This window comes from Pelecanus crispus, chromosome 4 (genome assembly GCF_030463565.1).
Source record: "Pelecanus crispus isolate bPelCri1 chromosome 4, bPelCri1.pri, whole genome shotgun sequence".
In the NCBI taxonomy this organism is placed as follows: Eukaryota; Metazoa; Chordata; class Aves; order Pelecaniformes; family Pelecanidae; genus Pelecanus; species Pelecanus crispus.
In genome coordinates this window covers 80,976,958-81,119,771 of record NC_134646.1, presented here as the reverse complement: position 1 = coordinate 81,119,771, position 142,814 = coordinate 80,976,958, and the positions used below count along the sequence as shown (strand labels likewise).

At 48.6% G+C, this 142,814-nt stretch overlaps 3 protein-coding genes across 4 annotated transcripts; 1 reads left to right on the top strand and 2 right to left on the bottom strand.

Annotated features, from left to right (window-relative positions):
- Nucleotides 1-78,624: 78,624 nt before the first annotated feature.
- On the bottom strand, nucleotides 78,625-86,547 carry THNSL2 (threonine synthase like 2). Its single transcript, XM_075709570.1, has 8 exons — nucleotides 86,280-86,547; nucleotides 85,383-85,577; nucleotides 84,963-85,115; nucleotides 84,036-84,266; nucleotides 83,008-83,156; nucleotides 80,126-80,251; nucleotides 79,016-79,155; nucleotides 78,625-78,892 (listed from the first exon to the last, which is right to left on the bottom strand). The coding sequence occupies exons 1-8, from the start codon at nucleotides 86,500-86,502 to the stop codon at nucleotides 78,625-78,627; spliced, it is 1,485 nt and encodes a 494-aa protein (XP_075565685.1). The 5' UTR covers nucleotides 86,503-86,547.
- Nucleotides 86,548-102,719: 16,172 nt separating this feature from the next.
- Nucleotides 102,720-106,546, top strand: FABP1 (fatty acid binding protein 1). The gene is made up of 4 exons (XM_009486250.2): nucleotides 102,720-102,786; nucleotides 103,841-104,013; nucleotides 105,874-105,966; nucleotides 106,496-106,546. Exons 1-4 carry the CDS (start codon nucleotides 102,720-102,722, stop codon nucleotides 106,544-106,546), a joined length of 384 nt encoding a protein of 127 aa, XP_009484525.1.
- Nucleotides 106,547-108,997: 2,451 nt separating this feature from the next.
- On the bottom strand, nucleotides 108,998-136,042 carry SMYD1 (SET and MYND domain containing 1). 2 transcript variants are annotated; one of them, XM_075709602.1, is made up of 10 exons: nucleotides 135,906-136,042; nucleotides 124,976-125,152; nucleotides 124,074-124,287; nucleotides 122,223-122,353; nucleotides 120,230-120,268; nucleotides 117,192-117,384; nucleotides 113,719-113,811; nucleotides 112,371-112,534; nucleotides 110,645-110,813; nucleotides 108,998-109,156 (listed from the first exon to the last, which is right to left on the bottom strand). In XM_075709602.1, the coding sequence occupies exons 1-10, from the start codon at nucleotides 136,040-136,042 to the stop codon at nucleotides 108,998-109,000; spliced, it is 1,476 nt and encodes a 491-aa protein (XP_075565717.1). The 2 variants fall into 2 exon arrangements, with proteins under 2 accessions (XP_075565717.1, XP_075565718.1); XM_075709603.1 differs by lacking the exon at nucleotides 120,230-120,268.
- Nucleotides 136,043-142,814: the final 6,772 nt, after the last annotated feature.

Below are 142,814 nucleotides of genomic sequence, written 5' to 3'. Positions count from 1 at the left end.
CTGCTGCAATGCACTGAGAGCATCTGCTCTCCCTGTTCCCGGGGGTGGGGGGAGCTTTTTCCCCAGTTTTTGGTGGGCAGATGAGCTCCTGAGCTCTGGTTTGATGAAATGCTTTGGATGCAGGAATGCTGCTTTCCCCTTGCCACTGGCGATCTGTTTCCACTAGGAGAAAGTGATTCTCAGTGCCCCTACAGGCAGGGTGCTGGGAGCAGGAGGAGGGATGACTTCTGAACTGACCTCGGAAGTGGCCTTTGCCTGGCCAAGCCACCACAACTAGATCCTCAGTTATTAGGAGGTGTTGGTTCAATACGTCTAGGAAAACATGTCAATTTGCAGCAGAGGAATCGCCCCAGCTCACTTCACGTCAGACATTTCGCAGCGTGACTCACTCCCTAGGCTCCTCTGACTGTACAGAGCATATTTCTCCTGCTTCTTACAGGACTTGGACACCTCGCTCACTTAGACGCCCACCTGCAGACACGTACGATTCAGTGTCTTACCTGCAAGCTGCATCCTGCCCTCCCTGCCCACCTACATGTCTGGCTCTCAGATCCTCACCAAGACTCCTCAAGTCTTTCTAAGAGTGGGGTTAGTTTCACCAACTTCAGGTGTTTCCAGCACAGATGTCTGCATCTGAGCTACTCACCCTTGTCTCCCTTGTGAGCCGAAGTAGAGAAATTGGTGCGATGCACCTGCTTTGGTTTTTTGAGGTCTCCTTCAGGAATGGATGAATCCGTCCCTAGATCTCTACTGCAAATGGAATTGGGCAGATCTGCTTTACTCAGATCAATTCCCTCTGCGGAGTACTGCTAATTTCATGAAAACCATCAAGGGCATAGAGGGCAGAGACCCAAATTAGTGCCTCCCCCAGGGAAACAGTTCTAATTCTGCAGCCCTGGCCTTCAGACCATGCTGCTGTGTGCCCAGAGAGCGAGGTGGGAGATATGGAGGGAGAGAGGGGTTAAGTGAGATAAGACAAATCCATCAGGAACCATTCACTCATTTCACTGCCCGTGGAAGAGGTCTTTTTTCTTTTGCTCTCACACCTAGAGAAACCACTGTGTTTCTCTAATTGTTGAAGGAATGAGGCCAAGTCCCTCTTCTGATGTAAATCCCCCTGGATGCATCCCGCTATTCACAGTACGGACAACTTCATTTGCCCTGAAAGCGGCACGGGGAGCCACGCTGGGCCCAGGCTGACTGACACTGAGAAATAGAATTCAATAGCTCTGATTGTTAAATGCCGCTCAGGCAGTGAAGGGAAACAGCCTGCATGGGCTCTCCTAACCAGTGAGTTGCTCTGGTTGTGTTTCCCTGGAAGGACACAGGCGGGTTTATCTTCTGACCGATGCAGGCTTTCCACCAGCATTGCTGCTTGGAGGCCACCACCACCAGCCCTAGGAGGTAAAGGGAAGATCTGCCTGTGTCCTTTCCAGGGGCCAGTGGGGGCAGAAGGTCTTCTGTGTTTTCCTCCCCTCTCCTCAAGGTTTCCAACTGAAGGGAGGAAGAGCCCCCAAACCATCCTTTCACACAGTGTTTCCAACACCTGGCTGGTCTAGAAAAATCAGGGCTGGGGACACCAAATTGCATTCAGACTTAAATCCCTTCCAGGTTTATAAAGATTTTCCAAAGCTTAACTACATTTCTAATTGTCCCACCACCTGTACTGAAATGTACTGTATGTGTTAATCTCAAATTCTTTTCTCTTTCCATAATCTTTTCAAGTTTTCCTGCACTCAGGCAGTAAATCCAATTAGGTCCATGGGCGTTAGTAAAGAGCCAAATTTACTTTTCCGCTCCAGACATTCTTTCTCTTCTTTTTCTCTTTTTCTTTTTCTTTTTCTTTTTCTTTTTCTTTTTCTTTTTCTTTTTCTTTTTCTTTTTCTTTTTCTTTTTCTTTTTCTGTTTCTTTTTCTTTTTCTTTTTCTTTTTCTTTTTCTTTTTTTTTCTTTTTCTTTTTCTTTTTCTTTTTCTTTTTCTTTTTCTTTTTTTTTCTTTTTCTTTTTCTTTTTCTTTTTCTTTTTTCTTCTTTTTCTTCTTCTTTTTCTTCTTTTTCTTTCCTGTTCTTCTTTTTCTTTTTCTTTTTCTTCTTTTTCTTCTTTTTCTCCTTATCTTTATTCTTATTCTTTTTATTTTTATTATTCTTCTTATTTTTATTTTGATTCTTCTTTTTCTTCTTCTTTCACCTTTTCTTTCCTTTCCAATGCCATTCCCTCTCTTTCTTTCCTCTCTAAACCCTTCCAGAAGTCACATGAGTATTAGCACTCTGCTCCTCTGCACGTTCCCCTTTCTTGTGTAGGCTGAAAATGCTGGAGGTAGAGGTGTGGCAGTGATGTTTGATCTTATTTCACATTAAAACTCTTCTACTAAGGGCTGATCCCCCCACGCACACCTTCATCTTGAAGAGCATCCTACTCTATCAGTGCTCTGCGGGAATGAACAGGCAGAGTAAGGTGATACCTGTTGTAAGTAGGGCTGGCAGGATCGGTCCTTGAGCAAGCTGCCATCCCTGCAGGCTGTAAAATCTGTAGCCTCCTCCAAAGTAAAGGTGAGCATGATGGCACTGCTTTTAGACAGTTCATGCAGTTCTTGCCTCAAAGCATATTCTGGTTCCAGCTGAGGATAAAACCTCACCAGGGCCAGGATTTTGCCTGTGTCTCCCTCTTAGGAATATCTCAGAACTGCCTGCGTTGTCCCTACTTTACTCCTATGAGGGCAGAACTAGGCATTTAAGAACATCCTAGTCTGCAGCCTTTTGACTTCCCAAATACAAATGAATGGGAATTATGCAGTGATTGATTATATAAAATAGAGGGGTACTTGGAGAAGATGTGTGCATGAGGGCCTGACAAAGACAAATCAGGTGTGAGGAGCACGCACTCCCCAAGCTGGCAGGGAAGCTGCAGAATTCTATCTGATGCACCTACTGGGATTTAAACAGGCCCTTACTTTTTTGTTACAAACACTGAATAGTTTCGTCCCAAAATGTTTTGAATGTCACTATATGGAAGCAACACTTCAGACCTGTTTTCTGCTGCTGACCTTGGTGCCCTAGGAAACACCCCATCATTTTAATGCCCTTATCTCTCAGCTCTGGGAGCTCTCAGGGGCACCCCAGCCCACCCAGGCAAGCTGCCCCATTGCAGGCAACTCCAGGGAAAGCACGACTCTCTTGCAGTCGGGTCACCCACAGGACTTCTGGGCAACAGCCCTGTGACGAGGGAAGAGAGCAGCTCAGAGGAGGACAGACTGGGAGCATTACGGAGGAAAGCTTGGGATATTCTCTACGTGGCATGACCGTGCTGGGACAGATTTTAAATTGAAAAGCAGAAAAGTAAAAGCCCCTGCCTGAGCAGGGTCACTTTAGAGGTAGTATGCATAGTAGGGAAGGCAGGAAAGGTCATGTCTGTCCCCAAGGCATGGAGATGTCACCCAGCTCCAGCTGAGCATGGATGTAGGAGCTGGAGCAGGCAGTCCTAGGTCTTGTTCCTGTAGTGCCATCAAGCTTTTCCTTGAGAAGATGTACGGTGGAGGCCTCCTCTATGGCGGTTCATGGGTTGCACCGTGGCCAGCAGAGAGCCATATATTGGCTCCTGTGGCCACAGGTACCATCACCACCATTAGTGAACACACAGAGATCAGTGGTGCTTCTTCAGGCCCTCCTTCCCCAACAGGTAGGACTGGGATACTTAGACATGGAAAAGACATGGACAGCTGTGAAAAATTCAAAGGCGGCCAACAAAAAAGCTAAGAGAGTGAGTGAGAAACAGAAAGAGCAATTGAGTGTAAATAACATAGCAGACAAGCCAGAAACATGACAAATACCTAGAGGTGTAAGAGTCAAAGGACAGGGAGGAAAATCAAAGGATTGTATTAGTGGGTATGAAACAAAATGCAATCCATTGAAATACATTGGTTGCTCCCCAGCTCCTCCATCTCCAGTATTTATAATTTTAAAGACAATATTTACTAGAGACACAAAAAGCCCCACTGGGAGAACACTGAAGAATTCTGAGGAAGTGTGGTTTCTGTACCTGCTCCCAGCTGACCTAATCATGAAGGCACTTGACATCACCTCAATGACAAACAGCCTGCAATGTCTCTCCAGCGGCTTTCTGAGGGTCTGTAGCTGTGAAGACACACTGTCTTCATTTCACCCACCTCTGCTGCACCCGCACAGAGCACAGGAGTCCTTACACCAGCAAATCAGTATGTCTTTTAAAGCCCCAGTTATGTGCTCCACAAGGATCGATCTATTTGTTTCGCTAAGTGCTTTTCTGGCCTGCTGTATCAGGGCTTTTCAGACTATGGGAAAGGACAATCTTTTCCCCTCCTACATTACAGGGGGAAATTCTTGTGTAAGCAAGAAAGGCTTGCATCAAAATTACTGGTGGGGGGTCACGTAAGGTGGTGCATTCAACAGTTAGTTGTGAAGGTGGCATTATTCAGAAACTTTTTTCCTCTTGCTGGCCCAAATGGGATGACATTCCCTCTGCCTGCCCAATGCTGGACATCAAAGGGGAAGGCACTTACCTTCTGAAATGCAGTATGGAGCCTGGATGTCAACCCACCTGAAGGCACACAGCCTGATCTTTGGCCAGCTGCCGCAAGAGGTGGGTGCCTTGCCTCTCACCTGGACCTTTCCTGGAGGTGCTCCAGACAACCCCAAGGCTTCACACTGACTACATGCTGCCAGGTGAATACCCTCCTTGAAGTGGATCTAGGAAAGGCAAATTTCTTAGCGTACCTTCAAAGCACTGGTGGTGCCAGGAGGAGCTCACTCCAGCTTGGGCAATGATGTTGTGCTTGCAAGTCCCAGAAATTTGGACCTGGGCCGGGTGTAGGTGGCTGCCAACCCATCAAGGTTGTACAGATGCAAAATAGCCAGAGGAAGGACTCTGAGCACCCTGAGATTCCCTCGGGTAGGATGGGTTAGGAACATACTCATTGGTTTGCTGGGATCAGACCAAGGTCCAGCTCCTGTTTATTATCTGCTCCTTTATAAGGATTCCAGTCCTTTTCCCTGTCCCCAAGCTATTTTAATTTGGGATATTCTTGTGAGCATAGAAATGGCCAATACACTTTTTAAAACCCCTAAGCCCTAAGCTGTGGGCAAGAGTGACGTCTAATAGAGCCAGGACTGACAGCCCAGCTGCACCTGTATGGAAAGACTTTTCCTTTCCTTGGGTTCAAATGTCTTCCCTTTGAATTTGTGGTAACACTGCTCTGCCCCTGCATTATAAGAGTTAGTGAGATACCAGCCTACCCAGTTTTACCCACTTGCACAGCTGCTTTTATGAAAGACCCCCCCATTTAACAGCACAAGAACATACGCACTATGCCTATGGTTGGCCTGAGGAACCAGATCTATTTCAAGATGTTTTGTTTTCTCCTATAGCGTGATGCAGTGAGTAAGTGATGCCTGGTGGTCTCCACAGCCTCCGTGCTTATGAGAATATGAGTGGCTCCACTAGCACTGTCTTTGAGTGAGCCAGTGATGAGCTTGTGTTGAGCCGTTCCTGGGGCACTGGGCTACACAAGTGCATGACACCTCCAAACTGTACTCACGGTGGTTAGTAGGAGAGGGGCTCCTGATTTGGTTCACTTTCTACTAAAATGGCTGGCTTTCTGCAACCACAAGAGGAGTTGGTTCATTAAAGGAACCATTGCTTCCTCAAGGCCCTATCTGAATTTAACTGAGATTCATCTTGGACATTTCTTTTTGGTGTGTTACCTCAAGGGTGACTCTGTCCTATTCATATTAGGTGTAGTCCTAACTGTGGTATATACTGGTTAGCTTTGGCCCCAAGGTCATGGCAAGATGGCAGTGTAGTACCATCAGCATCCAAAATGTCCTGTGGTTTGACAATGTCTGGCCACTGTCAATTCATACAAAGACATGTGACATAACCTGGACATAACCTGAACATGCTCCATGATGGCTGGGTACCCACATATTCCCCTGCTTCCATGTCCTGCCACTGTAAACACGGATAATCCCCAGTTCATGCTCACTTGGTCCTTCTGAAAGCATCTCATGGGCTTGAATTTAAGCTCTGCTTTATGACCAAGGGAGCAGAATCCTTGCAAAGCCCCAGTAATCATAATACGCGGGGGCAGAATTGATACATGTGGGCTTTTTCTATCACTCAATTAAATGGTTAGTTTATGCAACATGCCGTCTTTTTGAATCAAAGCTGGGTCACTGTTAGGCTGAGGTAACATTAATTATTTTTCCGCTTGTCGGATCCCATGAAAAGGATGTGAAAATGGCCTGTTTATGAAAGAGTGCGGGCAAAGGCTGTGAGCTGATTATGTCAAACATATTCAAAGCTTCCTCTGCAAAAGGGATTGTGATCAACAAAGCATAGCCCACACCTGCACCCATTTCACAATGAAAGCTGTTAGAGCCATGAAGCTACTGGGGGAAAAGAGAGGTTGCATTAACCCTTTTGGGGAAGGGGGTCCTCCACTGTAAGATTTACACACACACACACACACAAAGTTGCTTTTCTCATTCCCTCAAGTGGATCCCAAGAACATTAAACCAGTCTTTTCCATCTAACTTTTTCCCATGCACGGGCTTTTCTAAGCTGGATGAAAACATCAGACTGCCACATTTTCTCCTGCTCTTTGTTGATTTCCAAGGGAATTTGCAGAGAGGAGCTATCTGTGCTGGAAAAGCAGGAAAGCAGTGCAAGCTCAGATCCCAGTCCCAAAAGTTCTGTTCAGGGTGATCCCGGCATCCTCAGGGTAAATGGCTATCACACAGAGCACGCTGCTGGAGCCAGGCCACCCCCTTAATAAAAAAATGTAGCTGCTTGGAAGGCAGTAAGAAAAAGAGATGTGCTCTCAGAGAAAGTTGAACAGGATCCTAACTGCAGGGTACCTATCCCATTTTTTTGCAGCCTGGTTGGTTATACAGAAACTGCATAAGATGGTCTGAATTCAGTATGGAGCCTGGTTTGAGCAATAAGTTGGACTAGAGATACCCTGTGGTCCCTTCCAACCCAGGTGATGCTGTGATATGCAGTTGTGTCCTCATGAATCCTCATTGCTGAGGGCAATCTTGCATCTGCTCCTCTATGAGAAAATACAGGACAGAGCAATGTGCCGTCATACCTCTCTACAGCCCTAGTATCTCTTCTTCCTTCTCTGATTTGGGTGGCAATGCTAAGGGAAATGGAGTTACAGCAAGTGTGACCTCCTTTGCCAGTCTGTGGTGAACCCCGCCAGGTCACAGTGCAAGCTCAAAAGGCAAAGCAGGAGCATTCATCCAGCATTTTCCTGCAGCACCCCAGGAACTGTGCCACGGGAGAGCTGAATGCTCAACTTCTGCACACAGAACCCCAATATCTGCCCAGAAGTACATCTCTTTGGAGACAATGTCACAGTCCCACCTGTGTGGGAATGTTCAGTTCACGCTGTTAGCTAATATGGATGAGCTCTCCATGAGCAGACAAGCCCTATGACAAACTTCCTTGAAGTCAGCTGAGGTCAACCATTGCATGAGGGCGGTAAGATCCATCACAGGATAAAGATGATGCTAAAACTTCAAATTTCTGTTCATGGTTCCTGTGGTTCAATAGATTTCACTGGCTCTATCCTTTCTGGCTCTGGTGCCAAATCAGTACTGTTTTATGGTGTGCTGGTTTTGGCTGGGACAGAGTTAATTTTCTTTATAGTAACTAGCATGGGGCTATATTTTGGATTTGTGCTGGAAATGGTGTTGGTAATACAGGGATGTTTTAGTTCCTGCTGAGCAGTGCTGACACAGAGTCAAGACCTTTTCTGCCTCTCACCCACCCCAGCAGCGAGCAGACTGGCGGGGCACAAGAAGCTGGGAGGGGACACGGCTGGGACAGCTGACCCCAGCTGAGCCAAGGGATATTCCACACTGTATGATGTCATGCTCAGCATAGAAAGCTGGGGGAACAAGAAGGAAGGAGGGGACGTTCGGAGTGATGGCGTTTGTCTTCCCAAGTAACCGTTACATGTGATGGAGCCCTGCTTCCCTGGAGATGGCTGAACACCTGCCTGCCCATGGGAAGTAGTGAGTGAATTCCTTGTTTTGCTTTGCTTGCGTGCACGGCTTTTGCTTTGCCTGCTAAACTGTCTTTATCTCAACCCAGGAGTTTTCTCACTTTTACCCTTCCGATTCTCTCCCCCATCCCACCAGGGGAGGAGTGAGTGAGCGGCTGGGTGGTGCTTCGTTGCCGGCTGGGGTTAAACCATGACATATGGGAAGACCTGGGACAATCCTTTAATTCAGCAAAACTTCTACTGATTAATGTAAGAATTCTGCCTTAATAAGGATGCTATAGACTAATTGCATTTGTTCTAATTAACACTCCTGAGGGGAGATCTAGAAATGCCCTGCTAAGCATCACATATTATAAAACCAGATTAAGGAAAATCTCCTCCTGACTCTTTTCAAGGTTGAAGTTTTCCCTGATTCATTGCATATCGTGATGGCAAAAAACTGCTCCTCTTGTAAGTATTAAGACCCTTCCAGAATTATTTTCCCGCATGTGCTCGTTTAAAATAATGTTGGCATCGTTCTACCCTGACTATGGAGCAAAAGTAATTACACATCAAAATAAACCTTTAAAACTCTGATATTTTAATATTTTCAGGTCTGGCTTTAGAGTCTTTAAAGATAAAAATGCTATAAAAAGCACGGGCTAAATGCTTTGACTGGGTTGTAGTCTTTGGTTGGGTCGTAATCTAATCTCTGGGCCAAGTTAATTGGAAATGAGTAAGAAAGTAGGGCACGTTACAAAGAGGTGTCAGAGACTCCAGGTAAGGCAGCAAGTAGGTAATTTTCCATTATCAAATGTTCTAAAAGATACTTTAATATTGTTTGGAAACAAACAATCAAACAAAACCTCCAAATGCCTAATCTAGCAAGCCTCATAATTAGCATGGAGTAAGGAAAAGTGAGTTTGGTAAACATAAACTCAACTAAGAAACTATTCTTGATTAATATGACCAGCAGTTGTCAGAATAATTGCTTTCTTTCAAAAATCATTCTTTTTTCTGCTGATAATTTAAATCCCTTCCCTCAGGAATTTAAAATAGCTTCAAACACCTTAGTTTAACAAATGCTATGAGATGTTTTGATGGCATAATGAAAGCCATGTTATAAATGATGGAGGAAAGTCAGTATTTGATTATAATTATGTATAAATACACTAGATCTCTCAATAGTATTTGTGAGGGTCATTACACAAATCAGTCTATGGCTTTCTGCACAATAATTGATTCAGTCATGAATACACCTCTTCAGAAAATCAGAATTTCTCACTTGCAGGGAAGTCTCTTATTTCAATTATTTATTCCTCAAACTGGAATTAAAAACCAAAATACTATCATTTTCCTGGAAATAACACCCTGCAAAATGTTCGTAAACTGAAACTGTCAACACGCGGGCATATTTTCAATACATTTTTCTAAAATCTCAGTGGTTTAGTGTTCTAAATAGTAATTCAAGCCAAAATATTTTATTTTGACTTTTTTCCCCTTAGGAAAAAAATAAAAAATGCTTTTTAAACTGATCATTACTCATGAAAATTTTGAGGGGAGAAAACAATGAGATAGGACCAAACCAGCTTCAAAGGGACTTAGAAATGACTGTGGAAAAATATAAAAATTAACCCCGTCTGAAGAAAAGTTTCTGTTTTCAGGATCTGTCATTTAAAAGCAAACCCCTGTTCTGCCTGACAGCAGATGCTAGTGCCAGTGGCCCTGTTGGTCCCTAGCAGCCGCTGCAGCTTCTTTCCCTCCAGTCTCTCCTGCAGGTTGGACTTCGCCAGCTCCAGGCACTGTGAGATTGTGCTGGTGCCGCATAGGCTGGTTTGGAGACTATTGCAACACTGCTAGCAAGACTTCTTGAGCAGTCCTCTGCTACACCTGGAGACTCATTTTTTTCTGAAGAATATTTCTGCTGCTGGAGTACCTACTGAGGTGCAGCATGCTTAGGGGCCAAAGAGGTGAGGCTCATCTGATCAGAGGCAGGTGTCTGCCCAGCCCGTTCCTCCATCTGAGCCAGCCCCCGGGCTTCTTTTCTCATCAGGGGAGAGAAACTGGATTTCTCAGAGCCTGACTCCATCGCTCTTTAATTCAACATCTGCATCTGACTGATGAAACATGCCCTACTTTGCTTTGTTGACTATGGAGGTACAAAGGTGGGATGGACAGCTCAGAACTAGACATCTACAGTACAGTAGACATCTGCGATTAGGTAAGATGAGTCCTGACGATCTAGCCACAACTGATTTGGCTACTCCTCTTCCTTTTTCTTGGAAAACCACTGAAACGCCAGCCAACCAGGCCAGTAGCAGGAAAGCTCCTGAGGCACTGCCCATCACATTTACCCACTTCGACACCTGGGACATCAGCACTGTGAGCTGCCTTTCCTCAAGCTTTTTCTCTTTCAACATGGAACTGAAGTGAGGACTCAAACCCTGTAATAGCAAAGATATAAGAACTCTGGTGTGTATACAACTCCAGCTCAATTCTATAGGGACCACTAACAGCATATCTTTTACCCTGCATTGTTCATCCCCAAGTGCATACCACACCCTTGAGGAGCACCAAGGGCCCTTCACAGCCTGGCCCAGAAAGCCCAGTGACCCTACACAGGTCGCGCCCAGAAACCCTGTCCTGAGTCTGGGGGTGGACAACTCTGATGTCCTGGCACAACTGCAAAGCAGGAGTGGACTCCCATGGTCATCTGCAGATTGTTTGGCAGCCAAGATAGCACCAATATCTCAGAGGGAAGGAGAGGATGGATAATTGTCTGTAACCTTTTTCTCCTGGGCATCCCCCCGTCTTCCTCACTGATGGTGGTTTTTCATGCCATGTTGTGTTTTTTGGGTTTTTTTTTTGTTGTTGTTGTTGGACTTGAGTCCCAAACAGGTAGGGAATAGAGTCAAAAGGTAACTGCTTGCTTATCTTTGGATTTTAACCTGGAGGTGTATCTTCTCCACCTTATTTGTATTTCTCCTTTCTCCACAGCTTTCTCCAACAACTCAAGTGGCAGATGTAGTTACTGTTCAAAGGAAATGACTGCAGGTCATTTAATGACTTTCCCTCTCCTCCAAGGGGTTGACTCTTAATTATACATAGAAAGATACACAAGAGATTATAACAAGAGGAATAGCAAGCAGCCAAAACCAAACTGATTTATGTATAGTGTGTGACATATGGCAACATAAGACAAGATCTCTGGCTTATGGGCATTTTGGCAAGATACGAGGTGGATCTGATGGCAACACCTTGTGTTTGCACAGCTCCCATTTCTGCTGCTTTGTCCTGTTTTTTCTTTCATCTCTCTTCTGTAGGCCTTCAATGAGAGGCCCCCAATCTTCCTTGGCTAGTTGTGACCTAGACATTGCCCACAGCTGAGAGCCACACTGCTCCAAGCTGTCCAAAGCATCTCAGAGAACATTTTTGCCCCATTTTTCCCAGACTGTAAATGGAGATAGTGATACTTACTTCTTTTATCCACCTCAAAGTGTAATGTGAGGTCCAGATACTGTTTTAAAACACCATCTAGTTGTTGGTTATTTTTCTTATCATCAGGAAAAGGAAGAACATCAAAGCAGCCAGTCTGGCTCATATCTCCCCTCTGACCAGACCAGTCATCTGTCCCCAACAGGGCCAAGAGCAAGAGCCTGGGGAGCAGAATCATAGAATCATAGAATGGTTTGGGTTGGAAGGGATGTTTAAAGGTCATCTAGTCCAATTCCCCCTGCAATGAACAGGGACATCTTCAGCTAGGTCAGGTTGCTCAGAGCCCTGTCCAACCTGACCTTGAAGGTTTCCAGGGTTGGGGCACCTACCACCTCTCTGGGCAACCTGTGCCAGTGTTTCACCATCCTCATTGTGAAAAAATACTTCCTTATATCTAGTCTAAATCTATCCTCTTTTAGTTTAAAACCATTACCCCTTGTCCTATCACAACAGGCCCTGCTAAAAAGTTTGTCCCCATCTTTCTTACAAGTCCCCTTTAAGTACTGAAAGGCCACAATAAGGTCTCCCTGCAGCCTTCTCTTCTCCAGGCTGAACAACCCCAACTCTCTCAGCCTGTCTTCATAGGAGAGGTGTTCCATCCCTCTAATCATTTTTGTGGCCCTCCTCCAGATCTGCTCCAACAGGTCCATGTCTTTCTTACACTGAGGGCCCCAAAGCTAAACACAGTACTGCAGGTGGGGTCTCACCAGAGACCTCCCTTGACCTGCTGGCCACACTTCTTTTGATGCAGCCCAGGATACAGTTGACCTTCTGGGCTGTGAGTGCACATTGCCGGCTCATGTCCAGCTTTTCATCCACCAGTACCCCCAAGTCTTTCTCCGCAGGGCTGCTCTCAATCCCTTCATCCCCCAGCCTGTGTTGATACCGGGAGTTGCCCCAATGCAGGTGCAGGACCTTGCACTTGGCATTGTTGAATTTCATGAGGTTCACACGGGCCCACTTCTCAAGCTTGTCCAGAGGGACCTGCTCCAGAGGGAAGGGGTACTAGGATAAGACAAGACCCTTGTCTTTACGTTTATGCAGCTTTCACTTGTTTCCCACTAAACTGAAATAATAATAAAGGATTAATTATTCCTTTAACTGCCATTCTTTTAATTTCTTCATCTTGAGCTCCCTGGAAATGAGTCACCATGTGCGATGGGAAAGGCAGGAGGCGTTTGCTATCAATGGGAAGAGCAGCTGTCAGTCAAAGGCAATGGGGCAAACCTGCTTCCTACAATCAGGAAGGGAGTGGAAATTTCCATGGGGCTGGTGCTCATGAGTCCCACCAATCTTGTCTGCAAACCCTCTACCTTTGATTCCAGGGTCTCCACACAATGCTCTTTTTATGCATCATTCTGCCTTTGATAACTACTGCCAGGTTATTTTTCTTATCTGACTTAGGAAAGATCTAACAGGATCAGTTAGCTAGCTCCAGGGTAGGTTCTTTGAAAAGCAATGATTTAACAGGGCTTTCTTTTACCTGCTCTTGGGGTTCTCCAAACTTTCTGGTTTATCCAGCTCTCTGAGACACAGCGCCACCCTCAGCGATGCCTGGATGGGCTTGGTTGAGGTGCTGGCACAGCCTGAGCCATGGCTGTAATTCCTCCCTCAGCGGAGCCACGCGGTTGCTGATCCTTGCTGAAGAGAGCATCTCCAAACACAGCTCAAAGACAAGGGGAAGCCTCTCTGGGGAGCATGGAGGTCCAAGGTTCTTGGAGTTAGCAAGGGGGTAAGCACTGAGTTAATTTGTACTAAAAGTGGCTGCCAGAAAGCTCTGGCTGTGCATGCATCTCTCCTTTTGGCCTCCTCACAGCACTCTGTGATGGTGGAGGGAGAAACGATCTCAACTCAGCCGGAGCTGAATGCCAGTAAACACTCAAATGCTCAGCTGGCTTAAGCTAGACCTGAAGTTGCACAGTTTACTGGGATGGAGAGGAGATCAGCAGCCATCTAAGGGTGATTACAAGCCAAACCCCCACACTGAGAAGGATGGCTAGGACCGTCCTAGGAGAATCAGGGACACAAGCCTGCAAGTTCTCAGCAAACGTCAGGCACCTGGGTCTCCTCCATGGGAAACACAGCCACATGGGGCACACCGGCTGGCAAGAGGTCTAGCTGGAGAAGCTGTGATGTGAAACCGGTGGTTTGTGGCACTGTCAAAAACAGAGTGGCTCACGAAGGGGTTGCATGCTTGAGCAGACCCGAGCAATTCACAGTCAGAGCTATCAAAGCAATGACCCAGCTCTTTTAACATGCTGTCTAAAATAATGTTCAGAAAGTTTAACACAAAATTTTAATGCTCCTTTCTATCATTACACACAAGGCAACAATGATGTTTTACGTTTACACATCACCTTCCACACCAGAGACTCCCATTGGGAAGATCTGGAGTGAGCTCAGGCGACTTTGGGGACTAAAGACATTATGTAAAATGTACATACAGGCACACAGAAGCTCCATGATGAAGAAAAATCCTGGTCCCCTTCCAAAGCTGGAAAGTTTTAATGGGGGAGGATATGATTTCAGCCACCATGGACACACAGAGGGGTTTGCATTCACCAAATTTATTGTCTGTGCCTAAGCTAGTGCTCTCCCTGTAGTCCCATTGAGTAAGGGGGAGGCAGAGGCATCTGGCCCACCCCAGCAAGACCTCACACCTTCCCATTCTTCTCTTTCACCCTCAGAGGAGACCAAAGAAACTAGTCCACAGCACAGTCTCGACCTTCAGATGGCTGAAGGTAGGGAAGGTAAATCCTGCTCATGTGCGCCCATATGCAGGCAGCACCACTGAAATGCACCTTCACATGTTCATAGTGACTTCTAGCCAGGGTATTCAAGATCTTCACAGGCTTTTTTTTCCTTGCTATCCATTGAGACATGGAGAGTCAGATATCATAGAATTATAGAATCATAGAATCATAGAATTGTTTAGGTTGGAAAAGACCTTTAAGATCATCCAGTCCAACCATTAACCTACACTACCAAGTCCACACTAAACCAATCAAGGGTAGACTAGACTAAACCATGTCCCAAAGTGCCACACCTACCCGTTTTTTGAACACTTCCAGGGATGGTGACTCCACCACCTCTCTGGGCAGCCTCTTCCAATTCTTGACTACCTTTTCCATAAAGAAATTTTTCCTAATTTCCAACCTAAACCTCCCCTGGCACAGCTTGAGCCCATTTCCTCTTGTCCTATCGCTAGCTACATGGGAGAAGAGACCAACACCCACCTCACTACAACCTCCTTTCAGGGAGTTGTAGAGAGCCATAAGGTCTCCCCTCAGCCTCCTCTTCTCCAGGCTAAACAATCCCAGTTCCCTCAGCCGCTCCTCATAAGGCCTGTGCTCCAGACCCTTCACCAGCCTTGTTGCCCTTCTCTGGACACGATCCAGCGCCTCAATGTCCTTCTTGTATTGAGGGGCCCAAAACTGGACACAGTATTCCAGGTGTGGCCTCACCAGCGCCGAGTACAGGGGGACAATCACCTCCCTGCTCCTGCTGGCCACACTATTCCTGATACAAGCCAGGATGCTGTTGGCCTTCTTGGCCACCTGGGCACACTGCTGGCTCATGTTCAGCCAGCTGTCTGCCAACACCCCCAGGTCCTTTTCGGCCAGGCAGCTTTCCAGCCACTCTTCCCCAAGCCTGGAGCGTTGCATGGGGTTGTTGTGCCCGAAGTGCAGGACCTGGCACATGGCCTTGTTAAGCATCATACAGTTGGCCTCGGCCCATTGATCCAGTCTGTCCAGATCCCTCTGCAGGGCCATCCTACCCTCCAGCAGATCGACACTCCCACCCAGTTTGGTGTTGTCTGCAAATTTACTGAGGGTGCACTCAATCCCCTCATCCAGATCATCGATAAAGATATTAAACAAGGCTGGCCCCAAAACTGAGCCCTTGGGAACACTGCTCATGACCGGCCGCCAACTGGACTTAACTCCATTTACCGCTACTCTCTGGGCTCGGCCACACAACTAGTTTTTTACCCAGCAAAGACTACGCCTGTCCAAGCCATGAGCTGCCAGCTTCCCAAGGAGAATATTGTGGGAGACGGTGTCAAAAGCTTTGCTAAAGTCCAGGTAAATGACATCCCAAAGGCTGTGGCCTTTCCATCATCTACCAGGTGGGTCACCAGGTCATGAAGGAGATCAGGTTGGTCAAGCAGGACCTGCCTTTCATGAACCCATGCTGGCTGGGCCTGATCCCCTGGTTGACCTGCACTTGCCTGTTGAGTTCACTCAATATGAACCTCTCCATAATCTTTCCCAGCACTGAGGTCAGACTGACAGGCCTGTAGTTTCCTGGGTCCTCCTTCCGGCCCTTCTTGTAGATGGGCGTCACATTGGCAAGCCTCCAGTCATCAGGGACCTCCCCTGTTAACCAGGACTGCTGAGAGATGATGGAAAGTGGCTTGGCGAGCTCCTCTGCCAGCTCCCTCAGTACTCTTGGGTGGATCCCATCTGGCCCCATAGACTTGTGAGCATCCAGGTGGCGTAGCAGGTCATTAACTACTTCCTCCTGGATCATGGGGGCTTCATTCTGCTCCCCATCCCTGTCTTCCAGCTCAGGGGGCTGAATGCCCTGGAGATAACTGGTCTGGCTATTAAAGACTGAGGCAAGGAAGGCATTAAGTACCTCAGCCTTTTCCTCATCCTTGGTGGCAATGTTCCCCCCAGAGTCCAGCAAAGGATGGAGATTCTCCTTGGCTCTCCTTTTATTGCTGATAACATCTTTGAAAATATGACAGTGCCTCGATTCTATTCAAGCACCTAATTCCCCTTAATATTAATTTCTATTGGGATTTAAGTGCCCAAATGCCTATTCCTGACATGCTCAAGGTGATGTAAGAGGCCCATAACAGAGCAGAAGAAAGGTTCACAAGGATATCCTTCCCCTCAGCTCTGACTGATCTGGTGTGGGGTTGGACAAGATGAGAAAAGAGGTGGAAGAGCTGTGAAGTTCAACACAAGTCCAGTCCCTCATGACCCAGGTCCTGTTTTCATTGCTGTGAGGAGGCAGGACGAGGGTTTTTAAAGTTTTCCAGTGTTAGCTGGTGTGGCAGAGCTGTCCAGCTCCAGGTACCATGGCATAGAGGTCCTTATAGAAAGCACTGGTAGGTGGAAAACGGAAATTCAGTGAAAGAAGTGGATTTTAGGGCATGGACTAGGAAACAAATAGGGAGTCAGTTGTGTAAGCAGAACTGCTCACTGGAAAACTCCACTTACCCTGAGAACAGCAGATGTAAGTCTCAAGACAGACCCATAGCTGGTGTAAGTTATTATAACCACCCGGGGCCGTGGAGAGTAGCTGAGGATCCCTGTGGTGCTGGGGGTAAGGGAGCAACCTCTCCTACTCAAGAAGATACTGCGGTGGTAGGTCTTTGTGAAAGGGGCAAGTGGCTTTTTGTGTCCTCAGGCTGTTTCCAGACCTCAACCCAATCTGGCCTATCTGTCTTCCCAGAGGACTCCTGCTTAGTGATTACTTCTTGCTCTCGCAATGCCCTGCATTGCTCATAGCTCCAAAGGGCTGGAAACCCATTGCCTGCAGTGCCTCTAAGCCTCTGCTCAGCAAATCTGATGGTGGCTTAACTTAACATCAGAGACCTGCCTACAGTCTTGCTGAATGACAGCCAGGGAGCTTTGAACATGCCCAGAGAGGTCACCGTCCAAACCAGGGGAAGGTGATGGACAAGACCATTGTTCACCTGCAAGAGGGTGGAGAGGAGCTCCAGTGCCAGGAAAGCCCTTCATGGCAAAAAAAGGGGTCCAGACAGGAGAGAGGAAAGGCAGGTGTGGAGGGAGAGAGGGGGCTGTGGGAACAGCACAGGGCAAGGCTTGCAGCGCTGGGGCTGCCTGTCTGCTGCTCACTGGGATGCCTGCCACTTGTCCAGATTAGAGCTGGTGATACAGCAAAGCTCTTTCTCTCTTGATTTTTTGTTATTCAGACAGATAGGGTGTTTCTTTGGTTGCCATATACAACTCATTTCAGATCTGATGCCAGAGGATATTCGATACGAGATCTAAACAATGCTATGTGTAAATTCCTAATGCTGTCTGTGCTGGAACATGTTGCATGACTTCGAATCTTACTGTATGTTAGTGCCATCAGATATACCTTAATACAATCAAATGCAACACACCTAGCTAAAGAAAAGATGTGACACCTTTGCTGTAAAGCTAACAGAGTACTAGCCAAAAGGGAACAAAACCCAGTTTGGCAACGCCTCAATCAGCTCAGAGGAAACTCAGTGTTTGTAGCATGTAAGTACTGACACTACCCAATACAGAGGGTAAGGAGAGACTTCTCTGAGCAGAAAGGGAAAGGAGGCTTTGGCAGCAAGGTACGTTAGATAACGTTGCTCCTGATCTTGCCTGGGATTCACATTCTGCTCCGAGGCTGGGAACATCTCTCCTGGATTCACCTGTCTGGATAGAGTCCAGCCTCTAGCTCTGCATTGCCTCCCTTCCTGCCCAGGGAGTTGCATTGTAATTCCTACTCATTAAGACTTTTCCTTAATAGGATATATATGGGAAAGCTTGCAGATAATGTTAGGGAGGACTACTCACTGTCAGATAGGAGAGTCAGTGTCCCTCCGGTGCACACATACCTCCAATATGGCTTATGTGCAGTCATGACAGCTGGTGCACACATAGCTGAGCTGGATTCCACGTCTATGGCGATGAGTAAATTCTCTGCCATTGCTGACATTGGAACCCTAAGGTGTTTCAAAATACATGTAGTCACCTGAGTTTCTTTTCACAGAGATTTCTGCCTTCCCCATGTGTGTGTTTGGCTGTTGGTGGAAGGGAAAACTTCTGTAGATTAAATTTGAAAATCTACTCATGCAGAAATTCGGGTATTCAAAATTCCCTACAGTTTCCAGATCACTTCAGTTTCCTTCCCCTCCTTTTCCAAGCATACTTTCATTTGGCTGTCCATCCCAGAATGGGATATAGCATATGCCCTGCAAAAGCCTTGTGGTGTGTTGATGGATCAGGGTGCCTTCAAGCAGGTTGCTGATTAGGCAGCAAGATGGGCATCGTGTATTAAAAGGTAATTGCTTTTGTATGGTTTCCTGTACTTTTTAAGTATGTACAAAATAGACTAGATGCCCTTAGTATATTTTCCTGTTCACATTCAGCAGCTTCCAAATGATCATCTAGTGCACAGAACATGAAAATATAGAGGAAGGACTCTGAAACATGCCCAGTGAATGTGAGCACACAGCCAATGTTCTGCAGTAGTTCAGTGATCTTCATACAGATCCAGCACTCTCTGTCATTCACTTATGTAGGGAAGCCCATGGTCATTTTTCATACCTGGCCCTACAAAATTAATTCAGTTTGTTGTGATCATGTCACACCTCAATAGCCTGCAACATGCAACATTTTTTTTGAGATGAACTACAGAATCATCTCATCCATCATGGTGGAGAATGGGATTTCTGGCACCTGGTTTCACATTTAGATCTTCAAGAGGTTTGTCTTGCCATCAGTATGGATTTTTGCATTATGACTGAGCATCAGCCTTGTCACTATATCCCTTAGCCTTTGTATGGGAGTTATCTTGCAAAATGACAGCTGTCACTGAAGCTGGTGTAGAAAGGGATGGGTATAGGAAGAAAGGGAGGCATATGATGAAAAATGTATGTGTTGCTATAAGTGATCAGATGGTTTGACATCTTTTCCTACAAAAATAGCTTTCCAAGTCCCATCAGCTACCTTCCCAACTTGCAGCCATTTCTTTTGATCAAGCAACTGAGAGTTGACTCTGTTTCTCTGCTGCTTCACTGATATGGGAACTTTCACACTCAGAGCAATTTTGTGGTCAGAGAACTGGGCTAGTAAGCAGAAAATTAAGTTAAGTTGTGGCTTTGGAATAGACACCTGCATGCCTGTGAGTCAGGTCTTCATCTAGAAAATGAAGATATTGATACTTTATTGTTCTGGTTGATCGTCTTCTGTGCTGATCCCTGAAGATCTCTTTGGTTGCAGTCATTGCAGGGAGGACTCTGACTTTGGTCAGCCTCATGGCCACTGCTGTATCCTTTCCCTCCCTCCGTACCAGCCCTCAGAACTCAGCAGGTAAGTTCCTCTGCAATGTGATGATAATAATTCCTTGTTCCCTAAGACATAGTCCAAAGACCCTCAGCAAGCATTTTTTTATTGGGAGGTGACTGCCTACAACAGATGCTTCTGCTGTGAGACAGAGCTTCTGACCAGCCCAGAAATACACTTTTGTTTCCTTTGTCAATTGTTAAAATACATTGAATTGCTAAAAATGGAAAGATTTGTTCAGTGCTGGGCACCAGGCAGGGACAAGGGGCCAACCATGGTGATGACCAGGTGTTTAGAGTGTGAAATCCCTTACATATAGAAGAGGAGGGTTTTTTTCTGTACAAGACGGGTTCTCGTGTATATTCAATACACACAAGAGACAGCCATAGAATCATAGAATCATTTAGGTTGGAAAAACCTTTAAGATCTTCAAGTCCAACCGTTAACCTAACACTGCCAAGTCCACCACTAAACCATGGCCCTAAGCACCACATCTACACGTCATTTAAATACCTCCAGGGATGGGGTCTCAACCACCTCCCTGGGCAGCCTCTTCCAATGCTTGACTACACTTTCAGGGAAGAAACTTTTCCTAACATCCAATTTAAACCTCCCCTGGTGTAACTTGAGGCCATTTCCTCTTGTCCTATCACTTGTTACTTGGGAGAAGAGACCAACACCCACCCCAATACACCCTCCTTTCAGGTCTCCAGGCTAAACAGCCCCAGTTCCCTCAGCTGCTCCTCATAAGGCTTGTGCTCCAGACCCTTCACCAGCTTCATTGCCCTTCTCTGGACACGATCCAGCACCTCAATGTCTTTCTTGTACTGAGGGGCCCAAAACTGAACACAGTGTTTGAGGTGCGGCCTCGCCAGTGCCGAGTACAGGGGGACAATCATTTCCCTAGTCCTGCTGGCCACACTGCTTCTGATAAAAGCCAGGATGCTGCTGGTCTTCTTGGCCACCTGGGCACACTGCTGGCTCATATTCAGTTGGCTGTCAATCAGTACCCCCAATAGTCAATAGCTCACCTTGAGAAACAAATAGCTTCCCTTCCCAAAAACTTCTCTGACACAGTAAGATGACTCTGCCTATAATTTTAGTAAACCCTATAGATGTTATTTAACATGCAACTTGACATATGTTGAAAGAGTTACTCTGCCCATCCGGTTCCTCACAATTTTGTTAATGATTCCATACAAAATGTACATGCAGGGTACAATGAAAATCAACAGGGAGAGCAAAGTAAAATCCAAATGCAGGTAACAATTAGCTGTGGATAAAGAGCCATTATGGTCACCGTCTAATGACTTGCAGAGACCACACTTTGTTAAATAACTGCTTATTTCCCTCTTAAATTAGTCCCACCTCAGGTGCCTTGCTGCTTTTTGTAGCTTTTACAAATAACAGAGTAGTAAATCTCAACTCTAAGAGATGGAATTTGAAGAGACTCACCACTGCGTCTTTCTTGTCTTTTTCATCTGCTGGAGGAAACTCTAACTACAAATTTGAGTTTAGGCACAGAGGAATGAGTGGACGCATTTCAGAACTCAGCCATGGATTTTGGAGGTTGGAAGATGTTTGGGCAAAATCATCACTTTGTTCAAAAATAAGTAGGCTTGGATACTCTTGGGGGTGATGTTAGATGGCTCATATCAAGCAGCAAAGACACGCTAGGAAGGATTCAGTACTGCAGACCATTCTGAAAGAAAAGCAGTTGGCTTTAGGGGGACCTGCCTGGATCATAAGAACAACAGGTTGCAGAAACGACTGAGTCTGTGCCTGGAGCAGAAGACCGGTGTTACCTCACCAAAAGAGTGACTTTTAGTTCACACCCAGGTTCTCAGAAGCATCTGCTCTCCCTTCAAGACAGGGGATGATGTGTCAAGCAATAGTCATGGAGACCCACCACTGAGGATCAAGTGTGAGAGACCACCAGCACGTTGGAGGAAAGGGACTGAGAATGAACTTGTCAAGTCAAAGATTCAGGCTGGAGAAAATACAATGTTGTTACTTCAGTTGCACAGATATACCATGCCCGGTTGTGCAGTAGTCTTCATGACAGGACCTGGGGATTAGGGTGGTTGAAGAGCTGAATGGAAGTCAGCACATTGTGAAAGCAGCAAACACCATCCCGGGATGCATAAACACCAGCCCCTTGAAGCAATCCTTCAGTCCCTTCAACACCAGTGGGGGTTTGCTGGAATAGGATTTCAGTTTCTCAGCATACCTATCTGAAGAAGATGTGGGCCACTGGAGAGAGGCTAGCAGTTGTTAACACAAAAATGTCTATATCAGTCATAACCTACATGGAAAGATTGGACAGACTGGGATTGCTTAGCCTAAGGAGGAGAAGACAGAGTGGGAATAGGCTGATGGCCTTCAAATTTGTAAAAGGTTGGTGTGGAGAAGAAGGGAGCCATCTGTTCTCCATGTCCATAGAGCAGTAGAAGCAGTAATGGTCTCCGAATTAATTTTAGCCATCAGGAAACCTTTCCAGCAGTAAGATCAGGAAGCAGCGGGGTAGTTTTGCTGAGCAGGATAGGATACCTGTATCGCTGGACACCTTCAGAAAGTGTACGCAACCTGTGGAACAACCCTGAGGTGTGCAGATAGACTTTTTGAGGTCCCTTCCAGTCCAATGATAATGCCCAAAATTGGTTAGAGAATTGGATTTCTAATATTTCTAAAATTTCTGCACTTTCTTTCATATAATTTCTAAATGGGAAATGGTAGAAATCATGCCCCTGGGTTGATAATTTTAATCAGAGGAGAAGCAAAATAACAGCATTAGGATTATCTGTGCAGCACAGTTTGCCAGATCAGAATATAAAAACCATAATTTATAAAATCATAGTATAAACCCAAACATTCCTGTATCTGAAGAGGAGCTGAAGCCCTCCGTTAAGGCCTTGTCTTATCAAAATGGTGAACAAGAACATAATCCTGCAGTTCAGTAAGCCTTCAGCATGTGTGTGTACTTAGTCTCTACTATGTATGTATGTGTGTTTGTATACGATCTCATTTTCAGACTTTTTTTTACTAATGGTAATTGTGTAGTACTGAGTGTAGAGTGGAATCTCTGTTTTCCAACAAATATTTGTTCTTCACAAGTGAATGTTTATTTAACCATCCTCAGGATGATGCAGGCTCCATTCAGAATAGATATGTAAACATGTTTTAGTAGCGTGACTCATCACTGAACTTTTAACTGTATACATTTTTAATTGCGACTGTGTTAAGATTAGAGACAAATTATATGCTATTTCTTCTGGGTTTTGAGACACTGGCAAATTTAAAAAATCATTTACATATCTACATTCACATCATTTCTTCTTATACAAAGTTAAAACTGCATGACCTAGACATGTATGAGGTAGCAGATACGGTGAACTACATATTTTTAAAACCTTCCGTAAACAGGGAGAGTGGAGATCAATGATTACTAGCTACAGAAATTTGCAGGTCTTTTGAAGTTGTAAACATTAAAATTTCACAGGCTGTTGAGTGACATTGTATGAACACCAAAACCACAACAAGAACAGCTTGATGACAAATAACCATTCTTATTAAAATATCATAGCTTGGTATTGCTGTCTGCAAATTACTTATTTTTCATCTGCTCAGGTGGATTTTACAAGTCCAAATATTATTATGCCATTAGGAAGATGACATTACTGTACTGCTACTACTTATGTTACCACTAATGCTACTCAGGGACAGGTGGACCAATCAAGAATGGGCCTCTGTGGTCCTTAACGAAGGACATTTACTGAGCGATAGGCAGATTCTGCTCCATGTCAAAAATTGTTATATATTAGAAGACAGTGGTGGCAATAACCACTTGTGATCACATCCACTGAGTAGGTAGCACTACGCCGTGTTTTGTGAAGTTGACTTCTAAACATCCCCGGTGAGGGGGACTCCTCTTGGGAGTTGATTTTGTAATGGAGAAGATTGCTAACCTTCTCTCCACTGGGAGTTTACACTATTTCCATTTTGTTCTTTCTGCAGTTCCCATGGCAAAGCACAAGTGTTTGCTGCCGAAATAATTCAATCCATGAATTATATTCACTTGTGCCTATACAAGAAATTCCTCAGCGTCCTTCAGATATCAGCTGACAGCGTTCCTGCCTTCCACTCAGACTTCATCAGCACCTGGCAAGCTGGACACATTCACCTCTTTCCATCTTTCCCCCTAACACAGTCTTTGCAAGGACTTGACACACACAAATTGTCCTCAGCGCTGGGTGTTTGATGTCCCAAATCCACTGAAGTTTCCCGGTCCCAGGAAGCTGCTCCCTGCAAGTTAAATTGATTTCAGCATGCCTAAAAATTAGCTTTGTGATTTAAGAGCTTAAACACCATTTCTAGACTTCTAAGCTTGAAAATTGTGCCTTGAATAGTCCTCTCTTCTTTTTTACAAGGTGTCAGCTAGATGTAACTCTGCCAACACAGCTGAGTTACACCAGTGCTTATCTGCAGAGCAAGGAGGAAGCACCACGATACATTAATGCACTGGGATGTGACTTTTGCATGACGATGACGTACCGCGTGCCCGGGCTGTTTAGTTATCCTGAGAAGCAGAGCCTGGATCCTAGTTGTTGGTCCCAGTTCAGGTGCACACAGGCCCACAAAGCCCTGGTCACTACCAGCACTGCAGCCACAACCCTGGGAGCTGCAGAGGTGGCTATCGGAGGTCTGTACTATGTGGGGAAACATAGAGCTCAAAGGGAACAGAGCTCACCAGAAACCTGAAAGGAAGGACAAGTGTAAGGACTGTCTGAATCCTGAGATTACTATTCTTTTGCTAATGTGCTCTGCACTGTTCTCTTTATAAATTACTGAATTATCCTTAGGAACAAAAGGTATTAGGGTCCTGCAAGCTTCTCTCAGTTTGTGGTAGGACTAATTCATTAATGTGGCTCCAACAGGAATGTGTGCAATGTTCTTTCTAATTGGACATGACTGGTCAAGAATGACTCGGCCTCCATCCAGATCACACTGTCACTTATGCTGTATAATAAGCTACTACTACTGGCCCATGAATCAATTTTTAAACAATCTCCAGTAATGAACTTGGACGGCCCATTGTTGTTGACAAAGAAATGCACAGTCCTGCTATTGTCAAGGGGCTCAATTATGGGCTCTTGCTGATAAAATAGAGGAGGGGGATAAAGAGGGGGGGGGGGCGGTCTACGGACAGTAGTGACAGACTGAAAGAAGCGTTTCATCTCTGGGGTCCTTACAGAGACTGACAAGCCAAAAGGTCAGTTTCATAGAGGTTTAACTTGAAATGTCTGAGGACAAAAAAGGCATCTGGAATCATTAGGAAATGTGAAGTTTGACTTGCACCATTGGAAATCCTTAATATATTATTTTAACTGTAGATCTGACAAACTCTGCCCACTGGGTGGGAAAGAGAGGTTAAGGGAAGTAAAAGCTTTATATTTCTCCAGTGGGGGGGAATAAAAAGGTTAATTTTAGTAACTCTGGGAAGAGTCTGTGGGGAAACTGTCTATGTTTCAGCCCATTTGCCATTGTCCTGAGCCAGCAGAGTCAACACGGGTAGCAGGAGAGGCTGCTGCCGGCACTGGCTGCCAGACGCCGGGCTCCCAACGCTTTCCCCTCAAATAACCTTGCCAGTCACCAAAATGTCAGGGCTCTGCCTAGTTCCTCCTGCCTGAACCAGCCTCATCAGCACGGCGATGTTGCCTCTGTGCGTCACAGTTTGTTCAGGATTACTCGCACGTTACCAGGATTCCCTGAGTCCACCGGCATAAAGAAAATAAATATATCTGAAGTGGTTCTAGCAAGCCGGGTCTGGCATGGAAGAGCATGTGTTTGCACACATCCCAGCTGACCAACAAAGTGAGCTCTTTGTCATGCCCATGTGGGGCCACCGTTGCCAACTCTTATGTTAAAACTTTCAAAATACCATGCAAAGTCAGGGAATTGGTTCCAGGTTTCTTCCAGCAGTAGAGTACACTGCTGTGAACCCATGGGAGAATGCACACCCAAATTAAAACAAACAGGCAGGGTGTAAATTTGCAAATTAAAGTGTCCACCAGGCCCATGGGCAAAAACCTTCTTCCTTTTCTGTCGATTTCACCACAGAGCCAGAGGAGAAGGGCAGAGGGCAGCCTGCACCGGGCAACTCCACTGCATGTTTCCCAGGAGGATGAATCACTTCTCCATCTGGATAAGACACCTTGTCTCCATTCCCCAGCTGCAAAGCAGGACAACCTTGGTGCATTTGGAAGGCCAGCCTTGAGCAAGAACCGTGGGTGGGATGTAATAAGGAGCGGTCCAGCAGGGAAGTGGGCAATCAAGCACACACCGAGACTTTCCCGGAGCAGGAGTGAATCTGGACGTGCACAGCTAAAGCCTGATGGGAGGTGGAGTCTGAGCCACATCTGCCGCTGCGAAGGCTGCTGGGGCTTGTCTAGCAGATCAGCTCATCTCACAGGACAGTCCTTCCAAATGCCCTTTGGAAGAAAGGGGAGGGAAGGTACTGAGGACACCATGCTCAGCACACCGCAATGCCAGCTCAAGTCAGCGGTAGATACTCCAGGACCACACGTGGCAGCACACAGAGACCTGTTAGAGCACATTGTGCAGGTGCTTCATCAGGCAGTGGAGAAAAAGACCACATGGAAGCATGTAGCTTGGCATCGCTGGCTTTCTGCTATTGCCCAGACCCACTGCACGTGGGGGAAAAACCCTCCTGGGGAATTAGGAGCACCGGCACAGCCTGGGGAGACCCTCAGCAGAGGAGGGTGCTGGGTGGCAGACGGTAAGGTCTTTGCAAGCACAAGCTGTCCTTGTTGGGATGTGTCCTAAGGACAAGGTCCAGTCTCTCCCTCGCTGAACTCCCAAAATAGCCAGCTTGCAGGTGGCTCCAAAGTTTCTCAAGGAAAGAAATGAAAGCCTCCCCTCCCTATTCTCCCAACTGGCAAGAAATCTTTTTTTTTTTTTTTCCTTCCTAGCAATGTGCCCTTCTGTGAATATACCTGGACCTGTGGTGCTAATGGTTTGTGATTCACTGGGCAGGAATGCATCTCTATGTCCAAGCACTGTACTCTGGTTTTTCCATTGTTCCCTGGGATGGAGAAACAAGCAAATGGAAGGGACTTGAGCCCAACCAGAAAGAGAGGGGCTATGGGATGAAGAGCAGCAGGCTCAGTGAGTGAGGGCTGGCTTTCCACCCAGCACATCGACCCACTGCTCATTTCAGCCATCAGAGAGCTGAAGACAGCCCTTGCACCTAGCAGCAGCATTCTGAGATCCCTCATGTCCTGGGCAAGTTGTACTGCAGCAACCCTGGACCATGGGACAGAGCCAGATGTCCTGATGGAGGTGATTCCCATATCAGCCAAGGTCTCCGTAGGCGCTCAGTGGAGAAGGGTCTTGGGAGCTGGAGCTATTCGGACACAGGCTGAAAACCCTCTACTTACACAGCCAGAGACTGCAGGAGCCGTACTCGGTGCCTGCCTAAAGTCTGGGCGACCTCGTCTGTTCCCATTAGGAGGCCCAGGCAGTAAATTGGGCCCTGAATATATAATTAAGCAAAGGGCACCATCCTGAAGCCAAGGTTCACACTGATTTGTTGTGGCTGGGGTGGGAACAGCCCTTTGCAAATCAGTCGCAGGATGTTGCTCCTAGTCAGCTGGAAACTTGGTAGCTCAATTCCATAAAAGCTGGATCTAACGCTTCAGCTACCCAGCTGGTTTCGGCATCCTGACCAGCACGCAATCCTGTGGCTTGCTTTTCTGCACGACAGTCTGGAAACCTTCCTTGAGAGCCTCTTGTTTGCTGGCTGCCAGGATTTGCCATGCAGATTCTTGCCAAAGGGATAATATAAACAAAGCATAATGTCAAGTTTCCCACACAAGTAAGATGATCTATTAGCACTGCACTTTGTACTAATTATTGCACAGTGGGTGGGGGCTTGTGAAAGGAGATTTATGCATTCAGCTAGCCTCACTTTTATTATTTGTAAGTACTTTTTGGCAAGGAATGAGCGAGATATGTATTTTATTGTTACGCTGTTGCAAACATCCTAATCTTCCGCACTCATTAAAACCTCATAACAAATAGTAAGAATGATATATTGCAGCCACAGTGAGTGTCTCATTCATCCCCAGGTGGGGGAGGGGGCCCAGACACAGGGGAGAGGGAGGACAGGGGAAATGGGAATGTGGGTTTTTTGGGCCATGGTCACATTTGCAGCACAGTGAGGGCCTGGGTGCCCAAAGGGTGGAAATAAGGTGGTAGATGGGGAAAGGCTACTGGGATGCCAGGGTGGATGGGGAGCTCTGTGGCAAGGTCTCAGCACAGAAGGAGGGGGATGCTGCCCCAGAGCGCAAGTCAACGCTCCCAGAAAGGGAGAGCCCATCTATGCCTTTCCCAGCATGAAGCAGTCAAACTGTGCATCTGCTTTGAGGGGGGCACATTCACATCGCTACCTGAGGAGCAGCCAGGCTTGCAAGGCTTGTGCCTGTGTGTCAAGACCTGGCGTGAGGAAGAGCCGAGGGCACACTAGGAAAGAGCCTCAGAGTATTTCTGCACTGCCTGGACGAGCAGAAAAGACCCCAGAAGTTACCCAACAGGTCAGTTTTTCTTTGGGTACTACATTGCTGGGTGACAAAGGCTGAATGTCTCACTGATGCAGCTAGGTCAGAGTGGACTGATTGTCGTGATCATCACTTTGATAATCCCTGGTCGTGACAACTTCCCCAGTGCATTGCTTGGTTGGTGACCCAGAAAGGAACTGAGTGAGCCCAGAACCTGGTCCAGGAGAGATGTAGGTGACCACAAAAGTGGGGACGGTTCTGCTGTGACAGCTCCCTTTGCAATGCTCTGCCTTCACTGCCCATGCCAACAGCCTCCAAACTGCCTTAGTAATGCACAGGGCTGAGGTGGACAGGCCCCAAAAATCTGCCTTGCGTGAGCAGCTCAGGACAAGGGCAGGAGCGGGCGCCACCAGCCTCACCAGGATGATATTCATACAAAGCTTTGTTTTCCAAACCAAAGTTCAGGACACCCTGCTCCCCGCTTTCCTCCTGATGACAGCAAGGCAAGTTCAAAGTGCAGCCTTTGGGTGTTGTACCCATTGGGTGGATGCTAGGTAAAAGCCAAAACATGCCAGCTTTGGCTGTCTGTTGTTTTGGGGGAACAAAGTTCAGTGGAAAACCATATCACAGGCTGAAGGGCTCTGATGGTACTTCCAGGGCATCACAACAGTTTTTTACTGTCAATTCCCAGGGAAAGTTCAGAAAAGACAACCTGGACTTGTGTATACACTCTTGAGACATTGGAAAAGACTGCAGGAGGAGTTGGATGGAGAGGTGGCAGTAACTCTAATGAGACACAGTCCCACATGCTCACACCTTGGTCTGCACACCACAGCTCTTGGAGCTGTCCCCATCCCTGGTTCATACTTACCTAAGATGGCACGAGAACTGGGGTGCTGTTCTTCATAGCTGGTGGGGTGTCTCAGTATTTTTCACCTAATCAGAGCCCTTCTTGCTCCACCATGGAGTCATCTGGAGGGGTTGGGGTAAGAGAAGGACTTTCATCATCTTCATCCATCATTCCTCCTACCCTGAACATAGTATTTCAAATATTATAGGCAGGGCTTGCCCTGAGCCCCAGGTTGCTGCCAGCCCAGGACCTTTCCCCTGGTCAGACCCTGTTCGGGTGTCCTTTTCTCTCTTCACCTGTTTCTTCCAAAATATCACTTTTGTTCTTTCTCTTTCTAGCCTCCAATAAGTTACATCGCTGAACTGACCTCTGGACGCAAAGGAGGAGAGTGTGATCCAGAGGATCTCAGCACTAGCCTGGGGCAGGGTCAGCATGGAGCAGAGCTGGGCAGAAAGTCTCAGACACCCTGTTTCCAGCACAGCTTTGGAGTGGCCACATGTGTCAGGCAGCCAACTCGACCCTTCACTAGATACCTCTGGGAGGGGACTGAAAAATGGTATTGATGTTTCATCCCTCCAAGCTCAAAAGTCTTGGCATCATCTTTCTTCAGTTTCAGGCAAATAACATTTTGGGATTGGTTAAAACCTGCAACCCAAAAGTTTTGAAATATTTGAGGAATACCTTCTGCATTGTCTTCTTCCCCAAGTCTTTATGAGTTTTCCAGCTGGTGTTGGGTTAGCCCTGGGATGTTGCTAGGAAAAAAAAAAAAAAAGACAGGTAAGATGGAAAGGGAGAGAAAGGGTTGAATTTAGGAAATGATAGCTATTGGCTGGACCTGCAGCCCATGGCAAATGTAGAAGGAAAGAGATCCTTTTTGGGTTTTTTTTCTGAGATCCCACTTCTAATTCTAAATGCTTCATCCCTGCTTCCTCTGGCTGAGGCCTGTTACTGCAATGGCACTATGCTCCCAGGGGACCAAGGAGGACATGTCCCCATGTGGGAACAGAATGATCACACACCCGTGGTCTGTGCCCTCACCCAGATATAGGAGGTGGAAGGGTGTCCTACTCTACATCATCTGAGAGCATGGGCCCACCATTCATTACCCTGAAGTCACGGTATGGCTAATATAAATGCTAGTTTAGGTCAGGTCCTCCACCTGTGTTGGATGCTCAGCTGGAAAAGCAGCACCAGGTGGAGAGGTTGGTTCCCCATCCTGCTATTGGCATGTCCAGCATGGGACATTGAGGAGATGGTTTTTGTAGAAAGCCTGGCTCCTCTTTGGGGGAGGAAGCAGAGGTGTAAGGGGGAGAAATCTGACTTCTGAGATGGGAAAAATGAGGATTAGGAAGGTTGCCGGCATGAGGTAACTCATCTCTCAGGCTTAAGAAAGTGTCAAGTTGCCAAAACAGACATCACAGAAATACAGCCAGCAAGGAAGGGTTTGATACTGTCTTGGGAACCACAGGTGTGAACTCAGAATTGCTTCATTAAGGTCACAAATTGCAGGCCCACACTCGTGAAGGAGGGGTTGTCGAGGCTGCTACTGCTGTCGGTGGCAGTGGACCATCAGCGAGTCTGCTTCACCACCCCACCACAGTGTGAAACCCCAGCTGAACAACGTCACTTTACTCCTTCCCATCACCAACAGCCACTCCTGCAACTAAACCCTGGCCCATGCCTGTCCAGCTATCTGCTCATCCTCATTGGATTTTTCAGACCTTACTCTGGTCATAAAATTGAGCCAGAACTGAGAAACTCACTCCTTCAGCCAGTGTCTGTCATAGTCTGGTATTATTTTTATTCCCACCTTCCTCCCCAGTCATCTCCATCTCAATGCAGACTGCCGTCTCATCCCTTCTCCCATCTCCCCCCATGCTCTCTCTCTTCTCCCATTTCCCCCCATGCTCCCTCTGCACAGGCTCACCCTGAACAAACCTCTTTTGTCGGGCCACCCCACACAACAAGAAAATTAGCATCATTCGGGCATGTTGAGGCCACCACAGCAGCTACAAGCCATGATTATGGTGCATGTGGTTAGCACAGCCTGCAACATCAAACAGCGTGTTTACAACAGATGTAATCCGTAATGATATAACAGGTGTATAACAGTCAATACCAGCATTGTAGCGATCAAATAACTCTGTGGCACGTTCACATTGATCCGGTATTAATCCAGCTCCCTCGGGGTTTTGGTCTATGATTTATATGACTCACTGGGAGGTTTCGGCACCTATTTGGCACAGCACCAAACTCCAGGCAGGGATCAGTATATAATTTACCTTTGCAGCGAGAGCTTTTTAAATCCACGCTCTTAGCAAGCCAGGTTTGTCAATGGCACTTTGAAAAGACAGGCTTGTCGGAGCACGCAGAGACACGTTTCTTTCAAAGGGTGATTCATGCACTGCAGCTTCGGCGACTGCCCTGGTTTTACATGCTCGAATGCTGATGAATTAAAGCAGCAACAGGAGCATAGCCCGTGTCAGCTCTCGCAGGCTCCTGCCCACACTACGAATTTCCTCTGCATCCCTTTATACGTTAGCCTGAATCATTTACCTTAGCGAGGAGGCATACAGGAGAGGATGGGATAAAAGCATACCGAGGGAAGGAGGATGGGGAGCTTCTGAATGGGAATCAAAGCAAAATCCCAAGGTGCCACATCCAAAACCAATGGGGGAAATACTTTTCCACCCAGGCCCTGGTTAAATTGTTAAATTGTTTAACTGTCAAATTTGAGACCAAAAAATGGATGACATTCAAGAAGATGATGACTGCTCAGAAGGATAATGAGAATGTCTGCAGCCATCTAAGACACGGGATGCTCACCTGGGGCAGGTGTCGGAGCCTGGCTCATGGCTCTGCTCCCGCCTAACAGGAGTCAGCCTGCCTTTGACTAGTCAAGGGTCTTCATTTAGAAACTCATCACACACCTAATTTTAGTTTGCACCTCTACAGGCAATTTGCAGGCAAAACACCGGCAATCAAACATACCAGCAAATTAGAAGCTGCCTTCTAATAACGAGCGCGAAATACATTGCTGAAGGAACATGGAAAGGAAGCTGGTGTTGTGCATGCTGCAATCCAACAAACGAGCTTCACTTGCAGTGGTGGCAAGCTGGTAACTTTCATGAGTATTAAACGCAATTAAAGAAACAAACACTCTCCATCATTCCCCAGAGTGAGAGATATTATCAGTTGTGGCTTTGTATTTTTACATAATCACAGTTTAAAGGAACATTTTTCCATATGTGGAAATTCCCTGTTTTCTCCTCCAAATGCTAACAAAATCCTTGCCGCTGGCTGGCTCTGGTCTCTTCACGGCTCCCTGTTATGGCACTCCTGCTTGCCCCAAGGCCCCGGGGAGAAGAGATGGGCCCAAAACAAACGCCAGAGGTGAACGTGCTGGAGATCCAGTCCTACACCCAAACAGCACACGTTCCCTCCGCTCGGGGTGTTTTTTGAAAATTCCCCTCTCCTAGTGTTGAAAAGGCCTTTGTGATCTCAGAGCCCTCCTCTTTCGGGCTTCCCGCCCTTGCGACGTGATCAAGAGGCACGTCCCACCCATCGCTGCATGCCCCTCACCCCGAAACTGGGCTTCCTCTAGTGTTAAGTAGTACGAAGGGCACAGCAACCCCGGGGACCTCCACGGGGTTTAGCCCAGCTGAGTCAAACCTGCCGTGTACCACTGGGTGGACACCTTGGGATCTGGCTAACGATAACGGCTTCCTTCTCTGATGCAATTAAAGCCGTTGAGCACAGCCTTGCTCCAAGATGAAACGGGTTGAACGTGGCACTTTGACTTGGAGCATAGCTGCTCTGCAGTAGCTTCATACTCTTCACTCTTCAACCCAATGGCCCAATTATTTACCCCCTTGATGGGGAGTGGGGCCAGATGCAGCAGGCTTGGAGGGAGGCTTGTGCCAAGGACGCACTGCTCGGGACGCCCGTAGCTTGCACAAACATGTTTGCACGCCCAAGCTGTCTCGTACGCCCATCTAGAAGTGTCCATGTGCCCATCTAGAAGTGTCCACATGTGGTTGTCCATGCATCCGTCTACACCTCGTTTCAGTCCAGCCACAATCGCAGAACGCAGATGTGCTTCTCCCATGTCTTCAAACCATTGGTCCAAGCACCAAGCGGTGATTTCTGGCTTGCTCGCACGGCCTTTGCTCGACTTGTTTGTTTGTTTGCTGTGCACGTTGTTTGTGTGCAGCTTGCCTGCTGAGCTTTTCTCTGCCTGCATTCAGTATGTGGGCTGGCCTGCTCCACTCTTGGATATCAACTCACTTGGTTGCAAGCCTGCAGAAGCTGCCCAACTCTCCTGGCCTCCACCACTCAGCCATGAGCAAGCCCCCAGCATGACCAGGACTACTGTGGGGGGCTAAGGTGAGGGTCCTGGAGCATCCTGAGCTCTCCCACCACCTCAACACAGTTTCCAGAGAGCTTCTCTATGAACTGTAAACCTGATCACCAAACCTTGAAATAATAAAGGCCTGTTTTTCTGGTAGGAGCAGGAGAAGGTCGAATGGCATCAGTACACAGTGAGTAGAGCACTTCATTATGCTGACCTACTTATGGAAGTTGCCTAAGGAGACCTAAATCCATGTGGAAATCATCCAGGAAGGTCTATTGATACTGAGTCAATCACAGGAGACACTTAACTCAGGACTGGACTTTGAAACCTGTATCCATTGTGTGATCCAGACAGATCATCTCAGGACATGGGACACCAACCATGTGTCCAGGATTACTTAATAAAACAGGGAAAGAGTGAGGAACAGTCCCACCTCTCTGCCAAGCTCCACTGTGCTATACATGAAGTTCCTCAGGAAGGGACTAAGCTCTGTGGTATACTGACCCATACTGTCTTTTCACACTCTCCTGCATGCACATTCCCAATTTGGCATGAGACAGAAAAGAAGACACCAAAGCTTTGAAGTTTTTCTTAGATCAAGGCAGTTATTGCTGTTATTTTCCATCTGGCAAGACTTTGAGGACCTATGGCTGTTTCTAAATATGTTTTCTGGGAATGTTACCACATTAGAAAACATTTAGATATAAAATGTCACTGCTTATGGGAAAATCTTGTTAATGTGGAGTCACCGGCGGGAGCTCTTGTTAAAAATTCCTTTCTGCTTGATAAGGGCTTTCCTTATCTAAACAGTGGTTTGGTGTCCTCCCTCCGGTAGGCTGGTGTTGTGTCATGGAGTCTGGGAAGGCTCTTCCTCACAGGCAGAAGAGGAAAGTCTAGATGAGCCGCCTTTTGTGCCGTTGTTTAGTTGGCTGGAGCCCGTAGCATTCTTGTTTGTTATCGCTGCCAGGGGAAGGCCTGGACCTCACCACTCAGTATGGTGCTGCAGGCGGTGAGAACCTGTCACCTTCACAAAAATGAGGACAGACACACATCACAGGCAGATCGCAGGTTCAATTCACAGTTGGTCTTGTCTATCACGTTGCAGAGTCAAGGAAGGACAGGTCTACTGGGGAGACCAGCCCTTGGGACAGCCTGAATCCCTCTAGGGACATATGCAGACAGAAGCTCTGCCTAACCCAAGACTCTGCTCTGGTCCTGGACCTGCTGGTCATGCAGCTACCCATGTCCTGGAAGCAGAATCAACCCCTCTAAGGGCAACTTGATAACCAAACTCAGGAACACCTCTTCCTCTGTCTCCTTGCAGTTTCCCTCCTCTTCTTCCTCTGCCAAAATCAAACCATGCTGGACAATGATAATCTCTGATGCTCATGCTCTTTCAGCCACACAGGGCTACACATAGCTGCCGTTATTTGATTTGATTTCTAATCTGTCATTTTGTCATTGTCTAATTTGTCATTTTTTTAAACCAGATCCCTTTAAGCCCCTTTTAAATAGCTCAGGGACCATCAAGGGCTATTTCCCAGCTTTGTGCTCAGTCTCTTTCAAGCACCTTTAAATCCTTGCCCATTTTTACCCTTTCTGTTCCTGTCAAGTAACCAGCATATTGCCGACAGTGAAAGCTCAGCTCCTCTCAACTCTGATGGGCACCTCTGTGGCCCAAGGACCTCCCTGGTGGCTACTACATGAACTTGATGCTCCACCACCTTTAGCTGCAGGAGCTCTAGCAAGGATGACCATTTTCTCGAGCAGCTCCCAGCTTTCCACGTGGACTGGAGATTTCAGGGCTTGCAGACTGTGAGGTGAACTGGTTCCCTCCTAGGGACCCCAGGAGATGCTGCAGCCCTGGGGACAGCTGCCAGACCCAGGTGTCCAAGGTTCCCCAAACCCACATCAGGTCATGCAGGATCCTAAGAGCCCATCCTGGTATGTCTGGCTCATCAGCTTAAGCCTAGAGCTGGTGGCCTGGTAGCTTCCCAGGGAAGTAATTTCGTGGGGTGGAAGAGGGGGGTCCCAGGTCTTTTTGGCTCTTGGCTTGCAACAGGGAGGCTGAAAGCCTAGAAGTAGGTTTACCTCTCCACCCTCAACCTACATGCCTAGGCCTCTGCTTCTGGTCCATGAAAGCTTGCTGAAGCCCAGATCTTCCTCGCAGAGGGAATACCTGAGGATGAGCAATTTGGCATGTTTCTACAGTGCTCCACTTGCAGTGCCCTGTGGCTATGGCCGTTGTGATCCTGAGCTGGAGGCTGGAGGAACCAAATTAACCTGGATCCTCTACGTGCACCTATATAGTGTCCACCCTGGCACAGACCTCCAGGAGCTGAGTCCGAGACCCTCACCCAACCCATATGAACCATTGCTGTTTGGGAACATCAGTGCACGGGCACAGCAGCTGCCACTGAATCCAGCTTGCCCGTGGCTTGGGAATATCTGCAACCCACGCCCCAGTCTTGATCGCTGCTGTATTTTCTAAGCCTTTCTCACTCCTCTTTCTCCTCTTCATCAGTCTCGCTGAGCTGCAGGGTGAGTCCCCAGCAATAGCTGAAGGATTCACTGCAGATCACTGCTTGCATTTTTGATTATGCAGTTCAGAGCCCTCGAAAGAGCCCCGCAGCCACTTAGCTCATGTTGACGACTGATACCAAACACCGTTTCCTCTTATTGCAAGCAAGTAAAAATAAACAACATCCTACTGTACCTGCCTCTATCCAGGAAAGCACAGTAACCAGTATTTATAGATAAACAGAGATACATTGCCTGCTGGGGTCTGCTGCAATGAATTTAGACCTGAAGATTGAAAATCCAATTGTGTTTATAAATCAGCTGTGACATGCCAGTGTCATGTCATCAGCAGAAGGCAAAGGGCATGTTTACTACAAGCAAAGGCACACGTTACAGTCGTATGCATAAGCAAGTCTCTGTGCAGACAGGTTATTTTTTTGCATAGTGGTTTTTTGATTTTTACATGACTTAAGGATAACGCTGTAGGAGCCTTCTTTTCTTCTTTGTGCGATTTTTTTTAGAGTAACATTGTTTTTTCCCCTTTTGTGATTGACTGGAGGTTTTGGTTTTTTTAATGTTCTAAAGAATGTTTGTGCTTTTTTGGCATCTTATTACATACCTTAAAAAACCTGACTAAAGCTCTGGCTGCTTCTAAAGCTCCTGCCAAAAGGAATTCATGCTCTTCTAAATTTGCTGTTCGCATTTCTCGTTCCAACTGATATTTTTAATAATAAATACAGTTACTAAGAATAGCTCTTTACCACCTCTGTCAGCTCCGGTCTTTTATTTGGACTCAGATCTCATCCTTAGGTTAACTGTCTTGAACAAAAATCAGCACTGTATAAAGACTTTGTGGGGACTGTTCTAGCAAGCTGTCTGGTGTCCTTAGGATGTGCAGCAAGGGGCCAGCCTTGCTGCTTCACATGGCTAAGCCCAGGTTTTCCCAATCCCCAGTGCCTCTCTGTGATTCACTTTGTTTTCCCTGCCGCCGCCTGTCGCCGGCTCCACAGCCAGGTTTCCATATCCGTCTCCTTCCATCACACTAGCCAGATTTTTTTAGCTGCTTTTTTTTCTTGCTTTTTTTTTTATCCTCTAGACCAGGCCCTCTTATTAGATATGCCCTTTTCACTGACCCTGAATTATTGCTACCCATGGTCTTAGAAGAACAGTGTTGTTTGTTAGTCTAAGAGCACATGTGACAGCCCTCTTCCTGGCCAACACCAGAGGTTGCACCAGAGATTTCCAGGCCAAAACCCAGGCATTTTAGCAAAAGCTACAGGCTCTGAATGTGATCTGTGGGGTCAGAGGAGGACAAGAGAATCATCGTCTATTTGGGGACCTGCCGGAAGACACTAATCAGAAAGACGTGCACAAATTTAGTCCAGAGCACGCAAGCGTTTCCCTGGGCTGAATCTAACCTCCATCGGTGGCAAACATCCCATTCCCACTGCAACGGGGCTGCCGGCAGGAGCCGGTATTTTAATGCCCGGGAATTTTACTACGTCCCGTCTGGAGCGAGCAGTGCCTGACCGAGCCTGCCCGGTGGCGGCTGGGAGCAGATATTAATGGGGAAGGGCATCCCAGTCCATAGGGGTCTGGACTGGAGGAAAGTTCCCAGCTCTGCAGCTCTTTAGGGTGTGCAACAATTTGCAGATTAGTGTTGGCACTTCCAAGGCTGGGCTGGCAGCAAGACCTTTAACCAAGACAGACAGATTCCCTGCTGCGGCACTGTTCAGCGGGTTTAAATGGAATAACGACGTCTCTCCAGCTTGAGTGATATTGGGTCAATCTTTTTCTGTTTCACTGTGTTTCCCCCCGCCGTCCCCATCCTCCCCCCACTGCAGGTCACTGCCGCAGCCCGGGCCATCGGGAGGGCTGCGTGCTGCCGCTCTTCTGCCTTTGTGCTTTGGGAAGTGTGGGGCAGTCATTTTTATAACTCTTTGTACCAACACAAGCAGAGCTAATGGTAAAAGGCAATCAAATCTTCTGCTCCAAGGCGTAAGCTGGTTGCCTGCAGGGTCAGGGAGGAATTTTGCCCTCCTTCCTCTCCTGGGCTCAGAGGCTGCTCAGCATTAGCACAGTTTGAGCCTCACCCCAAAAAACTCTCTGGTTCTTGCGACTCTTCCTTTTTTTTGCTGTGTTGCATAGCTGTGAAAAATTACAGAGGGAATGACTGGTGCTTACGGGGTCCCTGAGGAATGTCCCCGTCAGCACCCGCAGCGAGCAGGGCTGGGGGAGCTGCTTATGGCTCTGCTGGACCTCAGGGCAAAGCCCTGTGCCAGCATCGGACTGCCTTTTCTCTTGGTGTTTTTGATTACTTCTCTCTGATCTCCTGCTCTCTCTCTGTGGCATGGTGGGAGTTTTCTGCCTTTAGGTCCTTCCTTTTCAACTCCGAACGCCTTTGGGTGCTGAATTCACCCGGAATTATGTGTGCCTGAAGGGTGGAAGCCCTGGGGCAGGAGACATTCCCACCACCTCCCTGGCACCCCAACCCGAGTCCCTTCCCCAGGGAGAAGCTCACCTTAGCTTGGTCAAGGCGTACCAGCAAGACACATGGCAAATATACAAGCAGGCACAAGCAGAGAAACAACCCTTGGGAAGGCAGGAGTTCAGAGGTAAGCCAGCTGTCCTCGGGTAACAAACTCCAGGCCACCCACATCAGAGCACCAACCTCAGCTCCCTCCCAGCAGAAATGACCAGGGGCAAATCTCAAAGGCAGAGCCAACGTGCGAGACGCACACACCTATCGACACGGTCTCGTGGGGGAAGAGCAGGCATCAAAGGCATCGCAACCTCTTCTCCCGAATCTGGCTGTGCCACAGCCCTGGGACACTGTACCGGGGAGGGCAGAGGTGCAGGGTGGCTTCGCCCAGGCTCCTTCCCAGCTCTCAGCACCCCTTTTCTCCAGCTGGACCCACAGAGGGGTCAACCCACTGCGGCTGCCTCCCACAAGAAAGAAAACACGCACACGCGAAAAAAAGGGCTGGAATCTTTTTTTTTTTTTCCTGTTGCTTTCTGAAACCAATAATTAAATTTAAAAAATAACCCAACAGCAATTAAAGCAAATTAAGTATGAGGTCTAAGCTACCGGCAGAAGTTTGATTCGAAAACAGCAAAGCAAGCACTTCTGGTTGGGAGTCCTGATGGTTTGTCTCGTACAGATGGCCAGAGAGTCAGCAAGAGCAAGGGAGGGAGGGAAAGCAGGTGAAAAACCATGGCTAACATGGGTTATGACCCGCAGATGGCATGGGACCCTCTGGAGCTGGCATGCGAGTTACGGCTGCACGTTCCCCCTCTCGGTTTGCACCAAAGGAGCATTCAGGTGGCGGTGGCTGAGCGGTGTTTGCTCCATTCCACCATCTCCAGCATGCATGGGCTGCTCAAAATCTTGCCTGAAATAAGGCAACCTTGCCCCAAAATCATAGAGCTCTCAGACTTAGATGGGCAGGGAGAAAAACATGGGAGATGCTGTATTTATGGCTGCAATTGCACTACCCGGCCCTGCTAAGCATCTTTTTGGGACATCCTCTTCTCTGGGGAGAAAATCCCACTGTCCCTTCCCATTCCTGCCCATCTCCCCTCCTTACCTCTTGGGGAAAGTTTGGTGTCTTTTTGGTCCCTGCCACTAACTCAGCCCAAACCAAGGGTCCCACCGACATACAGCTGTGTCTTTCTGCGCTATAGCCACCAGCTCATCCCTTTGGCACGGGTGAACACCCATGTCACACAAGGCACATCTATGTCCCCCTGAAGGGGTAGGCAGAGGGGCTTGCTGTGCCAGCCTCCAAAATGCATCACTGGGCTCCAGACCTTCTCCCAGGGGATAAAAACCCACAGCCTGTCCCTGAGGCCAGCCTTGCTCGCCCACCACGACTATCACCTGATGGCATGCAAGCTGTACTGCTCAACCTTTTAAAAAAAAATCCCTAAATTATTCTTTTTCTTTTTTTTAACTGGGTTTCTCTGTCCCTCCCAAATCCTGTCTCTCTGGGGAGATGGAGGAGTGGTAAGTGCCCTTTTCCCTCCTGGCTGACCCCCTTGGGCATTTCTCACCAGACACTCATAGGACCATGGTGTCCAGCAACCCAGTCCCTTGGGGTTTCAGCTCTTGGGGGTGACCCTAAAGAGGGGACTGGGTATTTCAGGCCCACACTGAGGTATGGGGCTGGCAAACCCATGGGCTCAGGAGAACCGCCACTGGCTGCTTCCCCCCACGGCCCCCTGCCCTCTGCAGCCCCCTCCCCACGTCCCCCACCCATGGGCCCTTCGCCGGGGGAGCCGCGGCGCGGCGCAGCCTGCCCAGGGCTGGCAGGTCTGCTCCTTGCGAGAGACATCAAAGTCTTGCCTGGAATGTGTGTGGCTCTGCAGGGCTGTGAGAGATACGGAGCCAGGGATCATGAAAGAGATACTGCGATGGTTATCGCCCCATCAAATCAAGGGGAAGCTGAGCGTCAGGCTTGCCAACAATACCTGTTATTGTTCCTCCCCTGCGCGGCGCTTTATTAAGCACTATAATCATTTTAATATTCATGCATCTCCGCAGCCATTCCACCGCCCTCCCCTTCTCCTCTTTGCTTTTCAACATATTCCACGTTGGAAAGTGCCTTTCTTGCATTTCCTGGGAACTCGCTTTCCCTCCGGGCAGCAGGTGTTTCGGTCCACAGCACGCCGGCAACATCCCTCTCCTCACCCAGAGAAGGGGATTTTCTCTTGGTATTTTGCTTCACTCCCCCACCACCTCCTTCCATCTGCCACTGCCCCCTTTCCCTTCAAGTAAAAGCTAATTAACCACCACCCTGCTCAAATGATGGCATTGTTTCATTATCAATGCAAGGGGGAAGCTGGAAGCTCTTGGCCACACAGTGCTCCAGCTCCGGTGGGGTATGTGTTCCTGGGACATCCCTTCCACCCCTGGATGGCTCAAGAGTGGTTCAAGGATGTCCCCGCACTGATGCTGTAAGGCAGATGCTTTCCAGCGGCTGTGTGTGGGGTTGAGGTTTGCACCAGCCAGCCTTGGGACGAGCAATTGAGGCACAACAGCTTGCACCACCTCAGTGGTACAAGGATGGGGAGGTCCCTTTGCCCATCCTTCACAGGCTCTCCAGACTTCATTCCTCAACTCAAAGACTAAAACTGTTTGCAGGGTGTGTCTAAGTGCGGGTAGCCCAGAAATCATGGCTCTGCTTCCTCAGCATCCCTAACCTGATGGCACCAGTCCTCAGCACTGAGACAGGCTCAGCCCCAGTCAAACTATCAGCCCCAAAAGAGCCAAAAACCCTGCTTATCACGCCCGTCCTCCTGCCCCACCCCTGGACTGGTGGCAGCTCGTCACAGCATCTTTGCTGGGGCTGGTGACCATCATGCAACATACAACAGCTTCAAGTGGCAGGATGTTTATTCAGGGATTACAGCCCTAAGAAATACCTACAACATGGAGATTTATTTTTTGGTGTCTCATCCATTCTGGGCTGTGCAGTGTTTTCCCAGGGGTGGAGGTGTTCCTGTCACTGGATCCCTGGGGGCAGCAGCTATGAGTTATTGAGAAAACAGCAAATTTGGGAGTTGTTTCATGGGAAAATACTGCAAAAATCTCCTTCAAATGGCTGTTCATGGGATTAGCTGCTGATAAGGGTTGCAGCTGGCAGGCCCTTGCAGCAAAGGCTGCTGCTGAGGATATCGGGAATAATTTGGAGGAGAAGAGGCTCCAAGACTGATGTTGTGCTGCTTCACATCTCACCTGGATGCTTGCAGCATTGCTTTTCCTCCGGCTTGGCCCAGCTGTGATCCACCACAAAAAATGGGGCCACAGATTCATGTGCTTTCCCCAGAGATGCAACCAGGCTTGACGAAAGGGTGAGGGACACTTCAGCCAAAAGCAAAGGCAAGAAGCAGCACCTCTACCTGGCTTCCAGCTCCACCCAGAGCATGTTGCTCATCCCAAAGTTTACTTTCATTTTGAGGCAACTAAATCCATTTTTAAACTCCTTCCTCAGTTCAGTAACTGAGCATTTCACTTGGAAATGAGGTGGGGAAAAGGTACCTCTGAAATCATTAGAGTGAAATTAAAATTTAAAAAAAGGCATGGTGGGATAATTGCCCAAATTCCCCCAAGTAGTTTGGGATGCCTTCCAAACCCTGGCTTTCTGGTTACCATATTTGAGTAAAACCTTCCCCTGTTTGGTGTATTTGGAGCACCTGTGGCAAAGGGAACCGGGTGCATTCAGAGTCCACTGGCAATGATGGAAGAGCAGAGAGGGGACCTGTGAGCTGCCAGGTGACAGACAAAGGGACAGCAGAGCCCCGTCTGGGCCAGGGGAAGGTGTTAGCCATGCACCAGGCTCCAGGGCCAGGCTCCCTCCCCATCAGCAGCAGCTCAGAGTACCCCAAAATGAGATGGGTCTTCAAGGTGGGTCAGTTTTTGGCAGAGGAAACATGCCCTTCTCCTGCCTGTCTGGCAAATTCTCCTTTTCCAGCAGCAGGTCTGAATCCTGGTGCTGAGCTCATCCCGGCACGGTGCAGGGGTGCAGGATGCGGCCCCATGCGTTTTCAGCTGCGGCTGAGGTATGCACAGCTGGGGCTCGCTGGCAGGGCTCTGCGCCGCCGTGGAGTTCCCCCAAGTTCAAAGCTCTGCTGCTGACTTTGTACCCTGCTGGAAGACACTTCCCCTCACCGCCTTCCGGGTGAGATTTCATAGCTGCAGGAGAGAGGGCTTTTCATCATGTGGCCTCAGCTTTTTTTTCTTTCTTTCTCTCTCCCACCCCCCTTTTCTTTTTTTAGTAACAATATCCTATACAGAAGGGAAACAAACAAATTAACCACTCAGTCTCCAGGCTGAGGCAGCCTCACCCACACACAGCGGCCGTCGCCCTTGATCCCAAAAGTGCTACATCCCTTGCACAGTGCCATGGGCACGGCAGCAGCGGAGCTGATGGGGGCAGTGGGGGTTTTGCAGCTGCACGGAGCCCCTCTCGCTCCATGGCACAGCTCAAGGTCAGGAGGGGGCTGCTTTGCTGGGGCAGCCAGGGTTTGACCCAGGGCTTGGCATCAAGGGTCAGGGATCCACAAGGCTGGTGTGCAAACGTGCCTCCGCTTCAGTCTCCTTCTCCTGCAGGGTTTCTCCTGTGAGCACAGAAACTATCAGGTCTTTTGCCCTAGAAGGGAGCATAAGCGATGCTGGGGTACATCAACATAAACTTTTCTGTAATATTCACACCCCACATCTGGTTGCAAAGCAGCATGAAGCCTTAAGGGAGACCAATGGGTACCTGGTGCCCTGTGTCCTCCTGCCCACCCCATGCATCAGTGTAATGGCAACCTGCTAGGCAGAAACCTCCAGCAGTGCCACTTGCATCATTGTGTCCCCCCGGCAGGTCTTTTGTCACCGTCACCAAAGCCAGGCATGGTCACCAGGGAGAGGAGAGCCACTCGGGACCCCTTGGCCCCCCTGCAGAGGTAACACGTGGGGTTGCAGGAGAGGTCGGTCCTCAGAGGTCCATCAGCAGGGATATTCCTAAAGTCACCGCAAAGGGCTTGAGTTGGGATTTAACTGAGACATTGACAGGCAAAGGGGCAGGCAAGGCTACAGGAGAGGGACAGTTTGCCCCAGACATGTGCCCCTCGGAAATGAAACACCCGGTGATGCCCACTGGTGCTCCCTCCATGCCCAGCCCATGGTGTGGGTGAGCTCGGTTGGGATGGGGTTCCAGCTACGGGGTCTCAGCTGCGCTGGGAGGCTGCAGCTGCCCCAGAAACAGCAAAAGCCCCACAAATGATGGTGGGCTTGAGGGAGAGAAGGAAATCCATGCAAGTGCACCAATGGACCTGGGATTTAGGAATATACCCATTTTTCTTCTTCACCAGCTGGTAAACAGCCACTATCTGTCTTAAAGCTTTTAGCATGACAGAAAAAGCAGCTCAGCCTCTGAGAAGGTGGGTAGAAAGGAGATGTTTGAGCCTGTATAAAGCAGTGTAGAACCCTGGACTACAACCTCTGGACCATTTTAAGGGGAAAATGAAGCAGTGTCACTGGCATGCTGACCATCTAGCAAGTGAAAACCATTTGAGCACCAAGACTCCTTGGAGCACAGTTGTGTTGACACCAAATATTTCAAGACACAAGACCAAATTTTGGTAATTGCGCACTGGGTGACCTGAATCCCATTCCTAATTTTGACGTGTTGTAAATCTAATACTTATTTATATGTATTTATATATTTAACCAACAGAATGATGTAGCCTAAGTTTATTATGGGGCACACGGTCATACTCATAGCTTACAGTAAATAGGTAAGTCAGGCAGCTTAGTGGATAACAATCACATTTAGGGGTTAGGGTATTGTTAAGAGCTGTTTTGCTAAGATAAGATTTCTGACATCCATCATTGCTTCTGTCAAACCCAAGAGGCTGTGAGCATGATAAGAAGTTGTCGTGGTTTCAAGTTTAGCAAAGATTGATTTTGCAGTGGCGATAACTGCCTGCAAGCGGGTAGCATTCCTTATAGCATCTTAAATAACTGTTGCATGACTATTTGGGGAGATAATTCTGTGAGATATTTATTTTCATCTATTATCTATCTGTTTATCTTTTTATCTATTTATCTATCTATTTTTATTTATTTTGACCAAAACCAATGCTCAGTCCAGGCGGGTAGCTATTTTTGCTGCTGTCGTTCAGTTTGGTGGGATCCACAACTTCCCGAAAGCCACTTTAGGGCTCATGGTCAACAGCCTAATGGGGATTTACCAAATCACCACTCATTGGCAGAGCAGCATCAGGTTACTGTAAACAGGGTAATTCAGCCCAAACCTCCCTCCCTGAAGGCTCTACCCCTCACTGAGGCTCTGCTTCACTCTGGGCCTCCCCATCCTCTCCGGGATGGAGGCAAAGGAGCAAACCTCTCTCTCTGAAGGATTCAGATCACGTGGGAAAACCGCACAGAGCATGGAGTGATCTCAGTGTACAAATGTGCGGCGCCTCTTCAAAGCTCCAGCACAGAAGCTGTTTACACTGTAAATAAACAGACACAAGTAGTGGGTGCAATCCTTTTCCTCACCCTCCACTCCTCTGAGGAGGAAAGGCAGCTCAAGAGATGCCTGAGTGCAACGGCAGCAAAATCCTCCTTTTTTTTGTTTTTGGTGGGGTGGTGGAAGGGGATCTCTGAAATAAACTGAGCAAAAATGGGCCGAGGAGGCTGGAAACAGTGATTAGCAGGACCTTATTTTAAACAGCAGGTTTTCAGAGAAGGCACGCAAAGGTGATGGTGGATTTGCTCCGGCTGTCCTGTGCCCAGGCACGTCCAGCTCCTCCGCCGGCACGGTCAGTGCTGAGGAGTGCTGGGAAACAGGGGCAATTCGGGGCCGGCTGGCACCGTCCATCCCTCCCGAAACACTGGTTTCCAGGAGGAGAAAAACAAACTTCAGATGAGCAATAAGTGAATCATTTACTCCTGTCTGATTATTAAAAGAAAATCCGGACTGGGATGACAGGTTTAGTGAGTATGAGAGTTACTGCTGCAGGTACCAGGCTGCAGCTCCCTCACACAGGTACAGATTTTACCCAGACTGCCAGGGGGTCCTCCATGTAGCAGCTCTGAGCGAGCTGTGGTGGGGAGAAAAGTTTTTCCCCCAGATTGGGTGGGGAAAGGAGGAAGGAAGGGAAGAAAAAGGCCGTATCGTAGTGACGGAGAATGTGGAGTAGGGCAGAGCAGCATCCATCCCTGGAGAGGGCAACTGGGTGCCCACCCGGTGCCCTGAGCACCCAGTGGATGACACAGCAAGGACAGGAGCACCGCGGGCTGCTGTCTGAGCAGCTGCTTAGCAGAGGCGCATAGAGGATCTCCTGTGGGTGATCCTTTCAACCACGGGACAACTCTGCAACATTTCTCGGTGTTTACAGACCTACCAGTCTCTTTGGCTTGGCCACCCAGCACCCTAGTGTTAGGCCTTGGAGGAGGGATGGGGAGCACACCTGGCTGTGAAACAGCATGAGACCTTCAGGGATGCACAGCAGACATCGGAGCCGCATGCCTGGAGCAAGGTGCAGAGCAGCTCTGTGGGGTCCAGCAGCTGGACCAGCAGCTTTGCAGCACCACTTGGCTTTCAGCTGCCAAATGCACTTTCTTCTCCTGTCCAGCCCTGTGGGATTAAACTTTCCTCTGCCAGGTGCTCTGTGGTTGGGGCAGGGCTTGGAGAGGCTGGGTGGCAGTGGGCGAGAGAGCTTTAAAATAACCCAGGGTGTGGACACCTCTCTGGCAGTCATGTTATAAAAGGGCCTGGCTTGCCCAAACAGGTATGTGCCGTGTGTCCTCGGCCCCTGATGGTGGGTACCTCTGCGGTGGTGAAGTCAGCTGCAGGTGCCTTCATGGTAGCCAAGCCTCGGAGGCTCATGAAGGACCAACACTCTCCCGTGGTGCATGGCAAAGCCATCCTTTTCATGTCTCCAAATAGCAAGGCTTTGGGTCAGGCTGCCCCGGGGCTTGCTGCCAAGCCTTGGAGAGCTGAGGTTGGATGAGGTGACCTCCGGAGATCCCTTTCCACCTGAATTATCCCATGATCTGAGGAATTTCCCGATGACTGCAAGAGCAGCTAGATGCACATGAAGTGCTGCTCAGTAATGAAGCTGTACTCACAACTCCTCCGGACAGGACTTGTGTTGTAGAGTCTCTTGCTATAATGACACTACCATCCCAGCCAGTGCAACAGGATCCTGCTGTAAAACAAACATTACATGATGGAGGTATGGGAGAGTTAATGCCTAGGTCCATGAATGGGATTTCCACAGGAGTCAGGCACTGTTGTGTCTCCAGGCATAAGAACCTGGTTCCACTACATCCAGGAGGACACCATGCAGGTCTTCCTGCAGCCCATGCAGTGTCTCACCTCCAAACCAGGCTCCAGCCATGGCCGTCCCCACCTTTGGGTGTTTATTTCTACCTTGTCTCATGTCACCTAAGTTGCTGGCTCAAAACCATTTCTATCATGGAGCTGGTTCACAGCGTCTCAGCTGGGCAACCAAAACTGGCCAGAGGACGAGGTGGGTTGAAGCTGTGTGTTTCTGCTGTGGGAAGAGGGGAGACAGGGCTCCCACCTGCCATCAGCACAGCACCACAGACCCCACAGCTGCAGCCTGGGGGCTTTTCACTGACTAAGCACCCAACTGCTCACATTGCCGAGGCCTCTGTGTCCCCCCCATCCTCAGCATTGCTTTTCCCACTGACAAGGGAGGGCTAGCGATGAGATCCCGTGTGTTTTTATTTGTGCTAGCTTTGCCGAGGTAATTGCCGGCAAACACTGTAGCTTGATAAGCAAAACATTGGCAAGCTGCAATTTCTAAAGCATCTTTAGCTAAATTTGTAGCGGTTGTCTCCAATTTGCAGTCCTGTTTGTGTCTGTGAAGAAGACACACTTTCTCAGCTCCTTTCTCATGTTCCCACTTGCCTCACACAGCCATGGAGGTAGAAGGAGGATTCCCCTTGCTTTATGCAGCTTGGCTTTGACTGAATAGCTTCCAGTTACCTTGAAACCTAATCTTCTTTTGAACTCTTTTTAAGTCAGTTGCATTCTTGGAAGGAGATGAGCCTGCGAACTTGTATCATCTGATGAGAGAGATAACAGCTCTGCAGAACCTACGCCCGGTGGCAGGCACAAGCCAGAAAACATCTGCACCTGCTCACATGGAAAAAGCACCCTGGTATTAGAGGAGGCTATTTGCCTTTCATGAGTTTTGGTATATTTATTCCATTGGGGAGCTTCTCAGAGATGTCCTGGCTGCCTGCTGTGGGACAACTGCCTGTCAGTCCTATGTGAGCTCTGGGACATGCTGCAAGACAAACTGGTACCTGAATGTCTCCAGATGGAGACGACCTTCATAATTTGCTTTTTGGGGTGGTTTGGTGCTGGTTCACAGCTGGTAAAATGGGCTTATGGAAAGAAGCTGAGAGTCCTGCCCTTCCTTAGATCCAGGATTCCCAAGCTTTGCTATTCCTCTTGACCTAAAATAGGGACTGAGCAACAAGATGTGCTCAAAACTAAGCTCTGTCTTCCTTCCCAGTCTAGTTGCCAGTGGCAGCAGCTACCTGTGGCTGCCGATGACCATGGAAGGAGCCCAAGGATCACATAATTTCTAAAGATCGTATGCTGGTGACCCCTCTTATATTGGGTCTATAGAGCTGCTGTCATTGTTAGCCCCATACCCTAATCATTGGGTTAAGGTACAAATTTTGGGTAGTCTGTCTGGCTTCCTGCTCAGATGTACATTCCTATAGGGTCCAAGTGTCTCTGATGAGTATCTGAGCTTCCATCTGCAGGAGCCAAAGGTTTGGTGTTAGGCTCTTCTCCTCCATGTGGAGCCTGCCTGGGGTGGCCTCGCTCTGCTATTGGCTTTGCATTAGTAAAGTTATTACTGCTAAGAAATTAACCCAAGGGAGCAAGAAAGGAGAGGCAGGAACTACATGGAAGAAGGAAACAGATCTGTTTTCTCTCAGCCATTCCTCCACCCAAACTGGCCGCAAAACATGGTGGCCACTGCCTTTGGTCTCCACCATGGAGCAGAGGACCATCAAAAGAGAGGAGAGCTGGAGAGGGGGACAAAAGCCACTGCATGTAACACTGGGAGGCAGGGCTGGATGATGAACATGAAGCAACCAACCTACCCAAGGGTGAAGATCTGGGCCTTCGGGTCTCCCACAGGAAGCCGGGATGACGCCATTTTTTTTGTGTGCCTTCTGCACTCCTCCATGGCTCCTTGGATCCTCAGCTTCAAACACAGCTGCTTATCTTCCTACATTACTCAGTGTTTCCCTGCGTGTGCGCTAATGCTTCTTCAAAGAACAGCGCTCACCACAGTGAACAGACCGGTTGATTAAATTAGAGTGACTTCTTCTAATCGTCAATGGTAGTGACTGCGAGGGCTGGGGAGACATTTTGGGGTAGCTGGGAATAAAATTTCCCTAAAATTGCTCATTATCAGAGCCATTCAAGGCGAGTCCCATAACAACTGAGGAGCCTTCTGTAAGGTCTCACCCTTACAGGAACAGAGGAGCCTCTGCAAGAGCAGACGTGTACTAATGGGTTTTCCTTTTTTAGTAGTGTTATTCCCACTGGGATATTAAAGAGCTACCCCAGAGCATCTGGGCAAACAGCTAATTCTCCCGAAACCCAGGGCGGTTCATCAGACCAATCCATTTGCTCCGAGTTGTTCTCAAAACTTTGAATGCCAGATGCGGGTTTCAAATTGTAACAGCAAGGGTGAGTGAGAGGAAACAACCAATCCTTTTCCCCCTTGGAATTCCTTTGTTCATTAAAAAAACGGCCAAAAAGTGGTGAAAGTCTAAATTCTGGTTCCGGAGGGTGCGTGCAAGCTCTCAGCCAGAGCAAAATTGGGCCCTTGACAAAAGCAGAGTCTTGGTCCTGGGCACTTCCTGGCCACTGGTGGTGGTCAGGAATAATTTTTTTCAGTATATACATTTCTCGAGCCATGGCATCACTGTTTATTTTCACCTTCCTCCAAGACAGTGCCTGTCCTCTTGGCCATGGTGGGATGGCATAGGGCCCCCAGATGACTGGAGAGGAGCCTCTTTGTTAAGTAACCCAACTGGAGTCCTCCCAGTATGTGATGGTCACATGATGGTTGTGGGGCTACAGGAAAGGAGGCGAGTGGGAGTGGGACCGCCGGCTGCCAGAACAGTTCACACAGCCCACAGCGTGCTCCTGCCCACATCTGAGGAGCTGTCGGGAAGGCGAGTGAGAAGCAGGGAGCTGCGGACCAGATGCATTGCTCTGGTGGGCCGTCTCCAGCCTGCAGGCCATCGGGAAGGCACGCCTGCACCAACGCTCCTGGCGGTTGCTCTTTGATAGGTGCCGTGGAGCGAGATCATGCATCAGAGAGCAAGTGGTGGGGTGATCCAGTCCGGGAAGTCGTGTCTATCTTTGTTCTCCTCCTACCTGATTGCGGGATGACTCATCCCCTTCAAACCAGCGAGGCTATTTCTGACACGAGGTGCTACTTGGCGTGAGTAAAGATGGAAAAGCCTGCCCCATAACTTGGATGATAAAAAGGATAATAATTATGCTTTATATAGCAGACTTACAAATAATGGCTTGCTTCTTTGGCTGTTCAAGACCACACACGCTTTTTTTTTTTTTCGGGGGAGAGGTGTGGGGGGTTAATTTGGGACTTTTTTAGCTGGAACAGGAGATCTGTGTGGTCCCGTAGGCTCCTGTATAATAATTCTTTTAGCTTAATATCTTTTGATCTCCTCTAAGTTATTCATCAGCCCTGAATAACACACTGCTTGACAGTCAGAACTTTTTATTGGTGAAACGGTGCTTCATTTCACCTTCAAACAAAAGCAGGCTCGATGCTGCACTTCCCTGGTTACTGCAGGAACCCATGGGCAGGTGTCGGGTACATTAGGAGAAATGGGATATTAAGTGGAGACAGGAAGGAAGGGGAGGAAGAAAAAGGAGAGAGGTCAACAAAGAAAAGTACAACTTAAAGGAACAAAAGGAAGAAAACAGCCAAAAAAAATGAGAGGTGCTGGAAAGGTAACAACCAGTAACAGTTTTTGAGTTTTGTTACCCATTTAAATAAAAAGAAAAAGGGAAAGAATGGCTGAAGTCAGGGGCGGGTAAAGGGGAATTCATTCAAGTCATCCCGAGGCATCCAGTGACTCCCTGCTCCAAGTCCCTGCAGGGAGCAAATGTTGGGCATGGGAAAAAAGGGAGTCTGGAGGAGACAGTGGCTATGGCTGAGGAAGCGGGGTGAGGTGCTCAGGTCCAGGAAAGCAGATTATCTCATCCTGAAAAAGCTGGAAAGGTGGGAAGGGCACAAGTTAAGACCATCTCCAATTGAAGAACAGACCAGGCTCCCTATATTTGAGAAGGAAGGAAACTGGTCTGTCCACCTAAGACACCTGGTCTGCGATCAATGGCATGGCAAGTGCCAGAACATCTCCCAAACACGAGGAGGGATGGTACATTTTTACAACATAAATGTTTTTGAGGCTTGAAAAATGTTTTAAGACTTCGGAGTGGCACACAGGGCATGGCAAATTCCTCTGGAGGAGATGGATGCTGCCGTGAGCTGGAGGGGAGCAGGGACCCAGATGAGGGCAAGCGAGCAGTGACCTGTGCAGGAAAAGATCAGTGGAAGGGGAGGGAGACCATTAATGGGGCTCCTTAAGGCTCGGCGTAGGAAATCATTTCACATCCTCCTTGGTGACTTCAGCACAAAAAGCAGCAATATATTGATAAATCAGTTGATGTCAAAAAGTGGGGGGAGAAGGTAAAACATCACCAGCCTGGAAATGGATATGAATTGCAGTCCAGAAAAACTGTCTAACTCCAACAACAGGGACACCAGAAGACCAGAAGTGGAGTGGCACTGAAGAGCACAGAAAGCAAGCTGACACATTTAGGCTGGCATTCATCTGACCTTGTGTCAGTTGTCTGAAAGTAGCCCAAACTCACTCTATAGCCAGTGCAGAGAGAAAGACAGGGCCAGAGGGTAGTTTTCTCCAACTAAGATATGTGTCTGACTTTTCTATGGCTGAAATTCATGGTAGAAACGAAGCTCTCCAGTGGGAAGAAACAATAATAGCTGTTGCCATACATACACCATGTATGAGATCATCACGCAAGCCAGTGTAGAAGGATGCTTGCTCTAATATGCAGTTTTTCCTATGAAGAAGCACAGGGGATTCAGGACAGGGCCACGGCAGGGTGCAACCACAAAGACATGGAGCCCTGAGGACATCTCTGGTGTCTCTGGAACATCCACTTTAGGAAGAGATGGTCACACAACGGTGCTTGCCAGCACTGGGACATGGAAGTGTGGGAGACCACAGCAATACAGCAAGGAGCTGGCTACCCCGGGTAGCTGCAGGAGATGGCTAACCAGCTTGGGGTTGGCTGCTGGCACATCCCCAGCTCACAGCAGTAGGGATTTTGAGTTTCATCATTGAGTCTAGCTGGGACAGAGTGGTGATAATCTATCCTCAGGCCTCCTACCAGTGCTGCTGTAAAGTCTGAGAAGCATTTATTTCCTGAGAAATCTGGAAGAAGGAATGACTACTCCAAGGCCTCTGCACCTCGTAATACTTAGGCACCACTTCATTTGTCCCAGCCAGAAAGGAAGGATTTCAACTCCATCAATAGCTGCAGGATGACATTTCCCTTTCTTCCCCACAGTTATCCATCTTTATCTTGTGGGGTACAAAAAGTTCAACCAAAAGTGAAATGAAGGCCATCTCAAGGCATCCACAACAGGGTCACCTTGGTTCTGACCTGGAGCACCTGCTGCTGCCAGGCTGGAGATGGCCCCTCATGAGAGCAGAGATGCTGGGAGAGACCTCCGCCGTTTGGTGTCCACCACGTGTATCTGTCCATGCTGAGACCTATCTCCAGAGAGAGCCCTGGACTAACAGCAGAAAACAGAAAGCAATTTCTGATGTCTGGGAAGCAAGGGAATAGATGCAGAGGTCAGAAATACAGTCCCAGTGAACTGTGGCCACTGTTGGCGAGCTACCCAAATCAGAGTTTCTCTCTCCATGTTTTAACTCCATCCTTGCAGCACAGTAGACAGGTCAAAGCCTGCTTTGAAGCGAAACCTAGGCTGTAACCTATATGCCCAGGCAGGCACACAGCCAGGTTCACACAGTGCATTAACCCTGGCTCTCAGGGCTTGTGTGTGGACAGTCTGGGTGAAAGCTTTGGTGGAAGAGTCAAAGCTGTGTGGGAAGCGTGCTCCTCAGGAAAGGGGCCAGCGGTGCAAAGGCTGCAGTGTAGCCAGGTGGCAAATGCTGGTGAGCAAGCTGACGAGAGCAAAAGCGGTCCAGCACTGGTGATCAGGGCCAATGGGCAGGAACCAGGACCGAGATCCTGCATGGGGATGGCTGTGAGGAGACCTGCTCCGGCCAAGCCCCTGTGTTGCACCCCTTGGATGTAGTGCTTTGGCAACACCAACCCACGCTGGCATTGGGACAAACCCAACAGCAGGCAAGACAATTGCAGCATCCAGACGCCAGCAAGAGTGGGGCCATGCTCTGCCTGCTTTGCAAACCAGGCTCACCCTGGACACACTGCCCCATCCCAGGGCTACCCAGGAACAAAGTCTTTATGAAAGTGCTGGGAGGGGGAAGGCAGAAAGGCAGAGCTGTTAATGTACAGTCTGGATCTGGGAAATCTGCAAGATTATTGGTATTAATATTTTGGTTTGGGCTGGAAAATTAAAGAAGAGCAAAGCGTGGTATTTAGGTGCAGATTAGAAAGGAATAGTAAATAACGGGCAAGAATGTAGCCAGGAACTGGATGATTTACTATGACAAAGACAAGGGTGGCTGAAGGCCATGGGTCTGGGGCTGAGCGGCAGGAGTAGGAATGGAAAATAAAGTCAGGGTTGAGCCAGCATGCTTGCGAATGTCTTTGTGTCCATCAAATGCAACAAGCCAGAACCAGGATCCTGGTGCTGGTTTTCTATGGGGAGCTTGAGGGTGGTGTTGGGGTGTGGAGGCATTGAACTGGGGCTTTCTGTGCCCATAAGGATTGAAGATAAACTGAGTGGTGGGCTCAGTGTCGGGGCTAGTCCTGACTCAGCATCCCCAAGACTCTGGTCTGAAAGTTGAAGCTATGGCTAAAATCTGCCCCTCCTGTCATTGTTGAGGACTACATGAAAGTCATTTTAACTTCAGGTGAGAAGCAGACTCTTTGGCTAAAAATCTGTTGCCTTAAGAGAGGTGTTGAGAGGCATTTAAGTATCCCCCCCAGCTGCTGCTCCAGAAGAACACCAATCTCCCGTGGACACATAAGCCAGCCCTTGAGGATATCTCAGATACCCCAGCACCTCTCAAATGGCCTCAAGTGCCCACATGTGGTTGACAAAATTCGGCCCTTGGAGTCAGCAGAGATGCTGGAGAGAGCTCACATGGCCCAGACAACTCTATTATAGAAATGTCACCAAATTTAGGGATTTATGCCTCAATTCTGAGTCCAAACAGGTTCAGAGTAACTCCATACTCCAGCTGGGGGAGCTTTTTCCTGCTCATTACTGCACTGCAAGCTTTCTCAGCCATAGTAGTGGCTGCTATCCGCTGGCTCTTGCACAAGCAAGACATGAGGCTCTTAAGCAAAATTCATACATGCAACACTGATAAATCCTCATGAGACAACAACAGAGTCAATGGGTCAGATGGGTCAGATGGGTCACATCTCCATACGGCATAAATCAGCTTTGCTACATTCAAATGAAGGCAGTCACATCAATTTACATCTGCTGGAGAAGTGGACCCAAGAAACTTGGTAGGAAAGCTATTTCGTCTGTCATGACTTCACTTTGCAAAGCAGGTCGTAGGGCGGTTTATTGAGTGCAATGTTCAGATGCAATATAAGGCACTTCCATGCCTGGAAGAAACACCTGTCTAGAGAGATTTTAATAATGACTGCCTTGCAAAAGGGTCGTACTGTTGGGCAGCAAATGTCCTCATTCAGACTGTGAAGAAGATCTGCATTTAATCCTGGTGCACCAGTTTTCCTGTTAAACCAGACTCCTAGGAAAGACTAATGCGGAAGAAGATGCAATCAAGGCAAGCCAGTGGAAAGATAACCCATCAATTACCCAGCGGCTTGGGATATTCCTTCAAAGACCCATTCAATTAGACATCTGATTTGCATGTCTTTCCCATTTGCTGTAGGTACTCATTAGGAGCATTTAAATACAACCCTGACTGCAGCCCCACAAAGACTTGGGTGGATGCTTTCGAGAACCTCATTTTAGTTTATCAGAGTTGTCAGAAGTTGCAATTACTGTAGAGCAAGAAACAAAGTGTTTTATCACCCCTTTGAATCTGCTGGGATTAACATCCCCCTCTTGCAAAAATAAGTGTCTTTGCAGTCTTTAAAGATCCCAAAGATCAAGATCTCTCAAGTCCCATCAGAAAGACAAGCACAGTGACCCCCAAACACTGGCCTGATGTGCGGCTCAGCTCAACGGCACCTTTTCCCCATCTTTTTAATAGGTATGTCTCCAAGTAATTGGTTGCCATCCCGGTCCGTGTAGACTCATACCACGGTTCAGACTAAGCCAGGGACAGCTGATCTCCCTTCAGTGAGAGGCAAGGGCTGGGTTCTACCTGTCCTTGGCTTCAGTATCTCGGTTTTTTGGCAGTGGGGACGGGACCGCCCTGCAGTCACTGCACAACAGGTCTGTCCTGTCCTCCTGTCCTCCCTCCCTGACCTTTGCTGCTCTGTCCGAGCCTTGCGTTCTCCCTCCCGGCTTTTTAGTCTGAGCTGCTGTTTCAATATCACCTGAGCTGAATTGGGACCAGAGTGACATTCAGACCCCATCCAGCTGTGGTCAGACACTTGGCTGAGAGGTTGGATTCTCGGGTGTCTGATAGGCAGTACAATCCTACCAAGCTTGGCCCATAATGGGGACATTCACGCTGTCTCTCTCTCCCATGTGGGTCCTGTTCTCTACCAAGGTCAAATCTACCTTGAAACTGCCCAGGAGTCTGTTTTCATATAAGATGTAGGACCTGAATGTCCTCAAGTCTGCCTTCCCCCCTGAAAATTTGCCTGAAGTTGGCCCAAAGCTTCAAAGGTTGCTGTGGAAGCAGAGGGTTGAGAGCTGATAGATCCTTGAGGAACACAGCTAAAAAAAATCACCCCTCCCTTTCTCCTTCCCCCCTTTGGCAGAGCAACACAAGCAGACGTGGTGTAGACACAGCTGTACCCGCACGCAAGGGCTTTGGTCAGCGTAACGTATGTTATCGTGGGAGGCAGTGCAGCGAAACACGCTCTGGCAGGAGAAATCCTTGCAGCATTGGCCCAGCCTCGGTCAATATTTGTCCTGAGTTTGCATGGAGCCAGCCCTGAGGTTGGTGAGGACAACTTCATGTCCCCACACATGCCAGGCCAGGAGACCCAGGCAGGCACAAGGGCTGTGCACTTCCTCCAAATGCAGCAGTACCCTTTTCCCAGCAGGGCAGGGTGGGTGCTGGAGGAGGCATGACTGAGAAACCAGGGCAGGCCCCAAAACCCCATCCAGCCTGGCCCCACCAAACCCTTTGTGCCCCCCTTGTGCATTGGCACCCCAAACACAAGCAAGAAAGCAGACCGTTTCAAAAGAAGAAAACCATGTTAGCCTTATCCCAGCCTTTGATTTCTGCTTGGATGTTCTTGTACAAGGTATAAAGGTAGTGCCTCTAATGAGATTACATATTATAGTCAGTCGGGAGCTGTTAAAGGGCTGTTTCTAATGGGATTAAAATGTATAGCACCCAGTTATAGCTGTAATTGCATTACACCCCTAAGGAGAGCCTGTAGTGTAAACTGAAGGCAGGTCAGGGATTCGGCGCACACTGCTTCACTTCAGTATCTCCTGAGCTGCTTCCCTGTTTTTCCTTTTTTCCCCTGTCTTGGATGAAGAACAAAGGGGGAGAAGATTTAGCAGAGTGTCAGGAAGTGACTGGAGGCTAATCCCTCTGCTGACACTCCCCAGCACCAGGGGGAAGTAACTGAGATCAGCCAAATTGGCATATCAAAAGCCTTCTAATTATGTCACTGGTGGCTTGAGCCAATTCCTAACATTCTTATTCATGGAGTTTCCAGCACAAGAAAACCCTTCTTAATCCTAGCTGCTGTTGTGCAGAACGTAATGTCATGGATGGGTTTCTCTTTGTTAGTGCTGGGGACGCCAGAACGGCTCCCCGCTCATGGACTGCAGCCCTGCGTGACGGAAGGACATGGTGGGGCATCTCCCGGTTGCTTTTGTGCAGCAGGTTCTTGTCAGTGTAGTTGTATCATCCAAAAAATAAAATCAAATTCCTCCTCCCCATGCACTTGCACTTTGGTCATGGAGAGCTGTGGTGAGCTCAGCCCAGGTTTTTCCAAAAAATGATGGTGTGACAGGAGAGATCCTGCCTCCCTGCATATGTCCCCAGGGCTGTGCTGCTCAAGACCAACCACCATGCCACCAGACCCCACTTGCACACCATGCAGTGACCTGCTGGTGTTAAACCCACTCAGGCCAGCATTGAATTAGCTTGTTCGGCTCCAGCTCGCAATCTAGCTCTTAAAAAGATGCTCTTCAGCAGCTCCCCACCCCAGTGCTCCTTGATGCAACCCCAGTGCTAGCAACAGCAAGGGTCCGTGCCGGATGGCACACGGAGTGTGCCCACAGCCATCGAGCAGTCAGCGGCGAGGACAAGCTGAGGACCCAGGGCATCCTGGCAGCTGGTGTCTGATTTACCTGTTTGGCCACACACCTCCCTTTAAACAGGGACAGCCAGCTGGCTTGAAGGGTGTGAGTTTAAAGCAGTAATAATACTCAGTCCGTAGGTAGCACTTTTCATCTGCAGCCTCAAATCTCTTGACAAATATTGCTCGCAGTATCAGAGATCTGAAAAGAACAAAGGAATTGGGTCTGTGCCCATCTTGCTCCTTTGTAATATGCAAAGAGGGCCAGAAATCACTTTGTTCATGTTAGGTTTTTTTTTCTTCTAAGGTATTAGAAATGCAGATCTTCATTGCTCAAGAGAAAACAGTACATCCATGTCATGGAGCAGATACTGAGCAGGTGACACTCAAGCAAACAGGGAAGTGATTTGTTCTCAAGCTACTTAAATCACAGCCTTTTGTACTTTTCTGTTGTTATTGTTGTTACAACTCAAGAGCCTGCAAAACACTTGGGAGCAAAGACACTTCTGGAAAGACCTCAGCAGGGCACCATCACTGCTCGGCGGAGCTGAGGTGCTCTAGCCCCGGCTGAGGTGTTGGAGCTGCTGTGCCCAGCAGTGCCCGATCCACACGCAGGCTGTGCGGGGTGTGCAGACCAGGGCTTTGAAAAGCTTTCAGTGCCCTTTACCTTTGGTACCTCTGCAAGGCTGGGGTTTCAGTCTGTGTTTGAAAGTAGCACACAGAGGCTTCAAGTTTATTGTTCTGGAAAGCACCCTTTTTAATTCTTTTTTAATGACACAGCAAAGCATCAGCCCATGTGGGACCAGCACCCAGCCCTCCCAGCTCCTCGAACGGTGTCTACCCTCATCAGCAGGCACTCCTGCCTCCAAAGCCACCCTCCTTTAACCCTCCTGGGAAACACCTCTCCTGGGCTCCGGCATTCCCGACACCGCTCAGGGACTACCAGTGCAGCTGCAGAAGGGATGATGATTCACGCTCTGAGAGCCTGTTGGACCCACAACTGGTTGGCCAGGGTGCCCCGTAGACCCAGAGATGCAGGTGGTGTCTCCAGCCTCCCTCTGCCCTCCCCTGGCTCTGAATGGGAAGGTGAAGCTCTCCCAACCTACGCAAGGCAGGGCAAAAATCTGGCACCCGTTTACTGCCCACAGCACTCGATCAAAGGGGCTCGGTCCAGGGAAACGTGCAGAGTATAGCGTAGTCCCAAGGTGGTTCTTGGGGAGCATGAGAGTGAAATGGGGGGTGCTGGCCATCAGCAGGGCATTTGGGCTGAGGGGGTCCCTGCTAATATTGGGCAGGGTTAAGCTCCGTCTTCCTTGGTGGCAGGAGCAGGGATGGAGAGGGGATTGATTGCAAAGGTCCTGGGGAGAGAGCAGTGGGGACAGAGGTCTCACAAAGCCACCAGGGAGGTGGCGAGACCAAGGACCTGGCACAGGTTTTTAGCAAAGGACAGCATGGACCATGGCTCAGCCACATCCCATTTTTTTCCAATTAATTTTGGCTGTTTTTCTAGCCCAGGTGCCTGGGTTGAATACAAGGTAAATGAGTAACGTACCCCATCTTGCATTGCACAGCTAGCGAGAGGAGAGGACATAAGCTCCTGCCTGCCCCACATCCCATCAGTGCTTCTCTGCAGGGACGTTACAGCCAGGAGTGGGGCTGGCAGCACTGGGGGCATGTGGAGCCCTTTCCCCAAGCACCTCCTAGCTAACAGGGCAAGACAGGGATGGGAGAGGAAAGCATGCTTCAGAAGCAGGAGGCAAAGACACCTGGATGCCGAGCACCAGAGCATTGAGCCACACTGCTGGCCCCATCCATCCATCTCTCTGCCTGACCTCCCAACAGTGGTTACCGCCCTGGGGAGAGCTGGCAGGGGGCACACCCCCTTCCCAGCCCGGAGTACCAGCACAAGCCCTCCATCCACTGCTGGAGCCCTGCACCAGAGCTCCAGCTGAAGATGCTCGGGATGAGGGGATACATTTCCACCCCTTTCCCCTGGATAAGCTGGAGCAGAAAGGAGCCACCCTGACTCCTGAGAGCCATCTCCCTCGAGAAGGCAACGGGCAGAGCCAGGAGCCCGTCCAGGGGCTGCATGCGCCAGATGCATGCTCCATCCCCTACCCCAGGCTCCGTGTCCGACTCGCCTCCCCCTGCTACGGCATCACCTGCCTGTTTATACGGGAGATTTGAAAGCTGTTACTTCCAACTCTTTTTATACCTTGGTCTAATCTAGATACTGTTAATGATATTTACTTTCAAGACGCTCACCTTAGATTGGCTTTTCAACATCTAAATTAAGCGTTCCATCCCAGTCTTTGATATCATGACGGCACTTCAGCTACCTTTGATCATATCTACTAAGTATTCTCATTAGTAATCAACATTACTTACTTAAAATAAACACATGTTTTCTTGAAGCTTTGTGGTTACACTTAATCAGCCGCAAAAATTCCCCTTAAGACGGTTTGTATCATTCAAGGGCATTTGCGTCCATAACCCTGTAAATAGTTGTTGTTTTCTGTGCGCTCTCCAAAATGCCGTCTGCCGAGATCTGACTTTCCATTAAAAGGATTTGATATCCATAACATACCCCCCCCAACTAAACCACTGTTCGATACTACCATGTAAACTGGATCGCGGGGAGGACCGCTGTCAGCACACTCCATCTTTCTCATCCTGGGCTGTCGGCTTTGGCAGAGGGTAGAAAACGGCTCCTGTGGTGCTGAGCCTGACCCCTGACTTCCCGGCAGTGGCGAAACCACCCGAGTCATCGCAGCGCTTGTAAAAGAGATAACTGGCGGTACTTTAAATAGGAGGCAGGTACTGCCGGGTTTGTACGGCACCATGCCCTCAGACCATGCCATATGATTTAGGCAATACAGGTCTTTACAGTAAAGGTCCCTCTGACATGCAGAAAATGGTGAGAAACTGTTATGTTTTGGGTAAGCTGCGTGTGAATCAGCTGCCTTTGCTGCACCCTGGGCAAATAAATCCTACCTGGCTCAAGGTCCTGCATCCGACACACTTCACATTGCTAATGAGCAGCTTCATGCATGAGCAGCCCTGACTCACCCCTGCCTGCATCCAAGGAAGCCTCCAGGGGAGGCAAATAGCTGCCTCCCTTCTTCCCCCAGCTCTGAACGTGTCCCTGTGTCCCCTTCCACCTCCTCCCTCTGCTACTGCTCTTGTTCCCCCCTGTTCCTCGCCTCCTCTGTTGGGAGCCTCATCCTGGTGTCCACGTCTTGGGGTGGCCCCAAATCCCCCACACCCATCAGCAGCCATCACAGTAGGGGGTGGAGGAGGAGGTGGACCCCAGGAGACAGCGCTGATGATGCTGGGCTCCCACCAGGAATACACCGGCCCGCCTGTCTCCAGTGGGAGAGGACCAGGCCGCATCCCTGCCTGCTGGGTGCAGAGGGATTAGGGACACAAAACCCCCTGCCAGGGGGGGATTTTGCAGGGTCTAAACCTTTCCTGCTGATGATAACATTTCCTCCGGCTTCACCCCATCCCCTCCGCCCTTTGATGTCAACTGGAGGCACCAGGTCTAAAACAGCCACTGCTGTTGATTAGACCTAATTAGTCCCTAATGCCCTCTTAAATCCCATTTTAAAAGGGAGCCATTCAGCACATCCAGGGCTGAGACAGCCCTGGCTGAAGGCAACGTTAAGGGGTCTGCGATCAAAAGGAGGGAGAGTGCTCTGCAGGTAATCCAAGACGGCTGGGGTGCCGGACGGACGGGTACCCACTCTCACGGCATCAGCTCACGCAGGCTGGGCAGGAGGGCAGGCAGCATCCCCCTGTGTCTGGGAGCACCTCAAACCCATGGCTTCTTCTCCATGGAGGAATCTCTGGTGTTGGGGACCACTGGTTTCTCCACTGAGATGAGATGCTGATTTCTGATGTGAGCAGGAGCCATCAGCAAGGCGAGGAGGAGGACAAGGGATGAAGGTTCTGGCAGTCCAGGAATACTGTGTCTGGTTCAACTCTCAATAACAATGCTTTTCTAACCAGATGTCTTTTTAGACATCTGTTGAATTAATCTGTTGAATCGATACCCCTTGGGGGCAATCCCTCGGTTGGGGAGAGGAGAGCATCTCCCCTTTCACCCCGCTCATCTCCCACCATCACAAGAGGTATGAACACAGCCGGGCCTGAGTGATTAGGGTTTTGGTTTAGGAAGACACAACGGGTATGAAGTCCCGTTTATCACATGCTCCAGTGCCACTAACCTCCGTGGCTCCCTGCCGCTCCATCCCCATCCCATCTCCTCCATGAGGCTCAAGAGCTGGGAACAAGATATTCCCCAGCTTGGGCCTTTGCCTCAGCCACACGACCAACCTCCCGCCTTTAGGTCCAACTTTCTCTAGAAACCGGGCTTGCATCCAAATTAATTTTCTGTATGTGTTGTTGGAGCGATTAGATCTGCAAATCAACATAGCCACAAAGTGAATAATGCACCAGCGCCTAGCCCTGTCGGGGCAAAGCCCCAAGTTCCTCGTCAAGTTCAGTCCTGCAGAGCCTGTAACTAATGATTTTTCTCACTTGGCTGGGAGTCAGCGCTCTGTCTCTCACATACACACACAAACATTGTACGTGTGCCTTGTTAGCATAGCGCGATCTGCAGATAAAGGGAGGCAGAGTGGCGCACCAGCGCTGGGACATTCACGTGGTACCTTGCTGTCAGCACTCAGCAGGAGATGCTGAGACCAGGAGAGCCAGCAGGACAGCAGGAGAAGCATCCCACCATGCAGGTCCGGTCGTGTTGGGCCGCTTGCCGTTCTCCCTTGCTGGGATGTTCCGCAAGTCTCTTTTTTGTTGTGTTATTGAGGGATAGCCCAAAGCCCATGGATGTCAGTGAAAGCCAAGGATGAGTTCAGTGGTCTGGCAGGTCCCAGTCCCAGGCACCACCACCCTGGCCACACCAGCATGGAAGTAGAGGGTGATGGTAGCTCCCAGAAACTCCCCAAAGTGTCACCTGGTTGGATCCAGGGAGAAGAAACATGAGGGAGAACTGGGTACAAGATGCCACCTTCTACAAGCATGCGCTGGTCCCCAAGGTTTCTTTGTTGGAGATGTTGGACCCTGACAGGGACCCCTCCCAACAAGTTAGGCTTTCCATCCACATTCACACCCTGCTCCAAGCCACAGGCTCCATCTCTGCAGGTGGGTTCTCCCATTGCCCACAGCTTTTCACGCCAGAGTTGCAGCCCTGGGCGTGCTGCCGGGGTACAGGAATGTCCTGCAGTGGGGAAGCAAGCACGCAGCTGTGGGCTGCTCTGCCCTGCAGTCATCCTTTTGCAGCCATAGTGGTGGGCCCACACTCATGAGCTCTCCGGCAGCCTGGTGGGAGGCAGTGGGCTTAGACTAAAGGAAGGGAGGATGCTCATCTCCTAACTTACCTCCTAGAAGCTACTTGTGGTACATATACAGTCCACAGCAAGAGACAGGATGCCCCAGAGGACCATCCTGCTCCATCTTCTGAGATGTGCCTAGGGCAGGTAGGTTGATTTGCCCTGTGGATGTGGGTATTTTGGTCTACTCACTACTGAAGGAGCCCAGGCAGCCAAGTGGGACTGGGGTGTCATTCACATCACTCACCAGTCAGTCTCTGCAGTGGTGACTTCTGGAGCTGAGCAGGTACCTCAGCAACCTTTGTAGTCACCAAAGGCCCTCCAGAGGTGCAATTCACTCAGCCTGCTTGCAACTGCTTTAAGACAAGATGAACTGCACGCTAAATTTCCCTGGCTGTACAGATTAGATCTCCATCAACTATAAAGGCAGCATAGTGAGACCTCTAGGCCTTTTACCTGCCTGCATTTGGTCATATAGTTCCCACCCTTGGTGACTGAAGCTAGGTGAGAGAAGGATTTGCATTAATGGAGGAGAAACCAGTGCAGGTGAGGCCCCCATGGCTGTCACAAGGAGAAGACCAGCAAAATGGGCTTGGGGGTAAAAAAATTGATCTGCCCCACAGGGATGTCCCTGCTTGGATGGGATCTGTGCTGATGACTGCTCAGGGAAGAGAGGACCTCAGCAGTGGATGACAGCTCCCAGGACAGAGTGGGTATTTAGTCCCAGCTCCTCACTCCACCTAAAACCAACCTGCGGGGTGAGTGGCATGTCTCTGCGCTCTCAGCACTGCCATGCAGTGACACAGTGAGCCGGATCAGCTTGTGGCATTAGCTTGACCTAGCTAACTTACCATTGCACCAACCCAGCCCAGCACGCTGGTGCCAACCCAAGGGATGTGCCGTTTTTCAGGACTACTTGCTGGAGAAGCAACTTGTGAGTAGCTTGGTCTCCCAGCCCAACATATCTCTGTTGCAGATACATGATGTTTAATGCAAAACAGAGCAGCAAATTTTCCCTCCTGGTGCTGAACGGGATGCTCTTGTGCTCAGCTACAGTTTTAGCTGTGATTGCCAGCTGGATTACCCTCTCCACCACCCTGTTCGTTCCATTTCTTTATGATAAAATTACCTTTTATCCATTTTATCATTTATGCTTGGTTGTCAGTCAGGTGTGATAACTGTAGGGGAGGTTATTCTTTATGTTACACCTCCTAAATGGACTGGTACCTCCTAATCTGACACCAGCAGGAGTAGATCTACCTCCATCAGTCCCTTTTCCCCCACCCCATGAGCTGGCCGCCACTGAAAAGGAGGGGGACCCCCCTCAACGCTACTGCTTCTAGTGTAGCAACTCTAAACATACTCCTTTAAGGTCCTTTCAAAGGATATCACCATAGCATGAGCCTTGAGGAGGTTGCATGCTCCACCCAAGTCCATCTGTCCCCTGCCATATCTGAATGTCCCTTGTCCCCTTCCTTGTGACCATGCAGGGGCTCATCCAGCTGAACACTAACCTGGCAGGGCTTGGTCTCAGCTATGCTGCTGAGATGAAAAGGGTTGCTTCTACAAGTTTTGGACCTCAGGGGGCTGCAAACATGACCTCTGAGCCTGTACAACATCTGTGCCAGATGATGTGAGAGGACCAGCACCACCCTGCAGTCCCCCCATCATTCTCCTTGTGCCAGCACTGATCTCCTGAGGTAGACCCAGCTCACACCAGCAGGAAGGGAAAGGAGTCCTGCAGGTGTAGCTTGTACCAGCTTGCCAGGCAAAAGATCAGCGCGAAAGAATGTTCCTACAAGTATAACTTCACGGATTTACCTTGGGGCCTCTGTCATTGCAGAACTATCACCCCAGCTCACGCCCTGGCCAGATGTTGCCACACAGCAAAGGGTCTGGGTGAAGTCACCCCTGGGAGAGGAGAACCCAAGGGGACTTCTGCTCTGGCCTGTCTTTGTACCATACACATGGTCACAGGAGGGACAGCCCAGGCTCCCCAGCTAACCACCCTGGCAGAGACTGTCCACCCCTCCCCAGGGCATGCATCAGCCACTGTCCTTCTGTGGGAACTTGCTGGGGACCTTATCCTCTTTCCATGGTTTTCCTCTAGGAAGCAAAGCTATGGAGCTGGCCAGACAGAAGCAGGACATTCAGGAGCCTGGGGAAGGCACAGCTTGCACCCACTGCTCAGTTTGAATGCCTTCAGGGAGGATAGGTCGAGATCGGTGTCCTGCCAGCAGCAAGTCTTGCACAGATGTCCTCTTTCTGCAGGAGATGGAGAGGGACAGCCATCCCTGGCCATCCCCATCTCCTCTTGGGCAGCATCTGAGCAGCGTCGGAGACATGCCCACGGGGTCCCAGTGTGCACCAGGACATGGTATGAGAGTAGTGGTCTCCATCCGTATCCTGACACAAGGGGCTCGGTGTGGGAGACACGGCCCCGGGCCAGGCTCGGCCGCCCACTCACACAGCATCTCCGGGTACCCCACCACACGGCTTCTCCTCACAACGCCTTTGCTCCGCAGTGAGATCAAAAGGCATCCAACCCACTGATCGCTCGGTTTTGTGTCGAAAGGCTCCCTGATTACCTCACCATTAGCTGCACCCATTAAACAAAATCCTAAAGGTTTTAGACAAAGCTGAGGTTTCAGATGAGAGGGTGAAGGAATGACTCAGTGCCTTTAAATGCCAAAGTCTTCTCCTCCGTCCTGTTTGTACAGCACCTAGCACGAGGGGTCCAGGTGCATGCCTAGGGCTCTGAAACACCGCCACAATTAAATAATAAGTGTAATAGCAGCTGTACTCCCACCAGCAGGGTTTCGTTTTATTATTTAAATATTCAGTTACACTCGGTAACACCTCTCGGAGATGAAGTTTGCTTTGGTGAGGTGGAGAGTGACTGCTCGGCTGGCCACCAGCAGCCACCGTTCCAGCACAGGGACGGCCGGGAGCCTGTTGGTGCATGCCGGCACCCACGGGAGCAGCCCCAGTGCTGGCGAAAGGAAGGACGGGGCAGGAGGCAGCAGCCCCAGGGTCCTGCGATTCCCAGAGTGCTGGGGCAGGGCTGGGCAAGGGGGTTTCCAGCTGATATTAGAATCCTATAGGGCCTATAAAGGTGGTGAGCCCCTCACTTGGGATTTGTCCAAATAAGACCTTTGGCTGTAGGTGTCTCTCCAGCTGAGAGCATCTGGGGACAGCAGTCACAGCGGTGTCACCTGGAGCTGGGTGCAGGTGAAGGGGAGCAGGGAGGGGCGCAGAAGCTGTCTTCTCCTCCCTTTCTACCTGGAGAATCAGCAACAAACACTGAATTTCAACCCTAAAAAAAGAGCCGATACAAAACAAGCAGTACTGTGGTTTGGCAGTGTTGCCTGAGGTTTGGGCTGATGATCGTTGACTCGCTGTTGGGCACCGAACCCCATGGAAAGGCAACCTCCAGGAGGACAGGTCTCCGCAGGGACCTTGGAGACCCTCTGCCCAGCTCCCAGCATTGGCTGGCCGCAGGCCCACTTGGAGCCCCCCTCCAGCTCCTGGGGCTGACGGGGCTCCTGGGAAGCAGGTTGCCCTCAGCCTGTTGCTTCTCCTGCCAGGTCCAGCTCATGGTTCGGAGCAGTGGTGGGAACCACCTGCATTTATCACAGAAGAAATAGTGCCATCTACTGACATTAATAACCGTATTCCTAGAAAGCGAGGGGTGGATGCTTATCTCCCTTATGCTGATGGGTGTTTGGGGTCGTGCCAGCCCAAGAAATGCCCACACAGGGTCACGCTGGTGGGGCAACCCCACGAATGATTCACACATAGGGCTGGGGTGCGTGGGCACGCCAGACCCAGGGTGGCCCTGTGGTCAGGATGGCCTCGGCACTGGGGATGCAGACCCCGAGCACCCCCAGGAGAAGGGCTGGAGGGGAACGTGCTGGTCACTGCCACCCAGCAGAGTTTAATTGACCTCTTATCCCCTTCACTGTAATTCATGAACAAAGCTAAGCCCCTCCAACAGGCTGCTCTTCAAGGGTCATCCCCCAACCCATACAATTCCTTAATATAGCTTTTTCCTCCCTGATCTGTGGTCCTACTTCCTCTGGTCCTGTAGGGTGCTGGAGTTACTGGGGCTTCTGGAGGAGTTACTGGAGAAAGTCCCTTGCCCAGTATGGTAAGGGCAGAGATATTTTTTAATGGTCCTTTCTAGCCTCATGAAAGCCTCAGCTCCCATACAAGTCCCTGGGAGGTAACTGCATTCAGCATGATGGTCCCTACCTGCATTTCAGACTAGATATAAGGAAGAAATTTTTTTATGATGAGGGCGGTGAAACACTAGAACAGGTTGCCCAGAGAGGTGGTAGATGCCCCATCCCTGGAAACATTCAGGGTCAGGTTGGATGGGGCTGTGAGCAACCTGAGCTAGTTGAAGATGTCCTTGCTCATGGCAGGGGGGGATGGACTGGATGACCTTTAAAGGTCACTTCCAACACAAACCATTCTGTGATTCTATAATTGTATGATATAACATATATACAATCTATGTCGTGTGTGTATATATACATAAAAGAGAGACCAGGCCTACTTGTTTTGTCCAGCACTGAGGCCATCTTCCCATGCAGGGACCATGGCAGGAGATGCCACCTGTCTCAGGCGTTCGCAAGGCAAAAGTCACTACTCATGTCCAAAACTGCAGGGAGAAACTCTTCCCTGGGAACATCCCTTCCCATGCAGGGAGGCACTGGGACCCGGGGTGGGGAGAGCCCCCGTGTCAGGCAGATGATCCCACCCCACCACCTCCCCAGGGGCACGTGAGTTGCAGAAGACCAGGTCAAAACAAGATGGCATAAGCTGCAGCGAGTCACTGAAGCCTGGTGGAGCTCGGCCTGGGAACGACTCATGGAAAACAAAGCTGCTGATTTTCTGATTTTCCAAGCTGACCTACCAATAGTGAAACCATCAAAGCAGGAGGCACATTCCTGCGGTCTGACCCAGCGCGGCAAAGTCAAGGAAAGGTTCCTACTGAACTCAACGGACACTGGACCGTGGCCACAACACTTACATATAGCCAAGATTTATTTATTATTTTTCCCCATGGTTTTATCCAAGACTTCATCCCGCCAGGGCTCTGTCTCATCCTGCAACAAGGAAGTCAAATTTATCCTACAGAGTCATTTTAACACAATAGATAACCAAATATATATAGTTATAAACATTACTGTGTATGTGTACATATATAAAACACATATATATTATATATACATACAAATAACCTCCTAAATGAGAGGCCAGCATAAAAAACAATCAGAGTAAACACTGCAATAATTCTAATTATGCAAAATATTCTGCCTAACATATTTATTTTTAATGGTAGTCATTTTAATAGCTCTAAGGCCCTGAATTAGTCCAATATGTTCTTAACAATGTTCACTTTAAATACAAATGTTAATGAGTTTTCCAGAGGGTCCAGTGCCCTGGATGAGCTTGCTGTACACCAGTACATTCTCCTTAACATGTTTACTTTTAATAACAGGTTTAATGATGCACTCGGGGCCTAATAACCACGTTTAGTCACAAAGAGAAAAACCAGCTACAAAATACTTTCTCTAAAAACTAGGCTACAGGGGATTGCCGTGCCATTTCAAAGCCGCAGCGGCCATCCTTTAATGTGCCTCTATGTACTTTGGCCCTGCCTGCATCTGGGCTGGGGACCCTGGCCACGGATGAGCAGCCCCAATGGATTTTTGGAGTCAGTTTCAGGGTGACCCGGGGACCCCGCACCGCGGCCAAGCCATCTGGGGTGAAGGACTGCTGCTGAATGTGGCCTCGCCTCCTCCCGCCCACGATGCTCGGTGGTTGATTTGGGGAGACGCATAGGGTGGGTTTCAAAGGAAGGTGTTCCTGGGCTCCGGCAGAGGCATCCCGGGGCTCTCACTGCCGTCACCGGCAGAGACGTGCCAAAGGGGAACGTGTTTGAAAAATCACACCCACCATCCATTAAAAAAAGAAAAACCACACCACCAAAAAACCCCAACAACAACAACAAAACCCCAACTCCTACATTTAACTTTACGAGAGCTAGAAATACAACCAAATTAAGAGGCAGGCGGCAGCTGCTCTCTGCTATCGTGCCCAGATCAACCCATTCCCGCGAGCCCGCAGCCCAGCCAGCCCTGCTCGTGTGTCAGCCCTCCCGGCTGGGGCTGGGGGCAGGCGGGCTCCCCTGGGCACATCCACCCTGGCAGAGAGGAGCTCGCAGCTCCCCAAAAGAGCGATTCGCCTGGCAACGCGGCTGGCAGGGCTTCATTCTCCCTGGCTGTGTCCAGACGCGTTCGAGCCCAGACCTGTGTCCGAACCTGTAAAATCTCATGCGCCGGGGAGATGCTCAGAGCCGCCTCCACGACCTGAGGGTGTAGGACCAGCCCGACCCATCCCTTTCCATCCACAGTTTGAAGGGTCACCCAATAGGGTGTCAAAAATGTCCCCAATGCATGGCGGGTCCACGGCAGCAGGTACTAGCAGGGCTGGAGCTACCCCAGGGTCAAAACACTTCTCCCCTGGATGCACGGGAGCATCCCAGGGCATGCATCTTGCACCAAAAAACCTTACGGATGGTCCTAAATATAACCGCGGCAGACCTCACCAGACTTCAGCTCCGCTTGCATGAAAAACACTTGCAAGGCTTGAACCAGCTCTAATTTGTATACCTTCTGCCCCAGGGCCCGAGCGAAATGGGAGGGTGGAATCCAATAGCATGTTGTGCATAAAAAGATTATGCCAAAGATAACCTTATTGCTAATAATAACCCTGGAATCCGATCCTGTGAATAGGCCCTATTGAATGTTTGAACACAGGCATTCCTCGGTTAGGTTTTTCTGCCTACAAATATTTCGCTTGAGTCTTTAAATACTAATCACAGAATTCAGACGAGGGCTTTTTATCTTCAAAGTGCTGCAGGAAAAAAAAAAAATTAATTCATTAGTCAAAGATAATTAAAGGGCACAAAATATGCCTTTTTCAAGCACAGGGATCCAACCAACGCAGCGTGAAGCCACCATGGGGACTCTGAGCATCTCTCCTGCCGCGAACGTGATTTTCCCGGAGCGGCGCCTGGGCAGTAGCCTTGCTTGTTCCCAGCAGCTCTGCTCAAGCTGTCTTCCTGACATGTGTTAGGCTGTATGTCTGCCACGCAGGAAATAGGGTTTGAAGCTCACAGCCAGGAGCAAAAGCTGAGATTGAGGCTTTAATGAAGCTGGGATTGAGTGGCTAGGGTGGTTCAGTGAAGCAGCAAATGCAAACACATTATCACCTGAGAACTTGCTCCAATTTCACACCAATTAACTAGGAATGAGAGAGGAGGGCTGGGGCTGGCTGCAGAGATGGCTGATAATCCTGGGAATGGGCAGAAATGGCTCATACGCAGCCACGCTTGTGCCAAAATGAGTTTGTTAGATAACGCCAGTCCCAGCAATTTTGTCTTGGGGAGCGAGCATGTCATTACTGGAGCTGCTTTTATTAGCAAATATTAAAAACATTTGCAGAAATACAGATGCCCGTGAGGGAAGTACGGGTGGAAAGTAATAAAGCAATAGCTGATTATTTTATTTCTCTGCCAATGCATCATATCACAGGGAGAGGGAAGGAGCAAGGGGAGAGGGAGAAGAGGGCTGGGATGTGAAGGACTGCTGGTGCAAAGCCGGCAGCTCATGGAGGGGAATATCCCATCCTCAAGCAGCCCCTCAGGATGCTCAGCTCTGGATTTGGGGTGGGTTTGACATCTAACCCACCGCCTGCAGATGTAGGTCCGAACCCCACAAGGAGGGCAGATCAGGTCCCCAAAACTCACCTTGGCAGCAGTGATGGGACCCATCCCCATCCCCATCCCCATCCCCATCCCCTCCACCTGAACCGAGGAGCCAGCTCACCTTCACCGCATTTTAATATTTAAACTATTTCCCTTTTTGCCTGCTGGGATTATTTCCAGGTTAGGAGTTGGGGTGGAAAAGTGGCAGCTATTTAGGGGAAGTGCTATTAAATGGATTTCTATGGATTAAACACTAAAACAAATCGCATCCTCAGTGTGCTGGGCCCCACATTACCCCTTCATTAACTGCTGGTTTCGTCGTCTGTGGGCGACCAGCCTGATCCTCCAAACTGCACCAGCCATGAGACTTCCTGCAATCAGCAGGTTGAACTAGAGCAATTTCTTGTATTTAGATGAAATCTTGTCTTCTTTTTAAAATGCATCAGTGAAAAAGAGTCTACTACAAATGCAAGGGCAAGAACCCCTTGCTGGGTTTCATGCTGACACACTGGGCTGGAGAAGATCTCAAGAAAAATTGGGGGTTGGGTTGTTTTTCTCATTTGGGCAGGAGATATTTGAGAGGTGGGGAGTTTCCCATCTGCTGCTGGGGAAGGTGCCAGGACAAGGCAGGGAGAACTCCTCATCTTTTTCCGTGCAAAGTTAGAGGGATGAGATCGAAGCTCTCCAGGCTCAGCATCACGCAACACCGTTGCTGCTGGTCCCATCCATCAGAGGGATGCGAACGAAACACTCGTGAGCAGCAGTGCCTTAAACCATGGCAAAGCAACAGTCTGGCTAGCAAAACACGCTGATGCCCTTGGGCATGCAAGTCTGTACGATTAACTTGGATGCTCTAATGTTGGGTGCTCAAGATGCACCTGATTAGGGGACTGAAAGAGGCTGCAGCATTTTTAGAAGAGAAACCCATCGTGTACAGTTAGCCCTGTGGAAGGTCTGTGTCCTGAGGTCTGGCTCCTTTGCAGCAAGGCAACACCTGGGAAATCTTGTTATCCCTGAGAACTGGCCTGTCCCGCTCCCCGTCGTGGAGCTCCAGCAAAATAATTGCAAGAAAGGTGCAAACAGGGGAAAAGCAGTCGCCCCGCTCCTCTCAGTCAATATTGAATTACTCCAGGCTATGGGAGGGACTGAGCTATCTCCCTTTAACATCAGGGAGATGTTTTCTCTGGCTGTGGAAGATGGATAGCCAGCGAGGGACGAGGACAAACCATAATATCCTAAAAAAACTCTAGTATGAGCAACCTCACTAAGAGCCAAGGAGAGTGCTAGGGCTGGGTGAAGGTGATGCCTCATCTCTGGGCAAGGGGAGCCTGGGGTGCTCCCCTCCCTGCTGTGAGTCTGGTTTTCAGCATCCTGTTCACTTCAGGTGTGCATTCCCTTCTGAACGGGCTTGGGAAGCAGGAAAAAGCCCTGGCTTAAATGCCATAGCAAGAGCCAGCTCCTCCCAAGCCGGGTGCTGGGGGATGCTATTCCCCAGGGTGGGTGGAGCAGGGTGCTGTTGCGCTGACCCCTTGCTCCAGCTGTTCCAATCATGGGGAATGGGGATCTGCAGTCCTTCCCTCCTCGAGGCATGCAAAGCGCTCTCCCAAGCAGGAAAAACACTGCTAAGTGGCGAATCTCCCATACCGTAGACAACGGTGTGCCCAAGCCCTGGTGCAAATCCACAGGACTCTTCCCGTTTGCTCTCTCCAGCCTGTAATTATCTTAAAGGCAACAATTAAAACTATTGAAATGCACGTGATGGGTTTAGGGAGCATAGCCTGGCTAATCCCCACAAGCATCCCAGAGGAGCGGAGGCAAGGAGCTCCCAGGGGCTGGAAGCTGGTCCTTTGCCCGGCAGGTAGGGACCAAGAAGGGCTGCAGAGGACCAAGCTTGGGGAGAGGAGGTGGCAGCCAGCGTGGGACCCCAGGAGTCACCCATGTGGCAGCACCTATGCTGGTGCCAAGGGCTGGGTGGGCTGTGGGAGGGCCCCCTCATCCCCATCCCTGGCTGGAAGCTCCCCAGAGTTATGCAGAAAGACAGCAGCAGAAAAGACCCCATCCCCAAAAGCTACTCTTTTGCTTAAAGCTCTGATTGTAAACTTTAATGGCAAAAATGCCATCTTTCTTTTTCTGTGTCGGTCCAGGATCTAGCACAGCGAGTCCTGCTCCATTCTATATGTCAGATACCAAAATAATGCTGTTTTCACACACAGCCCCTTCTGCCTTCCCCATCCTTTACTGCAGCGTCCCACTGCTCTTTCGTATTCACGTGCAAAGAGCTGTGCAAACATCCATGATGCTCTTTGCTCAAGAAGCCCCAAAGCAAGAGCAAGGAGATGGATCGGGAAGAATTTAATCAAATATCAGTGTCCTCCTGTACTCACCATTTCTTTTTTTTTTTTTTTTTTACATGAATGATTATTTTTGCTAGTTTTCCAAAATCATCACCCTCCTGGAGCCAAGTTATATGTGATTCTCTGGTGCTTTCTTTAAGAAGCAGTTTCTAACCTGCTCTAAAAACACTGAACAGCTTTGGGAGAGGGCAGGGAACTACAGAGGAAAACAGAGAATACATACCCTTTGTTCTCAATATCTTGTGATCTTAAAGTGCTCAGGGTGATCTCAAGGGTGTCAGGGCAAGGACAGAGCCACTCAGGGCAGCCGCTGGCTCTTCTCTGGCTCTCTTGCTCCAGCAAGGCAACACTTTTCCTCCCCCCATATCACCTTTTTTGTGATATGGTATTTTAAAGACTTCTAAAATTTCTAAATTTTTAAATTTGTTTCCTTTCCCAAAACTTAAAGACATTTTTAACCATTTGGACTAAAAGTGATTCATTTTGGTTTCAAAATATCTTTTTTTTAGCTCAGAATATTTTTTTCTGCTCAAAATCAGCTCACTTTTAGTGGAACAAAGCTTTTTGTTACAATCCAAAGAAATCCAAATTCCTTTTCAGTTAAATATTTAATTTCTGAATGCAAGCTAGCTTTTCTTCCTACTTTTTTTTTTCCTTTTCCCTTCTTATTTCTTTCCATTTCTCATTTCTAAAATGCAAATAATTTGGAAAAATCCTCTTCTGAGCCACTTCTGCTGCTGCTAACACCAAAAGCCCTGAGGGTGCTCCCAGCCCTGTGCTCCCCTTACTGGGGAAGGAGCCTGCAGAGGGTCCTGGACCCCCTCCCATGCTCCCCATGGGTACCCATCTGGCTGCATCAAAACCACAGGACAGACCCAGCTGCAGGGCTGGGAGGACAGAAAAGCCCACAGCAAATCCAGTCTTGGGTTGATAGGACCCCAAAGGGGATGTGGATGTTTTCTGGAAAGGGTGGGGAGCCATCAAGGTGGAGGAGCATCTTTTGGGGTGCCCAAAGGGCTACACCACCCCAAATGGGGGACCTCTTCACAGGCAGGCAATGCAGCTGTCTTATATTCTCTGTGTATTTATTATACTTACTCTACAGATCTCAGGTTATAAATTACACAAATGCATCCTTAAAAGCCTGCTTTCAAAAAAATATGTATGTGCAGCTGGTGAACACACTTCCCACTGTCTTCACCACGGTGAAGTTCTTCACTGTCACTGTCGAGGAGTGGGTCCAGCTACAGGCTGACGTGGATTTGGGGTGACTGGCAGGAGCTGGCTCCATTCCCCCCGTGCCTCCTCTCCTCCCTCCCATGCTCCCCGCAGTGGCTGCGGGAGAGAAACATGTCTCTCACGGCCCAGCTCTGACCTCCAAGTGAGCTGCACCTTCCCTCACCACTCTTACAAGTGATACAGTAGACGGCCAGTGTCACTTCATGCATTTATTGATTAACATCAGCATTTTAGATAAGTGAAGCAGGAGTAACGTTGGTGTAGGTGCCGTTCAGCATACGGCAAATTTTATTTGGGGGTTGCCTTCCATCACGTGAGCATCTGACCTTTTTATTTGCTTTTCTAGAGGGCTTTAATTTGTTTCTATTTGAAGCTGGGGAGGCGAGAGCGCAGCAAGGCTGGTGGGAGCTCAGGTTTTCCGAGGAAGTGCACCCTGCGTTGGGAGATTAATATTGACCACGGGTGCAGCATAGGGACAGGGATTTACAGCAGTGCCTGGTTTTTCACAGTAAGGGTGACAAAACCTGGGGAAACTACGAAGCAAGTGAGAGGGATGGACTCCTATCTCTAGATCTTCAGATCAAGATGTTCATAAGCCAACAAGTTGCTGGGCTCGATGAACGCGGCAGAGTGATTTTCAACAGCCTGTGTTGCACCGGAGATCAAACAAAGTGATCTCCTCTGCCTTTAAAATGTATGAAGCTGCAAAATCTTAAGGGCATATAAACTTACTTTGATTGCAGGGCTGGGATCTTGGAAGTCGCATTCCTTTAATTTCCTTGAGCTGGTTGCTTTCCCGTGAACGACATGCATAGGGTGGTGAGTTCTCAATGGAAACTGGTTTTGCCTCATTTTCCACTTCTCTCCTGCTACAAGGAAAGTGCAGAGCTCCGGAGGCCTGCCTGCTTCTTTCTATGCAGACAGAAAGGGCTGGGTGTCTGTGTTTAATTACAGCCTGAAAGAACTGCATTTAAAAGACAACAGCAAGCTATTTAATTAATACTTATCATTAGTACACATAGGAATGCCTAGCAGCAAATTGCAACAACAAAGCAACTCCTTTTTTTTTTTTTCCTTGCACTTGGGATAAATTAATTTAAAAAATGAGTAAACAAACCATTTGCACCAGATTTGAGATGACTTTCGATGGAGTGGGAGTACTGGGATAGTAGGTATTACCCTAGGACAGCAGACATCTATAAGAGCAGGCTTTTCAATTGCCAGCTCTCCTGGCCAAGAAGCTTATCTTCATCTATCTATCTATCTATCTTTCTATCTCGGCATTTACACTGGGCTCATCCCCATGTCTAAGCGCCTACTTGTCTTCATACCTGTCCATAAATTACATGGTGCCCCCAGGGCATTATAAATAATAATTCAACTCCCAAACCTTCAGAACACTGTTTTAAAGAATTGGCTTATAATTCACCGCACTGCGGACACCCCCTCATCCCAGCCCATAAAGGTAACTAATGCTGGAGCAGAAGGACGTGACACCCTGGTCAGTGGAGGAAATGTCCGAAAATCAGTTCCTTGTGTGGGAAGGATGGGGTGGGCAGCCACGAGTTGGAAGATGGGGATGGACATTGTGGCAAAGCACGGGGGAAGGCTGGACTGCTCTGCTCATGGGAAATAGCATCCTCATCTGCAGCCCATTGGGGATTTGTATTATCCCCCTGAATTTTAGCATGGCCAGCACTGCAGACAGCCAGTCATCCCATCTCTCCCTTTAATTAATAGCACTCTTAACGGCACTGTTAATGGTTGGAGCGATGAACTACAGTGTGGCTCTGCTGCTGATGTCTCCACAGGGTGCAACGCCAGGCAAAGAGCACTAGTTTGGAGGAGATGGCTTAAAGGGTAGACCCCATGTGTAGCCAGAGAGACCCCAACCCACGCTGGGACAAGCACCCCAATCCCATGATGGACACACCAACAAATGGCTACATGAAAGCAAGATGCTTTGGTACGTGTAAGCTATTGGGTAGAAACCTCCAGGTGAACCATGGGGGACCCTATTCCCCTATCCCAATATGTTGCATTTCCATCCCAACACATTGCATCTCCATCCCAATACCATACTTCCTACTTGAGGTATGTAGGGGTTAGGAGCACATCCCAGCCATGTCCCTCAGTGTGAAGGGTGTCCCAACCTCCAGGGGAACATCCCTGGCAAGACATGGGGTCCCTGCAGAGGATGGCCATTGGCTTGTGGGCAACGCTGTCTCCTAGGGCATGTGGGTCAGATCTGCTTGAGGTGAGGAGCCTGACAGTGGCATTTTTGCTGGGGAAAAGTGTGAGCAGTTGATGTATGAGATGAATTCTTTCACAAGTCTGGTCTGAACAGCTCTGGAAGTTGCAGAAGTAATATATCATTAACCCCAGAAACAGGTCAAGCTGCCAGGCTTGCAGCTGCCCATCAAAGTGTTGGGCAAGGAGGTACTGCCTTCCTGCGTGACTTTCCTCCCTGAGTTTTCCATTTTTCCATCAAAGACGGCCCTCCCTCTCAGACAGAGACTTGAGGGAGGAGCGAGCAGAGCCCTCAGCACCCATTTGGGGGCCGAAGTGGGAGCGAAAGCCCTGGGTGTGGGAGCAGCCAGGGATGCCACAGTCCCCAAGCAGGCGGTGGGACATGGCATGCCCACAAGGCCAGGTTCATCTCCACATCCCGGGCACCTGGGCTACCACGGGCGAATGCGCATTGCCCTCTGCGGGAGCACAGCCGTCCTGCAAGCCGAGCTTGTCTGTGCTCCCTCCACTTTGGCTCCAGGCATGAAACAGGCTTTTCCTGCTGCATTTCTGCCCCAGAAATCCCAGAGAGGGGTTTCGTAGGGTCCTGTGCAAAAAACTTCTGGTTTTGACTGGGGAAGAATCAGCACCCTCACCCCATAGGGGTGTCCTTAGGGATGTTTGAGAATCAAACCCCTTTTCACCCCACATGGGCATCATCTGCCGCCTTCCTGCAGCAAGGCTGGGCCCTTTATCCATCTGGCTGCTTCGAGACAGGAGCATGGGGATGTATTTGCCACGCTTTCTGCTTGTAAAGCACACCAGCACTTTGGTGGGCTGCAAGACCAGCACCCCGCACCCCATCCTTCCCGGGCTCCGGCCCCTCACCCTCCTGCCCCCCCTCCTGCTCCAGTCCCGGCCATCAAGTTGGACTGGCAACCTCACACTTGGATGTGGAGCTGGGTGCAATTTCAGGCCTCTCTGCTGTCACGGGGTGTCTTAAGCTATGATTAAGAGCTAAATTACAACAGGGCAGCCGCCCCTGGCTGAGAACTGCAAGATGTGGGGAGGCAGCTGTTAAAGGTGGTGATGTCCAACGGGTATAATGTGTGCACCAAAGAAAGGGGCAGCCGATCGCAGGGGTCAAATGGGATCGGGGCAGGTTTCTCACCGGCACCACCAGTGACTCGCTGCACCACCCCCTGGTGCAAAGCCATCCTTTGGGGCAAGGTTATTCCTGAGGACGAGTCTGCATTGTTGCTTAAGTAAGAGGCATTTTGCTGGCCGGTTTGGCTCTTAAAGAGGTGTGAACGATGGCCTTGTGAAGCATCAGAGCCTCCCTGGATCCCACCGCCATTTTCCTCCCAACTGCTCAATCTATGCAATAAGTAGAGGCATTAGCATTAAAAACATCCAACATCCAAGCACTGTGGTTTTTTGCATCATTTTCAGCTAAGCTGTTTCCCTCACCCCCAATAATTGGGATGGGGCAGCCTTGGCCCCTGCCTTGGAGGAGGCGCCGGTCCCTCCTCTCCTGCAGGGTTTCAGTGGAATGGAAGGAGGCGGCACTGGGCTGACTGTGCCCGGGGGAGCCAAGGAAAAGGCTGCCCGGGTGCCAGCAAGGTGGCTTGAAGCCCAGGCAAAGCTTCCCACTCTTCCCGCACATTCTGCAACATCCCATGCTGATTCACTTCACAGAATTTACTTTTACCCTGCTAAATGCCACTGAACCTTCAAATTAATCCTCCCATTACGGGACTTCCTTTGATGTCAAAGGGGGAATTTTTTTTGATGGCAAAGGGGGATTTTTCCCCCCTGGTGTAATTATTCCTATTTTTTTTTCCCCCTTTTTTAGGCACAAGAGATTCCTGCCAGATGCATGACTTGTGGAGGCAGCTCCCACACACGGTATTTATATATTTATATGTATATGATGGGAACGTGGTATTGAAAGACCTGAAGTTTCAGGCTGAAGATAAGGGGAATTTCCCATTTCCTATTTGTTTCAGTGAAAATTGCTGGGGAAGAGTCTGCAGCAGGACTGGTACCAAAAGCTGCAAGATATGGCACTAGAAAGTAGCTTCTTAAAACAAACATGTCCAGGGAAAACATCCACTTTTTAACAGTATCACTGGGCAAGTTTCAATGCCTGGGGATGATCCCTGGCACTGCTTAAATTATGGGGATGGGGAAAGCAGATCCATTCCAGCCCTGCATAATTTTCCATTGAGCATCTCCGGTGCTGCTGGGATGGCTGGGCTGAACATCCCAGCATGGGGCCAGAAGCGCTGGATAATGCTCAGGAAGCTGGCGACTGCAGGCAGTGCTAAGGGAGCTTTCTGTAGTAGCATGTAATGATGGAACAGGCGGGTTTATTCAGAGTTTCAATCAGTTTTTATTAATTTCTAGGAAAAAGAGGATACAATTGCAGAGCTCTCTACTGAAAATGTTATGAAATATATATATGAAATATATATATATATAATTCAACAGTGATGGGTGTTCCTGCTAAAAATTCATTGCATGGAGACTGTAGGCTCCTCCCCCAGCATAACACAGGGCTCTCCCTGGGAGGCATCAGCCAGCCATGCCCCGGCAGCTCAGGTGTCTGTGACTCCTTGCCCGGTGATTGCCCGCTGTCCCGGGGGGGCTGACTGACCCCGCTGTGCCTCCCACCGCTGTGCTGTGGCTTCGATCCGCTCCCGGAGCACCTGTGCCCAGTCCTGCCCCCGCTCCAGGGGAGCGGACCTGGTTTCCATCGCTGTTAAAGCAGTGATTTCAGGGGGGAGCTGGGGAATCAGGCCAGCTCGGAGCAAGGCATCCTGAAATTTGGCTGCAGAGGCTGGAGCTAAGCAACACCGGGGCATGCTGAAAAGGAAAGAAAAGCAAGAAAACTTTTGATGTAAGCAAGCCCTGAGCTGGAGATGCTGCCAGAGCAAAGGGAGAAGTGATGCTCCAGTCTCCAATGCTCCCGACCACAGCTGTCCTTACCCATCCGGCTGCGAGTAGTGGTAGTGAGCAGCCACGGCGGAGTGGGGGCACAGCAAGTAGCGGTTTTCCTCCCAGCAGCACTGCATGGCTCGCATGATGTCCTCGTCAGAGGCTGAGCACGAGCGCAGGGTCTCGGAGAGCTGCAGCCGCGGGGGAAACGGGGACGTTTGCATGGGGCATCACCACCCAACATGTTCCCAGCCGGGCTTGTGCCACGGGCACTCAGCAAAGCAGTTTGAAATAAGGAGTCTGCCGGATGGAGCTCCCCAGCGACTGAAGGAAAAGGGGTTGCTGCAGCACTGCTGGAAATGGCCACAGAGCCAGAGCACGAGTGAGGGGCTTCCATCCCCAGGTGTCAGGAGCGTGGGTGGAGAGGAGCCGAGACTCAGCTCCTCAGCTCTGCGCTGCTATTTGCATGCTCCAAGGGAGTTTCTGAGGGCTTGGAAACCCCACCTCAGTGTAATAGCTCTTCTTTCTTTTAATAATGTATTTTTTTATTATATATTTTGCTGCTGTGCAAGCAGGAGCAGGTGCCAGGCAAAGGACGCTCAGTGGGGGACCGCGTGTGTTGGGTGGGAAGAGGCAGGACTTTGCATCTGGCCTAAAGAGCCTCACAACTCAAATGTTTGGTTTTCTCTTGTATTTCTCTCTGCTTTGTGTTCGTGCTCCCATTTGCCACAACACCGAGGCTGAATTGCAGCACCGAACTCAGCTGATGTGCTCCCAAAAGCCATACTTGGTTTGTGCCGGCACCTACTGCACGATGCCTCGGTGCATGGCCAATGCCGGCATTGGAGTGGCCAAGGAAGGGGTGGTTCTACTTAAATATTCTCTTAAATATTCATATTCTACTTAAATAATTGTAGGCAGTTTTTAATCAATTTTGCAAAGAAGAAAGAGGTTTCTTTTTTAAAAAATAATTTAAAAGGGGGTTTTAACATCTCCATGCACACACACTGATATAAAACTCCTCTGGCCTCATGCTTAGATTTTTTGTTTGGAAACTCTCCACTATGATTTTTTTATTCTGAAAATGAGTTGAAAACAACTGGTAGCGGTAAATCTCCTTACACACACACACACAGAGCACCGCGTGCGTGAGGAACTGACCTTTCTGTGCAAATCTTCCGGCAGTTTAAGACTTTTCGACACACTGAATCGCTCCATCAGCGTTTTCGTCAGGCGGCTGTTGGAGCCTGAGAGCAGCCAGAGGATCCTCTCCACATTGTAAGGCTCCTGGGATAACAAGGCAATAGGTGAGAAGTGGAAATTCGAGCGTCTGTTTCGGGGGAGAGCACCTGTGTGGATTCTCTGGTGTCTAATTAAGGTTGAGGTCCTACTGCTGCGTTTTTCTTGGTGGAAGCTGGGGTGGGCTTTGTGTCTTCCCCCTGCATACCTAGGTCCTAGGACAAGTCTTTGGGAATACGATGTCTTTCAGACCTCTGACCTGTGGGAGCAGTCTGGCAGTGACCATCAGATTAAAAAACCTAATGAAGGGATGACTGATAAATCAACAGTGTGACCACATCTGTACGATCACCTTGAGGAACACAGGCTAATAACACACTATGTATTTGGGAACCAGAAATATCCAGCTGTTTACTCAGTGTTGCAGATGCTGCTGTGAGTCACCCAGCTTCCGCGTGACTTAATGAGACACCCCGCTCCCTGCAGGGCTGACCGATAATCTTTGTGAACATGTAAGGCACATATAGGGCCTGACTGGCCTGTACGGCTATGTAGCAATCGGTGTTGCAACACTGCAGCAAACTTAGTGCAAGACCATGCAGGAGGGTCCCAAAGCAATTTCACCATGCACCGTCTCATTCCTGCAAGCTCACAAGCACCAAAAAACACTCATCCAGGCTGCGATGCCTCGTAGGGACAGACAGGGCAATGGGCACCAACTATTGAGTCCTCATCACACCTCCTGGGTTCAAGGGTTGGTTTTGGATGAGCTCTTTATACCTTTTAGCAGCTGACAGTGCCTGTGACCTTTTGTCTCTCCATCCTGTCCTACCTTGGCGAGTCATCAGGACTTACTCAGCCTTTCGTGTCCTTATCTGGGTGGCTTATGGCCCTAGTCCTGCTCTTCATCTTCCCACCATCATCTCCCAGAGCCTCCAGCCTGTAATCTTCAGTCTAGTCTGGGTGTAGCCTGCCCTTTGCTTTAGGCTGTCCCCTGTTTTAGGCTGTCCTCCGCTTCCCAACCTGGCTGTCCTGAGAAGCTACGTGTCAGAGTGCCTGGACTTCGATGACCTGCTGCTGGAGGTGCCTCCAGCACCGTCCTCCTGACACTCCTTCTGTCCTTCCTTCCGCTGCTCCCACATCCGGACCTTCCCCTTTATCCTCCATTTGTACCAGAGTTATGGTTTCCACTGCAGATCACTATATTGACACCAGTAAGTTGAACTGGGCCTGGACACCGGTGCAAGCACTGGCCTTGCCATTTCAGTTATTAGCCAGCTCTCTGGCCTGTTTTTGTCCCATGCCACTAGAGTTGTCCAGGAGAACATTAGGGCCCAGTTTGGAGGACAGGTCATGCTAGGGACTGTTCCCAAGCAAAGTGTTATCATGCGGCCATGAGCTGCGTGGTGCTTCCTGACCTCAGGGCCAGAGGACAGCCCCTGGTTGGCTTTAGGTACTGCAAAGACACAGCGCCTGCTGTGATTCTCCTGGGATTACTCCTTACAAGGCTCATCCACACTAGACTTTCTGCTTCACCTTCAACTTTTCAGTTAGTGTCTAACTGGAAAGTTTTCTCTACTTTAGCTTAGTCTGCAGAAGAGGCAACCTAAAGAAGTTGTGCGCTCTCCATCCTTGAAGGTTTCCAACACCTGACTGGACAAAGCCCTGAGCAACCCAGTCTGACCTCAGGGCTGACCCTGCTTTGATCAGGTCCCAACTAGAGACCTCCTGAATTCCCCTCCAGCATGAATGATCTGTTCAGCTATAGAAATATTTGCATGGATGCTTCAGATGTGAGCTGAACAATGATGTCCCATGCAGCTGTGGAGAGGGATGTGCAGAGGGATACACCCATCCAGCTCCTCAGGAATCTCTGGACATCACCTTGCCTGGCTGCCTTCCCTCATGATCCCAAAGTCTGGCACATGCTTAGATGCCTCAGCAAACTGGTGCTACTGAAGGGACACAGGCCAAGAGAGGAGCCCAGCTACGCTTTGAGCTCTGAGGAGCCCCACAGATTCATGCCTCAGGAGGAAAGTCAAGCTGCAGACCACAGCAGCTGGGTGATAGGGGCATAATAACTTACTGACTGCAAAGCATGGCAGTTCCTCCAGGCTCCCAGGTCCTCCTACTGTGTTTGAACAGCTTTTGGAAAACCCAGGTAGCTTAAGGCCACAGTGAAACAACACCAAGTGTTTCACACTTTGGTCACTTCTTTGGAAGCAGATCCGATCCCCGTGGATCACAGGGTAGGTATGAAATGGGAGGTATTTGCTTCCAGGTGTTTGGTTTCCGTACCTCCGTGACTTTCATTTCTGAGGCCTTTGTCTGCCTGCTGAGACTTGTTTTGCTCTGAGCAAGCTGCAGATGGCCATAGATGAGGCATTTCTTCTGGGCTTCCCTACCTTCTTCCTGCTCTCTTCTCTTGCTCTTGGTGGAGCTTTTCAGAAGCATCAACAAAGCCCTTGAGATATGAAGTGATTTATAATTTTCTAAGTGTCACATTTTGAGAAAATGGCCCTCTCTTGCTAACCTTGCACATAATGAAACCCCAGAAACCCAGCATTTAACAATGAAGATTACAAAGTCAAGCCCTGAAAAGTGAGGAAGGTGTTTGATCTGTCTCAGCTCAGCAGTCTACAGCATAAATGCTCAATATGAGTCACACCTCCTAATGCATCACTGAGAGGCATTGCCAGTGGCAGAATTATGCTCTCATAAACCAGGTAGAACAGAGTACAAGGAAAAAAAATATAAAAATATATACTATTTCATATTCCCATTTTGGCCAACTCATTACATACCTGAATATCCATGGCTGATGCTAACGTAGCCTTCACACTCTCCGACACTGAGAAATCTCCCTGTTGAACAGTCCTATGAACGATGTCATTACTGTTAACCACGGCAACAAGTTGAATTGGGAGACCCATTTTCTGGGCAATACAGCCAGCTAGAAGAAAAGTGAAAAAATACACGCATGCTTGATGAAGAAACATTCAAAGGAGATTTAGCAAAGAAGTCATTGTACAAATTGATTGAGCATATTGTTCAGAAGCATATTATTCACAAATAACATCCCCTAATGGACTCTGAGATATCTGTCTTTAATATTTTGGTAGAGCACCAGATTATAAAATCCAGGGATGCAATGCTCCACCTGCCATCGGACACTGACCCTTGGGCATCTCCACATTTGAAGATGGATGAGCAGGGGACCAAGAGGTCAGGCAGCTGCCATTCAGGCAAGAGAGAGGAAGCTTTTTGGGCTCTTGCAACTTATTAATGCTGCCTCAGATGGGCAGCCTGAAAATGCAGTGAATGCAGCTGAGTGCATCGAATCCTTTATTGCTTTCATAAGACAGTTGTACACCTATTTTGGGATGGAGGCAAACAAGGACTCACATTTAGAAGGCCAGATTATGCAATTAGGAGTGGTTCTCTTGACTGCGCACTACCATGCAAACGAGAGTAGGACCAGGCAGGACTCCACACCTCTGTTAATGTCTCACTTAGGAAATCAGAGCCACAGTATTTTCCCTGTTTTCTGGATCAAACGCATTCTGTCCTCTTTTAATGTGCCCACCCTCAAGATAGCTACACTCATCATCAAAGGGTGGTTTGGGATTTTCTGCACCTTGCAAATCATCAGTGACACCTGAATGAGTAATGACCATACATGAGTAATAAAATATAAGTGGTTCTGAAGAAATCCTACCAGAGAGTGGGTGTTTTAATAAATAGCAATACCCAGCATCTGCAAAGTGCTTTTAGTCCATGGGTCACAGCACTCTCTCGCCTCCCTATCTAACCTATCTTTTTTTCCCTTCACCTGTGATATTTCCTCCTCCTCCTGTTGGCACAACAATTTCCACCACTGGCAGTGGAGTGGTATCCAGGGATGGGGCACACTGAAAGTAAGCATAGAAGTGGTGAGCAATCTGCACCATAATCCTAGACCAATTGACCGAATTCAAGCTCATCAGATTGTATTTTCTGGCAAAATCGACATCAGTGAACAGTTCCTTGATCGGCTCATCGATTTCATCGCTGTTCCCATGAGCTGTCAAAAGGAGAAAGGAAAGATTAGATCTGCCAACATCAGCGTATCAGGCACAAAGTATTTCTGCTCAGAAATAGGGCCAATCTCAAGCCCTGGGGTTTGCTGCGGCCAGGGATGGCCTGAGCTGCCCGTCTGCCTCGCGGGCTATACAAGGCAGGGGTTGAGTAGCACCACGTGGATGCCAGGTGGTTTCTGCAGACATTACACTCTGGGCTCTTGCTTACATCACGTACATATTTGCCAGGAAGAAAAACACTGGCATCCCCTGTGAGACGCCAATGTGAGACCTGGCTGAGTCCATGGAACAGCTCAAGCACCCAGCGGTGATTCCTAACCATGGGGATGGCACAGAGGTAGGGGATGGACCACCCATGAAGGTCAGGAGACAGAAGGAAGGGGTGACTCTCGATCCTTTTAGTGCCAAGAAATGGTGCAGAATTCAGGGCAGCTAAACACCAACCACCTGGATGGAGGCAGTTCTGATCTGGCCAGGAGAAAAGGAAGCCTTGAACCACTTTTCATCAGAGTGAGGATGTCTGCTATAGGCTCCTGTAAGCCAGACATCCGGGCACAGTGGCCATGATGGCAATGACCTGGCTGGCTGCAGCTGCTAAAGCAGCAGCCCCCTGAGACTTTTAGTGTCACGGTTTTGACACAGCAGGGCCATAAAATGGACAGTCCAACAGTAATGCCAACCAGCAAAGACGTGGACGTTGTCTTCAATGACGGTGGTCATCTGAAGTTCCTGTATCTGGGTGCAGAACCCCTTGGGCAGCAGAACAAAGATGTCCATGTTCTTCTGCCCTCTTACGCTCTCGATGGCCGAGCTCCCCGTGTCCCCTGAAGTCCCTGTTTCAAAGTGAGGGAGAAGCAAGAAAAGCAAAAAATTGATGTGTCAGTCAAACCTGCATCGCTGCACTTTAAGAAGAAGATGCAGAGATGCTCCATGACATGTTTTTGGCTAGAGCAGCCACCCTGGCATTGCCTGGAGATCACTCACCAGCCACCCACGAGGCAATACCACCCCAGGGCATCCATGGGGAGAACCATGGGATGATGGCTCTCAAGGTAAAGGCCTGCCCAGAAGTTTTACCCCCCACAAAGAGGCATACTCACCTACCAGAATAGTGACATGCTTCTGTTTTTTCTCCAAGAAGTACTGTAAAAACTGCCCTGTGCAGGACAAGGACAGATCCTTAAAAGCATATGTAACTCCGTGCCACAGCTCCAAAACATTCAGCCCATCTTTCAGCCTGGACAGATGGACGATGTCCTTGTGTCTGAACCTGCTGAAGGCCCTGTCAATCAGGTCTAGAGGGAAAATGGTTAAAGGGGCTGTTAGATTGGGTGGAGGAGTATTTTTCTGACCCATGGCATCCTGCATGTGTGCTTTTCATGCTCCTGGGAAGCTTTCTGCACAACCAAAGACTCTCAGTTGCTGGAGAGGTGACAGATATCCAACAAGTTATTCTTAGTTATTAGGAGTAAACCAGCCCACTTTATTGTCTTCGATAGCTATAGTGAGAGACCCCAGGGGACACCCGACACAATCAGGGCAAACTGTGTTAAAATATAAAATACAGGAAACCTGAATTTTATCATAATGCGCCGTTGAGAGAGAGGTTGTAGCTGCCCTCTGGTGGAAGCGATAGCTGTTAAATGTTAAAAAACATTAAAAATTGGATCTCAGCGAGAGCATGGAGTAGCAGAAAGCCCTGGTGGGAGGGCAGGTCCAGAGCAGTGAGCGGGACCATGGCATCAGCTATCACTATTGCAGTACTACCATCCCTATTTGCACACAGGGGACACCTTTTCCAGAAGGTAACAAGCCCCAAGAAGGTGGCAGAGGAGAAGAGGGTACAGAAAGGAACAGGCAATGGTGCAGCAGGTTCCACCCTCTGGGAGCTGTGAAGAGAATGGGGTGAAGGCAGGCAGATGAGCAGATGCACCCGAACTCCCCAAAATCCTCGTGCACATCCCTGCGAGCAGCATCCCTGCACAGCTGAGGCTCACCATTGAGCACGCTCCGCGGGACCAGTTCAGCCGTGATGAAGAGGGAGCAGAGCTCCTTCACTAGCTCCCGGTAGGAGAGGCAGCTCCACCTCCGCAGGGTGTCCCCGTCCAGCGAGGGGATGCGCTGGGGCATGAAGAGGCCCCCGTCGGGTGCGTAGCCGGAGAAGAGGGCTCCCTCGAAGTCGACAGCCCCCACGCCTCCCCGGGTGGTGACATACTCCATGGGTGCTGGGGAGGCACCACAGTCACTGCCAGGGCCTCAGAGCATCCCCCCCACCAGGAACAGCCCTGCATCCCAAGCTGACTCCCCCCAAAACTTCCCATGTGGACTGACAGAGCTCCTCAGGGAAGAAAACGCTTCTTCCTCAAAAAAAACCTCACACTGTGGGGAGCTACAGGGGACAGAGCCGGTGGAGGGCAGGCGGCATTTTGCAGGTGGTGAAAACCCTGCCCGAGATTTGTACGGAGGTGGCTGGAGCCTCCTTGTCCCGCTTTCCCTGTGCCCTTCCCACCCTGCTCCGGAGACACTTCCCAGCCTCAGCAAAAGCCCTGACAGCGCAGAAGTCGCTGTGCAAGCACGTCATGTCCCCTGCAGGCTATTTGCAAAAGCTGGAGTTTTCAAAGTTAAAAAAATAAATAAAAGGAAATAACTGTGATTTTCGAGCCGGCTGATTTTGTCCAAAGGGGTTAAACTAAGGAGAGGATTTAACTCAGCGTAGGAAGGGCTGAGCTAAGTCCGCTGGATTCATGCAAATCCCATGGAGCAGCCGCCAGCGCTGCGGGGAGAGGCCCCCTCTTGCCCCGATCCCGTGAAGCCCCACAGCCCTTCCCACCTGGGGTGCTCCGGCCAACGGTGCAGCCCCTCCGCACGGCACGCACGGCCGCAGGCCGCTTGACCCCACGCAGAAGCAGGAAAGCGGCCAAGCAACTCGCCGCCACCGCCGCTGCCGCTTGCAACCCGGCCACCCTTTGCACTTGTGCTCACGGAAAACTTCTCCCCGTTGCAACCCGACAATGTTCCCCTTGCCGCGGCGCAGCCGGCAGAGGTGGCCGCCCTGCACTGAGCCTGGGAATGGGAATATGCGGGAAAGACGGAGCCGAGCTGCTCCTGGTGGTGCCGGGGCAAGGGGCAGCAGGCTGCTGCTGGGAAGAAATCTAGTTAAATATTAGGAGATAGCTTATAACTGTGAGGGTGATCAAGCATGGGGCATGGAGAGCTTGTTGTCTCCAGTATAACCCTACAGAAACTCAAAATTCGGCTGGGGAAGCACTGAGCCAGCTGATTTGACTGTGAGGTTGGATTTAAATTTGAGATTGAATCTGCTTAAAGCAGCGTTTGGGTCAGAAACCTGCAGAGGTCCCTTCCAAGCAAAATCAGTCTGTAATTCAGCTGTGCAAAGCCACAAGTTCAGCCTGCGAGGCTGGGATGTCACAACAGCCCCATCCCACTGATGGGGAAACTGAGGCACAGGAGGGAGAGGGGACGTGTGTGGCTGTGCAAAAAACCTAAGCTCTCCAGTGCAGGGAAGGGATATGTGCTTCCCTTTCTGTGGTGGGTCGAGCCTGGCTGGACCCCAGCTGCCCACCAAAGCTGCTCTATCACTGCCCTCCTCAGCTGGACAGGGGAGAGAAAATACAATGAAAGGCTCCTGGGTCGAGATAAGGACAGGGAGAGATCACTCAGCAACTGCTGTTTCGGGCAAAACAGACTCGACTTGGGGAAAAATCACTTTAATTTATTACCAGTCAAATCAGAGTAGGGTAATGAGAAATACAAACTAAATCTTAAAACACCTTCCCCCCACCCCTCCCTTCTTCCCAGGCTCAACTTCACTCCCGATTTTTCCTGCACCCCCGGCACAGGGGGACAGGGAATGGGGGTTGCGGTCAGTCCATCACACGCTGTCTCTGCCGCTCCTTCCTCCCCAGGGGAGGACTCCTCACACTCCTCCCCTGCTCCAGCGTGGGGTCCCTCCCACGGCAGACAGTCCTCCATGGACTTCTCCAGCGTGGGTCCTTCCCAGGGGCTGCAGCTCTTCACCAACTGCTCCAGCGTGGGTCCCTCCCACGGGTGCAGCCCCTCAGGAGCAGCCTGCTCCAGCGTGGGTCCCCCGCGGGGTCCCCAGCCCTGCCACCAAACCCGCTCCAGCCTGGGCTCCTCTCCCCACGGGGCCACAGCTCCTGCCAGGAGCCTGCTCCAGCACGGGCTTCCCGCGGGGTCCCAGCCTCCTTGGGGCACATCCCCTGCTCCGGTTGGGCTCCTCCCCGGGTGCAGGGGGATCTCTGCTCCCCGCGGGCCCCCATGGGTGCAGGGCACAGCTGCCTCGCCATGGGCTGCACCAGGGCTGCAGGGGAATCTCTGCTCCGTGCCTGGAGCCCCTCCTGCCCTCCTTCTGCACTGACCTGGGGGCTGCAGAGCCATTCCTCTCACATATCTCACTCCTCTCTCTGGCTGCAGTTGCGTAGGTTTTTTCCCCCTTCTTAAATCTGTTATCCCAGAGGCGCTACCACTGTCACTGATGGGCTCAGCCTTGGCCAGCGGCAGGTCTAACTTGGAGCCAGCTGCCATTGCCTCTATGGGACACAGGGGAAGCTTCTAGCAGCTTCTCACAGAAGCCACCCCTGTGCCCCCCCCACTACCAAACCCTTGCCACACAAACCCAATACATTTTCCTTACTTTTTAGTTTAATAAATACTAAGCATTTTTTTGAAGGGCAAGGTCAGCACAGGACTAGTGGCTGCACAGACCTGGGGTGCAGCGCAGCGTGTGCTGCTGGAGCATGTGCAGGGACTTTAAACTAAAGAAGAATAGATTTAGAATAGACATTAGAAAGAAATTTTTTACGCTGAGGGTGGTGAAGCACTGGCACGGGTTGCCCAGAGAGGCGGTGGAGGCCCCATCCCTGGCAACATCCCAGGCCAGGTTGGACGGGGCTCTGAGCACCCTGGGCTGGTTAAAACTGTCCCTGTCACTGCAGGGGTTGGGCTGGGTGGGCTCTAAAGGTGCCTTCAACCCAAAACATTCTGTGATTCTATGACTTCAGCCCAGGAAGGCAGGGTGCAGAGGTACAAAGGATGGCTGATAACAGCTAGCTGTGAGTCAGAAAGCCCGCATCTGCAGTAAGGGACACATCTCCTGCTAAAGCATTGGTATCCGACCCAACATGCGTTGCCTCTCTAACTCTGGTGAGTAACCGGAGCCGTGAGAAAAGTCTCCAGTAGAGAGTGGTCCAGTCCTTGCCCTGAGCACTGATGTGGAAATGGGCTTGTCTACACCCAGCATCTAAACAGGACTGTTACTGTAAGCTCCTCAGCAGGAGGCAGAAGCTAAATTTCAGGCTCTGGGCAGAGTTGCCCCTGATGGTGTTGCTCAAGGTCAAATGGGGCAGCGGTAGCAGAGCAGGAGGCAAACAGCAGCCTTTTAATAGTATATCTGAGCTTACCCTGTGGGCCAGAGCAGGCTAATAGTCTCCATTTTCTGACCACCTCTAGGAAATCAGCTAGAAAGGGATCTAATTATCTATAATTATTTCAATTATATCACTGAACCAGGCTGCATGTCCCCACCGTAAGAAGATCTCTGTGCCCAACGTTTCTAATCACGTTGCAAAGATGAAGCCTGAGCCACCCAGACATGCTGTGGTCCCAGGGTCCTCCCCGTACCCGCAGCCACCGGGTCCTCACGGCACATTGGCACATAGTGGGGTGCGGACCCTGTCATGGGGGTCCATCCTCATCCCAGCTGCGCACCCAGGGGGTATTAGAAAAAACAGGCAGCAGGGCAGGACCTTGCTCTACATGGATGGCTCAGGTTTAAATCAATGGTGAAACATCCCCAGGGCCATCCCTGGGTCACCTGGGAGCTGAGGCAAGTGGCCAATGTCCCTGAAACGGAGCCTTAAATATTAAAATAATTTAAAAACTATGCCTCTGGGCATTTACTTACCGTATGTCTAATTCTCTCTACATGTGCATTAGCTCTATGAGATAACTTCACTGATACATCTAGTTTATTTATTTTTTTCAAGTGAAGAGCTTACAATGAGTTCAACGATCCCTTCAGTATTACATCCCTCCAGGGCGCATGCAAGAACCCTGCAAAAAAAATGGGTTATACCAGGACACCTGCTGCTCTGTGCTCACAGCCAGAAAGAGCAGCAAGGTTGTCGCCACAGCTTTATCTATGCCCTGTGCCTATCAGCGGGGACAGCCCTTGCTAACGACATCGTCGGTTAATGCTGTGATGGCAGGCGCTGCTTATGTGGCAGCCACAAGCAAGGACAGAGCACAGGGGAAGCACCTGGAACGTGCGCTGGGACGACAGGGCCATTTATTGGGAGGGCTTTTCCCATGCTTGGCCCTGCAAGCTCCATGCATTCATGTTGAGATTGCCATTTCTTCAATGTTATTTAATTATAATTCAAAATAAGAACGGAGAGGAAGAGCATGCCTGTGTTGCTGCACACCAGCCCACCTGGGCTTATCCACTGCAGCAACAGACCAAGAGCTGGAAAATGTAACAGATTTTAATTAACCTGGTCTTACCCGGTGCCTCTGTATTCTTGCTGGGATTTGCACTTCCACGTTGGACCTTGTCTGTTCTGAGCAGTTCATGCTCTTTGGACTCACCCGTCAGAAATCAGCTGTGATTTGCAAACCCCAGCTAAGGCTGCAGTCAGACTTTTCCAACTTTTTTTTCATACTGCATCAGTTTTCATCCCTCCAGGCAGAATCTCCTCATCCTCTCCACCCGCCAAAGGCATCCTGAAGCATGGTGAGGAACAAGGAAGCAGAAGGGCACATACAGCTGGGAGAAGCCAATTTTTTCCTGCACAAGTCCCCCCAAAATTTCAGGTCTCACCACAGAACTTTGCAGCGCTCGAAGGAAAGCACCGCAACGCTCTCAGCTTCATGTTTGCTGAGCAGCTTTCTATCCTCTCCAACATTGGGGCCCTCTATATATCCCGAGCAAAAGCAACACGCTGGGTTTGGGTCCCCTTTCCACAACCCCAGCAGAGCATCCCCAGGCCCAGGAGCGCTGGGGACCACAGGCTCTGCCGGAGCCACCCGCGAATCCCCGTGTCACTAGATGGCGGCAGCGCCTTGCATCCACAGAGGAGATGCACGAACACAGCCTCGGGGGAGCCTTGACCTGCTTGCACCCAGCCTTTCCCACCCTCGCACGGGTCCCTCCACCTTTCAGGCCACGGACACCCAGCCATGCCACAGGGATTTGAGGCAACAGCCAGGAAACACCCCTCCATAGAGCCCCATTTTGGAGCCGAGGTAGAAGAGGTAGGGGCGATGTCCTGCAGCAGGAGGCCAGACTACGAAGGTGGGTGACCTGAGCCAACGCAAGGGCTCACTGAGGTGGGCAGGAGGTTCTTCATGTTCACCCCGTCTTCTTGAGATCTGACCTGCGGTTTTATCACCCACCTTCCTCCCCTGGGGGGTCTTTGGAGCCTACCCCTAGGAGACACTCAGAAAGGGGCACATGGAAAGACCCCAACTTGCAACCAGGACCAGAATGTGCCAAATTTGATAAAAAAGCATCACATAAGCCTGAACAGCACAAAAATCTTCCCATATCTCCCAGTTCTGTCTCTGCCCGTGAGCTGTCTGGTGTCTGAAAACCACACACAAACAAAACCTTTCAGACCTATAAGTGCCCCAAGCAATGCCACGCAGGTCCAGTAAGCGGGTGATAAGGATGTTCGGGGTTTTGCAATGCCATTTACTAAGCTGTGCAGAGTACATCCCAGTGGGAAGCGTGTTAGGTTGTCTGAGAAAAAATATATAAGCTTGTCATTGGGGGTTGTTGAAGAAGTTACATGTCCCCTGCCCTCTCAGGCACAGAAGTATGAACTTTCACAGAGAAAACAGGGAGATTCCAGGTAAAAACTATAAGGTTTTGGCCAGAGATCAAACTATTTCAGTTCTGCCTTTCTCAGAGGCAGACCCACACATTGGTGAGGCTCAGAGATCCATAGCAGGAAGAGGGCTAGGAAGTTTGCAGAGAGTGTCTGCAGCTGCACAGGCAAACGTGTACCCAGAATCATTTGTTTGAGCTGATATCTCATGTCAAGGAGATATAAGGTAGCAATGTACAACTGTAAATGAATTGAAGTGCAAGAAGCTGCCCCTTTGTTACAGCGAATGTGGCTCTTTTTCCCTCTTTCTAAATCTGATATAAATTGTCAGGACTTCCACGTGGGACAACACCTCTTCTCACCTACAAATGTGCACACACACACTTTTACACCTCCACCTCTGGTGATTTTGCAGGGCAAGGAGCAGCCAGCGCATCAGCTGTTTCCCCACGGCTGGGTGCGACACTCTTTTCTCACCGCGAGGTATTTCACAACAAGCTCAAGGACATCCGTGTTGTGGTTTGGGTCTTGTAGACCAAAGTGCAGGACCCACGCATAAAGACAGAGCAGAAAGGGAGCACAAGGATGGGATTGTGCAATGCTGGCTCCCACAGTGGGACGTTGAAGACACTATTACCTGGAGAAGGTTGTGCAATCCGGTCCTACTACACCAAAGGTTATATTAAACCCCAGGGCCAAATTTTATCTCAAAATTTGCAGTCCTATAGGATATGGGCTCTATGGCCATCCACCAGGGACTTGACAAGGAATATGCTGTGGTGCTGAGCAGTTACAGCATGTTTGCTTTATCAGCTTCTCCAAGTGACTTTGGGAAAGTCCATCAGTCTCTGTGCACTCCATCATAGAATCGTTTACGTCGGAAAAGACCTTTAAGATCATCCAGTCCAACCGTTAACGTAGCACTGCCAAGTCCACCACTAAACCATGGCCCTAAGCACCACATCTACACATCTTTTAAATACCTCTGGGGATGGGGACTCAAACATTTCACCAGGGAGCCTGTTCCAATGCTTGACTACACTTTCAGGGAAGAAATTTCTCCTAACATCCAATCTAAACCTCCCATGGTGCAACTTGAGGCCATTTCCTCTTGTCCTATTGCTTGTTACTTGGGAGAAGAGCCCAACACCCACCTCACCGCAACCTCCTTTCAGGCAGTTGTAGAGACCGATAAGGTCTCCCCTCAGCCTCCTCTTCTCCAGGCTAAACAACCCCAGTTCCCTCAGGGTGCACTCAATCCCCTCATCCAGATCACTGATAAAGATATTAAACAAGACTGGCCCCAGTACTGAACCCTGGGGAACACCACTTGTGACCAGCTGCCAAGTGGATTTAGCTCCTTTCACCACAACTCGTTGGGCCTGGCCATCCAGCCACTTTTTTACCCAGCAAAGAGTACGCCTGTCCAAGCCATGAGCAGCCAGTTTCTCCAGGAGAATGCTGGGGGAAACAATGTCAAAGACTTTACTAAAGTCTAGGTAGGCAACATCCACAGCCCTTTCCTCATCCACTAAGTGGGTCACCTTGTCATAGAAGGAGATGAGGTTAGTCAAGCAGGACCTGCCTTTCATAAACCCATGCTGACCAGGCCTGATTGCCTGATTGTCCTGTACGTGTTGTGTGATGGCACTCAAGAAGATCTACTCCATAACCTTCCCCGGCACTGAGGTCAGACTGACAGGCCTGTAGTTCCCCGGATCCTCCTTCCCGCCCTTCTTGTAGGTGGGCGTCATATTTGGTAACCTCCAGTCAACTGGGACCTCCCCGGTTATCCAGGACTGCTGATAAATGATGGAAAGTGGCTTGGCGAGCACTACCACAAGCTCCCTCAGTACCCTTGGGTGGATCCCATCTGGCCCCACAGACCTGTGTGTGTCCAAGTGGTGTAGCAGGTCACTAACCATTTCCTCTTGCTTTATGGGGGCTTCATTCTGCTCCCCATTCCTGTCTTCCAGCGCAGGGGGCTGGGTACTCTGAGAACAACCGGTCTTACTCTTAAAGACTGAGGCAAAGGAGGCATTAAGTACCTCAGCCTTTTCCTCAGCCTTTGTCACTATGTTTCCCCTGCACCCAAGAAAGGATGGAGGTTCTCCTGAGCCCTCCTTTTGTTGCTAATGTATTTATAGAAACATTTTTTATTGTCTTTTATGGCAGTAGCCAGATCAAGTTCTAGTTGGGCTCTGGCCCTTCTAATTTTCTCCCTGCATGACATCACGACATCCTTGTAGTCCTCCTGAGTTGCCTGCCCCTTCTTCCAAAGGTCATAAACTCTCCTTTTTTTAACTGAGTTCCAGCCAAAGCTCTCTGTTCAGCCAGGCCACTCTTCTTCCCCACCAGCTCGTCTGTTGGCACATGGGGATGGCCTGCTCCTGCACCTTTAAGATTTCCTTCCTGAAGAATGCCCAGCCTTCCGGGACTCCTTTGCCCTTCAGGACTGCCTCCCAAGGGGCTCTGTCAACCAGGCTCCTAGACAGGCCACAGTCTGCCCTCCAGAAGCCCAAGGCAGCAGTTCGCCTGACCCCTCTCCTTACTTCTCCAAGGATAAAAAACTCTATAATTCCATGATCGTTATGCCCAAGATGGCCTCCAGCCATCACATCACCCACAAGTCCTTCTCTGTTTGCAAACAACAGGTGCAGCGGGGCACCTCCCATAGCTGGCTCACTCACCAGCTGTGTCAGGAAATTATCTTCCACACACTCCAGGAACCTCCTAGACTGTTTCCCTCCGCTATATTGTATTTCCAGCAGACATCTGGTAAGTTGAAGTCCCTCACGAGAACACAGGCTAGCAACTGTGAGACTTCTCCCAGCTGCTTATAGAATATTTCATCTGTGTCTTCTTCCTGGTTGGGTGGTCTATAACAGACTCCCACCTTCATAACTGCCTTGCTGGCCTTCCCCCTGATTCTTATCCACAAACACTCAATCCTATCATCACCATCATCAAGCTCTAGACAATCAAAACACTCCCTAACATACAGGGCTACCCCACCGCCTCTCCTTCCTTGTCTATCCCTTCTGAAGAGTTTATGGCCATCCATTGCAGCACTGTGCAGTGTGAGTCATCCCACTGTGTTTCTGTGATGGCAACCATATCATACTTTTTCTGCTGCACAACGGCTTCCAATTCCTCCTGTTTGTTGCCCATGCTGCGTGCATTGCTGTAGATGCACTTCAGTTGGACTATTGATTCCACCACCTCTTTGGGTGGAGAAACCCTAATTCCTGCATGACCATTCTCAGACACATCCATGGTTTCTAACACATCCATAACCCTTGCATCTTTGCTGCCACATGGAACTCCATCCCCTTCCTCCACTGAGACGGCAGACCGAAGGACCTCGCTAGCACACCGTCCCTCAAACATTGGTGTGCTGCCCCCAGGCTTATCTCTAGTGAGCCTGGTTTTATCCCTTTCCCCCTTCAAATCTAGTTTAAAGCTCATGAACAAAATGGGGATACCTGTGCCCAGGGAGGTGCTTTGACTATAGCAACCATACCAGCAGCACTAAGTGGGACAAGTACCACGGATATCTTGGACTTTGTCCACAGCTCTGGCCTTGCTGGCACTGTGGTCATTTCCTGCGGAGCATCTCCCTGGCCATGAACCTGGTGAAAACTGAGATGCTCTCAGACCCCATGCAACCTCTTACTCTGCCCTTCTCACTGCAGTGTCATGCCTCAGCACTAAGCCTCTGGTTGGTGCATCACTTCTGTGTCATTGCTTTCCCTGACCAAGGAGCACCATCTGCTAAGGAAGGTCTTGGGAGCTTTTGGTTGGACCTTTCATTTGGTTTAAATATAAACTGTGATTATATATTTGGCTCAGAGAGAGACAGGAACACTGGTTTTTGGCACAGTGCCATCTGCACTTTCACTCTGTAGCTGTGAAGACACCAGGGTGATGACCACCCCAGAGGGTGAGACTCCGCTAGATATCATGGGTGTGGGACACCAAGTCAATTGCTTTGACAGTGATATTGCATTTATGAAAAGCCATTTCAGGGAATGGGACATTCATATAGTGCATGTATGTGGTAAGATGGGTTGCACATCAGGACCCGTGTGCAAACAGTAGGGCATGGAGATGCACAGGCTCCTTCTCATGCCTGTATAGGCCTCAGTAGCTCTCTGACTAATTAGCTGCAACCCACTGTGAGCAGTCATTAAGTGAGCTGCTGTGCTTGATAAATCAGGATTGAGGAGAGCATGGGCCAGCTGGAGAGGTGAGCACAGGCCCAGAGTGATAGCCAAGTGTCCCTCCAGGATTGGAGTTCATCTGACCACTTGTAGGCACTTGGAGGCTACTGCTCTTTGCACCCAACATGCAAGTCTCCACGTGGTCAGATGCACGTTTGTTTATCCCCACTGTATCTCAGGGGATCTTCATGTGTCTGGATCAGATGGAGACATCTGCACTGCAGATGCGTGGTCGGATGAGATGAAACATATTTGCATTGGTTAAATGTTCACTGGCTCTGCTTTGGGGGACTCTTCCAGACCTTCCTCACTCAAGAACGTTAACTGCTAATGGCTCCATTTCTTTCCCAACATTTCTCTTCCTGCCCTGGCATAAACTAACTCCATAAGCAACGAGCACCATTTTCAGTCCTTGTCCCCTGACTCCATAAGCTGGGTGGTGGGATGGAGGACAGCCTCACCCCAATAAAGGCCAAACTGCAAGGGCAATAAATGCCCTCTGAGGGTGTGAGCTGGGGTCCACCTTCCCGGAGAGAGGCAACAGCACTACACTGCAGATGTTTGAGGCAAGAGAGTGGGAGGTCAGTGGCACAGCCAACAGCTTTATTCCTGCTATAAGGCAAGACCCCAATGGCAAAGGCCAGCTCTTCTGTAAACTCTGCTCCCCAGGGGATCATTGGCAAGCAAACTAAGGCAGTGATAGATCTCATGCTATCAAAGAAACCGCTGCCTTGGCCTTGGAGAAGCAATAGTGAGCCTTTGCTCCCTTTGAGACCTTTGTAATAAGACGACAAGGGCTGAGGGCTGCCCTTTGCTGAATTTCAGCATTAATGGAAAGCTTTATCAAGCAGCACTGCTCTGTACAAGCTGCCGCTTTCGGCAGTTTTATCAAGGCTCTGATAATGGCATATCTAATCTAAACCAATATGAACTGGCACTTGCACATCTATGGCTTGGAAGTTATAGCTTGGACGCAGCCAGCCTCTAGGAGACCACCACGGACGTCTCAAAAAGAGAAAAAGCGGGGAAAGGTGCCATATTTTATCTCAGTGCTGTCCTGGTAATACAGCACAATGAAAACTTGGTAGAAACCAAGAGGGACAGAGAGTTCACAGCAGCAGCAGCAGCTTTTCCTATCCCATTCAACTTTTCAAAGCAATGCAGCTATGTGGCCTGCTGAAGAAACCTTTGTTCCTCAAGGTTAAAAATAATCAGACCAAAGATGTGAGAACTGGGCAGCAGACCAAGTTCCCAGGTGCAAGCACAGCAGAAACAAGATGACACGAGCAATAGTAAAGGTTGAGACAGAGGGAACTCTGTTCCCCTGTACTCGGCATTTGTTCCCCCATACTCGGCACTGGTGAGGCCGCACCTGGAATACTGTGTCCAGTTTTGGACATTGAGGTGCTGGAGCGTGTTCAGAGAAGGGCAACAAGGCTGGTGAAGGGTCTGGAGCACAGGCCTTATGAGGAGCAGCTGAGGGAACTGGGGTTGTTTAGCTTAGAGAAGAGGAGGCTGAGGGGAGACCTTATCGCTCTCTACAACTCCCTGAAAGGAGGTTGCAGTGAGGTGGGCGTTGGTCTCTTCTCCCATGTAGTTAGCGATAGGACGAGAGGAAATGGGCTCAAGCTGTGCCAGGGGAGGTTTAGGTTGGAAATTAGGAAAAAATTCTTTATGGAAAGGGTGGTCAAGAATTGGAACAGGCTGCCCAGAGAAGTGGTGGAGTCCCCATCCCTGGAAGTGTTCAAAAAATGGGTAGATGTGGCACTTGGGGACATGGTTTAGTCTAGTCTACCCTTGATTGGCTTAGAGTAGACTTGGTAGTGTAGGTTAATGGTTTGACTGGATGATCTTAAAGGTCTTTTCCAACCTAAATAATTCTATGATTCTATGATTCTATTCTATGATTCTATGAAGCCCACCTGGGAAACTGTGATTGGCAAGCTTGTGACCAAGCTCTTAAAAAAATGGCTAAGGGTTTTAGGATGTCCAACTGGACCCACATTGGAGAAATCCATGACTGAATCATACAAGCCCTGGCTTGTAGCCTTCTGCGTTTTGGCTAAAAAAATCCTAGTGTAGAGCCCAGTCCCAGCTTCCCAAAGCACTGAGGTGAAACCAAAGGCTTCACAAAGTCTGAGGAGTCACTGGTGGGATAGATAAGAAGAATGAGAGAGGAGGTGGAGGTGCATGAAGACATTCCCAGACCTCCACAAGGCTGCCAAGTACCCTGCCCTGGGCTACAGCAAAGTGCCTCTCCCCACACAGTGCTCCGGCTGTAAAGTCCTTTTCAGACTGCAAAGCTTAAACCAAAATTTTGGTTCAAACTGGAGGAGGCAGAGAAGGATTTTTGCTGCAGGAGCCCTGAGACTCAAAAGCCTGTTCCCCACCATACCATCCAAATCATCAAGAAGCAGGAGGATGGTTTCTCAGTGCCCTGGCAGACACTGAGTGAAAGTGTTTCATTCATGGGAGCCAGGACTGGGAATCACAGGGAAGGGCTGAGGAAAGGTGATAACAGACTGCAACTGTTCCATGGGCAGCTACAGAGACTGAAGGGCCAAACTCTTCTTGGTTATGGCAGATGTTATAACATGATGCACCAGCCACAAATTGCTCTTTGGGAGGTCTGGGTTGAGCACCTCTTCTTTGAAAGATGGATGGTGCAGACCCAGGATTGGTACCCAGAGAGGCAGAGGGGCTGATTCTTGAGATTTGGCCAGAGCCATGGCTGAGCTGGTCTGCTGTTGGTGATGTTCTTGCTTTGGGCAGGAGGTTGAATCGGAGACCTTCAGAGGTCCCTCCCAACTGGCTTTTCTCCAATTCATCACCTTGGGACACAGAGGATTTGGATACCTCCATGGCTAGGAGGAAGCTGAGAAGTTTTGCATGTCCATATCTTTGATTCAGGTGCAAAAAGCAGAAATGAGACACTTTGGTCCTTTCTTCTGACAAACTTCTAAGATCCTATGCTTTATTTTCAAAGCAACTTAAACATGGAAGTACCTGCTGGCTTCCCACAAGAAATAGCCTCCTGAATAATTTTTGATAATGATCCATGCCTTTTTTCTTTCTATAAACCAGGTCCAGGCTTTAGGGTATGAATTTAGTTTTTATCAAATCGTCAACTGACTCGGCCTTGTGTTAAGGCAAATCAGGTGAATTTCCTTGGCCCTGGAAAGTTAAAGTGATGTCATGTTTTAAAAGATCCTGTATTCTGGTGGGGAGATGTACAAGTATTCTGAACTTTGCTATTGAGATTAAGTTTATCTCACCTGCCGTTTGCTCAGCAGGCCTGGCTGGATAATAATTACCCTGGCCAAATTTCATTCAGTAAGGGTTTCTTCTTTTTTTATAAGAACTTCTGCATTTCTTTACTAGGGGAAAGAAGAGAAAACTTGCAGACAAAACAAAGAGGTTTTAATTCTGATCACTGAACAAAAATCCGTCAGTTGCATTTCCAAACCTGCCAGCAGTGATCCATAGTTTACATTTATCCAACACACCTCGGCTGGAAGCATAGGTATATTATATCCATCCACATTAAGTGAGAAGAGGAGAGGATACCTGCAGAAAACAACTTGGGTCCCAAGTGGGGTGAATTCTCTCATGAGTTGCCCATTTCTGCCAACTACCAAGAAAGTCCTGAACAATTATATTCTCCTTTTAACATTTGGTGGGTGACATCCAGACCTTAGGAGCCTGGCCTGCCCAGGAGGAGTTCTCACCCAATATCTGGTGGGTTTCTAAGTGGCTCAGCTGCCCAGATTAGGCATGATAACCATTTAAAACTTTGCAGGACAAAACCTGGTGGGCTTTTCCAAATCCTACCTTAGGCTCAGGTCTCATTAGCTTGGTGGTTTTGTCTCCTTTCAAGCTGGTATGGAGATTGTGGTCCTGGGAAGTCTGCATTGGCTGAGATGGGGGGCTCAAGGATTATACCAGGCACTCCTTCAAGCACCTAAGATTGGATTCATCTTGGCTAATATGAAGCGTTTACAAATACCCTAGTCATGTAGGCTTCTTCTGGAGAGGCTGGAGGGGGATAGGCAGCCCTGGGACACTACTCATGATGTGTTTCTCCTATTTCTCCCCTTCAGCTCATCTAGACATCAACTCAGATGTACTCATTCCACTGCAAGTGGCTGGGGTTACCTGAGAAAGGTCTCTCCCTACTGACTCATCAGCCACCCCTTCTCCCTAGCCTGCACATGGAAATGGGTGAGAACTGGGCATCCACCCTGGCAGTGGGATGTGGTCAGATGTGGCTGGTCCAGGAGGGCATCTCACTGAAAAATGAATGAAAATCACAACTCCAGGCTGCTCTGGTCAATGACAGCAGGGGAAAAATGAACCATGCAGAGCTGGGGGTTTCCCATGGTGATCAATCACCACACAGTGCATCAGGAGCACTGGGCTCCAAAATGAGTCAGATAGATAGAAAAATATTCAGGTGTTTTTCAAGTCTGAATCTTTCTCCCCATCATGCAAAGAGAGGGGACCCAAATTGCCTGGAGGAGCAGCCAGAGGTCCAGGGCATGAATGCGTGGGAGGCACATGTGTGTTTCCAGGTGGCCCATGGCTGAAGGTCATTACCTGCCAGGACACAGGCAGCTGCCAGCTCCCAGCTGGAGAGGTCAGTCACCACTGTCCCCATGAAGAAGACACTGAAAAGGGATGTGTGGCAGTGCAGCCCCGCATGCCCCTGGGGTGTTCGCTCAGGGCGGGGGAAAAAATGAAATACAATTCCCAACGTGACATCATTCCTGGTGGGAAGTCCAGGATAAAAGGGAAAAAAGCTTAAAAGCTGTTTGGAGAAAGTGCTGAATCAACCCTCCCATGAGCGCTCTCTGAACCCGCCCAGCCCCTGCCCCAATGCGGAGGGGTGATCTGCCTCGCAGACACCCCCCAGCCAACTTTACCCACCTAAGGGCAGAGGTTTTCCCTCTCCTGCCTTGTCAGGCAGACACTGCCTGTACTAATTAACCAGAAACTGAGGCTGAATCTAGCCCAGGCAGCGTCACTGCGCACCACTGCAGCACAGAGAGCGGAGGCGGGTGGCAGCCCTGGGCTGACCCTGCAGGATCAGGACGGGTGGCTGCAGAGGGCTCTGGCAGCACCTCCAAACTGGAAGGACACAGATTTTTTTTCACGCTTATCCGTGATTTCATTTTAAAAAAGGCTGAAGATGCTATGAGAAGGCAGAATGGAAGAATGGCAAAGAGGAGAAGGCATGTGAGTGAAAAGGAGGAAAATCCCTGAGCTGGTGACTTTGGGAGGGAGGAGGAATTCGTTGGGGCAGAGGATGAGATGGGAGCAAGAAGCTGAGCCTGGGAGTCTGGACCCAGAGAATAAATGCTCAGACGCCGTGCAGCCACCTGGGACACTTGGCCAAGGGGACCACACTGGGAGAGGAGCCCAGCCCCGAGTCCTGCTTTGGAGGGAGGAATCGGGCTCAGCTTGGAGGCTACTGCTGGTCCTACTTCTGATGTGGCATTTGGGAGAAATGCAGCTCCAAGGGACGGGATGCTCCTTCAGTACATGAGTGACTGTGGCTCCTCTGGGGAAAGGAGCAGAAAGGGGGTTTTAGTGGTGGCTCCTGTCAGTAACCTTGGTTGATCACTAACAGCACCAGTTCATCCATCTGCACAAAACCCCTTTCTGGAGGCAAGACCATAGCAATGGACTCTGAATTAAACTGCAGTCTTCAGGATGGGCCAGTTCAAGCCCAGGATTTGATTTTGCATCGTGTTTTTTCCTTAGGGGACAATGATGATTTTGTGACTACTGCTACGTCTGGGTTACACCAAAACCGTTACAGAGGACCACGTGGCATCTGAAGGAGTGGGCAAGTTAGTCCCAGCCAGTGTGCAGCCACTACTCTTCATGTCAGTGCTAAAGACCCAGCGTGCACAGATCAGCGAGTAGAAACCCCACCGGTGTCAGCTCCAGGGGACACCATAATCTTTCACTGCTTTGTCCTCTTCCAGATGTGCACTTCCAGACTGCAAGCTGATTAGATAATTTGGCTCGTTCCTCTGCTAATTAATGTCTTTGCACAATTATATTTTTATCATTTTTTTATGGATGTCACATTGCTACCTCCATAAAACGGGCTTATGGGATTTTTCCCTGCCCCCACAATGTAAATTGAGGTCTGTAAAATGTAGAGCAATTTATCACTGACCATTGCCCAGTTTTATGTTAATGTTTGAACATGGCCATAAAAGAATTACATCATCTTACCTCTGATCAACCTTTAGGGCAAAAGGACCTTATAAAACCAAGCTCTGCTTACTGGCAAGGCACCTTCTCTTGTGTTGGGAGCACAGAGAGCCTTTCCATCATGAGCTTCACTGGAAAGTACGAACTTCAGTCCCAGGAAAATTTTGAGCCTTTTATGAAAGCCCTTGGTAAGTGCTTGCATGCGCTGTGTGCTGCTTCGCCTCTGCAGATCCCACTGATATTTGGGAGTCCAACTGTGTTGATGTGCTGATAACTGAAAACATCTCTCAAATTTCCTATTTCTGTCTGTCGTCTTGCAATTGTTGGGTTTTTTTAAAAGCATGTGCATGGAGATATGATCTCAAAATAGAATAGAAAGCATCTCTCTGGCTGGTGGCTGGAGGTCAAGAGATGCTGGGTGAAATTTTATGGCTTGCAGGAAAAAGGTGCCAGCAGTCTCTGCAGCCCTGGGCCAGCGTGGCAGTGCTGCACACACGTGCTAAACCAGCAGGACCTGCTTAGGGCAACTGCAGATCTGCCCCATCAGGCTGTGGAATGTGAGAGCAAGCAGCACATTGCTCAGCCCACCATGCTGCTGCTCGGCAATGCTTCAAAGCCCCAAATTCTACCATTCATCAGAAAAATAGTTGGGTTGTTTAAATGCTTAATGATGAATGTGGCTAGCTAGATTTCCACCAGTGACAGTGCCAGGGAACGTGCTCCTGCAGGGATTCAGGAGGCTTTGCACTACTTCTGCACAGTTGTGGGCCGGAGGGGCTCTATCTGTCAGATCAGCTTCAGGCTTTGGGAGAAGGCTTTAGTGAGTTCATTCTGAGGGACCCTGAATCTCATCAAAAAACCCCACTTGGTTCCTTCCTTCTGCCTTGATTTATTCAATTTTCTCTGCTTGCCTCTCAGTGAAGGAAGGAAAACAGGGTTTCTTCTTTCCCTCTGATGCTTGGCCAGGGAGGTAGCTGTTCTGCTCCCAGCCAAGTCGGTGGGACAACGGAGAAGTCTAGTTCCCACACAAACCCAAGATGACAGTATTTGCTATTCTTCCTCGCCAGCAGACTCAGGGCCATGTGGCCCTTGGGGAGCCATCATCCTTGTGAGGCTTTTCCACATCATAGAATAGAAATTGTCCCAGCTGTGGGTCCCCAAATCCCACTGCATTCATTCAGCAGCAGCAATCTGCCCACTGATGGCTCCAAGATCCACCTAACATCTCTTATTCCTGGGCAGGGCTTCCCGATGACCAGATCCAGAAGGGCAAGGATGTCAAGAGCATCTCAGAAATTGTGCAGGATGGGAACAAGTTCAAGATCACCGTGACCACTGGCTCCAAAGTGCTGAACAACGAGTTCACCATTGGGGAGGAGTGCGAGATGGAGATGCTGACAGGAGAGAAAGCCAAAGTGAGTGATCAGCTCCTCCTCTGCCAGGGCTGCAGGGTCTCAGGGACATTAAATTGCCTTTCCAGCCATTCCCCCTGCAATTGGGCCACAAGGAATGACAAGACTACGGGTTTTAAGCTGACACAGGGCAAAGACCTAGGTAATTCCCCAGACTGGTTCTGTCTCTCACAGTTTGCATGCATGATTTAGTATAATGGGAAGGGGCTAATTGCTGAAACCAAGCATGCAGATGTGACTCCCGCTGCCCTGCTCCCTGCAGGTCCCCAGCAAGGCTCTTAGGGACACATTTCTGAAAATGACAGTCCATTTCTGAGCCACCTTCCTGAGAAACTCAGAGTTCCCACCTCCCATCTTTGCTTTTACAAAACACTGTACAACCTCCCCAACCAGCACTTCTGCAGCTGAAGCCTTGCATTTCTAAAGCTATTTTAATAGCCAGTTTGGACAACACTGGACCCCAGTGTTTTAATACCCGTTTGGAAAAGGGGGACAGAGATGCTTTGGTAAATCCTTCTGACAGCAAAAGGTCTGAAAGATTTGAGGTGGAAAAGGGTTGACTTTCTGTAATATTGCAACACAAAACATACCCCCACCTTCATTTTGTGACTTAAAGGTAGTGCAGGGAAGTCAGCCAATAAATCATAAACCAATAAATCTCTCCTTTTAAGTCCCAGTGGTGCTCGGCTTCTACGCTAGCCTTCTCCACTGCTTCTGTTTACACTGGGTGAGATGATTTGGCAAGGTGAGGATTTATCACCCTTGAAATTGGGTCAGCTCCCATTCCTGGACATTAGTTTCCAATGGTTCATAAAATGTCAAGACGGTGCCACTGGCAAATATTGCCTCTCACCTCTACCTCAGGAGAAGATGATGTTGCAGGGACTTTTGAAAGCAGGAGGAATGATTACCAAAGAAATGCCCCTGTGAATCGGGCTCTGATAGCTGTACCGGCTGTATCATGATTTTCAGCATCACTGAAGTCCCTTGCGCATAAACTAGGGGGAAACAGTTATTAGAAGAGTTTCACCCTCCATAAATCAGCAACTCAAGGGCATATGAACATGTCTTACAGCTGGACAGACAGATGAATGGAAATTTTTTTTGCTGGGTTATTTATTTGAGTAATTTCAATGATCAGTGATAGCTGCCCTGGGGGTGTTGGTGCTGTCTGTAGCATTTTTAGACGTGCAGCTCCTTGGGGGTCAGAGACTCAGCAGATGTGCCCATCCCCATGAGAGCTTTCCAGCCATGACTGTGTTTCTGAAAGCTCCTTCAATTGTTTCCCACCTTGACTGAGACTCCCCCCCACCCCACACTGTTGCCTAGCTCCCATCACCCCAACCCAAGGGAGGTTGCTGCTACAATGTGCAATAGGTGGGTGGTGGAGTGGGGACAACGTGGCATGCCCTGGCCCAGCTCAGGTGACTCTGCAGTCCTCTCCTTGGAGGTATGCAGGTCCTCTTGGTCTTGGTGCTGCATGAGGAGCTGCCCCAAGGAGCATCAGGGCTGCATGGAGGCACCAGCACTGGCAGGTCCTTCTTCTCCCCCAAAACTCTGGCATCTAACAGTGCAGAAGCCATGAGTGATTCTCTGTTTGGAGGGGAGAGAGGTAGGTAGGGCAGCAAAATTGCACCCCTGTGGAGCCCAAAGTAAACATCTATATCCTTGCTGTGTTATAGTCACCACCAGCACAACCCTCTCTCCTCCTCCTCCCAGGAAAGCTCCGAGGGAGCAGCTTGCTCCAAACAGCTTGCACAGGGGACAGTGGCAACTCAGTATAGAAGGGGAAGGGCAAAATGGAGGGTTGATATGGTCTGCAGCAATAACATGAATGCTTCTGTCTCCTCCCCTCTCTACCAGGCTGTTGTTCAGCTGGAGGGTAACAACAGACTGGTTGCAAACCTGAAAGGGCTGAAATCCGTCACCGAACTCAACGGAGACATCATCACCAATGTAAGTGTAGACAAGAGGGGCAATGGCTGGAGTAACAGTGCATACAGCTGCCTTCAGGGTTCTGGCCCTGCAAAGCCTACAGAGATGCTGGGGGCCTTAGAGAGGTGCTGGAGATGAGCACGTGCTCACACTCGGGGTCTGTAGCCAAAGCTGGTCAGTTGGCCAGGCACTGAAGGCAGTTTTTCATTACAGTCTGCTCAAAAAAGTATTCTTTGAGGCCCCAGTAGGCATTTCTCATCAAAGTTTCATGCAATGAGGGCATGTTCTCACCCATCCAGAAGTATATATTTGTGGCTGGGCCTGGCACTTTTAAAGAAGAGAAGTGCAGCAGACTGATCCCAGCTGAGTGATGTCAGATTATCCCTATCTGCTTTGGGGTATTCATGAAGAAATCCAAAGCTTTAATAATTGAGTTTATAGGAGATAGACTGGGGACCAGTCCTGTTTTGATTTGCAGGACCAGATCCTTTCCAAGTAGAGTTTGGAGCCAAGTGCCATGAAAAGCCAATGCTTTCTATTTGTTTTTCAGACGCTGACCATGGGTGACCTCACCTACAAGAGAATCAGCAAGAGAATCTAGAGACCCTGCACACAACAATCATTTTACTGTGTAAAATGTGTCCATTAAAGTAAAATTTGTATTAAAGGCCTCTTCATTATTATGACCAACCTCTTCACTGTTGCTATAAAGAGATGCAAGCCTCCAAAACTCACACAAGCCCTGGTAGAAATTGGGTAACAGGCTGAGCCAAGGCTGTGCTGATGTCAGTGAATGGAGCTGGGCTAGGGCGCAGGCTCGGAGCCATTGAGTGACCCTCTGAGATGTGCTCCATGCTGATGAGCACTCTTCCAGCCCCTTCCTGGGGACAGGTGCCAGCATCCTGCTGGGGATGTCCCGGTGGGTCATGCACCCACGGCTGCTCTGGCTGGGTGGGTGGAGGAGCACTGGGCAAGGAAAGGGCTCTATTCCCTTTCCTTACAAACATGGCCAAAGTGACCACAAGGTGACTGACAGGGCCAAAGGATGGGGAGGTTTAGGTGGGCTCAAAAAATGTCAGTGATCCTGCCAGGAAAGTTGCCTTGGGGAAGCAACAGGCATGGGGGCAGTTCGGGTGTGCCAACCACCATCCCCATCCTCACACCTCTGCAAAAGGATCCAGCCCTATAGGCTCTGGCCACTCCATCCCCATCTCCTTCCCATCCCTTCCCACCAGCAAGAGGGCCCTGGACAGCCTGCACGTGTCAGTGTGTGTTTCGCCCCAAACCGCACCCGATAAATTAGGTTGAACTGAAATTGAACTATCCTTCCAGGGTGAAATACAGGTTTTCTCTCCTGGCAGGAGATGGGCACTGGTTGTTCACATTGTAGATGAAGAAGGAGCACCACAGTCATCTCCCATGCTCTTGCTTGGCACTGCAGGCTGGATGGAGCTGTGGTTTTCGGACCCACACAGGAGATGAAACCGTTCTTAGCTGCCTTTTCCAAGCCCTGTGCTGGGAAAATTGTCACTGGGAAATGGGTGTATTGCTAGTGTGATATACCTAGCTGGGATGATGTTCCACTCAAAGCTGATCAGGATGTTAGGAAAACACCACCAGTGCCTACTCACCTCTTCCTGTAATGCCAATACGTGCCACTAAAGGACCAATTTGTCCTCATGTGCATCACTCCCATGACTCCTGTCTCCTCAGGGAAGGTTTTCATGTTACAGGTCAACATTAATCCTCATGCTAGGAACCGAACCAATATGGATTGTCACACTAGGCATCAGGTGGGCACCTCATGGACAAATGGAAAGGCCTAGCTCAACAGCTCCTAAAAAGCAGATGTTGCTCTCCAGTGAACTCATCTTAGATGTGGAGAAACATAAGTAAAATCACTGAGATGTCAAAGAGGGAAAGCCCTGGTTTTGTTTTCTTGCTATTCTGCTAAGGAGCAGGTAGGGGATTCTTGAACAAACCATCCCTTTTCATCTCTCGGCTGCCACTGAAGGTATGGAGCAAACCAGTTGGATTTTGAGATAGATGGGCAAGCAGCAAAGACCTTTTTTTATTTAGAAATCCAACCATTGCCTTTAGACTTTTCATTGGCTCCGCTGGCTGCCCATTGGCAGCTGATCCATTGAATATGCTTTTTTTGCTCAGTGGAAAATGGATTAAGCACCTGTCTAAGCTGAAAGGTATGTCCCCAAAGGTATCAGAGCCCCCAACTCACCCTGAAGGTGAGCAAAGGTGGATCCCCCTCCCTGGAAACTCCTTGTTCAGTCAGAGTAATCCACACAGCCAGTGCACCACACCAGTGCAACTGGATTCTGGCACAGAATCATCTCATATCTATCTGCTGCCATCACTGCAGACATTTTCTGATTTTTAAGTAAGGAGACTAAGTTACCCTTATCAATTTATCCTGATGTAGGAACTCCACTTAATCTGACTTGCAAAGTGGCCACAGTTTGGTGTTGCACCTGTCTCAGCTGCAGAATCATTTTTTTATCAGTTTTTCATCAGAAAAATGCCACTTTACACAAAACACCATCTGCTGGTCTTATTCAGTTTGCACCCAATGCCCACAGGCATACATGACACTTTTTGGAACTAGCTTCCCGCTTCGACAGTCCCTTGGTAAACTGCTCATGGACATCATTGGAAAGAAATGATGATCACAATGAAGTGATGGGAAAAAACACTTAGGAAAGACTCAATTAAAATTTAACCAAGGACTTCAGGATCAGGAGTAGGGTAGAGACAAACAGGCTTCCAATAAGAATGTAAATAATTTTATAACAGGCTTTTTTGCTTTGATTTTTAATGCTAGTGGTAGAAAAAGGATGTTGTTTCTGCCAAGATTTCCTCTGCTTTGAGCCCTCAGAAGATTTTTGAGGACCCTCCCCCAGCGGGTCCATGCTGTCAGACTGCTGCCACTGGAAACAATCCTTATGGATATATCACATTCCTATATCATATTCCCCATGTTTGGAGGTGCCACAGGTGATGTTATCCCACAGCCATGAATTCGTGTCAAGCTTGGGGTTTATTCCTTCTTGTGGAAGAGACTTGGTGAGGGCTCATTGCTGGGTTCAGGCATGACTTGAATCTTTTGGTTTTTGAGGGCAGCTTCCCTCATCTTGTAATACATGAACTCATTCTGCTGGAACATGCGCAGCTCCATCTCCGTCTGGACACGCATGACCTAAGGGACACAACAGGTTATAAAACCTGTGATGCAGGGGATCTCAAAGCAAGTAAATAAAGCGCTGCCTAGAAATGGGGACCAACCTTCAGGGATGTCCTAGGCCATGCAATGACTGATGCAATTTAATCTATGTGTCCCACCAGCAGGACCAAAGCTGACTGGACACAGATATCCAGTTACTTTCTCAAACCTGGTTACCTGTGTACTGTGAAGGTGAAGAAGGCATCAGCCCTTCCTGCATCCAGCTCTTCCGCAGGCTGCTAGGAAGCCTCACGCTCCCAAACCTGATGCAGGACCTAGAACCAGGGAGCAAGTGCGCTTCCCATTCACACCCTGGGCCTGACCCTTGGTGTGACCCATCACCGGGGTGGGGGTCACCTCATGTGGAAGGAGGCAGGAGAGGACGAAGGGGATGCTCAGCCCCTCTTCAACCACATCACAGTTGCACCCCCTGCATCCTAGGATTCACGGTGAGCAGAGTCATTCCTAGTGCTGCATTATGGCAGAGGCTCAGAATGGATTTTGGGAAACCTTTTTACACCTGTCTGTGAGTTTATTCAACCCTTGGTTTAAGAGAACAGAGATAAGCATGTGCCATATATCCACTATTTCCCTCCTGAAGTAAGTGGGAAAGGAGATACAGAAATGGAAGTGCTGGGGTCTCACCCTCTGCTATATATAGGGAAACAGTCAACAGACAGGTTCGCTTTAGGTACTAGGTACTCATTTTTCTGATGATATATATATCATATATATAATTGCACTAATAAAGGTTATAGCTCAGCTATAATGGGGACTAAGACATCAGTAAAGGATTTCATTTGGTATCGTGCAATTTTTTTGGCTAATAAAGGAGAATGCTGTAAAGCCAACAGGTGACATCAGGTGAGTTAAAGGCTAAAGAAATGATAGATCCCCAGCTGCAATTGTAAATAGTTCATCACAGATGAGCAGATGTAATTTCCTGGGATCTGCAGCTCTTGACCCTAAGCTAGGAAATACACCTATCAGTCATTTGAGGAAAAAATACACTGCAGCTCAGAAGGACTGGGGAGTGGTAAATAAAGAAGAATGGACACCGATAAAGAAAATCAGTTGGTAAACTGGGAACATCCACCATATGTAATTTGATATAGTCAAATGGTAATGGCATCCATCTGAGAGCAGAGAAATCAGGTTGTTTGAAGAATGGGAGGCTCTGTCCTTGGGCACAGCAGTTTCAAAGAAGATTCAGGGGCTCAGTGGCCATTTTCAATGCATGTCCTGGGGCAGGATAAAAGCTATTTTTCAGGGATGAAAATTTCCCATAGGAAAGGACATGTATTTCCCAGCAGACTGTAACATAATCTAGAGAAAACCACAGCACTAGTAAGAAGCAGTCAGTACTTGATGCATCTCTCAGCTCTTATAAATGGGTTGTTTCTACAGCTTGAACGTAATTTTGCCCAGACAGACAGCAGAGACAACACAGATGATGGCACCTACCTCCAGGTCTTTAGTAATTGGGTGGGAAGGTCCATGCGTTACCAGGAGAATGGCATAGGCTTTACAGATCAAGCCATGCCCAGCTTCAATGAGACCAGCATGCCAGTGAGTCACTCCTGCCCGCATCACGGCCATCCCCAGCTGTGCGTTGTTGGGATGGTATATTTTCCTGGAAAAACATTGAGTAATTTTAGTTCAGGAAAGAGCTGGCTTCCCAAATGTTTGTCAGGGACGTGATACGTTTGCCAAAGAGCAGACTGTTTACTCAAGAGCCTGTTGCATTCGGTGCCACAGAAATGTGCAGCCCTGCTTAGAAAGGGGTAGGCATGAGTTACATGAGGACACAGGTTATAAGAGGATGTGAGTTGTTGTGAAAGAGGATGAATGACCTGCGAGTGGGGAAAGCTGGGCACCTGGGTTGGAGAATGCCGAGCTCTGTCATTCCACACTATTTTGGTACAAACAAAACCCAGATCTGACCCTACAGCCCAGATGGCACCAACTTAACTTCAGGCACTTAATGAAGTGCCTAAATTGAGAGTGTAATGACCACTGGCTTCTCATTCAAAGTAGGGAGAGAAACAGAGGGTTCCAGAAGCTCCAGAAATGTTCACCTCATCCCCTGGAGATGCATCCTTGCCTCCAGAGACTGTAAGATCACTCCCCTACAGTCAGTACACCAGGTGGTCAAGATGAATCCTGGCCTCTACATCCAACTTTAGGAGCACAGGCAGAGTTAGAAGCTGCTTGGATTTACCTGAAAACCTGTCTTCAAGGGCTTACTTGGCATATTAAATTGGCAGATCTTAAAGCAAGGAAGGAAATTACTGCAGTCCTCACTCTGGACTGAAAAACTGAGGAACAAGGAGGGAAGCAATTTCCTCTGTGTCATTCAATTAGCTCAGTGCCAGTGCTGGGGCATGAAGTGGTTTGTCAGGCTTGCAAGCCAGGGAGGTGACTCTGTCACCCCTCTGAAAAGAACAAAATACCACAGGCCTTTTGGTGTAGAACTGACCAAAAAGACAAGTAATGGGTATGAAAGACTCTCAGCATGAGGTTGAAAGAGATGATGAAATGGGATTTTCTCTCTTCTCTATGGTTTCCATTACTTTTTTTTTTTTTTTTTTGCTATTTAATATTCATCAGCCCTGTAGTAAAACCTTGGTAATAATAAAGTACATAATGTTTACTGTGAGGTTTGTCCTGGATCTATGTGAACTAAGCCTGAATTTCTTTATTCTCACTGAGCTTTTACCACAGGACTTGTACGTACTAATTAGCCAAGACAAAAATGCATGTATTATTCAAGAGTGAAGGGATATCTTGAGTGACAGCCATCTATCACAGTTCCTCTTTTCTCTGCAACTTCCCCTTCCTGCAGGGTGCAGGGGAACAGACCACCTTCTGCAGTGACAGCCTCTCTGTCCTGCACCCAGGCTCTGTGTCTTGCTACCAGGGCAGCCCTGAGATGATTCTGAGACAAAACAAAGAGGCTAATGAAAGACGTACCCAAACCATTTGCCAGTTACAGTTTAGTAAATCAAGGTGTTTGGGAGCTCTTGTGCATTTAGGAAGGGGTCCCTCTCTGTCTGGTGATACAATCAGGTCCCAATACGAATGTCAACACCGCTGCCCTGATGGGAGCAGACTAAGAAAATTATTCTATAGCACACTGCCTAATATTGCATAACCACAGAGAGCTGCCAAAAATAAGGCACAGACATACAGGTAGCCATCCACCATCTTCTTGGCGTAGTCAGCAGCTTCCTCAAACATCTGGAGGTAAGAGAGCACCTCAGAGGCAATGCTGAGTATCCTCAGGTGGTAGATGTTCGTGTCTCCCAGCACAGGCTCCTGTTTCTTCAGGCACTCGCGGCACAGCTTCACGACCTGCGCCCAGGGGAAGCAGGGAGAGGAAAGGAAAGTCAGAGCACCTTTGGCCCCAAAGTTGCCACACCAGAGCCCTGTAGGTCACACAGTCCACACCAGTCCTAGAAGCCAAGTCAGTCTTCATGATGGTTGAGGAAGATAGGACATGCTTTTATTTGTTGACAAACATCAGTCTAGCAAAATCAGTGCTCAAATCTTCCTCTCCCAGGGTTACATTCATAAAACTGGTAAGGAAAATGTGATGTCTACTGTTCAGGAGAAGAAAGACCCCCGGAGGTTGGGTTTTGTCAGAGACCAAGTGTCTACAGGACTCTTATACCCCCAATGCCACCCAACCTCCTACGAGCACTTGATGCGACGAATGCTCTTAATGACCCCACAGGGCTGGGGACACGCAGCTGCACTGTCCCATGCTTGTCTGCTCGGCTGCATCACAGCTGCACCTAGCCCTGACCCAACATCCAGATCTCTGCTCTGGGGGACTTCAGCATTTTCCCAAAGTAAGTTCAAACCCAGAGGCTGTTGCTCAACCTAGAGTGTTTTCCTGAAGCTGTTATACTCTGAAGAGAACAAAAGCAAAAGATGGAGAAAGGAAGAAGTGACTTAAGGTCTCTCACCCTTTGCCCTTGTGGCCTGTGCTCCAGGTGGCATGTGGATGTCCCATACCACACACCCACCCTCAGCACCCAACAAATGAGCAGCCTGCAGGAGCCAGGACGTGAAGAGGAGATCAACACAGGCAAACATAGCCCACAGCTTGATGCGGCAAGTCTCCTGACTGTCCTGTTCCTCTCCCAAACCTACTGTCCTCCTTTTTATGAGGCTACCTGGCAGAGCTGACAAGTTACACTTGCCCTGTAACTCACATTTTTCACCCAGGAGGCCCTTGGTTCAACACCTGTGTCAATCAGAGGTGCTGGAAGTCACCTGAATTTTCTTGTATCATCACTACAAAATAAATCAGTCTGGGATGTTTTCTCAGACATGGTTGTGCTTTACAGAGGGCAGAAACCAGTGTCAGCTTTCACAATTTGAGCTGCCAACAGGCCAGGAAGCACATGGGGATATTCAGGTTACAGCAATGGGGCTTTGTTTCATCTCTATGTCATTGACGTAGAGAGGGACAAGACCTGCTTTCCCTGGCAGTGCGTACACAGCAAGAGAGCAAAAGTACCAGGACTCACTTCGTGGTAAAGTCCATCCATGCGGGCCTTGTTGATCTTCTCCAGTGTATCCTTGGAGAACTGGATGACATCCTTCACCATCTCTGCAGAGGGCTGGGGACAATGTTAGGAAAACCGGTGAGGAAAATGCACTGCCTGACACATGCCAGAATACCCTGGTTGAAGGGATGCTTGTTCCGCAGTCTGGGAACCCAGATCAGCTCAGCAGATGCTTCCCACATCACTCGCTACCTTCCTACTGCTGGCTGTATACCCCAGCATGCCTCCTCAGACTTGCCTAAGACTGGGCTGAAATGGTCCCGATACCAAATGGAGAGGTGAAGCTCCTGCTGACTTCAGCAAGAGTGTTGCTCATCAGGGTTGTGGCCATGTACATCTGGCATGCATAACTGGGTTCCTTGACTCTTTCCTCCACTTCTCCCCTCTGGAAAAATTGACCCTGCAACTAGCAGGTCTCATGAGATGCCAAAGAGACTGTGAAAGCCACCACTTGGCAAGTATCAGGTGCTTCTAGTGCAGCTGCTTGAGAGAAATGAGGCTCTTGAATGAGAGATGGGTGGAATAAGGATAGGAAAGATCACTAAATTTTACCCACTCTGAGAAATGCTGTCATTAGGTCCAAACACCATAAGATGGTTGACCTCAGATTTCAGCTGCATCCAGAGAGTGAAATGTGTTTTCCCACACACCTCAAAGAAGTTTGGATTTCACCTCGTATTTGAAGGCATGATGCACATCTAGGCATACCTGACAAAACACCAAGCAGCTCCTAATTAGCTGGCTCCTCTCTCTTCATTTAATGCTGAAATATAACATTATGATATCCAGCACCATCATTCATCTTCCACTTTTCTGAGCCTTTCAAATTTGCATTTTCAAACTATTCCAGCTATCATGACCTTTGTTTTCATAAATGGGAAATCTGAAATCAGCCCATAATCACCTGACTCCAGGAACTTGCACGAAGAGCCTGGTCTGGAGACACACGATAAAGCCAGAGCACAGGCATGTGCCCAGCAGTGAGGAAGGACCTCTGGGTGCAGATCAAAAGCAGAGACCCAGCATTGCAACAAAGGTCACAAAGATTTAGAGTCAGGACCGTGGGACTGTCCCATTGGTTTTTTCCCACACCTGGTCAACCAGATTTTTGAGGAATTTGTGAAAGTCAGCTAGTTGGGAAAAGCTCTTGAAAGTTTATTATGGAAGGAAAACCAGTAGCTTCTCAGAGCCACATAGCCCCCATCTGTTTATGGATATGTATGTATGTGTGATGATTTATTATTCTATATTATTAGACTGAAGCTCTCACAGCTAATCAGATTTTGGCAGCTGTTTGAGCAGCACGCGGGGTGTCCTAGAGCATATTCAAAGGCAATGTTAACATCAGTGCAAATCACATCGCTATGCTGTCTGAGTAAAGACTCCCAGAATAGGTGCTTTAAACAGCACTTCCACAGTGGCTTTGTCTAATAAAAATCTCCTAGCTTGCGTTTACTAGACCCCTAAGCCTGTTGCCATTATAAACAATGGGAACTTTGCTACTATTTGGAAGGGGTGAAGGACTGGAGGTCGCAGCGGCTGTTGAGGACGTAAGCTGTCAATCTCCATATATTCATAGCACTTTTTCCACGCAGCTGTGAGTGTTTCCGCTCTCGGGCAAGTGAGCCTGAATTCAGAAAATGTGATACAGCTGGCAGCAAGCAGACGTGCTCTGTGGGTGAGGTCAGTCTGGATACTTATTGTCTGTGGATGGAGTGTATTTTTAATAGCTGAAATCATGCACCTTGCATAGTTACAGGCTTTTTCTATACAAGCACTTCAGATTGTGGAGGACGTTTACGCAAAAGTGCGCGTCTTCCTGCTGCGTGCTGCAGGGGACCTCTAATGCTCATGAAAAGGGGATGGTGCATCTCACTGCTCGGTCAAGGCTTGATAGCAGGTGTTGAATGAGAGCTGAGATTTTTTTATGCCATCCACTGGAGGAGGCGTTTGAAAATACTTCTACAGAAAGTCAGATGAAAATGCTTCTAGAGCATCAGAGGACTGAGCTTTGGGACAGCTTTACATTAGAAGTGGGGAGTTTCAGTAGTCAGGATTAGCTTTAAGATGAAGCTTGATAATTTAGTAATGGGATTATATAGCAAGGTTTTTTGCACTAGTGGGGAACCCAACAAGTAAAGGGTTTCTTCTAGTCCTGTGTCCTACTTCCCATGGGAGCTCCCTGATATCAGTTCAATCCCATTTCTCCAAACCTTGCTCAAGGAGAGACTTTTGCTTTGCCATACCCACCCTTTCCTGACTTCCACCTATATGAAAAAGGGACTGAGCTTGGCTTTCTGGTAACTGTGCTCAGCTGGAGGCTGGGGGTTTTGTACTCGTTCCCAAGAAGGTGCAGCTCCATTGGCCTCTCCTGATGGCAGTGCTGGTCTAAGAGGTCATGGTTCCTCATCCCACATTTGCTGTTTTGTCCTGCCCCATATCAGCCCCTGAGCTGTACTGTCTGGTTCGTTACATGACTGTTCAATAGTGCAGATCAATGACTTGATAATACAGTAAAATGCTCTTTCCCTGCTTTCCCTTATACGTTTTGTAAAGCTTGCAGGAGTAGAAACCCCCTAAGCTAACACTGCCACAAAGGACAAAAAATATGAGCCATTATATCCTTGGGCAGAGGAACCAAAAAGAAACTCTTAGAGCTACCAGCATGCTCATAAACTGGAGCTGCTGGCCAAGAAACACATCCCACCACCAATGGCAAGACACAGCCTTGCACCCTCACACTTGATGACTTATAAGACCTCCAAGGAAAACACAGATTACTTAAAAATGAACAAACATGTTAATTTTTCAGTCAGTCTGCCCACAGCAACCATGCACAAATGTCAAGTGATGGTACAAACTCCCTGTGACAGGCCTTCACAAGGAGGGACTGGAAATTCAGGCTTCCCACCATCCTGGAGCCAACGTGATGGTACACGTTTTACAAACCATACCGCTTCAGCAGCGCTGGTTAGTCCTGACACCACGAGTCACCTGCAATACATTTTCTTTTCTGCTGTTCAAAATTTTGGTTCCCTTTCAGTTCCTCCAAAAAACCACAATCTAAATGCCAGCACGTTTCTCAGCTCTAGACCTAATTTTCCAATATTCTACTATTCTGCCTGTTGATGGACTTTTAGGTTAGAGCTAAAGGCAACTTCAGTGGGCTTTTTAAGATTAAAAACTGCATGTATGTTGCATAATAGGGATGAAACTGGCCTCGCTTGGTGGGCTTGAATTGGTGTTGTGCTCAATGAAGGTTCAGTTCTGTTCTCATTTTTTACATTGGCACTAGTCAGGCTTCTGCCAAAATCTGACTCTTGCTATTGTGAGCGTCCCCGGGCTGAGAAGCCGTAGTAGCAGACACACACAGATGCCTTTGGTGGAGGAGACGCAGCTGCCGCTGGGTTTGGACTCAGCAGGACAAACCATACCTTGCCTTCCCCCTCCTTCACCGCCAGCATCAGGTCGTCCTTGATCTGTTTCTTGCAGTGCTCACAGGCACAGTCAAAGTAATACTGCTTCTTCAGCTGCTTCCGCCGCTCCTCGCTCACATTGAGGAAATCCACGTAGGAAACAGTCAGCTCATCCCCTGGAGCAATCTTGCTCAGTGCCCGCAGCTCAATCCTGAGTGCAAAGGAGACGAGATGTGGACTTGGAGAAGCAGCAGAAGCCAAGGTGCAGCCATAGAGCCATCAGGGACAAGTCCTGTGACCTGCCCCTGCCTTGCAGAGGTGAGCCCTTGCCCTAAGGTACTCCTTTAGCTCTTCTGGGAGGCAATGCAGAGATGGGCAGCAGTCTGGTTAACTGAATAGAGTAAAAACACGGTCACACCAGTTTCTCCTGACCCTCTGCAAGTCTCTGGCAGGGATACGTAAGGGTCTGAGCTATAAACAGATTATGGCTCCACTACTTTAGCCAGATGGGGGCTGAACCTAGACATAAACTTTTATTGTGCTGCAGGAGATTTCACCAGAAGAAAACCCTGAAATCAGAAATACCCAACTGGCCTTGCAAAATGCTGAGTTTGGACTTCGGGTCTTTTTTTAAGTACTGCTTTGCATGCTACCCGCACATGGCTAGACTCCCAGATCCCAAGCTGTGCTGCTTTCGGTATCGTTTTCACTCTGAAAGTTAAGGCAAATTCCCTCTGGGTGCTGAGTAAGAGATGCCCTCACCTTGTTCATGCATTTCTACAGAAAGGCTTAGAAACAATTCTCTGGAAAACTTTTTTTTATATAGCCCATTTGATCTGATATTGCTAATATTAAACACAAGGAACCACCGGTCTCTGTTATTAAACCAAAATCCACAGCAAACCCTTAATGACAGGCTTTTGGAAAGCCAGATCTTCGCACCTGCCTTTCTCTCACATCTTTCCCTGCAAAAGGTCTTAAATAACATGGACATTGAAAACTATTCCCTTGCTGTTTCACTCTACAAGCTAAATCTTCCAGTTACTCTGGGCCATCTCTCAGTCATGGGGGCTGGACAGTCACAACTGACTGAAGAATTTGGCCAGAGTGGGAAAAAACTCCATCAAATACCAATTGAAAGGCGGTGCTTCTGCACCCATCTGCTCTCCTATCTACTAGTGATTCTACCCACAGTTAGAAGTAATTCACTTGAGGCTGGTGACACACACAGAGCTAGACATACTTACGGGTTATCAAAATGAAACCAGTCCCATGGTCTGAGCTCCCACCCTACCGCTGCACTCAGTGTGGTACACCAGTCCTGGGACGCCCTCACCGTGGGCAGCATGTGCCTTCATCATCCTCCTGCTGAGCTCAACGGTGTGTTGGATGTACGTACTTGCTACAAGATGGACCTGGGGGGACCTGCTGGCTCCCACCTGAACACAAGGGGCTTTAGATGGGACCCAATGAAGGTCTCACCAAAGGCATAGGTGGCATAGAACCCAAGGGTCTCACTAGGTGCTTTAAAAGTTAAGTCTTTTGGGGAAGACATGACTTTTTCTGACATGACTTTTTCTGTGTGATCATATATCTGCAAAAGGATTTTAATTCCCTTGCAATTCCTTTGTAATTCCTGTTACAAGCTCTCAGCACCAAGGGCCTTTCAGCTGTGCTAAAGCTGCTGTGAAAACTACTCTCCGAGGCTGGTCTTGACCTTCTCTGTCAGATCATATCAACAGCATATTTCATACAAAATTTACCACTAAACATGCCATCATCACGAAGGGCAGCTATTAGTTACATCACAACCATGGAAAAATGCCAACCAGAGAAAGGTGCAACCCGCTACTCAGGAGAAAGTGCATGAAGAAGAGCAATTCCCACCAGAAAGGTTTACACATATAAACATTCCTGTTCAGACTTACTGGGATCCTTGTTAAAAAGTGAGCCATGCAACCAGAGAAGCAAAATCAAGCCTCTGACTTTTATGATGCCCCTGATAGCCTAAGCACCATAGGTATATTTTAAGCAGCCATCCCTTGTGTGGAAGGGATTGATAGCATTTGGGATAAGCCTGGAAACACATGGCATATTTTAAATGCTATAGTTAAAGAGACACTGTCAGCTGAGAGCACCCCACTGAGCTTGTCCCGTGCTCTTTCCCCAGTGTCTGCCCCAAGCACTGAGGACCTTGAAAGATGCATGCACAGGCACAGTGAGTGTCCAATAGCTCAAAACTCAAATTGCCCATTTTTATGGTCCAATCTATAATGCACTGAGTAAGCATCAATGATGAAGAGCAGCACTTCAAAAGTATTTCACGTCTTATATGAAGAAATTGCGTGTTTGCTTGAAATTAAAGTTTAAAGACAACAGTGTCCCTTTAACAGGACTGACTATAATATACCAAGCACAGTGAGCTAAGCAGAGAACTTCTCTTTTTTTTTGCATATATTTCAGTGATTTCTTTAGTTTGGATCAGGTAACAGTGGCATCATTAAAAGGTAAAACATTAATCAGGTATTATGATAAAAAAGGATGAAACCTACATTTCATGGTATTACTGCTGTAGTCAACGCATTCAACGGGCACTGTTTGTTGCAGAAGAAACGTGGACTATTTAGTACGTCAGTAATGCAATCATTTCTCATCTCCTAATACGCAAGGTTTTATTTTGGGCTGTATAAGATTAGTGAGACCTTGTTCTGACTTTCATGCTCTTGCTGTAGTCAGGGGAGGAGAAATGAGAAGTGGAGAGGGGAAATACTGACAGGGAGGAAGCCAAGGGAGAGGGTGGGAAGGCAGGGATGGAATTTACTATTGGGGGAGACAGTCATAGTATTACCACCATTTTAATTTACTACAAAATGCAGAGTTAAGTGAGGTTTGGTTTTAGTGGGGCTTTACATGGGGGAGGAGTTCAGAAAACAGGGAAAGTGACATTTTCTGCAAATAGAAGGAGGCCCTTGAGGCTGTTCGCAGCTTTTCCATTAAACACAGGGCATGAGGGGCACAGGGCAAGGGGAAGAACGATGCTTTCAAGACTGACCCACCTCATCTGTGTGTGGAACATTGATCTTACAGCCTCATGACTGAAAGACAAAACAAACATCTGCAGTTTACACAGGTACAAGCACAACAAAAAAAAAATGGGTACACGGTGTAGAGCATCGGGACATCACCCTGATGGGGGACAAGGGGGTTCCCAGCACCTGGCTCATGTCTGACTGCATGTAGAGCTTTGCTTTTGCTATGCAGCTGCCATAACTGAATCGCCCATCACTGGGCCACAACAGTGGATTTGGGGGAAGCTGTCCTGGCACTGTGATTTTAGGAGCAGTCTCAGCCAGGGGATGAGCAAAACCTGCTTCTGACGTTTGGCAGGTGCAATAGGGTTAGTTGTCTTGCATAAAAATATCTCCACCATCATCAGTAGCTATGCTCTCTAAAACACAGCTTGAAATGGAAATCAGTCTGGGATATCAGCAACAAGGACTGTGCTCTGTGTGATGAGTTTTGTGGGTCCTCAAGTCCAGTATTGTGCCCTGAGCGCTGATAGAGAGCTCAGTTCCCACAACAGGGGCTTATCACCAGGTTTCCACAGAAAGACAAGAAACCTTCATAATTTACCCAGCCAATTGTACAAGATAAGCAGATGGTCAAGGTTTAAAGTCAGTAACAGGGTACACATGGGAACTTCGACAAGCTGCCAGGCAAAATGCCTTTCCTCTACTTACCACCCAGAAACTCAGACTTTGGGGTTGCTGTCACTGCTAGTTACCTCCTCCACTTCCCAGGCTGGTTGGAGAGACTCTCCATCATCCCGCTATGGATCTGATCCAGGGCAACTGGATATCAGAGCACTGACTCCAATCTGACTTTGGATCAGACCCTATTTCCCACCATGGTAACCATCCTAATGCAGTTTCATCTTCTCTTTGCTCGTTTACCAGCTGCTTGATAAATGCTGGTATAGTTTTATCAGGTAAAACCAGCAGTGAGAACTGGAGTGCACAAGCAATGTGTTAGTTAAAGAAGGGGAGGCTGGGGGGATAACTTATAACACTAAAGTTTGGTGAACATGGCAATTTATAAAATCTTAAGACCGAGAGGAAAATTTGGATGAAATACTGTAGCTGTGCCATTTTTGGCAAGCAGTTTCCCACAGTCAATGTCTTGCACACGATGCAACTTGCTGGATCAGCAGCAGTTCATACCTGTTCTGGCCTGGGAGGAGGCTGGGAAGGGCAGAGCATCCCTCCCACGGGGTGCCCCAAGCACTGAGAGCTGCAGCCTCCACTCCCAGCTCTCCTGAAATGTCCCTGCATTTCCCACCTCACCTCTTTTCATCTCACATGTCCCGCAGAAGTTTTCTTACAGCACTTGGGCGGGAATGGGGAATGCACAGTAGCTTAGGGCATCCTGCACTCACACGTGACTCAGTTTGCAGATAACAGTCACAATTGCATTAAGATCCCATTGCTAAAGAGTTAATCAGTGATTAATAGAGACGGTACACTCTCACAAAGATGAAGGTTGTGTTAGGAATGGTTATAAACACATCAGCAGATAGTGATACACAGCTGATTGCAAGCTTCAGTTATGAGAAACTCTTGGGCTGTGGACTCAGTATAATCTTTAGTAATTTATTAACCATAATTGTTCCTTAACTATTTATAAATAAAGCCTCAATATAAGGGGTGATCTAGGCAGCTGCTTAGTACTTCATCTGCCTATTTTGAGTCTGGTTTCAAAACTCACAGGAACCAGGGAAATATTCTTTTTTGGTTTACTGGGTTTGGGGTCAAATCTTGTGTATTTGTTTAGTGCATCAGGCAATCTTTTTAAAAATAACAATAATGAGAGAGAAAACAGCTTCTCTTTAGAAGGAAAATGCTGATTTTTTTTGTTTCCGAGCTAGAGAAGGAAACGAGAATGAATAGATTTTCTGGGGCAGGGATCTGACACTGTGCGGTTAGCAGAGTCTGCTGAGTTGCTCATTAGGATGCATCCCCACTGCGCCCGGGGAAGGAAATATCCACTCACTTGCCATTGTTGAAGATGACAGTACAGTTGGGCCAGCAGTCATGGTTGGCCTGGCAGAGGTTGGGGAAGATTCCCACACCAACAGCCTGCAGTCCTCTTTGGTCACTGAGGGTAAAGCCGTTGCAGCTAATCTAGTCCCAAAACATAGGCAGGAAGAAGTGTTAAGGGAGAAAAAGCTGAACTCAGCTACATTCAGGATTTCTCAGTTCCCACTGATGCTTTAGAAGAGGTATATCTCCAGCATCCCATCTCCAAACTTCAAGGAGAAAGGAGGAGTGCCTACGAGATTATTGCAGAAAGTAATTGTAGAAACAACATCTTTAGCTGGGATAAAACATCAGAAGAGAAGCAATGCAGGTCTCATGCGGATGGACTGACTCAGAGCAAAGCTGAGTAAATGCTGCAGAATATTTGCTGTTAATATTCATTTGGGATGTCTAAGATAAATTTGGTTTGACCATGCATTGGTTTCCTTATATTCGCTTCCTGCAAATAATTCAGAAAAAGGTCACAGAAAAATGAATTTGAGGCAATTCAAGCAGAGCCTAGACAGAAAGCAAAGTTCACGCTTATTAAAACAGGTATCAGTTAGAAATTAACCTTGAGAGCTGCATTCAACCTGGTCACGTTTGCTGGGTGGCCCACAGAGTTTATAAAAACCAATTACTACTGTTTGTTATGAGTCCCAAACAATTTTCAGAATGACTGCTTTCGGGTGACATATGTGCCAAGAATAAATTATTATACTTTTTCTATATGGTACATTATTACCACATATGAATGGAACAGTCTTTAGTCACAAACGCAAACAAAGGAAATACTTGCAAAGAAAAAATGGGACAGGATATACCAAAGGAAGTAATTAACTCAGCTGTTAATTATTTTACTCTGTTAATAGTTTTATTTCCTTTCTTAACTGATTCTGTACTTTATGTGTACTTCCTTACTTCTGCATGGGGAAGTTATGTAGGTCACTAGTACATAGGTCTCCCTGCACCCAGTGGACTGGATTTTCTTTGCGGGGTGGGTACAAAAGGAGGCTGTGTCCTCTCCCTGTGCTAGGGCTGGTGAAGACAACTTCTCCACCACACCAGCCATCAGCAGAGGTGCAAGCAGAGCGTGCGTCTCGGCTCAGCTCGCCCTGGCCCCTTGGACAGTGTTGTTTGCTGCAGGGTTAGCACAGCCCGGGACACACCGACTCATACCGGGGCTGGAGGCAGAGCAGCTCAGCCTGAACTGGCTTCTGGGATTTTCCCTCTCTGCTACACTGAGAACAAAAATGTGTAGTTAACAAGTTAGTAATGGATATTATTAAATATATTTAGTATATTTTACCTAATTTTACTCATATATATATATATATGAGAAATATATAATATACATGTAAAAAGCTAGTGCACACAATATATAATAGACATTAATGTATATACTAAAACAGATCCGCTATATTCAAATACATTCTAAGTATATTTACTAAAAATATATTTCAATAGATTTTCTCAGCTCTCCCAGGTACAGAAAGATGCCCAGTGGGATTTGTGATGACAATGCAGTACCTACGGTTGAGCGAGGCTCTTGCTTACATGGTTAGACAGATAAAAGTTTTCAGGCCTTGCCCTTGCAGTGCCTCAGTTTCCCAGTGTCAGTGCAGAAGCGATGCAGATGGGGAATGCAGCAGTACTCAAACAGCCTGCAGCAAATGCCGGTCTTGGCTATCCCAACCACTGTGGCCTCTTAAGGGCAAGACAGGGATGAACTCAGGCATCCTCAACTCAGGCCAGTTGGAGACTTTCTCTGGAGAGCTGGCATTAAAAGCAGCCCCCCGTTTGTTCTCCCACCCCTCTGACGTACCACTCCGAATATGTGGGAGATGTACTGCATGCCAAACTGCTGGCTCTGGGGCGGCCAAAACTCGAGGAAGCTCTCCACGTCAGCGCGGAGCTCCTTCTTCTCCTCCTCGTCAAAGCTGTCCACGTGGTTCTGCAGGTCATCGATGGAGACCAGGCAGCCCTCTGCCAGCCCGCTGCCTTCCCTCTCTATCTTCCACATGATGCGGGCAGCCAGCCTGGCCAGGAGAGAGCCCCAGGCATTAACACCACCACCCAGTGCAAGGATAAGGACCAAAGGGCCATCGAAATTCATTTAATGGGTGGGAAATTGTGTGCAGACAGACTGAGGCAGGCTCAGCATCGGATGGCTGATGGCTGGTCACCACCCATGGGCTTTTGAAGGAAAGGAGACAGACGCAGGGTTTTGCCCAGGCATCTATGTTCTTATCTGGAGAAGTGCTACAGACCCCCAGGTCCCCAGCCCTCCACAACGGCTCTCATTTCCTTGGGCATTCCTCTCTTTTTCTTATGACGGAGCCAGGATGTGAATCCAAATCAATGTAACTTGTAGACAAATTGGGGAAGAGCCCATCTCCTCTTCCCCTTTTCCACGTACTCCCCACTTTCCCACACCTCCTAAATCACCCTGGGCAGGTTTGCCTCATGACGTTCAGCTGCAGTAGACTTTTTGGGGCCCAACACAAAAACAAAAAGCAGGAGCACAACCCCCTCGCACCCTGGATGCTCCTCCAGGTCCCAGTCCCATCAGCTCATGGATGTTCCTGGCCTTTCCCAAACCAGCTCCCACCGCCACCCTGTCCAAATCAGGCCACCCAGCTCTTTCTCACCGCCCTCCGGAGGGATGCCCTGTCCTCCCCCACCATCCCCAGACTGCCGGCTCAGCCCCCGGGGGCCAGCTCTCACCTGATGTTTTCAGTGGGTGCCTTGCCATGCTTCTTGATGGCGGAGCACTCATTTTTGTGGTTCAGCCAAGCCGCTCTCTGGCAGGTCCGGTCACAGTAGTAGGCGAACTTGCACTGGCCACAGCGGTGGAGCCTCTCCTGTCGTTTGAAGCAGGTGTGACAGATGACATGCGTCAGGCTGGAAGGACAGAAGGACCCGTTGGCTCGTACCCTAGTGAAGGGCCAGCTCCACCCAGTGAGGCTCCTGCCAGCTTTGCATCCCTGGGTTCCCCACACCCCCTAAGAATGGACCCTCCAAGATTTTTTGGGAGGATGAAGAAACCTCCCACACAGCTTAATCCTTGTGCACTTGCCCAGTGCTGTTGCTTTTTCGTTTGGCTACACCAGAGAGACAAATATCTTGTTTAAAGGAGGACAGCAATAAAGCATTCCCCAGCTCTCAGCTCTCTTGGCTGCAGCTCTTCTGTTCCTCTTCAGCACCGCCGCTGTTAGTAGGATTTTCAGTCTGTTTTCATTTTCTGTCTGGCCTGTGCTGAAGCACCAGCCACCCATTTGCTGAGCAGAAAGCAGATGCCTAATGAGTCTATAGCTCAGGCAAGCACGAAGAAGAACATGAAGGCAAAGAGCCACCCTGAGAGCTTCACCTGCCTGCAAAGCCCCTGAATTTGGCTGAAGTGAAACGCCTCCTGAGCACTAAGGCTTTCCTGGGCCCCACATGGGCCAAGTCACAAAATGGAGCAGCAGCCACCATCACACCCAAGAGACTTAGGAAAACATTGGGCAACAGGGACCAAACGGGAGCATGGCTCTGAGCCATCCTAACTGCTCTCCTAAGTTTTCCTTAAGCACAGGCACACTGTGGAGATACAACTACACATCAGAAATGCTCTGCTAGTGAGCAGACCAGAGGTGTACCACAATGAAGATGACTGACAGATCGAAGCAGTTGCATAGGGAAACTCTGTGTTTGTGCTGCTTGAAACCAAGATACGTTTCGATGGATTAAAAAGCAGCTTTGCTTGTCACTTCTTTTTGCCACTGAGCCAAAGGTGTAGCCGTCATGGAGGCACTGCACTTGGCAATTGTGGCACTATGTTGGAAATGACATGAGGGAACCAAGAAAACTGCCTTTTTCAAGATAGATCTTCTCATCACAGAGTGGTTTATGTCTTCTCATCCTTCCTTCAGTCATGGGACATGTCTCCTGGCTGTCTACCATGAGCAGACAGCAGCAGAGAGCGCCAGGCTTTTTGGGTGTGGGGCTTTCCTGGTCCCAGTGCCTCAAGACAGACACTTAGCGTGGATTAGGGAAGGTCTGAGGGACCAGGCTAGGCTCCCCGCCATTCAGCTGACTCCCAAACACGAATGCCGAGGCACAAATGGATTTTCAGCTGCCCAGGGATGGACAAGAAACACCAAACAGCTGAAGACAGAGGAAAGATGAAGTCTCGAGCTCACAGAAGCACTGGCTGGGGTAGGACACGGGGTGGGCTGGCTGTAATGCCAAGCTTAGGGAGCAGTACTTGCATTTATGAGCACCATAAGATTTGATTAATAAATCCAGGTGCTCTTTCATCTTCACAAGGCTGGTATGTTGCTGAGCTGAGAACATCAATGATTTAGTGCTGGTCAGTGGCCCAGAATATGCCACCTACAGGGGTGGTGTTAAACATAACAGGCAGTGAGCACAGTGCCTGATGTGAGGATGTGCTCTGCTATCAGGGCATGAAGTTTAGTCCAGTGTCAGCTCTTTAGGCCATTTAAAGCCTTCCTGCACACAGGCTAGCGATGCAGATTTCTCCTCCAAATCCAAAAGCCTGACATGTCTTTCTCTGGTGCCAGCAGCAGTAAGTGCTGCTCAGCGGCTATTCCTGCTCCTGGGTCTGCAGTTTAACTAGTTGAGAAGTTACTGTGAGTTAGACGGTCATGGGATAACTGGGAAACACCTTTCAAAAGGAGCAGGTTGGTTCTTTGGGGGGTTCAAAACAGGATTTCCAAGAAGCATCCTACAATTGTATGTATGCAACTATAACCAAGGCCAGGGGAGGAATGCATCAGAGGATACTGGTGAAGAACTCTAACCTCGTGTCCTCCCTCTGAGAGTGTCCGGGGTGCCAGACCAAGGGGGAACCTCCCCCATGTGCCCCTTTCACAGGTCCAGCTGCTTGCTCCAGGGTCTTGCTTCACTGGGAAGGAGAGGGAGACACTTTGGTCTCCAGCCCAAACAACTTTTGGACCTTCCCCTTGCTGCTAGAGAAGGCTTTTCACTGCCTAATTTGGTGCCCCCAGCTGTCTGCTTCTCCAGGCAACTGCCCACTTTATCTCTGCCTCCAGCCAGGCTCGACAGTACAGGAGAATTTAAATTCCCATCACTTAGACACTGCCGGCCCAGGAAGGAGGTTCTCATTGCAAAAACCTCACCAACCACAGAGGCTTCATTACCAAGAACATTATCATCATCCACAGCCCACAGTGGGGAAACTGAGGCACAAGGAAATAAAAAATGTATTGATGATCACATGAGGAGGCTGTGCCACAGGCAGGAATTGGACCCAAAGCCCCAGAGTCCCCAGCCCCAAGACTGTCCTGCCTCTCCCCTAAACAGATATATATAAAAACGTATGTATGCATATTTATATCTATCACAGTACACTTAAGATGCACTTTCATTCCTCTGGCACTATTGCATGAGCTGCTGACACAATCCACCCCGCGCCTTGGCTCTTGCAGGATGAAGAGGGCCATTGATTTAAAGCAGAGGGCCATTGATTTAAAGCAGGACGACCTGCTGCAGACAAAACCACATGCAAAAATTAGGTTTGGAAAATGACAGTGAGCAGTGCCGGCACACAGGAGGGAGCCTGATGCAACGTAAGCACCCGGGATGGGGCAGGGGGGAGCACGTGTCTGGGAAGGGGGATGCAGCCAACTCCATTAAGTCAAATGAAAGATCTGGGAGCTGGTGAGAAATGCGAGGCTGTGCTCTGTCAGCTGTCAAGTCAGAGGGGCAGAGAGGTTACACTCCTTGTAAGGCAAAGGAGAGCCAGAGAGCTGATAAAACCCACACAGTTACGTCGTGCTGGGAAGCACAGGGAGATATCTCGTGCAGGGAATGGGGCTCCCTCCTGCTGCCTGCATGCTTTGAGGGCAGTCAGAAAGTGAAAAACCAGTTAAAGAAGTTTCCCTGTAAAGAGGAATGACAGGTCAGAGGGGAATATGGTGCAGAAAAACCCGAGTCCTCAAACAGGGACTCAAACTGTCCCCCCAGCTCTCTCTGAGAACAGAAAAATACTGAAATGTTGGCTTTGCATTTGGTGTTTATCGCATAGGGTGTCCAGACTTTCCAAAGCAAATCCAGCTGGTGGAACTTACCACCAGCCCTGGAAGGCCCTCGTTTCTGAGGAGATGCAGAAATGCACAAAAAAATCTATACGAGACTGCCTGAGGAGGTGAAGGAACAGTTCACGTGGTATTGAAACTGCAGACACAGTTACTCATCGCTAATCTGACTGGCAGGTATAAGAAATACTGCATCTCTCACAAAACCCTCGTGGGATCCTCCATGCTCAGGAATGGTTTAAAAGAAGACTGAATTTATTGATAATGTGCGTTACGAGGACTCCAGAGGCTTGGGCTCAACTCTTGGCACAGTAAAAAGATCAGGAGACAGGTATTTGAGATCTGTTGCCTAAATCTTCAACAAATATTGCTTGAGCACTGCCTGACCCTACAAGCACCTAAATCCCCCAGGTGCCTCCAGGCAGTTGTGCAAACTCCTGCCTGCCAGAGGTGCTCAGAGCAGGATGCCCCAAATGGGGATGGCAAAGTGGGGCTCTCCCTTGGCCGCAGGGCTGGACATTACGCCAGGCTCTGATATCATCTGTCCTGGAGGTAGACAACACCAAGGACACCAAAGGCTTGTAGTGCTCCACAGTCTCCCCTATCATCCCCCCTGCAATGGTTAAGGTGCCCCAAGGTTAAAACCAAGTCTCTCAGCCTGTGGAAATAACTGATCTATAAAGCCACCTCTGTCTGGCCTAGAAAGTGTTTATCACAACCCAAAATGGCCCAGCTGGCCTGGATGGAGCTTCCTCTCCCTGTAGAGAGAGCAGCCCATGCCCATGTGGTCAGGATGCTGCATGGCCAGGCAGCACTGAAGGTTTCTGAGGAGACGTACAGCACCTACCCAGGAGCCTGGAGGTTTGAACCCTTAGAGACTCGGTGCTCGGCTTCCCTTGTTTTAACACAGGGACAATACAACTGCTTTCTGCTGTGTCTATGGACATATTCCATGGCCTCTGGGGTGACCTCTGGCCATTCATTCACTGCCATCTTCCACACATAGTGAGAACTTTTTTTTCACCCTGCCCAAAAGCAGGATCTTCATGAGGACAGTGATTTCTCCAGCCATTCCAAGCCTTGCCAGGTCAGGGATTTAGGACTGACTTGGAGGGCAGGTGCCACTGACTGACTCACTAAATGACTTTCTGGGGAGTCTCAGGTTTCCTTGGCCTCTCATCCAAGAGTCAACCAAGCTCAACTCTCAGGCCCCCATGAGCTCTGATGTTACGTAGATGAGATGCACAACTACTACTAATCCTGGACGTAGCTACAGTCACAAGCAATAATTCAATGTGCCAGCCAACAAATGGAAGAGGTGGCAGAGCACTGTCAACTAAACCATGGCTCCCGCAAGCATGGCTCTCAGTGAAAGCAGAAGAAACAAATAGCTCTTGTGACTGTTTGGATTGCATTCAGATGGATTAAGACCTGCTGGACCTGCCAGGACAGAGGACTGAGCACTGCCACAGGAAATATATTAACCTCATCTCTGAGACATGCACAACCCAAACATCTGCCAATCATTTCCCATCTAGCACCCACAGCATCTCATTCACTAATCTGGAAAAGCAAGGTGAGATGGCTGTAGTGCAAAGGAATAAAAGGAGGATTTCATTGAATAGCTAATGGACATGGTGGAAAGCTCACAAACTACTTAACATGAGTTTATTCTATTCTGTACATCATAGGTGACACACGCAGATGACCTAACTTACACCTAAGTCCACCTACTTCATATTTATTATTGGCTGGCTAGGCATCTCTGTCCTCAACACCTTACAGAGGATGGCATATGAATAGCCTAAGATGTAGGCAAAGCCCACTTGGCTTTCAAAGCAGAGGCTGTAACACTTCATTGAACACAACAGCCTAAGGAAATGCACCTACTCTTTCAGCAGTGAAAGGAAAAGGGAGGTATTCAATAGCTGACTTCTACTGAGGATACATATAATGGTGAATTATTAGCACAAGAATAGTTTTGCTCCTTTAAAAAAGGGGGTTGGAACTTAGTACTTTTATCTTCAAAATGTCAGGGATGACACATCCTAGTTTGTCTGACTTGAGCAGAGGATTTATTTTAGACTAATTTTAGACTACTTTACTTTCAGTCTTTCATTACAAGCTTTCTCAGCTTCTTTTTAAAGAGGTGTGGGTGTGGTTTTCTTTAAAAAACAAGGTTTTCTCCCAGGTTTTATTTAAGCTTTTGAACAAATGAGATAATAACAAAAAATCAAACCCCAGAAAATTTTGCAAAATGTGAATATGATCATATTAGCTGTCAGTTTTTATTGATATCAACTCAAAGAATTTGCTTCCATAATCTTTTCAGAGTCATACTGTTATGGAAAAATTTGCATTTCTTATATCCCTAGGTCATCCCAGCTACAATAATGGAGCTCCCCACATTTCCTTTGGAAAATGTTTTGGGCCTGCTTCATACATCAAAAAGGAGTGCAAAAATTGCATGATCTCAAGATTTTAGCAATTTGCAGATCACTCATCAAGCTGATTTTCAGGTGATCTTGGCTTTCTACCACATGACACTGTTTGCCTTGACTACTGTCTCTCAGACCCCACTGGTTAAAGAGCAAACCTTCTCTTGATGAAGGTTGACAGTGATATATCAGGCATCCCCATGACTGTAGGAAATGTAAACTCTTACAGGCTTGACAGCCAACTGACATGCCAGAGGAGAAGGTCACATACTGTACATTGAGCCCAGGCAATGGGAATGCCATCGTGCTGAAGGTGGCAGTGAGGAAAGGAGACCTGGGATCTTCAAAGAGAAAGTAAAGAGGGAGAAGGGAAGGATTAAACCCCAGCACGTAAGCAGAGCACTAGAGAAAGCTTCAGTGACAGGTAATGTCAATGGGGAATGCACAGGGGCTTTGCAAATCAAAAAGTGACCCCCGCAAAGGCAAATAATCCCTTGAAAGGATATATTTCCAACCTTCTGCATCTATTTTAGGGCAAAGCAGGCCTGACGCTGCTGTTTTCTGAGTGCTATTTCAGCTGATAACAGCAAGGCTGATTCAAACACAGACCAGAGTGTGTCTGCACTTCATCCAAACAGCAAAATACTGGACATTGCACTGAGTTCTGCATCCCCTTTCAATCAGTATTCACTGTGTCTCTAAACAGCCTGCTCAAGTGCAGGTAGAAATAACAGACTTGATGCAGGAGTCAATGCCAGGTAACTACTGTGTTCAGCAAAAGAGTATAGAATCGTAGAATGGTTTGGGTTGGAAGGGACCTTTAAAGGTCATCTAGTCCAACCCCTCTGCAATGAGCAGGGTTAGCCTTGTGAGTCATACCCTGGCCTTAAAATCTAAGAAACTATGAGCTGGCAGATGCCTATAGGAACGTTCTTTAGCTTCTCTTTGAGTTTTACATACTTCTGGACTAAAAGTCTCTGGCACCGGGTAAGAAACTGTTGCTCAGATGACCATTGTTGGGTTGAAGAGTACAAGCCCTCACCAGCCGTAATGACTTCGGGGACCTTCAGGGTCCCTGTGACCTTCAGGGGCTTCCAGGGTGGGATGCAGTCTGCAGATTTAGACACCTAAAAGTGTTCATCTGTACCCTCAGTGTTTAAGTAGAAATCCCATCAAAACACTCAGTGGGGTCTGGAAAGCCATTCAGCTCAAAGGTAGGTGTCTGTGGTCGGTGCACATTACAGTGCTCCATTGATTATAACGGGCACTTAGGGCTGGTTTCACTTGCCTGGACATAGGAGCCTAGTGTTATTTTAGGCTCTGCAGGGACACCTATCTGGCCTGAGAGGACGCCTGATTCTCATAAATCCTGCTTTGTACCTGTCAGCCCTAAGAGGATCTCTCAGACACCCTGGCACATCTCAAATGACACTAAACACCTATGGCAACTGAATCTATGCAGACACTTACCACAGACCTTAATTTCAGGTGTCTTAATTTGCTAGCTGAGTCCCAAAGCGTACTGCTGGACAAGCCATCACATCACTCTGTAGGTTGGTCCAGTTAAATTGATGGGTCTTAGTTGCTCAGAGTATGATGGCTGATGATAGAGTTTTGTCAAAGAAAACATTTCTCCTTTTCCTGGCAAAATAAAATTCTCAACACCTCCTCAAACTCAGCGTCCTACTGAAAGATAGACATTCAAACAGTGCAGTTGGGTGACAGCCTCAGGTCCAAATTACTACAGCAGTTCCTCACATCAATATATAGAGAAGGGCCTTTGCATCATTTAAGCCCAAAACGTAGTGTATCCACACTTTCTGCTGTGAGCACCTAACACCAGGTGTCAAGATTAGTTGTTCAGGCTCCCTAGATCCCTGGACAGCAGAGGCAAAGAGGTTTGTTCTTCCAGTAGTTTCTCAGAGTATGAAAGGTAGTTTTCTGCTATGCAACAGCCCTCTGAAGGGGTTTCTCACTTACACACCTGAAATTAAACACCTATAGCAGATAATGCAAATTTTTCATTTCATAATTATGTTCTTCACCAGGTCAAATGATGATCAGCTTTTACGGGGCTCCCCCATTTCTGAACAGTAACACCTGCCATCTCTTGACAGCTTTGTGCCTGGGCACAAACACAAGCTGCCTTCCATCCTGTAGTACGGCCACATTGAGAAAACTATGTTGTATCCCTGAAGAGCTGCTCCTACTAATCTGAAAAAGAGACCTTCGCTTCACCTGCTGTGTTCCCACATCACGTGCAGTCACACAGAAGACTGCAGTGTGGCCGCTGTAGTATGACGGACATCCACACAGACGTTGGTTTCAACAAAATCAGGGGCAGGAGTTCAGGGGCTCAGCATCCACACTGGGACCAGTCTTCTCAGAGAACTAAGCTCCTCAAAGGGCTGCAAAGTATGGACCAACTTTTCCAAGTACTCTGTGCTCCTGTGCTTCCATGGCGGCCTTTATAAGCAAAGAAAGCAGAGCTCTGTGGAAAACCTTGTCATCTATTTGGTAGGACCTGAGCTGAAAAATTAAACCTACCAATCACTCATACTGGAATCCCCTTTCCATAGTACACATATACATTGATTTCAGCAAGAGATGAAGGTGCTGAATGGAATTAGAATGATGGACTCTGGACTTTGGGTTTCCCAGTGCAGGGTGAGATCCTTTTTAATAGTGTAGGCTCAACACCAGTTTTAGGACCTATAATGCTTGTTTGTGGGCATGGAGAAACACAAGCTGCTTCACTGGATTCTTCATCCATGCAGATGCAACAGCAGTCCTTTCAGGGCAAAACCAGCCACCATGACCTAGTGAGGATTTACTCTTGCAGGTCCTTCAAGGGTCCAGGCTACCCTTCTTTGACAGCAATCGGTTCAACGGGGGTTATATGCGATTTCATACCCTGGGATAGCGGTAGAAGGTACCTTCAAAACCAAAGCCCTGTGTGTGTATGAAAAACAACAGAGCAGTTCTCACAAGAAAAATGCATGTTTCCATTACATCTCAGGCGCAGGATTTTCCCTGCTGAACACTAACCAACAAGCATTTAGTTGGCACCACCTGCTTCGGAGATTTTGGGATGGGAGGGTAAGAGTCCGTTATTATTGCACAGCAGCATGAAGAAGAAGCAGAGAGATAAGAATGACTGAAGCCATCCCCATTCTCTGCAGTCACAGAGAAGGGATGTGTTTACCTTACCCCCTTGCTGCTTAGCATCTGGATCTGCCCTCTGCGAGCTAAACAAACACAGACTGGGGAGGGAGGGAAGCATATCTCTCCCCATCCGAGGTTTTCTGTTGGAAATCTAAGCCTAAGACACAGTCTGCAGTCTAAGAGCCGATATAGTGATAGCTTGTCCCCTTATCTCACATTACACAAGTGACATTTGAAAATGCAGCAAAGTTGTAGCTCTTCAACATGGGCAGCTCTACTCTATGCATGATGCTCGTAACATTTCACATAGAAGAAAAAAAATTCTCAACCAGCAACCCAAATGCAAAATGTTTTCAATGGTTTAAAGGATAATTAGTATTTTTAATGCAGCATATGGGAGAAATCATTGTCCATAGGCACTTCCGAAGCAAACAGTATCACAGCAAGATTCCAGCTAGTGACACAAGTGAAACTAAAGTACAAGAGCTAGAAGGACACGTCAAGGAGAGATGGTTTTGTCACTAACTACTGTAATTGAACTCAGGGTTAAGAATTCAAGAACTTAACAATTTAAAATAAAAAGTGACATTTTTAATGTGAGCTCTTGCAATGACATATTAAAATACAAACTAGAAAGTGTCATTGCTGCTAGTGTAAAGATTCATAAACATGTTCACCCACTGACAGTATAAGGGCAAGGAAAAAGTGAATGAAAGACACAAAAAAACCTTATTTCCTGCTCTGTCCATTTAATCCCCAATTCTCTGCTATTGCCAGATCACACAGTAGCATGAATCAGCTTCAACTAAAAGATGACTGGGTTTAAAAACAGCATGAGCTCTGCTTGTGTCCCAGACTTCATTAGCAGAGTTGATTCAATCAGGGAAAGCTCAGCTAGGCAGAATCGCTCACCGCCCTATTTAGTGTGCAGAACATTCACTAAAGTCACTGGCAGTTTGGGGCAAAAAAATCAGTCTCGGGACTCACCATGATGCCCTTGAAGAATGCTCACAAATTTCCTAAGCCGGGAATGAAACCTTCAGCTGACCTCTAGCTCCTCATTTAAAAAGATTGCACCAAATTCTGTTCTCAGTAAGCATATTATAAAGCTGAACAAATTCCATTCATGTCTGAGGCTTTATTCTGGATTTATCCCATGGGAGATTAACATTGAAATTGGTTCTTTGTGTCTTTTAGCTTTCAGGGTATTTTAAGTGAATCTTCCATGGATTTGAAGGGCAGAAGTGGGCACCTACCAGCCACACCAGCAGCGCAGGTTGATCGAATGTTGGTCGTCCTTGAAACAAGCAGCAGAAAAGAAAAATGTGTTTGCACCAGAATTCAGTTTCTGGCTACATCAGTGTGAACAAAAATTTTAAAGCAGTCTCATGCAAGAGTGAAAGCAGAAACCTGTGTCCAGCTAACTTGGCTAGCTATAAATATAAAAACACTTCAACAGAAACAGTATCACTCGCATATCCCCACTAGCTTCTAGTTTGAAGGCAGCGGGCGATGAAGCCGCGTGTATAGCTGGGAGGTGGTACACGTGAGCAGAGCACAACGTAACTCACTTTTATCACACATTATATGTCGGAGGCTTCAGCAAAGTCAGTCTGAGATTGCTGTACCTGAATGACACTAACTCCTGGCAGTTCACCGGAGCGTAACATGGGTCCAGCTTTGTGAGGCACTGAATACACGCAACTTTCACCACATTTGGTAAAAGCTGATGGCACCGAGCACCTTGCAAGATCACATCCTGGAAACACATTGCACCATATTAAAGGTAAAAAGCTGATCTGAGCCCTGGGAAAGACATTCATTGTAAGCTGTGAATTCATCTTTACAAAAGTGCTTCTGACTTCCCTTTGCACCGGACAGCATTCTCTGATGCTGTCCAGACACCTTCAAACTCTTACCCACCCAGCCAGATGAAATTTTGCATCAAGATGACTTTCAGTCTGTGTTTTAGAAGTGCTTTTCTCTTACCTATCAAAAACCACGGCAGCGTAGGCTGGCTCTGCAAAGATGACATCCCCAGGCAAGAATTCCTTCTGCGCTTTCAAGCCCCTGCCTTTGCCTTCAGACGTGAACACTTCGACTGACTCCATTCCCCCTTTGGTCATCCCAAGGGACCTCAAGGCTCGGGAACTGGGTATCTCGGAGCCAGCCAAATCTCCCACCACTCCCGTCAACTTCGACTTGCTACAAGACCACGCTTATAAAAGGGCTGGCCTCCCCCCACCCCCGGCTGCACCATTTCCCATAGGAGGGCGAGGGGGTGGGAGCAGGAGAGGCAGGAGGCGAAGATCTTCCGTGCAGTATCGCCGACCTATGCAGGGAAGGCACAGGGCTGGGACTTCTGCTTCGTTAGGAAAACCCCCTCCAAAAACCACGTTTGGAATCGTTTCTCCCAGCCACAAGCAGTTGTGTATGTTACAACTCGGATTAATTTATACTCTCCTATTGGAGAGAGAATGTATTCTCTTTGCAGGGTATTTTTAGCAACCACATGCTTCTGTCTCTCAGGAAGCAACAGCTGAGACAGTGGGACAGGGAGGGCTGGTATGCATATTTCTGACCCCTTCCACTGTCATCTGGCTTTTTCCAGAAATTAAACAATGCTGCTTTATTTTTACCCTCTAGGAGATGGACGGCGTGTTTAGAGGCAGGAATAACAGTGAAACACACACCCCGAAATTCTTGTCATGCTCCATCCCCACCGGAGCCTGGAAAAGGGGTGTCACTTCCCAAATGCCAGTGGCGGTGGGCGCACGGAGCAGCGTGGAAGGAGCTGGAAGGACAGCAGCGGCTCGGCATGGGCTGCAGAAGCAAAGCAGGACATCTGAGACATTTGCACAATTTTGGATGCACTAAACCTCTTAGAAACAGCACTGCATTTGAGGGCTCTCCCCACCTCCAGTGCGCAGCTGTGGAAGAGATGGGGGAATTTGAGGCACCTGAGTGGAAAAGGAGGGTGCACCGGTGAGACCAAACCGTGAGAAGCCAGGCCCTTGCTTTGCTCTCTGCCCCCAGCAGCCACTACAAGTTTGGGGTGGCACAAGGGAAGGCCTCCATGTGCAAGAGTGAACATCGCTGTGGAAAAGAAACACAGCCCAGATTGTCGTTCAGCATTTTTTTATCATTTAATAGCACTTCACAGGGCATGTTCCTGCTAATCTCACCCTCCCACCCCTAGAAAACCTGATGCTATTTCCTCCTGGATCTCTGAGAACCACACAGATACCAACATTTGCAAACCTCCTCCCACACCTCCGTGCTGCACAGAAAAACCTGTCATTTTAACAGGGAAAGTGACGTGTAGAAAAATAAAAAGGGTAATTCCTGTGCATGCCTAGACTGTAAAAGAAATGCTTTATTTTGCCAAGGCAGTGGGAAGTATCATCGTGCTCTTCAGGACAGTCACAGAACTGTTCAGCATCTTCTGCTAAAAGCTTCTGGCAATTCTCCTTGCCTGCAAATGAAGTATGGTATCACACTTCAGCACAAATATCCTGTGTTATAGTTTGTCCGAGTGTGCCAAGCACAAACAATATCAATCCACAACCCTATAAATTCAGGGTGATCCAGGCGTTCATGTGATTATGAGCAATCTTCCCCGAACAGCCAGACCCTTCCACTTGTCCTGAGGAGGGCCAGAGCTGTTGCAGAGCCGTCAGCACAAACCTCCCAGCATTTACGCTGCACAGTGTAGAAAAGTCACTACAGGCAATTAACCCCTGCAAGCAATTACAATTTTCATTGCAATGCTCTACTTGTGTGATACGTGATGTCAGGATGCTCTGGTCTCACCTGTTACCCATGTTTAAGTCCCCTGGGTGTAAGTGCCTTTTAGATACATATATTTGCCAGCGGTACTTTAGCACCTCAAAATTAGGTGCTGATTTTTTTTTTCCCCTCAAAAAAACATGTGTGTGGCTATATTGAACCATGTCATTAATCACACTAAATACTGTTTCTGATTCCCAGATAACAAATATAGAATGGAATGGAATGGAATAGAACAGAACAGAATAACAAAGACTATAACTATATAATTATATCTTCAAGGTAGCCAACTAAAAACAAATCAAAGTCCTTCTAGGACAGCATTACAACAGAGCAGGTCTCTGCACAGTCAGACATCCATGGTGTACTCAGTACAATGCATCCCTTACCCCTTCAGATGGCAAAAAAAATAAAAAAGAAGAAAATTTGGCCGAGACAGCATGTAACAAAAGTCTCATTTCTCCCCTTCCAGCCCAGTGAGTGCCACGGCGGTGCGTGCTCAGGCGGGTTGTACAGAAGATCAGCCATCTGGCTGCACATCACACCACCGGCCCATGGTTTCAGACCCAGCTGTGTGCAAAAATACAGTGGTAAAACCTTCAATCTGAAAACAAAAAAAACACCAGGAAGTTGGAGAGAGCCAAAAAAGGCTGGGAACGGGAATTCCTGCTTCTTAAATACCTATTTGGAGCAGTGACCCTACTTTCAACCCCTTGGAAACACAGAATTTCAAAGCCAGCCGGAGCGGCACCCCGATTTTGGGTGCTGAGCGAGGGTGACCCTTCACCAGCGGGTTATTCTGCGCTTTGGATCTGTCTGGATATTGGGCTGGAGGGGCGAGAGGCCCCGTCCTCCTAACAGGAGAACAAACAGCACCCTCTACTGCCCTCTAAAAAATCATCCAAAGCACAATTTTATCAAATTTAATCGCAGCAGCTTTGGACTGCGGTGAGCAGTACTTAGACAAGTTGTGAATTAGAGAGAAAGAAGGAAAAAAAAAAAAGAGGGGAAAAAAAGCAACTGTCCTAGGTGGGGGCTCCTCGGATTTGTCCTGTCATTATAATTCAGCTTTAAACATTAAATGTCATCACGGGCACGGCGAGGGCGAGCCCTGCGTCCCGATGAAACCCTTTTTGGGGCAACAGCAGGGAAAATCTGGGGGAAATTCGAGTGCCTGTTCTGCCGGGGGTGGGCTGGGGGGAATTCGGCTCTGAAGAGGGATGGCTGGAGGGGGTGGGCGAGGGGAGGGCTGGCTGGTGGATCGGCAGCGATTTGGGGGCTTCTGGGGGTGTTTTGGGTGCGGGGGGTGGAGGGGAGCCACCCAAGGTGAGGAGAGAGGCCTGAAGTTACTAGCAGTTTCTAGGCAGCTACAAGGAAGTTACTAGGCAGACACTGAGCTGCTACGAGTAGTTAGTAGTAGTTACCAGGCAGTTACTACAACGTTACTAGGCTTTTACTAGTAATTAGGCAGTTACTAGTAGTTACGAGGCAGTTATGAGATTGTTACTAGCAGTTACTAGTAGTTACGAGGCAGTTACGAGATTGTTACTCGCGGTTATCAGTAGTTACGAGGCAGTTACGAGATCGTTACTCGCAGTTACCAGTAGTTACGAGGCAGTTAGGAGAGTGTTGCTCACAGTTATCAGTAGTTACGAGGCAGTTAGGAGATCGTTACTCGCAGTTACCAGTAGTTACGAGGCAGTTAGAGATCGTTACTCGCAGTTACCAGTAGTTACGAGGCAGTTAGAGATCGTTACTCGCAGTTACCAGTAGTTCCGAGGCAGTTAGAGATCGTTACTCGCAGTTATCAGTAGTTATGAGGCAGTTAGGAGAGTGTTACTCGCGGTTACCAGTAGTTACGAGATCGTTACTCGCAGTTACCAGTAGTTAGGAGATCGTTACTCGCAGTTACCAGTAGTTAGGAGGCAGTTAGGAGATCGTTACTCGCGGTTATCAGTAGTTATGAGGCAGTTAGAGATCATTACTCGCGGTTACCAGTAGTTACGAGGCAGTTAGGAGAGTGTTACTTGCAGTTACCAGTAGTTACGAGATCGTTACTCGCAGTTACCAGTAGTTAGGAGATCGTTACTCACAGTTACCAGTAGTTCCAAGGCAGTTAGAGATCGTTACTCACAGTTACCAGTAGTTCCGAGGCAGTTAGAGATCATTACTCGCGGTTACCAGTAGTTACGAGGCAGTTAGGAGAGTGTTACTCGCAGTTACCAGTAGTTACGAGATCGTTACTCGCAGTTACCAGTAGTTAGGAGATCGTTACTCGCGGTTACCAGTGTTTCCGAGGCAGCCACAAGCAGCCCCCGGCCAGCTGGGAGGGCTGTGGGCCCCGGGCCGGCCGGGGAGCGGGAGGCCGGGCTGGGGCCCGGCGGGCCAGGCCGCGGGTGACGGCGGGCCGCGGCGCGGTTAAAGCCGTGAGGGCGGGAGCCGAGGCCGGCCCGCAGGAGGAGCTCGTCAGGGCAGAGGCGGCGGCCCGGGCCCGTCAAGGTGTCCCGGCCCGGAAGGCCCTGACCAGGGCGGCACGGCACGGCACGGCACGGCACGGCACGGCCCGGCCCGGCCCCGCCCGCGGCGCCGTGTCCTTAAGGGCGGCGTTGGCTCCCGCTCGGCTGTGCCGGGGCCATGGCGGCGGAGCGGGGCGGGCAGCCTCCCCTGCCGCCTCCGCCCGCCGCCGCCCGCCGCGAAGGTGAGTGGGGCCCGGCCCCGCCGAGCCAGCCGGGGCCCGGGGGGCTGGCGGGGCCGGGAGGCGGTGACGGGGGCCCGTCAGGGCAGGGCAGGGCAGGGCAGGGCAGTGCCGTTCCCGCTGTCAAATAAAGTGTGTTCTCATGGTGCCAGTACTGAGAAGAGGCGTTTGATGCAAAGGCAGACATTAATGAGGAGCAAAATGTCATGAGAGTCTTGTCTGTGGCTTGCGAGTGGAAGGAGCAGGTAGGGTATCTGAAATTGGTCCGAACTGACAGGCAGCTCGTAAAAGGTAGTCTTGTATTTAATTCTTCAGTGCGAAGAGGTCCTGCTCTGGCTTTATAAGCTAATCTCGTGCTTCTGGGCCAGTAAGGTGACAAACAGGTTACTTCTATACACCAGGCCTGTGATATGGAGCCCTTGAATCTTAAGGTTGTGGCTGAGAAGTGATGGGAACTTGCCCCATCCTCTCCTTCCCAGGTAATCTTTCCCGAAATCTAGCAAATAGCACCCCAAAATAAAGTGTTGAGCTTCCAGAACACCGAGCCCTTCATAATGGGTATAAAGTACTTACATGTCGAAAGGCTTCGGTCAGTGGTTTATAAGCATTGCCTATTCAGTTGTATAATGAAAATCAAGTTTAAAAAAAAAGGAAAAGCCACACACTTAGCAATGTATAAACACCAGCTTTTGTTAAATATGCGAAACATCCATTAACAGCAGATTTCCCCGTTGTCAGTTAAATTTAGTAGTACTCTTGAATAGAAATAACTGGTGGAATTAATCACTGTGTTTAGAAAGCTGACAGCTATTTTAAGCAGTCAGCTTTCTGGAGGAAAAAAACAACACAAGTATGTATGCTTTTCAAAGGAATATACTTGGGGAAAGTTAGGAGTGTGGTCTTGCTATGTTTAGGTTTACGTTTCATTTTTCACATGTATTTTTTGAACTGAATTGTCATGTTCTTGAACTCCAAAACGTGCTTTGGTGCCTTAGCAATCAAGCCTTTAACTTTAAAAATACTTTGGCCTCCTGGGAATTTTTAGGGATTTTTAAGGGTCTGAAGGTTGTGTTTCTTAAATTCTCAGTGTTTAAAGGTAGCTCACACCCTTGTTTTTAGTGCACAGCTGGTACAGGTTTTGTCACAAGCCACAGGCAGCAAGTATTCTGGTTGTGCTTGTCGATTCTCACCTGTGCCAAACACAAGCTGTGGAACTGGATATTATGGGTCATTTCTGGTTTGATAGCCTGTTGGGGAGGGAGGGTATCCTTTTCTTAAATACAAAAATTAGCAGTAACTTTTGGCTTTGGAAACTTTGTGTGGCAACAGTTCTTGCTAATTCCTACCCACACCCCCTTGGGGTTTTTTTGTTTGTTTGCTTGAGCCTAAGGGGTTTCTTTTGACTCTGTGGCAACAAGATAAAAACACTTGGTACCTGTAAGAGTGTAGTTAATCTGCAATTACAACCATGCATCCTTTTTCAAGACTCAGTATATAGCGCTCTCATGTAATAAATGACTAATTTTCCCCTCTCTGTCCTTTTCTCTTCTACACACCTTCACTTACTGGAGGGAAAAAAAAAGAGTCGGGTGCCAATTCACTGATATGTGTTTCTCACAGTGTTCCACAAGCCCGTCTTAAGTAGCACTGACAGTAGGCTGACCAATAACATTGTGCAAACTACTATCATACAATCGTATGGGAGCATTTGTATGTCAGAAGAGAGTGGGGCAGGAGGGTAAGTAACTTGTCTTAACCTGCCTCAGTTTACAAAGTGGGGACTGGGAGGTGTATTTATGTGTTCTTAAGACCCAAGGAGGGTTAAACCATGACAGTGTGGAAAGGGAAAAGAGTCTGTTGTCCTAAGGAAATAACTTCATGCCTGGCAAGGAAACTAACAGCTTATCCTGCAGTGTTTAAGAAGAAGAATCTAATGCATTAGATTCTTCTTCAGAAGGAACCACCCACCTAGCATAGACTTAATCTGCCTTCTGTTGCACCCTATTCACTTTTTGCCAGTGTGTTTCAAGAAGTGAAGTACAGCTGGAAACTGTACTTTACTATGGTCACAGGAATTTAAAAAAAATCAAAGACGTTTTCTGAAATCCTGAGCAATTTATTGCAGTAAAAATGATTTGACACTTTAATTGCAACTTTTTTGCTGGTAAAAGCAGAATAGCCGATTTAAGTCTGCTTCAGCTGTGGCAGGCTGGTCCAGCCCTCTGGGGTGTGATAGGATGCAGGGAGCAGAGGGCAGAGTGATGTTCGGCAGACAGGGTAGTGCAAACAACAGGACTTGGGCCAACAGGGAGAAAAATGAAGAGAATCAAGGAACTGTGTTGCAAGAAGTGGGCGCCTTAATTTTATTAGTAGTGATTGATAGATTGTACTTCAATCTCAACGCTTTAAAATAT

Bases quoted from the DNA above. Each gene is read 5' to 3' on its own strand.
- THNSL2 (XM_075709570.1), bottom strand. From the start codon at position 86,502: ATGGAGTATGTCACCACCCGGGGAGGCGTGGGGGCTGTCGACTTCGAG. The intron at 80,252-83,007 runs GTATGTAATGAG...TTGTTATCCCAG, and splicing joins CATCAGCCATGGATATTCAG to GAGCCTTACAATGTGGAGAG. The intron at 79,156-80,125 runs GTCAGTTCCTCA...CCGCGGCTGCAG, and splicing joins CGGAAGATTTGCACAGAAAG to CTCTCCGAGACCCTGCGCTC.
- FABP1 (XM_009486250.2), top strand. From the start codon at position 102,720: ATGAGCTTCACTGGAAAGTACGAACTTCAGTCCCAGGAAAATTTTGAG. The intron at 104,014-105,873 runs GTGAGTGATCAG...CCTCTCTACCAG, and splicing joins TGACAGGAGAGAAAGCCAAA to GCTGTTGTTCAGCTGGAGGG. The intron at 105,967-106,495 runs GTAAGTGTAGAC...TTTGTTTTTCAG, and splicing joins ACGGAGACATCATCACCAAT to ACGCTGACCATGGGTGACCT.
- SMYD1 (XM_075709602.1), bottom strand. From the start codon at position 136,042: ATGACCAAAGGGGGAATGGAGTCAGTCGAAGTGTTCACGTCTGAAGGC. The intron at 125,153-135,905 runs GTAAGAGAAAAG...CTGTCCTTCCAG, and splicing joins GCTGCCGTGGTTTTTGATAG to CCTGACGCATGTCATCTGTC. The intron at 113,812-117,191 runs GTATGGTTTGTC...CATTGTCCCCAG, and splicing joins TGAAGGAGGGGGAAGGCAAG to CCCTCTGCAGAGATGGTGAA.